The sequence below is a fragment of the Columba livia genome, chromosome 2 (assembly GCF_036013475.1).
Source record: "Columba livia isolate bColLiv1 breed racing homer chromosome 2, bColLiv1.pat.W.v2, whole genome shotgun sequence".
Taxonomy (NCBI): Eukaryota; Metazoa; Chordata; class Aves; order Columbiformes; family Columbidae; genus Columba; species Columba livia.
In genome coordinates, this window is record NC_088603.1 from 95,483,917 (window position 1) to 95,628,095 (window position 144,179).

At 38.1% G+C, this 144,179-nt stretch overlaps 1 long non-coding RNA gene across 2 annotated transcripts; it reads left to right on the plus strand.

Moving 5' to 3' along the window:
• Positions 1 to 32,787: 32,787 nt before the first annotated feature.
• LOC110364309 (uncharacterized) lies at positions 32,788 to 94,663 on the plus strand. 2 transcript variants are annotated; one of them, XR_010470371.1, is made up of 6 exons: positions 32,788 to 33,235; positions 33,340 to 33,403; positions 72,891 to 73,049; positions 87,395 to 87,525; positions 90,809 to 90,907; positions 92,319 to 94,663. It is a non-coding gene; the product is annotated as an uncharacterized LOC110364309 (long non-coding RNA). The 2 variants fall into 2 exon arrangements; XR_010470372.1 differs by lacking the exons at positions 32,788 to 33,235; positions 33,340 to 33,403 and adding an exon at positions 71,210 to 71,719.
• Positions 94,664 to 144,179: the final 49,516 nt, after the last annotated feature.

Here is a 144,179-nt window from a genome sequence, read left to right on the forward strand (position 1 = left end):
CCTGAACAAAATATAACAATGGCTAAAATGGTACTCCGTCAAATGGGAACATGAAACAGTGACACCCAAATTTTCACAGCCAGCACACAGCAGTTTCCAGACTAGCCCACTGCCTGCTGCCTTCTTCCCCTTCATAGCCTTTCTTATCCTGAAGGTATTACAGGAAGTTCACTGAGAAGATGCAGAATGAAAGCCATGAGTGTAATAGAGTGCACTAAAACCTACCATACACCCTTTGTACTGGTTGTCCAGCATATACACAAGGCAGAGTGCTCTCCAGGTGCAGAGTGGTATGAGTGGGAGACATCTGAGAGAATCCTGAAGCTATGGTGGCCGCGATGACCATGCATGTAGTCCTACATTGCCTTAAGAAGGAGTCACTGAAGCCAGGGATCAAATAGATTATCCTGGTGATGCTGAGCTGAACCTTATGCATATGCAGAACAGGAGTTGCTAGTAATCATCCTGGCTTGGTGCAAGTAAATTTTCCTGAAAATATTTGAGTTCCATTTTTCCAAAGAGATAGTAAATCCAACTGATAAAAGCAATGGCATCGTGGTAACATAGCTGGCCACAGGTGACTTCAGGCTCAACAGTTGCACAATGTTTTCAGCAAGAATCTGTTACTATGTGCAGTCAAAATGTGAGAGTATTTATTCTTCCACAGGTTAAAAGTTTTCTTGTTAATCTATATGTTTTCTGCAGGCTACGGATGATGCTGGTAGACATCATCCTTTCTGCCAGTCATTGCACTGGTTGCCAGAGGCTTGCTACAGTTGACACAGCAGCTTTGAGAGGATCCTGCAACTTCTTGTTCCTTCGCATCCTGCATAGGAGTACTGCACTGTATTTCAATTTTGCATTTCTGTGATTTAGAATCTCCCACAAGTTTCTGTTGATATGTGAAATAGTTGCTACTGCTTCTGTTTGGGTTGGAAAAATTCGATCATTCAACTATTTAGTAAATTTTTCTGAAATTAATAATATTGAGAATTCTTCTGCTTGCATTTACAGCTGATAAAATTGAGGGATAGATTTTTACGTTCTCAATGGCCATACATGACACAAACTTTGAATGTAGTGATCACATATTAAACACATTTTACCTTTAATTTGCATAGACACTACTTTGAGTTTTAAGAATAATAGTGTTAAGGTATGAAAAACATTTTTTCTTCATTTTTATTTTGGCGTGTTTCTAAGATGAGAAGAAAGAAATAGAAATCTCATTTACAACATGAACTTAATAAGCTATTTCTCAACATGGCTTTTAAAATAGTTGACAAAAGGAAAAAAGAAATCAAAATTATTTGACTATTCATAAAAAATGGATTTAATACATTAGCTATTAAAAATTCTTTTAGCATTGATAGAACGGCTTGAATAATAAATACTTTTAGTTGTAAATAATGTATTTTATTTCTAAAACTCCTGAACCTATTATACTTTCAAGTATAATTTGACCAGGTCTAACGAGGCTCCACTGGGATTTCTACTCTGAATATTGGAAGGTTGGTGCCATTCCTCTGATAACTGGGAGCAAGCATGGTCTCTCTGGATGCACAGAGAGAAGACCCTTCTGCCTGGGCTCTACCTGGCTTGTTGAGGTTTCATTTGCATCCCCACCTCCCTGGTCCTGCAGGGAAGGGAGGGCCTAGAGCCTCCCCACAACCTCCCACCAGCCTTGGGAAGGTATCGCAGCTCCCTGAAAGTTGTTTCTCTCTCTGGATATCGGTAAACGCTGCTAGAGAGTAAGGAAATTACAGAACAGGCCATAACTTTGCCCATAAGCAACGGGCAACCACAGAGGTGTCCTAAATTGTGTCCTAATAAGTGGCTGCGCATTAGCTAGAGAACTGTCCTTGTTCACCTCACTGTGGCAAGTCACTGCAAATGCTAATAGTCCCTACTGATGGGAAAGGGTGTATTTTTCCATTTAGGTAGCATTTTAGTTTTGATTATCAGCTGGCCTGACTTAAGCGATGCTGGATGTTGAATTGCAGTGTGACAATTCTGACGTACTCCATGGTCAAAGCAGGGGAACCTCAGTACACATGGATGCAATACTCTGACAGGAGGCATGTTTGTGACAGGTTGGAGTGTGTGGATGTTACCTCTTGTCAGTGCAGGTGAATGGATGGGCAACCTGGGCAGCTGCCTGGTCACCGTCACCTCAAAGCCAGAAGTTCCTTCCTGTCCATTTGACCACGGCACTGGAGAGCCATCTGGGGCTGAAGGTGGCAAAAGCTATACTCAGTCTGAAGAGAACAGTTGTTTGCCAAAACATCCTGCCTGCTAAAAGAACATGTATAGTCACTGGAGGAGAAGTGGTAGATGGGATGAGTGTTAGGTTTACATAGAAAGGCTAGAAAATTTGTTTTGGGTTCCCTAAATATTGTTGGGGAGTATAAAGCCTCTAGCAGTAATAAAGTTTACTTATGACAAAGGAGTGCAGTCTGGAAGTAGGAAAATTAATGGTTAAGAATATGATTAGTTTTCACTAAGGGCCTGTGAAACTTTAATGCAAAGGGAATTATCTAAAACTTTCAGCTGTTTTCATGATGTTGACTTTGCTTATAATCTGCACATTAAAAACAAGGCTAAATAACCCCTGTGTCCTGACCTTCATACTGGTTTTGGTGTGTTGCAGATGTTATGAGGCATCAGCCATGAGAGTCACTTAACAAATCCATTTGAAGTTTTTAATTTTAAACAACAGAAACTGTGAATCAGCCCTTAGCATTAACCTACTTTTGTTATTTAATGTAGGTCTTAATTGTTTAAATAACTGTGGGAAACTTTTTTATTTCTAGAGATACTACTGAGCCTGAAGGCATATTTTGTGACTGCCATACTCTCTCAATTGTCTGTTACTGTTTCAGATACTGAGGTCTACTCAGAAAATAGCAGATAGGCTCCATTATTCACCTGAAAGAAATGAAAAATATTGAAGAATTGCATTTATAGCAATATCCTGATAATTCAAAACCTAAGAAAATCTGAAAATTTGTGTATATTCTCCTTTTTGACACATCGTATTTGTGAGTAAAATTTTTAACTAGCATCTTAAGGCACCATGTTAAGTGTTTTTCTTCTCACTAAAATAAATTGTCAGATGTACAGCATCTGCAAATACTCATGAAGACCAAAAAGAAGGAAAAATTATGTCAGCAACACTTCACCTTTCAGTCTTTTCCTGGGTGATGGTCCTGTTTGAAGGGCAGGAAAGAATAAAAGGCCTGTCTTTCTATCTTATTGACTTAATGGCTACATTCAGTGTAGAATAATAATAGCAATAATGTACTATCAGATTTAACTGTAAAGACTTGAGTTACAGTCTTGTATAAATTGATTTTTTGTGGGAAAAATAAGCAAGGATGGGATCAAGTGGGGAAATTTGGGATTAGGAAAATAACGCTATGCTTGAAGGATCATTAAAATATCATGGATTAACACTGTAAAAACTGAAAACTCATTATTGTTTATCTCTTTGCACTAGACTGAGCTATTCTAAGGTAACACTGAACAAAGTTTTCATGTGTAGAATGAGGCTGGAGTTTTCAACTATTCTTTTGCTAAAATCCAGGTTAAAAAAACTCAGTTGATTTATTTGTTTCAGTAAAGATTTCCTCAAGGCTCGAGTAGGTTTTTATGTCTAGTAAAGGAGATGAAAAAAGATCCCAGACATAGAATAATCCAGGTGAGGAACTGCACCTGGAAAGTGAGCATGAAGAATAAAATTATATGGATTTTTCCTGGAATAAAGTATGGCAGATGATTTAATGCTACCTAATTAAACTGAAGCTGTATCTTCTATCCCTGCATATAGTAGGGAAACAAATGTATATTTGGCAATTAATGAATAAATTGCTTTAACTACCTCTTTTTTTTTTTTTTTTTCTTTTCTAAAGAAGGGGAGAGAACAAACTGTTCTCTGACTCCTGAAATTTCTGCACGTTTACAACACAAGCACTGCTGGTCAAATTAACAGAAGACATTAAAAAGCTGTGGTACTCAAGCAAAAAAAGTTTCTAAGTAAGAAATAACAATACACACAATGAGTCTTTTCAGTATTCCTGGGTGAATATGGTCAGCACAATTGCTGCACGCAGCAGAAATACAGGAGATGCAACCATCTGCTTCAAAGATACATATAGGCTGTCGATCCAAGATTTTCCACAGTCTAAATGACAATCATTTTAATTAGATACAAGAGAAATAATAGTGCAACTGATTTACAAACTATATTTGAATTGAGTCTACTTGCAAGATATTTACTAATTATAAATAACTTACGTATTTTGAAGAGTCTGTTATTCCACTGTTAAACCAAATTAGGTCAAAGGTCAGACCAAACAGTATGCTGTAATTCTTGAAACCCTCACTTTTTTAGTGGTTTTATTTATGTAGAAAAAACATTAAAACGAAAAGGTGAAAGACAGAAATTTTAAGATGTTTCTGTCCTCTACTCTTTTGCTACTGACCCTGGTCAATAACTGGCAGAGGCCCTCCATGCTCCCAAGCTCTTTCAGGTTCCTAGTCTATTAAAAGGACTACTTCAAAGCTCCTAGTATCCCACATTTAGTTTTTATATAAAAAAATGAGAGTTGGAAGTGAAGTAACCCTGAGGATGTGCACTGCCGTTGGAAAGGAAAGGATTGGCAAGCACAAATATGGGCATTAGGAAAGTGGTTTAACAAGCCTGGGGGATGGAAAGAGGAAGAAAAACGTGAAATAATAATAACTTAGCAATAATGTCCACTTAAAAAAGGGAAACACTAGAGTTCTTTTGTTTGTTTGTTTGTGGGTTGGTTTTTTTTTTTTTTTATATCTCACCTTCCTGACTCATTTCAGAGGGATATTTTTTAATGAACTTGTTCTATATTGTTTAAAGTATAGACACACACAAGAGGATATCTTGGAAAAATTATTTTATTTGGAAGTGAGCTCCAGAAACATGCTTTAATAATAATTGCAGCTGTCCCCAACACACTGTGTAGTGGTCAGGTAATTTGTGGGCACTGAAGTCATTCAGCCACTAGCTTCATGAGGGGAGTGTCCCTGGGCTGCAGTACATCAGTTTGCTCCAGTGTCACTTATTTCTTTGCCTGGAAGCACAGGAGATAAAAGACTAACCTTAAGATGATAGTGCAAGTCAATAGTAAGGTCCTGAATGAAGTGGGAGACACAGCGCTTACAGTCCCTGCTGGACAGCAGTCAATATCAGACATCACACTTAAACTGTCACAATTTGACCTGACAATCCCTTTTTTCAGAAGGACCAGAAATAGAGCTAGCCAGGTTACCTTGCATCTCTGAAGAAGGTCACAAGCAGGTCGTTGACAGATGGAAGTGTGTATTAAAGATGTCTAGTAGGAGTATAAGCATGAACATTTTCAGCCTGCATAAACATAAATGTTAAGATGCATAAGGGATTGTCACTGTCCAGCTGGAACAGGAGCACAGTTAAAAGATCTTTATAAGGAACAAAGAGAGATATTTGCTCTGTTCATGTGAAAAAAAATTACTGGAAGAAAAAAAAGAAGACTTATATAGTCAGCAATATATGTTCTAAAAATGCAATTTCCGGATTAATAACAAAGACACTGTTCTAGTTCACTAGTTCCTTTAGGACGTGCGCTTTTGACCCATGCAACATATTGTGCCCCATGGCTCTTAGCTGAACTGTGACTTAACTGTGCCTATTTTTTTTTAAATGTGTGATGTCTATTAAAACTAGCTGGTGCTTGTACCAGGACCCCAGTGGAAATGAAAGAGATGTCTCAGTGGACTGTCCATTGGTTAAATATTAAAGGATCAAACTTTAATATTTAAGTGTGTATGTAGTATATTATATAAAACAAATTCCCATCTGAATATTTTAAGTTTTCTCTTTTAATCTCCGGAAAGCCAGTGTTTCCAGCCCTTAACTCTAATTAACCAGATAAAACAGTATTTCAAGGATATATCTCCTATGAAAAGAGTCAGTTTTTTTCTGTGATTATATATATCTGTGCTCCAAGGCACTTATTAATTTGCTTAAAAGTCCATGCATCATTTCACAGATTGTTTTAGCACTTGTCATCTTATCAGTCCATGTCTGAGTAAGGCACACTTGAAAAAAATGGAGTGAAAGATTAAGTATTCTGGCATGCTCTACATTATAAATATAACTGTCTTCATTTTATAAATGAGTTTCCATAAAAACAAAGCAACAGAGAAGGGTGAGAGGTGATGGAGCACAGTGAAAGATGGTGGGCCTGACAAATGCAGCTGGGGAGAGAATCAGAGGCAGCAGCAGGATAGATGGAGCTGGAAATCGTTTATCCCCTGCAGCTGTGATACTCCTTGGCCCTGTTATTTCTTGTCTCATGTACCAGGAAGAGCTGGTGCCCTGCAAGGGTAGGGGGTGGTGGTGGGGCTGGAGAGGCAACACCTTGCCTCTGAGGGCTGCTGTCCCACTCTACCCTGGCAAGGAGGGCAGAGCTGCCCCATGATGGTAACCCACACTCCTCATGACCCTGAAAGGCCCATCATGAGGAGGATGGTCCACAATCAAGGCAAGAGTGTCCTGTCCTTGAAGTATCACAGTAGACTGGAAACAGAGAAGGGAGGTTCTCCAGGTTAGTGAAACTGATGTCCAGGTCCCCAAAGATGTTTTTTCAGCATCTCTATACACATACACCATTGAAGTGCTCAAAATATCTGCCAAGCTACCACTTGACTGGGTGGGTGTTTAAATCCTGTAGTTGACTAATTAGTGATCTGACACTACACAGCCTAAATGCTGAGGCCAACCTGGGAGTTAACAGTGGCTAAGGGCCCTGTACCAGCCCGCAACTGGGTTTTAGATTAGATCCAAGTCTAATCTCCAAGTTAAGGGCCACAAAGTCACCTTCCTGCATGTCAAGTAGGGTCTCTCAACATAGATTGTGTGCTCTCTTGCAATCATCATGTAATACTTTGTAGACAGTGGAAGGGCTTCAACAGGAGACCTTGTGGGTCTGCAATGAATAGGGCAGCTCTGTGGACAGATGTCTAACTTGACTCTGAGCAAAATGTCTCCAGAAGCAACATACCTGCATCAGAGCTGTATTTCCCCCAGGTGAATTAGCCCTGTGTGCTGACATGGCTGCATGGGGTCCAGGACCTATTCAGCTTTTTACTTATGTGTTGCTTTGGAGCTGGATTGGGTGTATGTCAGCCATCATCACACAGATACAGCCATCAACCAACTCTTGCACACCAAAATCACCGGAATGTCAGTGCAGAAGAATGTCAGAACACTTCGAGGGTATGCAGAGGCAGATGACTATGCCTGGTCTCACTTCTCTGATCTTCAGCCATGGCTGATTTAGGCAGATCCTCCCTCAGCTGACTTCTGATTTTTTTTTTTTATTTTTTTTATTTTATTTTATTTTTATTTTTTTTTTTTTAAAGTCAGCCCTTCACTGTCACCTTTCATTGCCTGGGAAGTTGTATTTGGGCTAAGAAACCCACAAGGTTTCAGGCTGACTAAAAGTAGCTTTGCAACATTTAAGTATAATACCTTTGAGTATCTGGGCCCACAGGCTTAATCCTACATCATCAAAGTCAATAGGAGCTTCCTGAAGTTAGAATGGGAAATTGAGGTAAGAATGTGAATATGTTCTTTTATAATTTCTTTTTTATAGTTTCTGTTGATAAAAAGCCTTGGAGTAGCAATTCTTCTTTGATGCTTCTGCTGTAAAATCAGAGTTCAAAGGGGCTGCTTTGGATCTGTACAACACTCTGACACTTTATCCCTTTTCTTCAGCTGCACAATCGTATAAGAAAATTGAGTAAGAGAGAATTACAAAGAAATGTTATAAAAATCTTATTAATTTTACTGGCTGCTTCATTTACTAGAGAAACTTAGCTGAGGAATCAGAACTTACCAGTCTGAATGAAGAAGGAGAGGAAGTGGTTGTACTATGCAGGTGGAGATATGCAGAGGCGGAAAGGGAAACTAGAAAAACAAGGAAGCAGAGAGGAAGAAATGCAATGTAAGACCAGCTCATTTTAGTCAAGAAGGAGAAATCTGATCTTTAAAAAAATGGGATAAATCTTTGGAATTTTTCCTAACATGAATGAAAAATCCATGTACGATCTGATATGATGCTACTCCTTTTGCTTATAATTAAATTAAGTAGACTCAAGCTATTAATTTGATATACTATCTTTTCCTGGTAATTGTCTGAATTGCCAAAAGCTTCGGCAGAAGGTTTAGCAAGTTTTGTTATGAAAAATTATGAAATAATCTTCTATTAGGAAAGTTTCATCCTGGTCTGACTCTGGTAGATTTGATAAGAGCCATTTAAGTCTTGAACTGAAATCTGTGTAATGTAATTGGATGTTCATACTCTCTGTAGAAATCTCTGTATTTCTCTGTATTGCTCTAAGCTCTTTGTGTCAACTGTGCATGAAATATTTCCTGCATAAGAAAATATTTCCTTTCATCAGGTTTAAAAAAATGTTGCTCCTCGGTTTTATAGCAGTTTCGTTTACTCTTACATTAACAGCAATTTTGCCCACTTAACTACAGGTGAATTACTCTACTGAGGGAGGAATCAGAGTGGTGATACTGAAACTTATTATTCATTGACTAAATTTGGTAATTTGGTGAAATAGTCTGTCTTCAGGCAGGTTGCAGGTTGTACCCCAAAGACATTTTGATTAAACTTTTCCTGCAGGCTTTCCTACTTTCCTACTAATTACCACATTCTTAGAGAAGGGACACTTTTGCAGAAAATGGGCCATGGTGATCTATGTGTATTGAGTCCATGTTATATAGTGGTGTATATTGCAAATACTAATGGCAAGTATGAAAGAGTCATACTATCATCCTTAGGATTACCTTTTCAGAAATATTGTGCTGAGAAAGCTTACATTGTTAAGAGAGGCTTTGAATAATTGTGCTGTTTTGTGGCAGCCCTTCAAAATTTGTTAAGGGTCCTGTTAGCTTCCAACAAGATTAGAACCATAGAAATATAGAGTTCCTGTTTTGATGCATGGCACACTCAAAAAATAAAATAAACTTGTTGAATGTTTAAGAAGAAACATTTTAAAGAAAAACATATTTTTAAAACAAATCATTTCAGATATTCCCAAATTCTGTAACTGCACAAGATGAGCCTTTTGAAATTTTGAGGCATATTGCTTTTGGAAAGATAACGAGCAATCAGACTTGTAAGTATAAGCCATGCATGTTGCTTTGAATTAGGAACTGAACTGCTCCATCTCTTAATTGCATAATACATTGGTAATATATTATCAATATTCAATTTTAATGTTGCCTTTCTGGACATGTATTAATTTTTCCATAAAGAAAAACTGGGGATTTCTATGAGGTCTCCCAAGCTTTCAACAACAGGAAAAGTATCACTAGCAGATTAATAACTGGAATGTAGCTGTAAGTTCCCTCTGCCTGTCAGTAATTTAACTGGGATTTTTACTAATCTTTAGCAGTTTTGAACTACTATGCAGCCAATAGTATACAGCTAGAATTACTAAAACCTATGAAGAAATTCCACACTGTGTGATACACATAATAAGCTTAAACAGATTTGGCTTAGAATAAGTCGTTAATTGTCAGCATATGACTGCCTAAAATCACACAGCTGCTTTGCAAACCATTCAGACAGGCCGTTTTAAATTAATACACATCTAATTCATTATTTATGTAACAAATTATCTCCTTTCACACTTAACAATAAGGAAAAGCATTTCCAAATGGGTCATCACTGTAGCTGACCATAGACTTATGTGGGAAGACATTTTCAAGGGCTGGAGAGAGCTGGCAACTGCTTAGAAAAAAAACTGAGTTCACATTGGAGCTGGCCCTCGTCTCACATCTCAAAAGGAAAAGAACATAAATAAATAAATATTTTTCCAACTGCTTAGCTATATTTATTTTCTGCTGCCTCCCTGCCTACAGCAACACGGATGTCCCTTGAGCTCTTGAACCTGTTTATTTCCCATCCGCTACCTGTCCAATTGAAGCAGCACTAATTATCCCAGAAGGCTTTGCTCCTGTCAGTTAAGGCAGAAAAAGCTCTCAAAGCCTTCTGGAGATGCACCAGGGCCATTGCAGGCAACAGGTTGTGGAGCTGGCGAAACATATCTAAAACCTGGAGTCACAGCCTGGAGCTGGGGAGAAGCACCAAAGTCAAGAAGCAGGGGTAGTACTTAACAGGCCTAATATGCAGTAGCATCTGAGAAACTCATTATTACAGACACATGCACTTCTGACCTAATCACAGATAGACTCTTTTTCTTCTGCATGTAATTTATATTGCTTTGTTCCTGGTTTTTCTGAAAGGAAGTACCCTCCATAACAGGTATTTGTCTCCCAAGGCTGTTCTCTGCAGGTCCACTCCTTTTCATTAAGGCCTTTCCTCATAGCTCATACATTTTCCTGTTATATATAGACTCTTCCAGATTTGTAGTTCTGGAGGAGAATCCTGCAAATCAAATGGGGGAAGTTCAGGTATATGGCTTCTCCATGCTATGAAAAACTGATCCCTCAGGGTCTGCTGGTGACCACCCACCCCATGAGAACTCTTAGCACTAAATCAGATAATTTAATTGGTATAGGAAAAAACAAGAGACTTTAAATAACAATTACTAAAATTATAGTAAAATTGTAAAAGCCTCTTTCTCATTTAAAGTTTTGGGGAATATAAAAGCTATTCCACTTTCTCTGTAGCTACACAGGACCTGTATAAACCATAGCATGGCATTCAGGCAGATAAGGCCAATGTAGCAGGACTCACCCTACACAAGAGCAGAGCCATGAAGAATGAAGAAATCTTTCAATCTTCCCTACTTGGCTGCAAGCACAGGGACATGGCAGATACAAAGGGGTAATAAAACATTCCCATTATAGCAGTGTTGTATTTTTACCTTCTCTGGGCCCTGGAAATAAAGGGGAAGAGCAGACGTTCCTATTGGGGCAGCTACTCAGGGCCTTTGCTCTCAGTCTGACAAGAACCAAATATGGGATGAAGTGTGTGACAAACGAGAGGCACAAAAGTATTCATGCAGGAAACTTGCAACGTTCTGGGATTCACTCCCTTCACATAAATAATTCATTTTGTAGCTGGAGACTCTGCTTATGACATGTGTAAGATTGGCATTAAAATATGAGATGGACCATGTGATTCTAGAGCTAGTTGGAAAACGAGAATTCAAGTTCAGGGGAAAAAAAATTAAAAAATCAAACAAGTGGGAGATTTGGAAATTTGTTTTCATTCCATATTGGAAAAGAAAAAGAGACTTTGAAACATTTTTTTTTCTTGGTGTAAAATCTAAAGAAAGAGCTATCCTCAGAATAGCAATACTGGAGGCACTCATGTGAAATGAAATACTTGTTCCGCAGTGGAATCACTTCTGTCTGATATAGACAGGAACTTACATCTACCTATGGCTTCCATGTCCCAGTCCAACAGTCACCTGGGAACTAGCTTCCGTTTCTCTTTCTCATTTGGATCAGAAATTTAATCCCAAATCCTAGAGGAAATGTTGAAATTAAAATACTTCCAGAAGAAGATTTGGGTTTGTTGAACTTTGTTAATATTGCTTGTGCAGCTACACATTCAATATCTTTGCTCAGTGTTCAGTTTAGCTCAAGAAGATTATTAACATTTGATACAAACTATTCTTAGGATAAACTTAATAAGCAAGAATTTTTTGTTAGCTCCTGTTATTGTTATTTTTTATAACAGAACTGTGATTTTTTTCTTTCTTCATCTGGACATTTCAAAAAACATCTTTTCTCAAAATCAAAACTCATACTAAGTCTGGATTACAGACCAGAATTGAGAACAAGCCTTATTTTCAATTGTTTTGCTAAAGATGACTAACTGTTGGAAGGAAATTTGGTCTCTTTAATTAAATATTATTAATTCCTTACTCTATCATATATAGCTCTTTTAATAAAAATAGGGGTTTTTTTGGCATTGTCCGCTGTGTGATGCTGTGGTCCAATTTTAATTTTCCAATCCAATAAAAGCTGTGCTGTAATCTTTCAAGAACACCTCAGTAATGGTGCTGAACACTGAGGATTTGCACAAGGTGTTATTTAATGCATAACATGTAAGATGCTGTAATTCTCAGCTGTCCATTACAGCCACCCTCTTTGCCCTATGTGATGTACAAAAGGGGCAAATCTGGTTACAGCTCAGCTGCCCCTGTTTATATACATAGCCTTGACCAGAGAGGTAAACCAATGCTCTCAAATTGATACAGAGGCATCTGTGGCATAAACATTTGGCCTTTCTCTGCCGCCACTGCCCTGGTGACATCCTCAGTAGCGGGGTGGACAGAAGAAAAGAGGAAGCTGCCTGAAGGTGCAGCCAAAGGTGTACTAAAGAAGTGAATCAAGTAGACCAGTAGCTCAAGGCACAAGTGCAGATTTCCAAATGAAGGAAAAGTTATCCCGCAGGATAAACTCACTTGTGCTGAGGGGTGCCAGAATCCTTCCATAACAAAGTGATGGGAAAATACGCCTGATTGCTGAATGTTAATTATCTGAATGATGCATAAGTTCATCCTGCATGCTTGTCTTGACCCACTTGTCCACAGCTTGATAATGCGCAGGTATACTTAGCAGCTACGGCCTTTTGTTACAATGAGAGTTGTATGATGATCCACAAAGAAGTCTGTAAGGCTGTGTGTTCTTACCTGAACAGGTCCACAGATTGGTTCAGCTAGCTGAAACATGCAGTTGTCTCTGTCACATGAAGTAAGGCAACAATGGTTGGTTTATGAGGATTTAGGTCAGCTAAAAAGTGAGTATTTAACAGGAAAATAGCTCTTAAAACTTGAACAAATTGTCAGTATTAGCATGAAAGGAGTGCAACGGCAAAGTATACTTGTCTTCCAGGCAAAAATACAAACAAAAAGAAGACCATATCTAGTATATACAATAATCTTGATAACAGGGAATACAGATGTGTTCCTAAAGGTAGAACTTTTCACTGTCTCACAGAGAAAAGAGTGAGAAACTTTTGTCAGGAGTAAAGCCTGAAACACTAGTACAGCTGATAAAATACTCTTCTTTTTTGACAAGCACTGAAACTCCACTGGGAATAAGAAACTAGAAAAACATTTTCCTTAAGCCCAGAACCAAGATGCTGAAGATGGCACAGAAACTTATATCCCAGAGCTGAAGTTCCCAGCACTCACATTTATCTTTGGAACCACAGACTTTTGGTTAATTAGAGACAGCGCCATACGTGAGACACACAATATCATCTCCCACTGCTATGCAGTGAGCGATGCCAGCCAACTGATTTGGTTGTAGGAAGCAGCCAAATCCTACTCAGCATGAGAGAAAACCAGCTCTGTTGTCCAGCATCCTGACAGAGCATGAAATATCTTTTAGGGAGATGGACTGTGAGTGAAGGGGCTTAAGATGGAAAAAGGCCAAAGGATTTTCTAAAACTCAGCCTTTGTGATGCAAGGAATTGATAGGAAGCTAGCACTCTACAGAGACATTCTACAGATGCATTTCAATGTTCACAAAAGCTAATCTTCACATTAGCAGAGATGAGAGATAAAAAGAGGTTAGAGATAAGCTTAAGGATCTGTACTGAACCCAAATCTGTAAGCATTGTAATGGCAATAAATTATAAAACACTGCAAATGTGTGCAGGCTGGCTACCTGATTTATTCAGGGGAAAAAAAAAATGTTTGCTGTTTATGTTGAGTTTTTCCCTGTGAACTGTATAGACCAGCTCTGACAACTTGTGCCACATCATTTAGCAGGTATTGTTATGCAGTTGTTTCTGTGAGCAACAGTTCATCCCAAGAGCTATTCTACTGTTATCAATGCTTTTGGGAAGAATTATTGTCTACAGCTGCCTAGGAATTTTTAGATAACGCATTTTTAGACAAATTCAACAAAATCAAACCAGGCTTTGGCAAAACATAATTTTGAAATACTTTTGTGAGAATGAAGGCAAAATCCCATTAAACTGCTGCTTGTTTTCTCAAGCCACTGATCAAACAAACAGATCGCAGGTCCAAGATGATGACCCCTTGATTCTGGATAACCCACCGCTTTTAGACCATACTGTCAAAATCATCAGAGGGAAGACAGAGAGCTTAGAGTCCGCTGTGAATGAGAGATGTCTGCCCTGGCAGTACAGATGCTTCTGCAGCTCTCAGGGACTCAGCCAAGGGCCTTTGAGTGGGAAAGGTAATCCCTTTGCCTCCAGGGATCTTCCAAGACTCACCAAGCCTTGGGGATTGCATGGGAAGCTGCCCTCAGGTCCTGGGTAAGCACAAAGACTTCCCAGAAGTTAGGGTGGCTCTGCACTCCACATCATTAAGGAAAAAAGAGAGAAAATGTTTTAATTTTTCCTTAAGGAACAAACAAGCCTCCTTCCACCCCATCCAAATATTTTTTCATTTGAGCTCTGAACTGTAATGTATTGTCGGTCTTGTGTAAAGTACCTGGGGTGGGGGGAATGTTTTCATGGAGTTGCAGTCCTGAGTTTTGATTGCTTTTACTCAGAGACAATATTCAGAGACAATACACTGCTTATCTTTAAGCAGATGTTTTGCCAAATGCAAGAAAAATGCCACAAACTAGGACTGATAGTGCACCTGTTGACTGATAGTCAAGCACCTGTTGGCTTCTGAGAGACGGGTCTGGACAGAGCCTCTGAGCCACTGTGGAAGTGCCCAAGTCAGAAGATGTGAAGGATACTAATGGATTTATTAAACTGAATTACAATTTTGAACTTCTTTTCTGTTGGAAATCCTGTCAACCTTTGAGCCACCCCCACAACAATATTCAATAACAGACATTTGGAAATGAAAAGGAACACTTAGATATTGTGCTCTTTCCAAACAACCTCAGCTCTTCAAAGAAGCTGGTGCTACAAAGCCTCAAAAAAAAAAGGTGTAAGAAGGAAATGTAGGAATTACCCTGATGCAGAGCTGGCAGCCTGTGCTTGCTAACAAAACTCTAAGCAACCATGGCAGCAAACACAATCAAAAAAGGAGCTACTGAGTATGCTCTGGAATGATGCCATCAGCTCACCACTGAGTACAGCTTGGGTATACCATTTTTCTCAAGTCATTTAAAATCATCATGAAGAGACAAAGAGATGACCCAAGAGACAATGCTGTTGACTCTCCAAGCCTGTAGCACTGCTGAAGGTGAATGGAAATTTCATAGCAAAACCTAATTTTCCTGAAAAATGCGAGTCACATCTGCCTGAAATATCTCTGCTTTCACAAATATTTCCTTCCCATCACCTTCATCAATAACATTAGTACCAGAACATCCCGTGGTTGCATTTCTCTTTAATACAACAATCCTGCATTCCTAAGGTGGGTATTGTGATCGCCTCTTATACCCAGGCATTTTTCTCTCTCATTCCTTTCTAAATGATCAGGCCCTAGCAGAAATGCTTTTCCTTAGTCATTAAGTGACTCACTGTACCTCTCCACTGTTGAATTTAATCAGATTTTGTTAAAGTACTCCTTACGGAGAGTCCTGGATTCTTCTCTTCATTGACAGTTTTTCCCCACATTTTGTCATCAATAGATCTAATTAGCTCACTCCTACTTATTGTGGCAAGACAATTACTGAAAATGCTGAATAAAATAGAAAAGTATCCCAGAATCAATCTATAAGAAACTCCTATACTAATCCTCATTTTAGACAGACTCATCCTCTTTCACTACTGCTGATTGCTGTCCTTCTTTTGCCTACTACTTTACTCAGTTTACAGTTTTTTTAGTCATCATTCTCTTTTCCCACTCAGCTAATAATTTCCCATCTTGACCTGCACCAACCACTTTATAGCCATTTGTGTAATCATAGTATATTTCATTCCCATTCTCTTTTTTAACATGTCTCCGAGTAAAGAAGACTATGTGGTTGTGCGATACAGTCAACCTTTGCTAAGTCCATATTGCATTCTACCTGCTTTTCTATGTAAATCCATTTTATTGATCACTAGTTTCTTCAAACTCCATTCTAGTGTCTAATGTATCACAGCAATCATATCAATGGACACAGACTTGTCTGGGCACTTTTTTCCTCCTTCATCCTCAAACATGGACAATACATGTGTTGTAATTCAGTCAGATGGTATTATGCCAAACACATTGTGATACTGTACATGAGAGTTGTGAGTGTCAGTTTCCTCAGAATACTGGGGTAGAGATTGTCGAGGTAATTTTTCTTCTTTACTCTTGCCCCCATTTAAATATTTAAGTTTTTCTTCCACTTAAGATGAAGTGATTTCTATTTTCGCTAACACCATTTACATTCGCTGTCCCCCTATATTGTCAATATCCATAATTTTTGAGAAACTAAGGTAGACTATTGATTTAATTTGGGGTCCACATCTCAGATACCTTTAATCTCCACCTCATCGTCATTGCATTCCTGTTCATCTTCTTACTATCTTCTCTTGCGTTTTTTTGTTGACTTTTTGAAATTCATACAGCTAAGGAATTTTGTTTTCTAATATTTTTTGCAAAATTTAACACAGCATAGTTTTTCTCAGTGACTTCATAATTTTATATTGAGAGTTCTGACCTCTAAATGTCATATTTTCTTTTCTAGATATGTTCTTTTCTATTCTTAAAATGTTTTGTTTGTGAGGTCATTGTTCACCATTTAGGCATGAAAGTTTTTTCTTGGATGTGAGATTTTACCAGTGCTCTAGGATACAAGTTCCAGCTGATTTTGTCAAACCTGCTTCTTATCCCTTGCCACCAGAAAGCAAGCCAAGTGTCTCATAAGCCATCACAATTTTCAGCATCGCAACTGGCAATTATTGACAGTCTCAGTGGAGAGGACAATGACTAGATTGGCAAGGAAAATGAATTAATTTGTCATTCTGAGTGGATGTTCTGTAACAAGGCTAAAGGAATTTGGCAGCTCATAATTGGGTATCTTGTTTTTTGCTGGCAGCACTCTATCTATACAGTAAATGATGCAAAGTCTTCAGAGTTATCGCTCTAGCGTTCGTTACTAATTAAACAGATAAAAATACTAGCCAAGAAATATCAATTCAGCTAATGAGAAACAAAAGCCAGAATGTGAAGTACACTGTGACTTGGAGTTTACCATCTCTTGAATAACTTTCTCATCTGCCATGTAGAGTGAGCCATGTAACAGCAACAAGATTTTTAAAACCAGCCCTCAACTGTTACTCGCAAGCACAGTGCTTGAACCAGCAGTTTTATGGGTCAGAGGGAGGTTTTGCCAGATGCATAGATTTCAGTGCTTTGTGAACAACTTCTGAGTTTAGAAATGTGGCAACAGATTTTTTTGATAGTATTAATTAGATCTTGTATCCATTGGATCTTGCTGAGAAAGTTGTTGTCTGACAAGCACTGTCTATACAGCATGCAACCTGGGCAATTCCCTTTGAAGGCCATTTAGGAAAGACTGTACCCATTTTTTTTACAGGGTGTTTACTTGTAGATTATTTTCTCAACTCTCAAAGTACAGCTAAGCTACGCATACACTTGTTCTGTAGTTTCTACCAAAGCCAGTGTCACCAGACTTGAGATTTTTCTCTTAGGCTATAATGGGAAATGAAGAGCTGGTCATTTTATTCCCTGTAGGACCCTACTTCTCTCTCAAGTTGTCTTATTTGAAAAAAAAAATCATATTCTTTACAGTTTTAAATGCAAAGACTGGGGACAGATATCCTTTAAATGAATTCCTCTGTTCCTTGTCTGTGCTTTCTCATATGTCTGGAGGGCTATTTTCCCTTCTGTGTCCCTTGGTACTCAGTGTCTTTTTGGTGAATCCCTCTGCCTCTTTCTTTCTTTTCAGCTTCCTTTCTGCTCTCCACTTGCCCTTCGCTATTTTGTAGTACTGAAGCTCCCTCTGTTTACCCCTACAGTTCCAGGCTGTTCTCAGGTGTATCCGTATTTCAGTCTCGTAGTCCTCTAAGTCCTAACTTTTCATATATCATGAGCTGACCATTACTATCCAGAATCAAGATCTTAGGGTTCTGATGAACAGCTCTGTGAAACTGTGGACTTAATATGTTCGTTTAGTAGCAGACAAAAACAAGCAAACAAACAAACAACAAACGAAAACAAGCCAACAGACAAACAACAACAATAACAAAACCCAAAAACAAACAAGAGAGATTGAATGTTAGGGATTCTGAGGAAAGAAATATAAACCAAAAGAGAAGACTAATATTGTACAGCTTGAACATCCTATGTACTTCTGGTCTTTCCATAAAAATAAAATGATATAACTGCAAAAGACTCAGACAAGGGCAACAAGGACATTTGAAAGTCTAAGATGTTTTCTGAGACACGCAGGAACCACAGAGCAGACTAGAGAGATGGCTGAGGGGGTACACAATAGACGCCTACTAAATAATGAGTGCCATTAAGAGGACAGAAGAAGAACTATCTGTTGTCTGTTTTTCTTCTTTATAAGACCTAGGAGCGAAACCTACCAGCCAGGAAGTGCAAAGGAGACAATAAGAGGTTGCTCTTGTAACAAAGAATTAAAGTGTGGAATTCCCTGATACAGAACATTGTGGGTACTACGAGGTCACATGGTTTGAATTGTGTTTGGCCAATTTTAAGGAAGAGATTGTTAAATCCCACTTCACTTGTCCCATGCTTGCACTCTTGGCTTGGAATATACCAGTGGCTATTGTCAATATCTACTGGATTAAACTGAACATTGGTTTGATCTGATATGCCTGTTTTATCTAAATCATTCTGGTCATCTTAGTATACAAATTATTCTCATCTCAAGGGGGAAAGGACTGTGATGCTTATTTTTTTTTGCTGAAAAGTACTTCTCACATTTGGAGAATATTTTATTTAAGTAAACAGTCAGTAAAAATTTGTCAAAACTGGGGTCCAACTTGTAAGTGCCTGCTTGGTACATTAGACTGTTTCTAGAAGGGACTGGTGCTACCTTCTGCATTTCAAACTGGGTGACCTAATAGCAGGTCTGTGGCACAGATGAAAATGAGTGAAAGAGCTGCTGCCAGCTCTCCACACTGATGGGCAGATGAGAGCGGGAATGAAGGACACCTGGTGCCTGTGCTCTTCTCTTTCATTAAGCTGAGTACCCATCCCACCTGGAGGGAAATACCCCATGTTATGGGCAGGCATCGAACAAATTGTATTACTAGGGACATATGGTGTGTTTGACCAGAAAATAGAAGAGCGTGATCAGAGATTTAATAGGCAGAAATGGCAAGCTCATGTTTCCACACTACTGTGTGACTGCAATATATTATAGAGCCTTGCAAAAGAGGAAAAACAGCAGAAACAAGGACATGGAGACAGCGTCCTCAGATATTGTTATTTAGCACATGTAATTGAAAAAAAACACACAATAATGAAGCCAGGAAAAATAAATAAGAATGTGAAGACCTGTCTTAGAGAATAAACACTTCTGAAACTACTTAGAAACAAGAAAAACATGTTGAGGAATGTAAGAATGACAGGGAAAGTTCAAATCAGTGAACAGGTGCTGCAGTATTTTACTTTAGGACAAAACCATGGATATTAGGATATATAACTGCAAAACTACACTGAGAAATTATCAGCTTCCCAAATATTGATATGACAAGATGAAGAAATACACAGTACTGTTTGCTGTGAAAGTAAAATATTCTGGTTAATTCTTTGCTTCAACAAAGACATAACACACATAATATACTCAACTACTCTGGCAGAACCATAAAGGAACAATAAGTCAAAACTCCAGATCAGCCAAAACACAGGGCTGAGTCTTAATTCACAATATATCTCAGTTACATGCTGCCAATGAAACTCAATTTAACTAGATTATCCTGAGCTAAGCTGTCCCAAAAAGCAGCAAGAGTGAACTGACCTACTTTTCAGTTCTTGTTGTTAAGGTGGTATAAAACCTGCTCCTGAAAACGTTTGTAATTTACCTCTGAGGATGTTTGCAAGTAACTATGCACTGAAGCCAAAGAATACATACAGAAGACCTCCTCGTGCTTCATTCTCTCCAACACACTTACCTGCCTTTGTTCTTCTGTAACAATGCCACTTGTCAGTCAATTCCCATGCTAACATTAGTGATAGATATTTTTATTCTAGGATATCACTGAAATTCTAGGAAGTCTGAGAGTTGCCTACCAGTGTTAGAAGGACACTATATTTTTAAAGTGTTCGTCTCCCAAAAAGAACATGTACATAATTTATGTATTTGCTCTTATGGGGTCTTGTATATGATTACTTTCTGAATGAGCATGTGAGGCTTCATCCACACTCGGAATAAATGTATAAGCCCATTTTGCCTTGAATTATAATTCTCAGTTCATCAAAGGAAATGGAAGTAAAATAATATAATATAAATAATTTGCAATAAACAAACAAAATAGTAAATTAGGCTGTGACTGGATGTCATCAGAGACTGCTTTTTCCCTTAATGAGTACTGAAAGCCTGCAATATCTGTTAGCCCCTCTTTTAACTAAGAAAGATGACATAAAGTTCTCTGTGAGGAGTCTCAGCTTTATAAAGTGATTTATTTCAGGACATGAGAACACAGCTATGTTGACCCCTCCAGTGACGCATGGCCCATTTGTTCTCCCATCCTCTATTTAGAGGAGAAATGGATATGTAGGTGTTTCTGGAAATAAAGTGCACAGCAACTCATTAGGCAGAGCTCAGCTAGAAAGATGGATGCATTTGTAAGCTTAGGTCTGTTTCTATATACCAGATTAGGTTCCCATTGAGTCTGCTCTTGGAGACGAAAAAGGGTTTTTCTATACATCTTGCAGATCTATTGCAGTTTCCAATGAGAGACTGGGTTTATATATGGTACAAATGATATTTACTTTTTTATTCTGGCACTTTCTGTACATTTACTTGCACCTTTTGAACAAAAATTTAAGATCCTTGCCCTATAATCTACAAAGCCACAGATGGTTGACCTCTTTGACATCACTGACTTCATTTGTCTGTGAGATGCTGCTCATTCACCTTTCAAATTTCCTCTGACCTTTCCTCGGTACCTTCCTAGTTTTCAACCATGACTTTCAGTGTGTATTATAGGTAGTATGTCCCTTTCCATTATCATCACTTTTTCTGTATTGCCAGTTCCTGAAGTTATAAAAAATGACCAAATAGAGGAGGTAAAAGTAAGCCATTTCAGGGCCTTTGTCTTTGGCTGCCTTTCTCATTTGTAAGACATCTCTCACTGAAATAGTAAATGACATGAAGAGCAGACTCCATGCTGTTTCTAAAGCTCTTTGTCCCATGAATGACTTATTTAGCTTCATAATAATGTTTTAACTACATTCTTGATTCTTTACACTGTTTCTGAGTAACATTTGCATCCTAAATATCCTTTGGTGTGGCACTGAGTTTGATGTGATTAAGTTTTGGAGCCATGTGAGTGCAGCTGTCATCATCTGGTACCTTACTGTCCATTCTTAGTAGATCACCTGAATTTCCTTCTTCAATGCCATGTTTGATTTAGGTTGAAGGAGCCCCCCTTTCTTTGGATTTTTCTGAGCTTACTTTGAGAAGCAATTACTTCAGGTGTCACAACATTTATTTCTTTAAACTGTGCCCCTGTGTTACATTTTACCAGTTAATCTGAGGATAATTAAAATAATTCAATATGAGAAAGGACTTAAAACTTATTGTCAGAAAGTAACATCTGGATCAATTCTGTTTCCAGGAGTCATTCACTCACTGACCATGAGACTGTGAGTGTGAAATGGCTGCAGAAGTAATGGAGAAAGCACAGCAATAGCTGCTTTCTAGGTATATTTTATTTTATTTTTTTTTTAAATGGCATTATCCTCATTCTTTAAGAGATTCCTTCCTATTTCTTCAAATGTGAGTAATACCAAGACGGGGGGAACAATGTGGAAAGTACTGCTCTCATCCTTGTTCCTTTATATCTTCGTGGTCTGACCAGAAGACAGGATGGAAGGTGATAGGATTAAGATATGTTATAATGAGAGGTGCCCATTTCCCATCTGACAGGATTACCCCCAAAAATTTCTTCCTCCCCAGAGACAAAATCCTTCCCTAAAATCCACCAAAGATGGGGGCAGGAAGGAAATGCACCCAGCCAAAACTATGCTTAATCCAGTGCAGGATATAAGCAGGACTTACATAGCTACGTAAGACAAAATAAAGCAGCATGTAAGCAGACGGCAAATGTTAGCCCTCCTTTTAGCTGGAAGAATGTGTGCATATACGTGGATTTTTTGGAACATGTTCAAACAGTTTCTCTGCTTTTAGAAATACACACGTGTTGCTTCACATTATCCAGGAATGTTTCTTTTCTTGGGCCAGTTTCTTCTGTGCATGAGATGAATATAGAAAAACCTCCAGGTAAGGTGTTTAAAATAATGAAAGCATAGAATTCAAAACAATTTTTACAATGGTTTCATGTATTTTTCTACTGTTTTAATCTACTTAAGGACTAGTTTGAGTAAGGAGCACTTAAAACATTTGCTTAACACATCTTGCAAAAGATACATCATAATGTAGAATGTTGTTCTGTGATATTTCAAGATGAACAAGTACGAAATTATTTCTGTGATACGTTTACTTGTTTTTTTTCACTTAAAGAATAAAAGCAACTTGCAAAAGCATATTTTCAGTGTAATTACACATAATGCTTCTCTGGAATGGTTTTTCCTGAAGGCAGATGCAACTAATCCAATCTTATTCAACTGGCTTTTCTTTAACCTAAATTTCAGCCCATGGGTTTGCATTTGCCTTTCCTCCTCTTCACCTCTCTTTCTTTTCTTCTTTCCTTTTCTTTTCCCTTTAGTCTGATGCCTTTCCAGTTGAATTACTCCACTTTCTCCTTCGTTCTCTAATTTTGTCTCTCTCTTACACTTCAGGATCTGGCCCAGAAAGCCACAAGTTTTGCTTCCTACATACATTCATTCTTTATTTCTTTTTCCTGCATCTTCCATGACAAAACAATTTCCTCTTCTAGCAGACCTGTTATATTCCTTAACAGAAGGTACTAATTCTCAACAGTACTTGAGAAGTTCTCCATGCAATTAGTTAAGTTGCTTAGCTGAGAAGTTCTCAATATACAGAGTATCTGTTCTTACATTTTCATAGCTGATTTTCACTTTGGATTTTTGTCATTCAATATTCAAATACATTCTTTGTTTTTTCTTGATCTTAGCAACTGTTTCTAAAAGACTAATGAAGCCTTCATAATTTATATCCACTTTCTTCTCTCTAGTCTTTTCCTTAACACTTTCTTCTTCCCAATATTTTGTTCATCTGCCCTGATATACCTGTTTTCCCATTTCTGAGTGTTCCTTGTTCACATTCCTGACTTTTGAATCAGATATTGGGTGATTCATTTGACCTACTTGAGAAGTGTAGAGTAGACTGAGAATAATTGTACCAGAGAATTGCCTGTTTCTTTTTATTACCATTAACTACGAAGGAATATGGGATGACTAGTAGAAATGCAAGTATCTGCAAAGTTAGAGAAGCTCTATTGCATTATTTTGCCCAAATCCAGAAAGCAGAGAAAACTCAATGTGTCAGACTCCCCAGTTTCAGTCTGGGCTGAATGGGGAGGTACTTAAAGTATTACTCCATTCTACCAAGTGTAGAGCTGAACTGGTTGGGAACTAGCAAATAGGATGAACTGGCTAGGAAGCAATGCTAGGTTGTGGCAAAGAAAGGCAAACGTCTTATTGAGACGATAAAACATGGAAATGTCATGCCAAGATATTTAAATAAACTTTCTATTCTATCAACCTGCTCCAAGTATTAGCAAGAACAAACTATCCAGCTTGGGCTACTCAGAAATATCAGCTATAAGGAGAAGTTGAACAACCTGGAGTAATTTATCCTAAAGAAGAAACATCTGAAGGGGGATATGACATTAGCTTTCAAATACATAAAAGATTGATGAAAAGAGGAGAGGCACAATCTGTTCCCCCTGTCCAAGGTGCACAGGAGAAGATACAAAGAGCCTCGGTTACAACAAGAAACATGATTTAGAGCTTATTTTTTTCCCTATATTTCTGTAACTGTCATCAGAATCGAAAATATCTTACTTCGTATGCATGTAGATGTATATATTTTAAAAGCCTTTCACGTGAAAACCAGCTGGTAAGTGCTAAGCTGTAAAACTAAGGCTCAGGTTTCAAGCGGCTGGTGCCTGGGGAACAAGAGCAGCACTGTTTCTCTGATTCATAAAAGGGGTGTGTGTTTGTCACCATCTCTCTTATCCTTTGTCTGTAGAGAAACTGGGCACAGCTTGGGGCTATCAGCTGAGAAAACAAGCCTTTAAATCATAAGCTTCAGGCAGTTAAGTGAAAAGTATCAGTGTTTGGCTTTTTTAGAGGCGGGACTAGCACCTCCACCTTATTATGGTTTTAGGCTTTTATTTAATTTCATTGGGAACTCAGATACGAGCTTTTATATCCGATCAGTGTTCGAACACCTTCTCACCCATATGTGGCTTCCACATCATAGAGACATAAAAGCCCCACAGAAATATGAGGTAGAGGGATATTAGAGAAGTGAAAGTTTCAAAACGAGAAATGAACTTTTCCCTTCTAACACATTCAACAATGTACAGACAGAACTAGCAGGGGAGACATACTGAGGTGGATCAAAAGTGACAGAAAGACAGCTGTGCATATCTGGCACACATTTGCTAGAATAAAACAGCATCTGTATACAATAAGCCTTGCAAATTTTCATTTTGGGAAGGATTAACTTTTGCAGGTTTTATTTTTTATTTCTTAGTGGTGGCTGCAACAAGCAGTGGCTGGCAAATCAGTGTATTTCTGAGTTGGCAGGTGTCTTTAAAGGATAATGCATATTTTCATCCTGGAGAGAACTGGACTAGGTCTTTATTTCTTAAATCTTATATTTCCTGCATCCTCTTCAGCCTAATTCAGTGAAGCATAAGTAAACAAGGCTGACACTTAATGTGGCACAACTCACCTTGAAATAAAGAGATGGACATTTACTGACCACAGCAGGAAAAGTAATTGCTCTTTAAAATACTGAACATAAAAGGTGGTATTCTTTGAGAACATCAATTGGCATAATCCCAGTGATTGACATTAACTGATGATTATGTAGCGGATACTCCCAGCATAGGAGGAGAGGAATATATTTTTTTAATCCACCTTACCAAAAAGTGAAGTCAAGTTTTATTCAAACTGAAGACTCAAAATTATTTTTTTTTTAATGTAACTTCTCCATCATTATTTACTCCTATCAGTGTATTTTTGACTTGAGACAGGACTATATGCACAAGTTTTTGGTACCCCTTGATGGTGACAAGAGTTCACTATTAAAAAGAATCATGAAAGACATCAGCCATACTTCAATTTCTTAAAAAACTACCTGTCTGACATACATAAACTTCTGTTCAGAATATACATGAATGTACGTACATATGTACATATGTACATACATATACATGCACATATATGCATATTTTTTCAGAACTTATGATCTTTTCCCAGTACGTCCTCCAATAGTAGAATATTATTCATAGATGTAATCTCGCAACATGCTTACTGTCACCTTGATATAAAAGGAAACTTACTGTTGTTGCTAACTTACATTTAAGGTGCAATCTTTTCTAAACAGTACATTTTACTAATTAAACTACTTGTTGTCCTGTTACCACCATAAATTTCAGTTTCTGAATAATAATAGGGATGGTAATAGCCATCAGAAAAAGAAGATGAATTTTTAATGGATACTAAGAAGTAACAAAAGTTACAGGAAATGTCAAATCAAATTTTTCCTTAGTTAATAATTTGGTTTTTAATTTCAAAATATCCTTTTTTTAGTACCTACTCCTATGAAATCAGTAATGGATTTCCTATCTGCTGGCATAAGGAAACAATTGTAAAGTTATATTTGGCAGAGCAACTGCTATAGTTACATTTCCCACAGCTTACAATATTTCTGAATGCTGTGTTAAGAAACCTATATAAAAGGATTCTCTCTGCTATGCCACATGAATGCTGAAGAATTGTTAAGAAAGTTTGAGAAATCTGTTTAATGAAATTATGATGATGTTAGAGAGTCCATAAGGAACTGGATAGCATACTCATGGGGACCTAGATTGCTCTTCCAGTAAAATTACAATTTAATATAAAAATGGAACACCTACTACTGGAGTAGCTGCAAGAACCTTTCACCAATTCATCACATAACCTTGCTGACTATAGATGGAAAAATGTGGTGTGAAGATGGGCTCTTTCTTTGTTTTTAACTGACTGCCACTGTCATTTATGCAAATGACATTCCTGCTGGTTTGGTAAATTCTGCCTTGGTCTACAAAAACGTACCCTAAAATAATTTTAGGTAGAAGGGTACAATGAGTACTCAAACTTTACAAGAGTTAGGATTTGGTAAAAATGTTGCTTTCTCAAACATACTTTTTTAAACTCAAGAAGTCTTACATCAACTAGAAAATGTCATGTAGGATATATATTCATGTAATAAGGGAAAAAGCTTTGCAGTGTACTATTAAAATATTTGCAATGGGGGCTGATCACAAGAGAAAGGCAGGCATTGTTAATTTGAATCAGATGATTTTGATATAAGTTGTAAAAGGCTGAATTGGTCCATTTTGTGTTAGACAATTTTGGCTGAGACGAGAGAACAAAAATAATAACAGTGCCTTGGTGCCCCTCCACCTTCCTCTAGTGTAATGAAGCACAGTAGGGCCAGGAGTTGCTTAGATAAAAAGATTACTGACCTAAATTCCATATTTACTTTTTTTATAATATTTTCTTTAAAAAACTTATGTGTTATATTACATATTTATTAAGTATTATATTACATTACCATGTAAATAACATGGAAAACTTTGAGGAGAATACTACTCTTGTAGGTGTCTGTTCTGTTGTCAAAATACATGTTCAACAGCTTTCAGTGGCTTGTTAACAACCCACCTGACATCGAACACGTGTTTGCTCTCATGTTGAACCTTTGTCTTGAATCTCCAATTTTAATGAAGGGCAGGGAAAGAGGATTTAAAAGTGGCTGGCTGCAGAGGTCAGTAGGTGGGAGAAACAACAACGCTATAACTCACCGTCAGTCAATTTAAATGGAAGACAAACTCAGGATGCTGAGAACCGTGCCCACTGCGTATGTGTGCTGACACGCTGCAGAGTGTGTTTCGTGATTCATCAGTCACACCGTGATTGATTGGCCCAGCCTCCTGGCAGAGACCAGAAATTTTCTACTTGTCTCCAAATGTGTTTCACGATTCTTCAGGCAATCTCTGATTGATTGGCATGTGGGCCAAGCCCAGATTTATTATTTTTTTTTTTCCCATGCCCTGGAATATTTGTTTGATGATTCATCACACTTACATATTGACTGGCACATTGGCAGAGTCCAAAGTTTCTTTACATCACAAAATATCGTTTTATGATTTGTCAGGTAAATTGACTGTTTCCTGCTGACACTTGTAGATAAGTTAGTGTGAACTGGAGGGAAGAACACAACTTTCTGCTTATAGCTAGTTGGGGCAGTGATGGAGGACAGGGTCACACTGCTTGGCCAGAGAGAATGGTTACTTTTCTTTAATGTATAGTCAGTCATCGCACTTTTTAAATAGCTAAAAAAACTTATTTGAAGAGACTGTGCTAGAAAATGCAAAGAGAGGACATTACTTTTACACATTAATTCTTGTCAATATCAGTCTGGTAACTATGCTGAATAGGACATCCAAGCATGACTAAAGGAAAGAAAGGCCTTATCTAAGTCTGTAAAGAGAGTGGATTTTTAATGAAACGTGAAACTGTGCCACTTGCCTTGTGTCACCAAATCATACCACTGTTCTCTAATTGGCTTTTAACCACACACACATTACTTGAAAGTCAAATGAGAGATTTTAAAAGCTGGCAACAACTTTAGCACTGGCATTCCAAAATAGGAGTGACAAATCAGACTTGCTTTTGAATACTTATAGACAATTATTCTTAGGTCATCCTTTTTTCCCATCTCAGATGAATAACATTTGTCCAGGGTGATAGATTCACAATTCGTAATTCAAAAAATGATTTATTTAGCATTACATATCATTGTGCAAGAACTGACTTCATGACAAAAGTTTCTGGGAAGTCGATCTTTTCTTTTGTCTAGGAAGATGGATGCACTTTTTAAAGTCAGGTTTCCTCCCACAGTTATTGAAGCACAGAGAGTCACCTAAAATGTGTACCTTATGAACCAGGAAAACCACATCCCATACATTTCTACATGGTCTGTGCATATTTCCCCAAACTCTGCCCACACTGGTGTATTTCCACATCTACAAAAAATATTCTACAGTCTGTTCACAGTCCATGCAAGACATTTTACAAGAAAAACAGATCCTGAATTGTAGATGTAACCCTTGTTATTCCAAGAGATAAGTGTGAGTTTTATGTTTTCAACTCCTTTGACCCCATAATTAGCCTGTTTATAATGTCTGCTTTAGAACTAGGGAAGAGCATAGATAAAGCAGGGTGTGCCACATATCAGTTAACAAGATTTTTTCTCCTTGAGTAATCTGAAGGAATATATAGAAAGGGAGACGAGAAAAATACAGGGCTTTTGAAATGCAGAGGAATGGAAAAAAGAAACTTGACTCCCAAGTGGCCTGTAAAATAAAGTCATTATCATTAAAATTATGTTATGAGCTGAGAAATCGTGTCACAGCAATGAAAATCATGGAAGAATTGAAAAGGATGCCTTTTGATGAAAATCACAACCTAGGTAACATTAAGGTCTTTGCCAGGAAGAAGAGGTTAAGGGCAATGTTTTCCAACTAAGATGACTTCCTAGATTAAGCCACATGGTTTTTCTGGTTGAAGGAAAACCTTTATATGCTTCCTTCTTCTTTTTCCCCTTCTTCCTCTTTCCATGCAGGATTTCCTTCTCTGGGCTTGCCTCCAGACATGTCTGTCACTGAAAAGGGCTACATCATTCTGCAGTTCCAATTGAAAAGAGCTCAGCTAGCAAGTGGAGGTCTCGCTCCTTCCCAGGCAGGCAACCACCTCTATAGCAAATGTTTGTATTTGCCCTCCTGATGACTTCGTGTAGCTGAGAACTCGAGCGTGTCATGACTTCTGCACATCTCTGACACTTTTGTGGGGTGCCCCTTTTAGATCTTTTATAGTTTTTCCTTTGTTCAAGAAAGGATCGGTATCAATACCAAGACAAACTTTTTTCTCCTAACCTTATCTGCATCAAGAAGTCTACCCAGGTTTGTTAAGAAAGAGGATTAGAAAAATCACTGTTTTGTCCTTGGTTGACATACTCCTCTTTGAATTTTGGCTTACAATGACTAAACTTTTACTGACTTGTCCACTCTAAGATAGGCTCCTTAAATTGTACAATCCAAGAGATTTCATCAGCTTATTTGCATTTTTTTAAAGTACTAGCTAAATGGGAACCGCTTCATACTTATTTATTTATCTATTTATTTATCTATTTATTTATTTATTTTCTTGCGGGAAAGATCTCAAATGGTGACTTTGTTTTCCCTCCTTCTTGTTTTAACTGAATATGTAGCAATAAATTTACAACAAATAATTAATATCATTCACATGAGAGGAAAGTTGATGGGAATGAAAGTGAAGTCAGTTGTGCATTTTTAAAATAATTTGGTTTCAGTTTAGTCCAAGCCACTGTATTTTTTTTTTACCACATTAGGAACTAAACTCTGAGATGCTATTTATGAGTCTTTAAAAACTGAGCAAAAAACCCAGCCATTGTGTTGGGGACCTGGGACATGCTCATGTTGCCTACAGACTGCTCTAAAAAGACAATGTGTAATATGTAATGTGCACTGACTTGCATCTTGTGAAGTCACTTAAGCACTTGCCAAGAGCAAAATACTGGTGTGTAAACACTTCAATTTTACTTGGTGTATTTTTCTTTCATCTTGTACATTTTGTGGCCATTTATGACTGTGGAAAGCTGTCCTGATAAAACTATGGAAGGTTTTGAAGCAGGGTTATCACAAAATCCAAAGTAGATAAAATTAGGGTCAATTGAGTTAGTTTAAAGATACTGTGTGCTAATGGAAGAGTCAGCTAAATCTATCACCAAAGCCTCCTGTGAATCAGACTGACAGATGTCAGCACTGAAATACTGTATTGTACATACTATTTGCCTGATACGGTTTATTAACTTTGTAATTTGATTTTGTATTTAAGCCTTTTGCCAGTATTGGGTTAAAAAGCAAAAAGAATTTAGCAAACGTGTATATTTTCATTAAACCATACTTCATGTCTTTCTAAACTTTTACATGGTAACATAAAAGTGGAAGACACTATGGAAATACATGTATCACAAATATAGCTATATTTGTATGCAAAACTGAAAACAACCTAGCCCTCAGTTTTATATGTAACTAGTCCCGTGTACTTTCTGTTTAAAAATGGTAAAATTGTGTAAGAAGATTTTGAAGAACAGTAAGGTAACTGTAGTATGATTATACATATATAGAGAAGAACAAGACACCTGATAACCCACAGGTTATCTGTTCTAGTGAAATCCAGATAAAATCACTGGTTAATTTTCAGATTCTTCTAGGAACATGGTTTTATTTGCAGTTTGTTTATACACAGGCATTCAGAAACAATATTACTATTTAATAAATAAACTTGGCAGGTTATTCTTATACAATAAAATGTGTCCTGATATTATGACTTGACAGCTATTGAAGAAAGGTGAAACTAAATTATTTTTTGAGAGAATCTCAACTGCATATCACCTGGCATGCTTTATGTTGTATGGCCACCTGTGATAGCCTGAGCAGTAGTATTGGTACTTGTTTGTGTATTCACAGGCATGAGGAATGTACACCTGGTGAACTCCTCGCTTTCTTGGCCCCTGGGTGCTGTCAGGTGTGTTTATGCTTTCATGTGTCTAGAACCAGTCATTTCCACCACCCAGGCCTTCAGAATGGAGTTTCTCCATTAAAAACCTTTCCAGATAATCATTGCATTATCACAAGAACTCTGACTCCAGCCCTGCATTACACTGCGCTTGCATTGAACGCTTCCTATAGTTTATGAATTAGATTTTTATGAGGAATACGAGCTCTATCTGCCTACCCAGAGAGAAAATATTTCTAAACAGCAGAAAAGAATAGCAATTTTCATAACGGCACCTAGTAACACTTATGGGAAATACTTCCCACACTGAATACAAAAGTGTGCTTCCAGTTACATGTAATTAGTGGCAAAATCCAACAGGTGGCACAAAAGTATTTGAATTTTATATTGATTTAAATCATATGCAGCTAAATTACCAAACAAACTACGGGGTATTTTTGTTAAAAAAATAAATAAATAAAAAAGAAAAAAAGAAAAACAAAAAGCAAAAACGTTATCCCGTGAACGATGCTTTGCTTCTGCCGAGAGCCGAGCCGCCGAAGGGGAGGCCGGCAGCTCCCTGCCCCTAGGGCAGCCCCGGGCAGCCGGTCTCTGGGGCCCCTTTCCCCCGTTCCCTGGGGAGGGGACGCGGCGCTTCCCCCGACTCCTTCTCCCCCGCAGCGGCGGGGCCGGCGGGGCAAGGCGGCCTTGGGGAGCGAGAGGGATGGTGCCCACCGCTCCCGCGGCGGCTCCGCGGGGCTCCCCGCCCTACCGGGCGGGCGGGAAAGCGGGGCGGGAAAGCGGGGCGGGCGCCCTCCGCTGGCCGCCGCGGGGAGCGGATCGGGCCCGGAGCGGCTCCTGCCGGGGCCGCCCGCCTGCAGCCGCCCCCGGGATAAGCAGAGGGCTGCGCGGCGGGGTGCGGAGAGAGCCAGAGTGAAGCGTGCGGTAACCCTGGACCTCCCTCGCACACCCACAAAAGCAGTGCTTGGGCAGTGGGGAAATGAGGGCTAGCGAGAGGGGACTGTCCGGGCTGGCAAAAGAGAGGTGTAGGCAGCCCGGACCTGTCCCGGGGTCACGCTGCAGTTCCTAGTTCGGGTACAACCCCCTCTGCCCCACAGTCCTCTCTCCAGTGTCAGCCTTGCACGTGAAGCTTATCCAAAAAGTTGCATCCTTGACTGCTTCTTTTTCCCTCTGATCCTATTAGGTTGTCCCTCTAGACAAGCATCTCCTGGATTTACTGATGTGACAAACTGGGACTGTCTTTGTCAAGTAAATAAATCCATCAGTAAAGATCTTGAGCCTTAAATTATGCCTGCTAGGCAGCAATTTTGTAGCACCCGAAAGATAACTGAGATTTTTTTTTTTTTGATGGCCTTTTACTGGAGGTTTGTATGGGTGAGAAAAGACATGAAGATCCTCAGGTATCTGTGGAAAATATTGTTATAGAGGGCATGAATTGTCTGAGATAGTGACACCCAGGAGAAGCAAGCACATTTTGGCTTTTCACTTTTGACAGTAGTATACTATAAACATAAATTGTGGGACTTAATTCTAAAATCTTAGTCTAGGCCTTATAACTATACTATAACTGTTCATAACTATGTAACACAAATTATCAAATCATAGAATAGTTTGGGTTGGAAGGGGCCTTCAAAGCTCATCTAGTCCAACCTCCCTGCAATGGGCAGTGACATCTTCAACTAGATCAGGTTGCTCAGGGCCCCATCCAGCCTGGCCTGGAATGTTTCCAGGGATGGGGCATCTACCACCTCTCTGGGCAACCTGTGCCAGTGTTTCACCACCCTCATTAAAGACTTGCTGTCTTTATTACTAAATTATTGTAGTGAGTCAGGTGGAACTTTACTGACATTTTTGTTTGCAAAATAAAAGTATATCTATAACTTTGGGTAGAGCTGATAGTTACAAGTGTGAGATATGAAAGTCGTTCAGCTGTTGGAGAAATGGAAGGACATAAAACAGAAGCAGCAAATAAAACTGCAAGAGTGACCCTAAAATTTTATTTCTGGTCTAGGCAGCTGTAAATCCTTGAACGGTGTGTGAAGTGCACTGGAATGGTGACTATTTGGGCAACACAAACTATTAGGAGATGTGATAAAAATGAAATCCAAATAGTAAACATATAGGAAATAAGATGAAACTACAAAATACCAAGCCTCTGAGAACACCAATAGGCCTTAATGGCCCTGACAAGCCTCACCTGGAGCTTCTGCCCACACCTCTGTATGTGGACTCATAAGCCTCATTTGAACTCAGGCTTAAGACCTAAGGTGTGGTTTGAATGATGCTGTGGGTGTTCCTCTGACTCCTGGATAGCTCTCAGACCTATATTGTGGACAGTTTTTCTACTGGACGGGTAAATTTCCTGCTTCTCTTCAGTCTTGTCTATGTTTTCTAGATGGACTTTGGACACACGTTGTGACCTTATCTCTGCTCTTGTCTCCTGTTGTTCCTGACTAGACTTCTTGCATGAACCTGGTTCATTGCTTTGCCTTTTCTGGGACTGCTAGAGAGTCTTATTACAGTAAGTACCCTGCTCTATGTTCAGGTGTTTTGGGACTGTTCCCTGGTCAGTGAGGGTGCTGTCTGCACTGAGTCATCCTCAGCTAGGGGTTTGCCTTCCCCTATGGAGCAGCAGGTCATTGCTACTCTCTGACACAAATGAATCCTTTGAACTGGTTGAAATTGATTAGGCTGTAGTTGACAAACATACATTTGTCCCAAATTGAAACAACTGAGCCTGCAGATTTGACCTCTGAAATTTGAAGAGGAAAGCTGAAAAACAAAAATAATGGTTAAAACAATATTTGCTTTGGATTCTGCTGTGATAAATAACTGCTTAATACGTGGCTGGAAGAAAGCATCCTAAAATTTTATCTGTAGAAGTTCGTTATGCAGATATGGGCTAGGTGAGGTAAAATGCATGAAAGCAGTATGTTTTCACAGTTACTTTTTCAGTGAATAAAGTTTCCTGGCTCCAGGGATAGAAACCATCATGGCAGGCAGATGTGAAAAATGGGAGCTCAATGAGGAGGAAGGATTTGTTTAGTCTTGTCTTAAAACTTTCTTAATTGAATGAAATTAGCAAATTCCTTGAAATACAAACAGCTCCCTGACAGTTTTGCCAAATAACTCTCACAAACAGCAAATACTCAACAGGAGCCAGGGGGGGTGGGTGGGGGCGAGGTGGGATGTGTGTGCTGCTGCATAGCATAGAGCTGTGCATCTGATAGAAGTAGGACTAGAAAAAAAAAAAAAACCACAAAGGAAAACAAGAAACTCTTGTTCCAGGACATTGGTAGTATTTTTTAAAGGAATAAAAAAACCTAGATGGAACAGATGTGTGTAGTGCAAAATGTTTTCTGAATAATACTGAACCATCTGACCAAGTACCCCCACCAGAGAAGAAAGAGTTTTTGGAGGTTATTGAAGAAATATATCAAGAAGCATGAGTGTTTGCTATCCTTGATTCTTGTTTGTAGTTTGTTTCTTCAGGATTTTAAATTGCAAACTGCAAGAACTGAAAGAGATAGGATAATAAAGTATATATCATGGCATATGTGTCTTGGTATTTATAGCATGGTATGATGACTTTGTGTTGCATGGTAGCAACTTCCAGAACTGAAACATTACTATTAACCTGTGATAAGCGTATGGCCAAAAATCTGAAATTAAGCCCAAATAAGCCAGAGCTACTTCAAAAAGAAGTTCTGTTATTTGGGCCTACAGTCAAGGAAGGGGGAGTTCTAGTGATAACAACACGTATTATATAGGGATTGCTAGTACTGTAAGCACTCCCAGATGTGTGTAGTTTTAGTTTTTAAAAATAGCTGCTTTTGTGAATGGAGAAGGAAATCAATTTGAATGTGACTTGGTACTGACATGGTTAAAACCAGCTGTGTTGGCCTCATTTGGTTTCAAAATGGATTCTTGCATGCATGGGCTTGGACAGCCTTGAAACAAACAAAAAGGCTAACAAGGCTGATGTCCTATGTGGAAAATCTGAGCTTTATAAAAAGAGAAGTAAATGCACATATGAGTGTTGAGTAAGTCTGAGGAGTGTTTTCACTTTTTAGAGGTATGAGGAATTTCTGTGACTAAGATGCTGTCTACATTTGGCTCTTTAGAGTCAACGATCCTGGTGGTCAGACTCTTTACAAGCTGGAAAATCTGCAGTGATGTTGTGATCAGACACATGGCACTGCTGAAGTTTGAGCCACCACAGACAGTGAGGAAAAGCTGATTTCCGAGTTTTCCTTGGAAAGAAGGTGATAAGTTTGCTTTTCATGGCTTATAGTAAATATACATGGTTATTCTTTGAAAGACTGTATGGTTGCAGGTTATGTAGACATAAATGGCATTCGATTACCTTAAGTAACTGATGACCATGGCTGTGGCAACACAGAACTCAACTCTAGCTGTAAAATTCAAACGAAGCTATCCATGGGCACAAATTAAGGTGTAAGTGACCAAACCAATCTAAGCTATGTAATGGTAGAGTACCTGAGATAGCTGTCTGAAAACTAACATAGGTTTGACCACAAGACTAGTGGTTAAGCATTTATTACAATGTACATAAAGGCTAAAAGAAATAATAAAGTCTTAGAAAAGAGATACCAGAAGACATCTTCCTTTTATTTTTTCTTTTAAACATGTGTAACTTGCATGATTAGAAATTTCCTGATGAAATCAAAAGCTTGGATTTTAAGGTTATAGTTAAAGTAATTGTTTTGAGAACTAGGAACTATTAGTGATTGATTAGTATGCTTATTAGTTCAATGGAAAAGGGGGTTCCAAGGCTATGTCACAATGCAAAATTGCCAGACTTCTATCTAACTCCTGCATAGGCATACAAGTAACTCATATGAATTCTAGTTGATTAATGTCTTTCTCTGTGTAAATGTGATCTGAAATGTGTTATGTGCTTTTTATCAGGTTGTTTATTCCTTGAACCTGATGTGTGCAAATAATTTTAGAGATGCTGTGAGAGTGCATACTCCTCTCCAAGGTTTTAAGCAGACATAGTATAACTAGTTGACATTCCTGTCTGTCCACTGGATAATTAATTCAAAACTTAATAGTTTAATATAGAACCAAAATGTTCATTGTATGAAATGTCATAGTAGGTTATTTTGTTAATACGTTTCAAGGTTCAAACCTCTGCTGGAACCATTACAGAATGGCGTTCTAAAGGTTGTAAGACTCCAGTTTGGTTAGAAAGGTTTGAAAAGATCATCAGGCAAATAACTAGGAGAGTGAGAAACACAGGACAGCAAAGAAGAAAGGTCTTGGTTTAAAAAAAAAATTGTGTCTTTCTGTCTATCTTTTCATCCATCTAGTAAGGCTTCCTAGGTGTATGCAGTCTTATCAGATGAGATGAAAGCTTTGGTGATATCCAAAGGTCTGTTAGGCTGACCAGATATGAGGGAGCTGAGGGCTGAATCTCGTTGTTTCTGCAACTAATCTAGCAAATAAGATATGACCTCATGGGGAGGCTTTAAAAATAGTGGTAGCAAAAACTTATTTTAAGGAGGGCTAACAAGTATCACAGCACATGGAAAAAATGATACACATATTGTATGGTGAATCAGCATTGCTTTGACTCCCAGACTTTTTTTAGTGTGTAGCGAAGGTTCTTCAGGAAGAGACCGCAAATTCCACTCTGCTTCTGAAGTTAATAGGAGACATCTACATTTGCTTGACAATAAATATTCGTGAGGAGAGGAAGTGCTTTATGGAAAGTGTATCCTCAGGAAATCTCTCACTCATAGGTGATCTGCAGGAGGAAGTGATCAGGCTGAGAAATATCAGTGATCATACGAAAATCAGTAGTATGCTAAATGAGGAAGCTGAAATTGAAAACAAGTACACCATCCTAAAGACAAACATGCCATCCTAATAGCAAATGAAGATCCTCCATCCATAGCAGAAAAGGAAAGCTTATGTAGGCAATAGGTGATAAGATTCACCACCACTACTCCTAGGAGAAAACAATATAAGATTGCTCTTTCCATCAGTCTCAGGAGACAATCTGTCCACATAACAGTCCAGGGCATGTGTTGCCTCTTGGGATTCCAAATCTAATACAATATTTAAAACTTTCTGAGGTTCATTGAAGCCACCCACTATCACCCACCCATGTGGACACGGTGCTAGGAATCATTCCAAATGGATAAAAAGTGACTTCTGGCATTTAAGAACAGGGTGAGTAGATCACTTACCTTGTGAAAAGAGGATTTTCTATAAAAGAGAAGCAACATTTAAAAAAGAGTCTAACTGGATATGTAAGTCTTGGACCAGGACAAAAACTATGAGGTACAGTCTATGTAGGCTCAGTCTAATGGGCCACTTTATGACCTCTTGTACGACCATAGTCAGAAGGAATAAGTAGGAGGAAATGTGAACTCCTAGTCCATGTTTAAATTATGATTTAATTGAAAAAGAAGAGAGGTGATGTGAAATGACAGAGAGCTAACAGGGAGTTTGGTTTGGGGAAGGAGTAGCCCAAATATCAAAGAGATGTGTTCTCATATACTAAGAAGGGAACTAAGCCTGCTCAGGTTTTCTCAGTGATGAGGGAGACAAAAACCCAAGACCACTATAATAATGACAGTTTATGACAAGCCACCAAACCTGGATGATCAGCGGGATGGGAGTTTTTGCTAGTGATTTGTAGAATCATCCAGAGTACAGGATTTAGTGATAACAGAGGATTTAAACTGTCTGGATTTCTGTTGGGAAAATATAACAGGACACAGGCTATTCAACAGGTTCTTGAAATGCATTGGTGATGTTTTTGATAAAAATTGTGGAAAAAAACAGAAAACACCCCAACAAATAGAGATGAAAATATTTGAGATTTGATTTTTCATTTTGAGAGTGAAATGAGACTGTTCAGGCAGAAAGTAAGACAGATTGCGGTGATCAGGAAGTGGTAGCCTAGGAGGACTCCTGGTAAAACAGAAATGGTGGATTTTAGGGAAGTAGACTTCAGTAAGCTCAAACATCTGGAAGATATAATTTTATAGGAAGCTCATCTGAGAGATAAGGGAGCCAAAGCGGGGGGGGTGGGGGTGGGCGGGGACGGGGAGACGGGTGGGCAGAGATTCCTTAAATACATGAGTAGTAAGGACATAATTTTCCATTTTGCACGAAAGATAAGAAACGTAGAAAGATAGCAGCTTTTAAAAATCAGGTGTTCTTCATTTAACTCAGGTGAAAGAAGGATGCAGAGAGGAAGAGAAAAGATCAGGTTACTCTGAGAAACACAGCAAAACCAGGAAGATAATGGCACAAAATAGGAAACAACTTGCACAAGTAGCAAGAAATAATTGGCTGTGTGCTTTGGCACTAAGAGGAAAGTCAAGAAAATTGTCATTCTGTGGAAGGGACAAATTTGGTCACTTTGCACAAGTAACACCTAGGGAACAGATGTCATTAATGTGATTTTTGTTATCAGTCTTCACTAAAATGTTCAGCTGCAAGAAGTAGCTAATTCAGTGTAGTTCTATGAGAAAGAGATTGGGAATCCCAGCCTTGGATGTGGAACATACAGTTTAAAGGCAATTAAGATGAAGTAGATTTTGCCAAATTGGCTGAGCCTGAGGAACTTCATCCCAGGGTAACTGCAGAATTACCTGCTGTAATCAGCAGCCTCTGCAGCCAGACCTGGGATGGGGTGTTTTCTCATGGTTTTGTACTGTGTGAACTCTGCATTGGCAACTGAAATGAAATTTGTGTTGGTATTGGAAGTCATTTTCTCTTCTGCTGTTCTGTCACTGGGGAGCGACATAGCTTCCTGTCCTACGAAGTTATTTGAGTAATTAAATTCAGTGAAGCTTCCTCTCCTGGGTCTTAAGATACAGCTGCGACACCAAAGGATTTTAGACTGGGAGGGGGGTGTGTGTGTCGGGACACACACACAAGTTTTTACACCAGGTTTTGCTGTTTCTACCTGAAGAAGCCAAATAAAATTGTTTTCTCAGGGAGTAAAAGGGGATGCGAGTGTTCAAGTATTTGTTTGAACTGTGCAAGAGAAGCAGAATTAATAAATACTCAAGCCATTTTATGCAGCCTGTTTTCACCTGTAGCATGTTATTTTTCTGAGTGCATGAGTTTAAATAGGGTGTCTCTTGGCAGATTTTACTTATGATAGTTGGTAGTCTAAAAATAGCTATGGAATTTTAGTGCTTACTTGGGCTGTTGGTTTAACGTGCATCCTTGAAAGCTGAGCAGAACATCTGTGTCTATAAATCTACTCCCACACTAGGTTTAGGGCAAATTATGGAAAAATCCTAATTTTAGTCTGTAACTGGTGATCTATTTAGTTAAAATCGTTAAGGTAGTATTTTTTTTTTCTAGGCAAGCAGTTATGGTCTATGGAAACTAAATTAGGTGGAAGTCTTACTTTTATGGTGTTACAAATCAGCATTTCAGAGCTATTTTTTCACAACAGAATTGTACTGTACTGGAAGTTTAAAAAGTTCAGAGTAGATTTTTATTCTATGCCAAATTATGGAATGTTTTGGTAACATTTTGGAGGAAAATACAGGAATGTGTGTTTATATATGTGATCTAATGACTTCTGCAGAGATGCTGTATAGATATGTAGCATATATGTGTGTATTTTGTGTATACACACATATGCATGCAAAGATACTTTTATATAATGAAATTGTATTGACGAGGAGAATGTAATTCCTTAAATATACATGTAAGGCAAATACAGAGGCACTGTAGAAATACAACAGTCACGTATTGCTACATAACTGTTGTTTTTTTTTAACCTGTGTATATGTATGTGTGCGCATATGCATACTGAAAATCCACTTCTACGTCACTCAGTCCTGATGCCAATGGATTCAGCACCTGGAGCTGGTTGGGTTGGTCAGTAGGCTGTAGTTGGACATACAAGTCAGGAAGTCCTCCCAGATTATTCTGTTACCTGCAGAGTGGTGGAGAAAAGGCTACGTGTGAGTCCAGCACATCCCACAATAGTCTGTGGTTACTGACCAATTCTTTGTGCTTTGAGAGAAATGCTGAAATAGTGGTGGGGTTTTTTGGTTGTTGTTGTTTTGTTTGCTTGTTTTTGTTTTGTTTTTGTTTGTGTGTTTTTTGTTGTTGTTGTTTTTTGAAGGGGTGGTTTTTGTATGAAACTACTTTGTGCATTGTAAGAATCTAATAACATTTTTGATTGCATAAACTGAAGATTTGGTATTGATACAGTAATTACTGAGACAGCGATCTAATGGTGTAGTTGTGAAAAATGTCATGGAATGTCTTAGAATGAGAAGTGTCTATAATCACTCTTAGATGAATGAAGTACATGCTGCTGATGCTCGATGTGGTCTTGTCTCTTCCAACTCAGCTTTCTCTTGCATAGGTTTCTGTCCCATCCTTTGTGCTGGCAAAAATTGTCACATAGCAGGACTGTGAGGTGAATTTGTGTGTCAGCCTGAGGGAAAAGTAACCCAGGAGGAAAACAGGTGGGATCAGATCCTGACCTGATGCACATTACAGCCATGTTAGCATTTGAATGAGGTAGATTGTACAGATGCATGGCTGACGACAAAGCTCATTACATAGGTAGTATATACGAACAGCTGAAATTTTGTTTACAAGCTAGTTTACTCCCCTAATTAAGACTTCTGTTATAAACCAGAATTCTTCATCAAGGTATTTACTTCATCAATCCTTAATGCAGATTTCCAGGCTTGCAAAGGAGTGCAAGGTCTGGTTGGAGTTCTGCAGCAAGAGGAAGTGAAATAGATTACCTCAGAATTGCATAATGCCTTTCAGATATGCTGAAGAAGTACTTAAAGGTCCAGTTCGTTTGAAGTGAGGACCCTGCTGTGGCACAGCCTGTTCACTGTCTGAACTGCAGAGCATGCCAACATCAGCATTACGACATGGATATGTGACTGCCATTTGGATAAAAATATCAAGGTTGGCTTAAATTTGCCTACTTTGTGTGGCATCATACCTGTTCCAGAACCTACCTGAAAAGTCGAAACCTAGATATCCTGAGATTGGAGACTTCCTAAGAATAGATCTGTCTGACATAGCCTGAAGAAATGGAGATTTTTTTTCTTTCTCTCTTTGAGGAAACTTGTGTGCTTGCTTCTGCTGCCTAAGCCTCTAGTTAGTTGTGCCTTGAGTGTGTTGTCAGATGCCACCAGTGTTGAGGCCTGTCAGCACTTTGTTGGACCACTGGTGAAATGGAGCATTTAGGGGATGCTGCCTCCTGAAATTCTTGAAGATTTCCTCAGTTTGTCCTGTCATTAAGTCAGGGTATATTCTTGATGGTTTCAGACTTTTGGTTCTATTATGTGCTGTGTTTGTTGGCAGGGGGTGCTACTTTAAAGAGCTGCCTGAAGTTTACTGCTAATAGTGCAGATTGTAATGAATTAATTCCTCAGCAGTGTGAATTAAGTTTGAAGCATACATAGGTCAAGGCATATGTTTTGAGTGAAAACTGGCTCTGAAAGTTGCTGAATTCTCAAGATCCCTAGGATTTGCCCACCTGTATTTGCATGTGGTGGTAGAAAGCTGCAGCTAGTGTGGGCTGGGATGTCCTGTTCCTCTTTGAGATTATGGAATGACAAGAAAAAAAGCTGCCAGAACTATCTTCATGCAAAAGCAAGGACCTGTTAAACTGTTGCCTTACAAGTCAGAGCTCAACTTTTCAAAACTTTTTTCAAATGTTTTTTGTGCACTGTCAGCAATATTGTTCTCTGATGAAGAAACAAAGGGTCAGGTTATGGTGTCTTCCTTACTACATCTGTTGGTGTTGCTGAGAAAAAGTTTTACTCTTTCCCAGTCATAAGTACACAGTGCTTTGAATTTTTGGTACTTTTACCTCATTCATGATAACTTCTGTACTTCTGTTGTTATCCATGTTGTTATCCATCCACACAACAAAACCACATTGAAATAATGTAAATTTTTGTTAGCTTTGGCTATTTGTTACACAGGTTTGTTGGCTGTAATATTCAAGAGTGGGTTGCCTCTACCTGTATCAGTAGCTGCTATTAGTGTTTATGGTCTGTTCTAATATTTTTCAGAAGTTTGTCTCCTGTCATGATAAGTATTGTCACAATATCTAATAGTATTTCTCCTTCCAATGATGTTAATGTGATCTTTATCCATATTTGCATCTCACCATGGATCTCTTATAAACTTTCACCTTGATTCTAGTAAAAACTCTATCTTTTCAAAAATGGACTTATAAAAAAACATGTCTTCCTTCGTAATGCCTTATAGCTTGTTGCATATTCCAGAGCTCTCGTCTTCAACACTATCTTTCCTGAATGGTATCTGTCCTTCTATATCTATTCTCCAGTTCTGAATTCTATATTGTCAAGCTTCTCTTTTCTCCTTAACATTCATTTTCACTTCCTATAAATGTATTTCAAGATCTTGCATTATGTTGAGAAAGCTCCTGAGAGTTGTTTATACATCAGAGTTGTTTCTTACTCTGTTGTTTATACAGAGCAGACTCAGGCATGTCACTTCCTGTTACCTGATTGCTGTTCATAGCCTTAATTATTTTTATTTACCATATGTTCTCCTGCTACCACAGGTTTTTAAATCCATTTCTGAATTCTCATTTTACCTATAGGTTCTTTTTTCCAGTAGTGTTTGGAGATCTGTCATTTCTCAGTTTAAAACTGTTCTTATCAGTTGTGTTGGCTTTTATCCCAAGTAGCTATTCCCTTAGGCATTCAAGTCAAATTTATCTTTTGAAAAATGCCTTCCTTCAATAAATGGATCTCACCAGTCAAACATTACAGAAGTTTTCTTATACCATTCATTATTTAGCTATTGGTTAGTTTATTCTCTTATTAGGCTTGTTTACTCCTCCTTTGGAGACTTGATGTCCCTGAAGTTCATACAAATATCTACTTGTTTGCAAGTCTTCCCTGAAGCAGTTAGTCCTTGATAGATTCCCCCCACCCTAATACACCCCCCCAGTGGGAATTGGGCAGCATTGGTTTTTGGAGGTTTGTCACTGTTTTCCAGATTCCTTATTATGCTTTTCAGTTGCAGGTCCACCTGCCAGGCCAGTTGCATCTAACAGACATGTTACTATTTTATTTTTTTGATCTTCTTCCATGGCCAGGCCAACAGCCAGTAATAGGGAGGCTGCAGTTGCACAGGCCTACCTCTCAGTGTGGTACTCTGAATGTCCAGCCTTCTCCTCTGTGTGCCACTTCTGTCTGGGGCTCTGAAGGTTCTTTCTAGTATCATCAGTGGAATTCTCAGTCTTTGAGCTCACTGTGTATGTGGGCATGTTCCAGGTACTCACGAAGGGAAAACAAAGATCCCACTATTTCATTATCTTGTACCCTGATGCTAGTACACTTCAGGGATAAGCATCAGCCTTAATTGAAGTCTAATTGCCATTACTTATCCAACCCTGTCTTGGAGTTGTAGCCAGAAGAGCTAGTTGCTTGTCTGACTTACACTCTCTTTAAATTTTCTGTTTGTTAAACTACAATGCTGAGTTGAATCCAGACTACTGGCTCTTCTCAAAGGTGACTTAATCATTGTCCTGTATGTTATTAGTGCCTTGAAACTTCATAATTTCTCTTGGTCAAGATGCGTCAAGATTGCGTATGCTATTATACTGTTTACCGGGGCAGGGGCAAGACCAAGTTGTGCCTCTCTTTCTCTACAACAATTTTTCTTAAATATATATATATATATATCTATATATATATATATCTGACTGTGTGGTTGTTTCTTTTGTTCTGCTACGTATAGAAATACTAATTTTCAAAGAAAAGACAAAAACATATTTAAAAATATATATTTATAACAATTGTGACGATGCTCCAGAATTAAATATATACCTTGAGTAAACTGAGTAGTATTTCAGTCCAAAAGTCCCAAAGTATTTCAGTTCCATTTAGCACAGTGCACATGTATTTTAGGATAAGAAGGAAAGAAGGGTTTCAACAAGAAGGTCAAAGTTCAGGGAGATGGGAGAGTGGTCTCTAAACCAGAAATCCACCAAAACCACCAAGGTGGTTGTACCAGGACTTAGAATTTTTGGGGAGTTTTTCAGGAACTTGTGAATTTATGGACTTCAGAACTTGTAGGATGAAGAGTTTTCTGATCTGGGACTTTGAGATAGACATCAAGCTGAAAGGCTGAATGAGGCATGATTATACAGAGACCCTGTACTTGGATCCATAAGTCAGCTGATTTAGCCCTTAAATACAATCTCTGTGAATTTTTAACCCTTTTTCATCTAATGGTGTTGAACTTTGTATTATACTATTCATAGGGGACTCTTTATTATAAAGTTCTCCTAGTAGAAGTATTTTGAGTGTAATTGGCTCACCTTTTGATCATACCTGGGATGCAAGAATGAATGGTGTTTTAGGTTTGGGGGACGATTTATATATATCTATATATATAAATTTTTTTTTTTTTTTTTTCCTTTAGTCATTTGTTCCAAAGCAGTTTTTCCATTGCTGTAAATCAATTCAGAACCAAAGCCACCTTGAAACTTAGGACATCAGAATCAAGGATAGTCTTGAAAATAACTAAAATTCATATTTTTCCAAGCATCTGGAACTTATAGGTTGGGCTTCTGCCACATTGTCATATTGTATTTACAAATCATTCATTTCTCTTTGCCTTTTTTGTTTTCCCCCTTCTGCTTTATTCTGCTAAGAGCACCCCAAAATACTTCAGTTTAATGATTATTTATTTGTTGCTAGATACAAAGACTTGTAGAGTGTACCAAGCTGGCAAGTGCAACTGGTGGAAATAACAGCAGTGCAAGAGTTGGACAGGGAATCTATTCAGTAGGGCTAGGTGAATAAGCTCTTCTTAACATGGAGGTGTTGATGAGTGGGGAACACATTTCTCGGGTTTGCCTGAAAAAAAACACCAAACAAACAAACCCAAACCAACAGAACCAAAAAAAACCCCAAACAAACAAAAACCCCACAAACACCCTCCCCAACTTATATGTTTTAAACAAACTTAAAGGTAGGTTCTGTTTCCCTTACTTGATAGTCTCTGGTAGGTGTCTGCTGAATACCTGTGTGGCTAAAGTGCATTTTTTCCTTCCCAGGTGTGGGGATCTGAACCTGTTTCATGAGGTCAGTGGTAGCTACTGTGGATAACTGAAAAATGTTACCAAAATAAAATGTACAAATAATACTTCTTTGTGGGAAGGATGGGATAACTGAGAGCCTTTTCAGTACTGAAATGTGTGGAAAACACAAAAGGAAGTATAAACAGTGTTTCACTTTGTAACCACATGGCCTTGGAAGGTGGTGGGGCGGGGGAGGAAGAGAGAAAGACAATAGGAAAACAGCAAAATGGCTGCTTTAGCATGTTTAATACTGTTTAATGAAATTATTCTAGAACAAGGCTCATGCTATATGGTAAATAAAGCTTACATTTAAATTAAAATTGTCACAATAAACTATGAAGCTAAATGCAAGGAGGTTAAAAAAAAAAAAAGGCTAAATATATAGGCAGAAGTAAAACTTCTGCAGTTGACATAATTGTCATTCAAAAAAACCCAAAACGTACTGACAATTTGGAGCAAATGCATATTGCCTGTGTGTGTTGTGGGGGGTAATTCTTCAAATGCCAAAAGAAGGATTCAATGGGTAAAGAACAGGAGTAAACGTGCCATGAGTAAAAAAGGCTTCTGAAAATGTGAAGAAGTCCTTCAAAATGTTGAGGTTGTAGCTAAATAAGAACAGAAAGGCAGTAAAAAAAAAAAAAAAAAAAAAAAAAAAAAAAAAAAAAAAATAGTGTTCAGAAAAGAGTTGAAGAAATAACTTACAAGACGTATAGATATGAATAACAAATCACTTCTCCTGGCATGTTCAAAAAATAAGCCTGCTGGAGAACTGTAAGTCCAAGAGATGATCAACATGTGAAAGAGCAGACATTACAGCTGAAAAATTAAACAGTTTTTTAAAATGTGTGTGTATATTCAAGAAGAACTTGGTGAGATTTTCCAGATGGTAATACTTTTTGATAGGGAAAAATGTCAGAGGATCTTTCTCAAATTTAGTCATTGATAGATGAGGTCTCTTAGCAAACAGATGAAAAGGACAAGAATAAATCTCTAGACAGAAATGACATTCTCTCAAGAGCTCTAAAGAAACTTGGAGATGAAACAGCTGAGTTACTAAGACACATGACCAGTTACTTTAAATCTATCTTTGTACCAAAGATGGCTAATGTGATACCAGTTTTATAAAACATTAGCTGGAACAAACTCTTCTGAACAATATCAATGTTAGATGGACAAGTGGAAAACATATACTTGGCCTAAGCCTTCATCTTGTGCTAAAAAAAAAAAAAAAAAAAAAAAAAAAAAAAATAAATCTGGTCTGCCACTGTTCTCTGGATCCAATAAACCTATTTCCAAAAATAGTTTGTCATGATTTCTCACCAAAGTCTTCTAAGAACTGAAAGACCATGGAATATCAGGGTAGGTTCTTATATGCAGATATATTTTATATTATATAATAAACTATAAACTTATATTATAAACTATGGAGGAGGACAGATAAGACATTGTTTGTTGCAGTGGAAGGAATTTACCAGTGAAGTCTCCTATTCAGTGTTCCAATGTGCTTTTTAGCGTATTCATAAATGATCAGAAGAAGAATGAATACTAAGGAAACAAAGTTTGCTGATGATACCATATACTGATGATAAAGAGCTGCAAAGAAATCCAAGAAGGCTATGATAAAACAGCTGATTAAATTGAGTGTAGATTAATAGATAATGATGCTCTTAAGTGAGGGGAAGGGGTGAAATGGTCCTAATTTTACATATACTTGGATGTGTTGTGAGTTGACTATTACAACACTAAATTTCATTCTTTGTGGTAATAGCCTTATGGAAACAGCAGAGTACTTCTCAGTAGCAGTCAAAAATCAGATAGGATATTATGAATTTTTGTGAAAGGAACAGAGAACAAATCAGAACCTCATTACACCACTTTGCAAATCCATCATGTACAGTCATTGTGAATATACTGTGGAATGCTAGTTTCTCAAATTAAAAAGAATATTATCAAGTGAGAAAAAGCACTTGTAAGAAAAGAAAAAGGAGATGGGGATGGTGTAACAATGAAGTGTCTGAGATTTTATTTTTGAACAGAAAATACAAGAAAATTAAAAAATACAGACTTATTTGCATATGTGATGTGGCTGAACAATCATTTTTTCTCTCTCCTTTTCCCTTTTCTCTTTTCCCTTTTCCCTTTCCTTTTTTTTTTTGACTATTTCCATGTTTGTGATTAATTTATGAGCAATATGTGGAACTACAGAATCAAAAAAGTGTAGCTCAGGGTTGACAAAGGTGACTTTTTTTTGCCGTGAGGACAGTGGTTTTAGACATATATTTGTGGAGTGCAGATGCTGCCCTCTGACCCTACAGTCATGATGGAGGACCCAAAATACTGTAATAATGTGAGAAAGCATGCATAACTAAAACTTGACGTCCCCCCAAAAAATGTGGAGATGATCATCATGTGCCACATTCTGGAAGACATAAAAAAAAAAAAAAAAGTGCACACAATTTGAGAAGAGACAAGACTTGTATTAGTATTGTATCACTTTTCAAGAGTTTACAAGACCTCAAAACATACCAAAGCATGAAAATAACACCACTGCTAGACTGAAGGTCATTCCTGATAAAGACAATAGACAATACTATAATATTAATCTGATAGCAGATGGGATTATTGGTTTTTCTTTTTAGTTGAGTTGAGCACTGGCACATAAACCATGGTGAGGCCAAGGACAAACATTAAAATAGAAGATAAGGGTGGCCAAAAAGAAGATGGATACACTTCAGGGTAAAATGTTCTGAACATAATATCCTAAAGGAATGGAGTAAATAAAAGTATGGGTGAATAAAGACAATGTGAAAATACATAAAAGGCTCAGAATGCGTAGATGTTTATAATAATAACAGCACACCTATTTCACTAGGAGAGGGGGTGATTGCTGGAGGAATGGGGGAATTTGAAAAAGTGTTTGAGATATTAATTCTATAAAAAACCAAATTTTTTAGCATGCATGAACAGAGCTAAATTCACCCAATTCTTTCATGACTTGTGTCCTGCAGCAGAGTATGATATGCTTGTTGCTCTGGAGGGCAAGTAATCCATGCAGTGGATACAGCTGCTGTTCTCTGCAAGGGTGGGGAAAAAAACCCCACACAATCAAACATTTTCTAAATTTGTATATCCTTAATAACTGTGTATGTAAAAAGAGGAATATTTTCAGTACTGCAGTTGGAGATATCCAACAAATAGTGCTTGCTGCCCATTTTTTTTTTTTTTTTTTTTTTTTTTTTAAATTATTCTTGTTGCAGTGGTAGAGGTCTGGAAAGTGTCCTGGGAGAAAGAGGTTGTGTACAAACATCTGTATGTTTTCAGCAATCTGTTTGGAAAGCATTGTTTCCTCAGGCTGCTGTATTAGTTATCATTGGCACCCAATGCATTTTACAGTCAAGAACAATAGTTAATCCTGCAGTGAGCAATAAGACCTATATACAGAACCTTTTGATTTAGGGCAAAACTTTAGGAAAGCTTTACTACAGGATTCAAAGGAAGCTTTGAAAAGTGCCAGAGCTCTAAGCTGAAGTGAACCAAGGAAATGTGTGCACTGTCTCCTGTAACACCGTTCCTTGGAAGAGCCAAATGTGCTTCAAATGGACTTCGGATGAACAGTGATGTTGATGCTATTAGGGCTTGTGCCATGAGAATATATGCATAAGTAATGGCTTAGAAATGTGCTAAAACTGCAGGCAAAAAATAAAGCAAGAAAATCCATCTGAGGAGCACTGGGTGAAAAAAGATCCCATGGAGTAAAGTGAACAGAGCTGTTAGCCTTGGCTGCCCATCTGTTCTTTCAGTCCTCTGAGAAAGCCCTCCCTGAACATGCTGTCACTAAAAAGGTCACCATAAAAATCAAATACATTTGGGCCAGCCCTCGTTTACTTTAACAATAGCTCCTAGTGGGAGCATAGGCTGTTTGCAGCAAAGTGTGGGTACAGCTATGCCATTACAGGGTTGTGAAGATAGGAAAGACCCTCCTGAAAAGGAACGTGGGGTCTAATCGACAGTGTACTTCAGCTACAGATGGACAAAGTAAAGGTTGATTTGCTGCCTGATACTTTTTTTTCCTCTCCCTCTTCTCAGAGAACTGAAAATCTGCATGTCTGCAGAGTCAGAATGTTATGTTTCAACTGCAGGTGTATACAGGCAGAGCAAAATGAAAACCTCAGCATTTTGGTGTTCAGGAGAGACCCATAATCCATAAAAACCAATGTTGTGCTATGAAGTTACAGAGCTGACTGATTCTGTAGTGCAGAAACAGAAGTAGTTTGAAATATCGTGTTGGAAAATATAGCATTCCTGACATATCAACATGTACTGCAGAGGAGTAGATGTTTTCTTCTCTGCATTCAATAGAAGATGAATTAGTGGTCAATCAGCCAGCCGTTTTACTCAGAAAAGTATTAGAGAACAGCTACAGTGGGCATGGTGTCACTGGGGTGGGAAGAGACCTGCTGGTTAGAAACAAGCCCCATGGCCTCTGCTGCCGTTTTGCAGTATCGTATTCCCAAATGAGATGGAACAAGGACTTATCACTACATGATAATATAATAGGAAATATCAGTGTTATCACAGGAAATATAAGGTTGTGGGTTTTTTTTTTTTTTGGTTGTTGTTTTGTTGTTGTTGCTGGTTTTGTTTTGTTTTTGTTTGTTTATTTGTTTTGTTCCTTGGGAAAGGAAGATACAAATAAAACATTTGGGGTCCTCATAATAAGAAGGACATTGAAGTACTAGAGGGAGTGCAGTAGGGGGCGATGAAGCTGGTGAGGGGCCTGGAGCACAAGTCTGATGAGGAGTAGCTGAGGAAGCTGGGGCTGTTTAGCCTGGACAAAAGGAGGTTGAGGGGAGATCTTATTGCTATCTACAACTACCTGAAAGGAGGTTGTAGCATGGAGGGGGTTGGTCTCTTCTCCCAAGTAACAAGTGATAGGACAAGAGGAAATGGCCTCAAGTTGCACCAGGGAAGGTTCAGATTGGATATTAGGAAAAAATTATTCACAGAAAGGGTTGTCAGGCATTGGAACAGGCTGCCCAGGGCAGCAGTGGAGTCACCATCCCTGGAGGTGTTTAAAAGGCATTTAGATGAGGTTCTTAGGGACATAGTTTAGTACCAGAATTGGGTTAAGTTATGGTTGTACTTCATGATCCTGAGGGTCTCTTCCAAATAAAACGATTCTATGATCTCAAACTGCCTTTGCAAGAGGTCTTTGGAAGTGGTTGTTTGGTGGTGTAGAAACTCTTCTAAGCTAAAGCAAATGAATTCGGTCTTGTACATGAAGTGAAACATGTTTTCGCCAGGCTCCTTGACTCCAAACATTACAAACCTCAAGGTAAACAATGCTTTTCTCTTGTTGTCCTGATTAATATTTCTGATTGGAATAGCTTAAACAGGAAAAATGGCAGAGCATCCCAGCAGAATTACCAAGGTCTTTGTGTTGCCAGCATTCTGCAAGGAATGTTTAGTGGGTTCAGTTGTCTTCAGGTGGAGAGTTGTTAATTAAGCTTGTGCATGTAAACCCCAAGTTTCTGTACAAAAAAGACCCTTCTCCTTGGTTTTGTGCCTAACTCTATCTCTCCATTTGACTGCTTTTCTGCTTTTGCAACACCTGTGATAAAAATAAAATGTTTCTTGTCAGAGAAATTGAAATACTCTGTTTGGCCCAAAATGAAAGTAGTTTTCCTTTTTGATATTGTTGAGGAGAACACAAATGCATTCCTATCTACTGCTGTCAAGCTGACTTTTTCATTTTGCTTGCTCAGGTTTTCATGTTTGTTTGTTCTCCAAGTAGAAATTCACTATTCACCCAGTCGTGCTCTGTGCCTCTCAGTGACCGACTGCTCCCCACTCATCTGCAGAATGAAGGGTTGAGCCTTAATGTGTGCCCTGAGCTTTTCTGTGCCTGAAGGGAAGGGACTGTGGCCATGTCCTGCTGAATTCAGTGCAGTGTAAAGCAGTGTAAAGCAGTGTCCACCACTGTACAGACAGTTTCTTGTAGCAGAGACAGGGTAGGGGGTAAAAGGAAAGCATGATACTTTTGTTGAAATGTAATTAGACCAGCTAAATTGGAATAAGAGATATATAAGTTGAAATAAGTGTATTCATGTGGTTTTTATCACTGTTTAATAGAATTAATATTATGTATTTGGTAAAATGATATGATTCTGATTGGAAACAAGTTTCACAACTTGTCTATAAATATTCTTCAGATGAGTAAAACTATAAAATTTATATTAGCACATTCTGAGTGAGCAATCAGGAAGGGTAGAATAAATATAGACAATGTTTTATCTTACAATAGATGGCAAGTCAGTGTTCAGCTTCTGTCAGAGAATATGCCTTAAAATGTGGCTACTGTAACATAAGGATACTGATTACCTGCTTTTTTTCCCCCAGGTTTAACCTACGTCACACAGACACTTTAGAATGAACCTAAGTTTTGTCAAGGATAAACCACACTTTGATTAAATGCAACTGCTTCAACACTTCCACAAAGTAATTGATTTTGTGTTAGAAAGGACCACTAGATCATTCAGTTCAAGCTAGCAAGGTAGCACAACCCCCAGATCATTACATGTGTAGAGCTTAACAACTCATAAACTGTTATACACTTTCAGAAGTGTAGGCAACCTAAATTTCAAAAACATAAGAGATGATTCATTATTCTATCTCAATGTTAAAAAATGGTGACTTAAATCTATTTGAATTTGTTTAGTGTTAGCTATGAGTTATGGGTTCTGCTTTTACTCTTTTAAACACCCAATGGTTTGTTTCAATGAACATATTTGTTCACTCTAATGAAATCACTGCTTGATCTTCTTGTGGTAGTATATGCTGCAAGAATAGGCTTAAATTGACTAAATTACTTTTCAGATTACTCTGCACAATTGTCCTCTCTAGCTTGCTTAATATTCTGCAGACTTTAGTGGATCTACAAATTGAATAATGAATCAGTTTTTATTAATTCCAGATAATTTATAAAATATTGTAAGACATCAATCTGTGTAACACACAAAATCATTTCCACTTGATGATTCTTAGTAACTGTGTAAGTAATTAAATAATTACTGTTTAAGTTCCATTAGCTATACAGATCTTTATTCATTTAATGTGATTTTGAGTGAGAGAGCAGAATGCTAGATTTTTTTGTCCCTTTGAAAAAAATGTTTTGGAGACTACTTGTCCACTGTTGACATCTGTCTTATGTGGTCACTGAAATGCATTTTCAAACATGTTAAATAAAATGGTTAAGTTCCTAGCTTTTCCTTCTGAGATATTTATGATACATGATTGGCAATCCTTTCTGGAATTATGCTATTGCTGACTTTGGAAGGAGCCTAGGCGATTGCCTAGTACAACAGGCATGCACAAAGCAGGGTTAATTAAAGCAGATTGCTCAGGACTGTGTCTAGTCAGGTTTTGAATATTTCCAAGGATGGGGACTCCACATCTATGGGAAGACTATTCTGGTGTTTGACCACCCTCAGAGTAAAGAAGCTTTTTCTGATGTTTAAATGGAATTACTTTTGTTTTAGTTTGTGCTCATTGTGTATTGCCCTATCACTGAATGTGACTGAGTCTGACACCGTGATCTTTACCTGCACCTTTTTATACTTATTGCTAAGATCCCCATAAACCTTCTCTTCCACATGTTGAACAGTTCTGGCTTTCTCAAGCACTTATGAGAGATGCTCCAATCTTCATGGCCCTCGTTGGCCTCACTCTACTAGGTCCGTGTCTTGTACTGAGGAGTCCAGACTTTGACACAAGACTCTGAAGTGCTCTCACCAGTGCTGAACAGAGGCAAAGAATCACCTGCTGGTGATGCTGTGCCTGATGCAACTTCTTTGCTATGAGGCCATATTGCTGGCTCTTGATCAGCTTGTTGTCAACCAAGACCCAGGTCCTCTTCTGCTTGTTTGTCCCTAGTGTGCACTGTTGCAAGGCGTTATTCATCGCCAGTGGCAGGACTTTGCATTTCTTTGTTGAACTTCATGACATTCCTCTCTGCCCATTTCTGCTGCATCTTGAGCTCTCTTTGGTGGCAGAACACCTATCTGGTGCTTCACTCACTCCTCACATTTTTTATCACCATTCTCATGGTGACATTAGCCATCTCTCTCAGTACTTGTGGATACACCCCATGAGGACCCATGGACTTGTGTATGTCTAGATTCCTTAGGCCTGTGGAAGCCCTCCTTATTGCCCATCATGTCCCTCACTAGATTTGACTTCAAGTGGGCTTTGGCTTTCTTAATCCCATCCTTGTGCACTCAGACAGTATCTCTATATATTTCTCCTGCATGGCCAGACTGTGCATCCCTCCCTTGCATGCTTCTTTTTGATGCTTAAGTTTAGTCAGCAGTTCCTTGTTTATCTATGTGGGCCTCCTGCCACCTTTGCCTGACTTTGTACATGTGGGGATGGACCACCCTTGAGCCTGGAGGATGAGTTCCTGGAAGAACAACTGTTCTGAAAGTATTTGCGAGTTTGGTTGCAAACAGCAAAAGAGAGTCTTGGAACTGCAAATAGTGCAGGAATAGAACTGTTCTAAAGTTGGGTGTTCTCAATTTCTGGGGTAAGTAGAAATACTGCAAAAATATTATTTCCTTGCATTTCTGTCTGCACACTGAAATACAGAGGTGTGTGGAAAAATGTAAACTGAAAGAATCTGGAGAAGTAGATTCAAACTTATCTGTCAAGTTTTGGCTTTGAACAAAAATCATGAAAGTGTAGGGTGCCTGGAAGTTTAAATGGACTGTAAAAATAATCTTTGATCTTATTAAGTTTCTCTAGGTATGATGTAATTCCTGACAGGCCTCTAGGTCAATGAATCTGCCTTCAATTCAAAGAAGTGCAGCTTTCTAAGATACGAGATAACTTCCATGTTGTATAATAATGAAGTTGATGCTTTTGATTGCCATTGTCCCTATCAAGCAATCGTTTCCTGTTTTGCAGGTCTATATAAGACAGCATGCAAAACTGCATTTCACTTTGCATTAATAAGAAAGATAACACATTTTGCATGTTGTTGCATTTTCAGAGATAGCAAAGGAAGAATAATCTCTAACATTTTGCTTTCTTATTATGGTCCTCAGTGCTCAGCTGCTGAAGTCTGGGAGGGAAGTTTACTGTAATTTCTGTTTTTTTTTTAAAAAATTAGACTGCACTATACTTTGACATCACTTTCATGGTGACAGATTAGAAGTATAAAATATTCCAGTCCTGCAATATAGCAAGGAAAAAAAAAAAAGTACACTTTTACTGTTAAGCTTTCACTTTCAATAAATAAATAAATTCAGTAAAGAAACTTGCAAATAGAAAAAACTTCTGTAAGCGTATTATATTTAGATACTGTACATAGCAGAGAAGCAAGTATGCTTCAGTGAAAATGTTGGGAGTTCATGGATCTGAATGCATGAGAAAGTTCATTTTGGGTGTGCTGTTTCAGCTCAGGCTCACTCTTTGGCTGAAGGCTTATGCTTGTTCAAAATATTTCATATTTGTTTTTTTCAGTAAATTCAATTCTTATAAGTGTATTGGCATTGTAACAGCCATGGCTAGAAGACAGCCAACTCTATCATTATTCAAATATGAAAGTTGCATAAGAAGAGCAGGGATACACCAGTAAGAGGAGGTAATGGTCTGGTTTGTTTTTTCTGATTGTTTTAGCACCTTTCAATTTCCTCAGCCGTCAGATTAGCCAAAAAAGTGTGAGTCTGAAAATCAGTAAAGGATCAGGAAGTAATTTGATGCTGTCAGTCTTATATATTTTGGCAACAGACTGTGAAAATGTGCAAGAATGTTTGCAAGTGGTTTGAATGAGTACGTGAAAAGACGTGGATCAGAGGTACCTTTTTGAAAAGAAAATCAAACAGTCTTAATACAAGAAGAGCTTTTTACATTTCCCTGGTGTGAATATTATTAGCAGCTACAGGCAGTCCTCATCTGGGAATTTGGGCCCTACTGTCTGGCCTTTCAATCAGATTAGTTGGCGATACTAGAAGGAACGAATAATACTTGGAGGAACAGTGCGTAGCTTAAGACAGCAAAAGACTGAATTGGCAACATGTGGCTAACAGCTCACAGACATCTGGTATAAGCCATTTGCCTGAGGAGTTATTTTTTGTTGAGTATCTACTCCAAATCTTTCCTTCTCTAACATAGGCATTTGCAGGAAATTGTATGAAGAAAAAATAAATACCATATCAGAGTTTTAACATTAACTTGACAGGAAAGGAAAAACCTTAGGTTTGGCCTTTTAAAGTTTTCTTTGTAATGTCTTAAGAAGGACTGGTGATCTATTGATTCTAGGTTTTTTTGGGTGGAGGCGGAGATGAGAAGGATTAGATTTTTTTCCTGCTCTATTTTTATCCTTAAAAGTATTGGCAGTGTTGTGGCATGATTAACTGATATGATCCAGCGGCTTCATGTTGCTCCTGGGGAATGATGCAGCTGTAAGTCTTGTAAAAAAACCTCATCCTGATGGACAATTTTGGTAGTCAATTTTTCCAGTGGTATGGAGCTGACACAGTATTTCCAGTTCTGTCTTCTTTCTAGCTTGGACTCGAAGAAATGAAAGAGGACAGACAGAATGCAGGTGCCACTATATCTTGTTCAGGCATTGACTATTGTAACTTATGAAGAAGGCTGTAAATTATAGTACATTGGATAGGCAGAGAATTTCACTTCTCTCCTTTGTTTTGCTAGTGCTTTCCCTAGGAGGATATAGGGGAGTGATAGGGGAGGCTGGGATTTTTCCAGTCTGTAACTGAAGGGATGGGAAAGTTAAATATTTAGCAAAAGAATTTTCTTGTATGTACCTGTAGTAGACTTGTTCTGACTGAGCAAGTGTGTTCAATTTGTATGTAGCTCAAAAATTGCTGGTTCAGTTTCAGATGTGCTTGGCACTGGGCTCATGTCCAGCTATACTTATCTTCTGTCCAGCGACATAGTAGAGATATAGTGCCACAGCTACTCAGCAGGGAAGGAGCTGGGGGGGTTACATGGGACATCTAGGAGTTATACGTGCAATTTCCACTTAGAGCAAGCCTGGCATTTGCTTTGTCCATGCTATTATTTAAGTTTCTAATGCATTCTGTTCTTGCTTTCCTGATAGAAGTGGTCCTTCCTTGATATGTATCCAGAATTATGAAATTCCCATTAAAACATATGGTGCCATGGCTCTTTTTAGTCCTTCTAGGTGTTTATACAGTATTCCCTTAGCAACTTATAAGTTTGAAGGATCAGGGTGTCACTGCCTGTCCCATTGAACTACTGTGAGATGAGTAGGTTAGGCTCCTAACTAGTGATGTCACTTTTGACGAAGTATTGGGTAGGAGCCAGTTGCCCAAACATGAGCTTTCATTGCCGGTTCTGACGCTTTCTATGGTTGACTTTCAGTTGGCCTCGAGAAAGGTACAGATATTTTCCAGTCCCTGGACCATATCTGCCATGTTGATGTCTCAGGTACCTAAGATGTCTGAAACAGCAATTCTGGCCTCTGTTTAGCAGCAGACATTCATCCATAATGTCAGTGACTTCAAAGGTAGTTGGTAAGTCTCAACGTTCAGTAAACTGGATGTTCTTTGAACAAAGAAAGGGACTTCAGGAAGATCTGCTTAAAAGACTGAAATGATCTATTTAAGTTTGTTTGAACAGCGACGTAGGAATGAACTAAATAATAATGTAGAAAGCCAGAAATAAAATCAGGCAAGAAAAGAAAAATTGAAATGGACAAAGAATTCAAGTAAAAGATTTAAGGGAATTTAAAATATATTTCATAAACTTAAAGAAAAAAGTGAGTTTTTCTGCAGGAACTCTATTAGCAATCTATTAGCAAAATGGTTACATCAATGAAGACTCATAGATGACTTAAATTCTGAAACTTTAAAAAATTGCCTTTAATAAGAAAAAAAAATAAAAATTGCATCCTCACAAATTTTTGTGACTTGAGGTTTATAATATTTGGAGAATAACATCATTAAAATTACCAAACATGCAGAAAATAGACTGGACAATTTTAATTTGCCTCTTCTAGCTCATAATTCTATAGACTTTCAACCAGAAAATAATTGATGAAGGGCAAGAAAATGCTGGGAGGTACACACATGTTTAATCTGCTGCTCTAGATATTCAGTTAAGAAGTTAGCAAATAAAACCTATCACATAATCCTTTGGCAGTTATTTCTGAAGACTGCAGATACACTGAAAACAAACCCAGTGTGATGTTAGGAGAGTGCCATCACAAAGAAGCTTGTTGGTGATATGGAAAGCACTGAGGCTTGCACAGATACAACAAGATCTTCAGACAGCTCTCGTTTCCATGGCTGGTCCATGTCTGGTTTGAAATCCGTGCTGCTGAAGAGAACCAACCCTGCTCATGCCTTCCACACCCCTTGTCTTGTGCTTGGTTTAGACAAGGACATCATTATCTGCAGGTGGTTGCACAAGCAGAGAATGCCCTCAGAAATGGGAATGATCCACTTCACCAGATGTGTGGAGTTCTTATGGTAGAAGCTGCCAAGAGCATGGACGTGAGGTACTAGTGGCCTGTTGTAGGTTTAAAAACCTGCACTGTCAGAGAGGTGGCCTGGAGAAGATGCAGTGTTTCTGCCTTGGCCTTCAGGGGTTCTGGAAGCCTTGATATAATGTTTACAGTGGTAAACTGACTGAAAGCAATATTTAAGTGAAACCTAAAAACATGAAATTGCCAGGGTCAGGGAACACAAAAGCCTCTTTTGCTGCTTCCTGGCTAGTGATGCTGTGCAGCTCCAGATATTGCAGGCACATCTGTGTAGCTCCTTCAGGATGCTCACTGGCATCTTATTACCTCTTTTGCAGAGATTTCATATTTTTCGCTTTGAAGTTGTGTTTCTTGAAGCTTCTTTAACACCTGGCAACCGCAAGTTCCCAGGCCATTCCCCTGTATTGCCACAATCATATCTTCCTGGTAGTAAAATTTCAGCTCACTACAGATGTTTATCAGGTCTGGAGCCTCTATCAGTCCACAGGCTGCTCTGATTTACAATTTGACATGGTTATTAGTTTTTGTTTTTATCTTTTTTTTTTTTTTTTTCAATAAACAAATTGCAATAGTTAACTCATCAGAAGACTGCTTTGTAGCTCAACAGACTGGGGTTTTACATCAAGTCATCAAGGGAATATTCTGTTTTTACAATATATTTTTTTGAGTTTATGAAGGTGCAAGGATAGTGCTGAAGAACTGTCTTAGGTAGATAACTGTGTGACATGGTTCATAATCATATTGCCTCTGTCTCTTATGCACCTCCATCTCTCGAGAGATCAGTTTGGTTTATTCCACACTGGAGTTTAGGAATAAATTATTATGTGCATGTTGAAGCTGGCTATGGGATTAGGCCATTCTAGCAAAACAGGGAGTAAACCGAACTGACAGACTTTGTTAAGTCTACCTGTGAACTTGTGTCTATTTCTGAATAAATGACAGGGGCAGCTGTTCCCCTGTTGTCCGCAATGTGTTCTGACTTACACAGAAGTAAAATTGGTGTGAAGAAATTAAATTCTCTCCTTTGACAATCAATTAGGATGCCGATTAACTCCACCTTTTACAAAAGCTGACCACTAGAATATAGTGATGTAATGATGAGTTAGGAAAGTGATATATTCTCCTATGTTTACAAAAAAACCATGTTTCTGAGGCAATATAGAAGTATGCTCCATCACAGGTCTGCATTATGATGCATGATTTTTAGGGATTATAGTATATTTTTATTTTTATGGGTTTGATCTTTAATTACTGTTTTCTACAGAAAACAATTATGTGGGAAACACCAAGCAGCATTCTTTCTAAATACTGTAATTTTATGGAAGCCCTTATAAAATGTTTTTGAGAAAAATCATGAGTTAGTAATTTAATGAGAAAGGTGAATAACTTTAGCAGAGATAAATAAGTTGAACAGTGATGTGTGAATGTGCACTTGTAATTAGGCTGATAAATGTCTGTTATTAATGAGCATATAAATAAGCAAACTACTTCTGTGGCTTTGTTTAATATGGGCGTAGAGAACAAAAGTAGCTGAACCCAATTTTCCACTTTGTGTTAATTTTTGACTTTGTAAGTAATATAAATAAGTAATATAAAAAGTAAAGTGTACGTTATTAAAGTGCTTATGGTAAACTTCACCCCCCCAGTGATATTTGTGCTTTTATCTTCATGAATGTTGATTTTTTTTTTTCCCAATTGAATAAGCAAAGGAAAACATAAAATATGTCACTGCCTAACCTGTTCACTTTGTTTGTCTACCAACAAAGAGGAATAGAGGAATTCTGTGAGGTTGTGCAGGGAGAAAACCAGAGGGGCCAAAGCCCAATTAGAGCTGAGCCTGGCCACCGCTGTGAAAGGCAACAAGAAATATTTCTATAAATATATCAGCAATGAAAGGAGGGCTAAAGAGAATCTCCATCCCCTGATGGATGCAGGGGAAAGCACAGTGACAGAAGATGAGTTGCTAAATGCCTTCTTCACCTGAGTCTTTAATAGTCAGAACAGTTGTGCTCCAGGTACCCAGCCTCCTGAGCCAGAAAACATGGATAGGGAGCAGAATGAAGCCCAAATCATCCAAGGGGAGATGGGTAGTGACCTGCTGCACCACTTGGACACCCACAAGTCTATGGGGCCAAATGGGATACACCCAAAGGTGTTGAGGGAACTGGCAAAGTTGATCACTGAACCACTTTCCATTATCTACCAGCAATCTTGGCTAACTGGGGAGGTCCCTGTTGACTAGAAGTTGGCAAACATGATGCCCATCTACAAGAAGGGCCAGAAGGAGGATCGGGGGAACTACAGACCTGTCAGTCTAACCTTGGTGCCGGGGAAGGTCATGGAGCAAATCATCCTGAGTGACATCACACAGCACATACAAGAAAACCATGCGATCAGGCCCAGTCAACATAGGCTTGTGAAAGGCAGGTCCGGTTTGACAAACCCGATCTCCTTCTACAACAAGGTGACCCACCTAGTAGACGAGGGAAAGGCTGTGGATGTTGTGTACTTGGTTTCAGTAAAGCCTTTGACACTGTATCCCACAGCATTCTCCTGGAAAAGCTGGCAGCTCAGGGGCTGGATGGGTGTACTCTGCGATGGATAAAGAACTGGCTGGGTGGCCAGGCCCAAAGAATTGTGGTGAACAGAACCAAATCCAGTTGATGGCCGATCACGAGTGGTGTTCCCCAGGGCTCAGTATTGGGGCCAGTTCTGTTTAGTCTCTTTATGAATGATCTGGATGAGGGGACTGAGAGCACCCTTAGTAAGTTTGCAGGTGACACCAAATGGGGTGGGAGTGTTGATCTGCTGGATGGTAGGATGGCCATACAGAGGGATCTGGACTGGCTGGATCAATGGGCTGAGCCCAATTGTATGAGGTTTAACAAGGTCAAGTGCCAGGTCCTGCACTTGGGTCATAACAACCCCAGGCAACGCTACAGGCTCAGGGAAGAGTGGCTTGACAGCTGCCTGGCAGAAAAAGACCTGGGGATGTTGATTGATAGTAACTGAACCTGAGCCAGTAGTGTGCCCAGGTGGCCAAAAAGGCTTGTATCAGGAACAGTGCGGCCAGCAGGACTAGAGATGTGATTGTTCCACTATCTTGAGCCCTGTGTTCAGCTTTGGGCCCCTCATAATAAGAAGGACATAGAAGTACTAAAGAGAGTTCAAAGAAGGGCAATGAAGCTCATGAGGGGCCTGGAGCACAAGTCTTATGAGGAGTGCTTGAGGGAACTGGAGTTGTTTAGCCTGGAGAAAAGGAGGCTGAGGGGAGATCTTATCACTGTCTACAACTACCTGAAAGGAGGTTGTAGCATGGAGGGTGTGGGTCTCTTCTCCCAAGTAGCAACTGAACAAGTAGAACAAGTTGCACCAGGGAAGGTTCAAATTGGATATTAGGAAAAAATTATTCACAGAAAGGGTTGTCAGGCATTGGAACAGGCTGCCCAGGAAAGTGGTGGAGTCACCATCCCTAGAGGTGTTTAAAAGGCATTTAGATGAGGTTCTTAGGGACAGAGTTTACTGCTAGAGTTAGGTTATGGTTGGATTCAATAATCCTAAGGGTGTCTTCCAACTGAAGTGATTCTACGATTCTACAAAATACTCTCCACATTCTTAGAAGAAGTTCATATGAAGTGATAACATGAATTAGTTATTCTTATAATAATCTTTCCATAATCTTTCCAGTTTCTCTTTTCCTGGCTTTTTTTTTTTTTTTTTTCCGTTAGTGTACCACTGTACTTCTTCACAGATTATGAGATTTAGGTGCCAAGGGTCTATGTGTGTGCGAACAGTGCCTGCCTGACAGAGTGAATTCAGAATTTATGGCTAGTGCAGCATACAGTGGCAGCAGAAGCAGGTAAATGTTTTATCCTAAAGGAAAAAAAAAAAAAGCAACAAAAAAATCTCTGTCCCAGAGCTTGAAATATTTTTTGTTTGTATTCTGTATGGTTACCCAGGTCTTCATTTTTGATTTCATAAGATGTCCTAGAAAGCCCTTTTGTTGCCACCAAACAGGACAAATAGGTCATCACTTTCTTTGCAAAAGCTCCTGATCACCAGAGGTATAACTGTTAAGAATGTAAACTATCATTACTAATCTCATCTGTGTCTGTGTTGTGCCTATGTGATATGCTTACCTGTCTCACTGATTCGTTTTTTTTGGCTGTATGTGTGTGTGTGCTGTGTGTTATGTGCATGGGTGAGCTCGATATTTCTCTTTCAGCATGTGTGGTTATCTCAGCAAAATAATGCAGGCTCCAAGGGTCACTTGCCTTTCCTACACAATATACTAAAAGTAATGCAAGCAATTGGTACATTGTTAACTGTCAGGGTAAAGTTATTAAGAATCAGCTCTAGGATGATGAAAGTATATATAAAATATAATGTACTTTAAATGAGATTAAACTGCTGCTACAACTTAATAAAAGTCTAGTGTTTTGAATAGTCCCTGTCCTGAGAGAATAACACAACCATTAAGTGCTAGAGTCATGTTGGCCAAAGCACACACAACTAACTAGACACAAAATAGTTCAACAGAACATTAATACAACGTTAGTACTAACAAGTATAGAATGGAAAAGAGCTCATGGCAGTATCAATACAGGTAGTAATAGGTTACAGATCATGTATTTTTTTTAAAAAAAGCCATGCAGTTGGAAGGCTAGGCCATCAAAACAAATGCTGTGTACACTCACCAAAAGCCTGTGGAAAAGGTGGTTGCCATAACTCTAACTAGGAGAGGCAGGAAATGGGTGTTCAACAATCTAGAGAGAAATAAAACCTTGATAGCTGAATTTATTTATTTTTGTATATTTGGAAAAAAAATTGAATGAATGATTGACTTCCTATTTTTTTCTCATTCAGATCACTAGATAAAATGACCATTCATTCTTTGTTTCTGGAACAAAGTTTTGCATTTGAAATTTTACACCTCTATTAAAAGAAAAAAAAAAATAGAAGTCTTCTTGAATAGTATAAGTCAATGTTATTCAGCGCAACTCTAATTTTCCAATAAATAAATAAAAAAAAGAAAATGTTTGGAAACTGTCAAGAATCCAGAAATATCAAATATTTTGACTATGGTTCTGTCTTGCACAGTTCATGAAAATCTAAGAAATGCAGAATTCTATAACTTTTGTTCCAAGATTTTAGTGTTTCATACAAAAAAAATCCCATTTTTAGTATTGTCATTTAAAAATGCAGTGATAAGAAATACTCCTGAAAAAAAAAGTGACTATTTAATAATATGGACACCTGGACTCTATGAAATATTAATGATAAGTTATAATAAGAAGAGTACCTCTTTCCCATCTTTCTTTTATCTAAATTCTTTAATATTTAATACTTTGTAATAGAGAGATAGAGTAGACAAAAGTAGAGTTTGATACTGTTTTATTATGCATGCTTTTATTACCAGAGTATTTAAAAATGTTTAGAATATTACAGGATCAGATACAGAATATTTAAAGCTATGTAATGCATTCTCTGACAGATCCAGAAATCTAAGCTGTTCTTTGCCAAAGGAAGCAAATTTTTTAGGAGAACCATCATTAATAGAAATACCTACATCTTTGTTCCTTATGGGTCTCTTCCAACTTGAGATATTATATGATTCTATTTCACTGTTGCCATGATTATAGCTTAGTTTTGTCAGAAGAGGTGGCCTCAATGGCATGTCAGATACGGAGTGTAGCATAAAGAAGTCACAAGTTAAGTCATATCAAAATGTTTGAAGAACACGGTGTCTGAAACCTGATGAAGTGCACAATTGCCAGTTGCATAGAGACAGCTTCACATATGAAGTGATCCTACTAATGGTATCTGTCAACTGAAGAGAATAATCGAAAAAGAATATTTAGTCAGTGCTATATAATTTCATTTAGTTCACATGTCCTGTTGGACTTTGCTGACTTTATTCTTCAAAACAAAAAATTTCAAAATAAAACCAGGTAAATACTCACCAAGGACAGTACTAAAATATGACAGTACGCACAGATGGGTTTCATAGACATTATTTTCCAAATCAAAATGGATATTTAGAGATACTGAAAAATATTGAGAGAGAACAGAGTTTGGAAAAGAACTTGCAAATAGGAGAGGTGGCCACGGGTGTAATTCAGGGAAACAGAAAGTTTCTTCTGAATCAGATAGCTAAATGGAATTTAACCATCAAATGCTTAGCAGTCGCTATTTCAACATATTTTAAGTACTCTGATATAATGTCACTTAACAATAGTTTGATACAGCATCTTTGCCCCTGGAGATTTGTGAACTTTTAAGTTCCTGGAATAGGTATCAGAAGTAATTATGAAAAATAAAGTATAATCATGCAAAAGCAAATTTGTGACAAACCAGTGACCTCGTTGTCTCCTTTGAAATGTCAAAAGGTACATAACAATAATTCAGTTTGGACACTGTGGATCTTTGATGGAAGCAAGTGTTTCTTCTACTTGGTTCGTATCTACCTTTCCAGAAAGAACAATTAGGCTAAATGGTCCACCAGAAACTGTTTGTGTGGTTTAACTCTGGTATATAACACAGACCCATGTTTCATTGTCCCCCTGTATTTCTCTGTATATCTAATAATCTATCTTATGTTGCTGTGTCTTAGACTATAAGATCTTGGGAGCAAGGACCACCTCCTTGTTCTGGCTTTAGTCTCTGTTTGAAGCATGTCAGCAATACCTGGCCTAATGTAAGATTTGACAGTGATTTTGGCTCGAAACTCTAGCAATTTCCACTTTAAGTGAATCTTTATGGTTGAAAAGTGTGTTCCATGCTCACAGAGTAGTCAGCTTCCTAAACAGAAAGTTAGTGATATCCAGAAAGAGACAAAAGTATGACTCGGGTAACTCCTTAGAAGTACTATTTGTCTGCAACCCTAACAAAATGTTGTAAATCTAAAACTGAATTGAGGAAAGAGTCTCTCTTTATGTTACTTACATGAATAATATTGCATGATAAAACTACTTTTATACATGGATTCTATTCACTCTAATAACAGATTCTTTCAAGTTATTGTTTCCTCAAAAGTACCTATTAATGGAACACATAATTAAGCTCAGTTACCTGTATGTTTCACTAAGGACATATTTAAAACAACAAAGAATGTATTAAATAGATAAGTGGCGTGTGACATTTTTCTGAAGAACTGAAGCAGCGTGCTTAAAACATCTCAAGTCATCTGGATGACCTTACAGTAAAACCACAGGTGAATAAGTAATTGAGAGTAGAGTTAGAGAAACTCAAGATTGTAACCTTAATAGCAGTTTAACAGAAAATGTTACTTATGTAGTGAGGAGAACAGCTGAAAAATCCACCATCCTGCAAGGATTAGCATTAAATGGTGTGAACGAGGCTAGAATTTCTGTTTTGTGATCAAAAGAAAATTACATCTTTTTCAGGTAAAAGGAGAAAGAGGCTTTGAGCTGTTTCCTGAGTTAATATTTCTGCTCTTGTTTTAAACATTTGGTCTCAGAAGTGTAAGATCTTACTCTGTGGGCAGCTTTAAGTTCCCTGGAGTCAGAAATTTCTAGGTGTGCTCTAAGCATGCCTGATCAGCTCCTGCTACTACATGAGATTAAAAACAAGTGAAATAAAAACCCCACCCTTATGCTGGCATTAGCTTTTGCTATGCTAGATGAGTAATAAAGAGGCTTTCTCAGAAAAAGAGGGTCTGGGATATTCTCAGCCTAGAAGAGTTTGAAATCACAGGTGAAACTGGTATTAATTTTAGTGTCAAAAATACTCACTTAAATGTATTATACAATTGCAAATAAAAATATTTCTAAATGAGTGGTAGATGTTTTATCCCCACAGTGTCTCATAGTCAAGAATTTTCATTAAAATAGGCTTAACATGCCTACAAAAACAGGAACCAGAAATACTTGAGAATCTGACTAGGATGCTAAAATCCCAGGCCCCAGAACTTCAGTGTAAAGAAACAGGCAGAGGAGGAAAGAGGAATCATTACTTCCTTGCAGCAGGTTGCAGTGCTGGGTCATTCAGCAGTCAATAATGAAATGGGTAGCCCCCTCAATTGCACATATTTCACTCTTAGTGCAAGCTCTGTCATCCTTCTTGGGGATTAATAGTTGTACAGAGTGGCTCCTTCAGCAGTCAGGTGCTTTTTCACATGAACCTTTCTGCTACTGCCTCTGGGAGTTAAATGTACTGACTGATGGGCTTAAGTCTTCTGAAGCTGGGCGCAGAAAAAGAATGTCCCACTAAAGGCCGCAATCCTTAAGTTACTCTTTGTCTTTTATACACACTTTCCTGGTGTATATATCCAAGATGATATATCCAAGATGATTTGACCATTCTCAAACCTATATGATTAGTCTTACTTTGATAAATACTACTCAAAATAATAAAAGAATAAAACAGGATGTAATATTTTTAAAGATTAAATATTTATCTTGTTCTGGAAATAAAGACAGGTATATAAAACATTGTAATACTATGATTGCAAAGGAGACTAGCACTCTGTACTATGTACACTTTTACCTCCTTGGTTCTGTATCTCCTATTAGTTGTGGGCTGGGATTTTGAAAAAGTAATGTAATATTTTAACATTCACATTATAGGTGACATAATTTTTAGCTATAAATGGTGGCACACTGGAACACTAACAGCATTTTTGCAGGATTTTTTTCTCTTATAAATACTGAATTTGGTGGTATGCTGACAAAGTGCCTAATGTGATGCTTAGGTATGAGCACAAAGGATCAATGAGTGGGTGATTTTTACATCTTTAAACTAAGTCAGTGAGGCAGATACTGGGAAGCTAAACACTGCTCTGTTCCCCACAGACTGGCTGTGGTCATATTTTAAAAGCAGGGCCAGCGTGTAAATGAGCCGCAAAAATGATGTAAAGGCTTTCAAAGGGCAGACTTAGAAACCTCTAGCTGTTCAGCTGTGAGAAGGAAAAACAAAAGGTTGTGGTAACTTGATTACTGCATGTAAGTATTTTTGAGGTGAAAAAAAAAAAATGCTGCTATTGAAGAGATCTTCACTTTGTCTGGAAAGGCACGATGAGAACGAATCCCTGGGAACTGCTGCCATGCAGCAAGAGCGGGCAAGCACTGAGATGCTGCAGGGTGAATGGGAGGTTTCTTCATCTGAAGCATCTTGCAAGACCTACGGCAAATGTTCTGCAGTTGTTGGGCAAACGATACTTTAGCCAAGTTGAAGTTTTTCAGTGCAGCATAGGATAGCTGGAAGTTATCTAATGCATGTTACAATAATTCAGACTGCACAGCTGAAGAATCCCTTCAGGGCTTAAATTATCAAAATTTTTTTCTTTAAAGACTGCTTTCTCCCTACATTTTAAATTTTAGACTTCGCTCTTGGGTCCTCAAAATACAGTCATAGACCTTGGTTCTATTTCTGTCTTTCCTTTACATCAGTAGATTCAGAGGTGGAGATTATTGCCTTTAGATCCAGGATACCCTATTTCTACATATTTTTTGTGGATATGTTTTCCTAAAATACCCCTCTGAGATCACTGTCCCTTTGATTTGCTCTTTGGACCGTGAGAGGAGGGTTGTGTCACTTGGGACACTGTTTTTATATTGCTGTGTACTGCTTTTGCAATAAAGAATACTTTTCAGGGAAAAGAACCTGCTTTTGTTTAGCTGACTCTGTTGAGGCATCTTTCTCTTCTTAAGATAATGCTGTTATTTCAGTCCTTAATTTTCTGAATAAATGAAATGCAAAAAATGAAGTACATTTTTATTGGTTAGCCTGTCATATCTTATGGCTAAGAGATTTAGAATAATGGAGGGCAGTTATTTGTCTTAGAAATTGAACAACTGTTGCCAAGCTTTTAGTTTGGTTAGCTGGGAGTGAAAGAGAAGCCCTGCTCAGAGAGAGACTTACTTTAGTAGGCTTTGCAGATTTAAAAAAGTCTAATGTGGTGATTTATTTATTTATTTATTTATTTATTAGAAGAACATCCCTGCAGAGAAAAACGTCCAGGACAGTGTTATCAGGAACATCTGACAGTAGCAAGAACATCTGCTTTCTTTCACCCAGTTATTGAATCCTTTGGAGGAAAAAGAAATCTCATCTGTGTAGGACAAAAGGACTTAATCTGGAATCTAAAGGTGTGTGTCCCTCATTAAGGGGTCCCCTGTGAAGGATGAGCAGCTGCTACACACCGTACACATGACAGAAATCATAAGTCTCTCATGGGCTTTCAGCAGTAAATATTGCGCCTTGCAAGTGTGAAGAACAAAAGGAAAGTATTAAATAAATGGATAATTGTCATGTATTACCAAACAATATTGTCTTTGTCAATCACTGTTGCAGGTAGATGACAGTGATATAGTCTTTTCCCTATCAGCATGTCTTCTGTCCCCTTGCAGTTGACTTTCTCCAAACCCTGGCTCCTGACCTTTCACTTCAGTCCATGGTTAGTGCAGATGATGGATGAGCCTTGTTAGGTTCATAAGATGTGCTGGTGTGAAGGAAAAATGCCAGCGGGCATGTTGTGCTTGTCTCACATTTTCATAAGAATAACTTAGCTTTAAAACAGACTAATGGCTCCTCGGTTTGAGCAAAGTGAATTTGTCATTAATGTATTGGTCCTCTGCCGTTCAGTGTTGAATACTGATGTTGTATTGGCAGACAGGGAAAAGTGAGCAAGGCAGGAAGCTGAAGGAGGGAAGGAATGGATCTATTTGAGCTGTAAAGTAACAAGAACACAGTTTTGCTGCCTGAACCTGAGCTCAGGGGTTGCACAGAAGCCTGGTTCAGGAAGAGAATGAAGGTTCAGTCCCTGGTGCAGTATTCTGTATAGCTGCCCACATTGAATCACACACTTGAAATGGAAAAATAAGGCATTAAAATTATGAAATCAATATGCTGTATTTTTTTTCAAGCAGTTTGAACATAAATTTATTTTGAAATTGTTTCTAATAAGATAAGTAGTATGAACTTGTCATATAAAAATCTTGAAGCAGACCTACATGACCGGGGCTTTTCTGCCTCTTTTTTTGTTTTGTTTTCTTCAAAGAGAATTCTTTTCATGTTTTGTGGGAAAGTAGAAGAAAGAAAGGTGCTCACTTTAATTGTCAGATAGCAGGGTGGCAAAGAGATTTCTAAGAAAAGAGTAATAGGAAAGACAATTTATTGCTAACATAGTACATAGACTTTTATTTAGGTCTGAGAAGTATGCTTCCATAAAACTTTTTTTAAAGTCTAAATGTTTTAATAAATATACAATGATAAATACAGTTAATCCAGAGTTAGATGTCTTGGTGAAATTTATCCAAGACTCCATAGGCTTGAGCTGTGGGCTTGAATTCAGAAGTCCAGGAGGTGAACAGCCCATACAACATCCACAAAACCAACATTTTGTTATGTTTGTCAAGCCTCATGAACAAGAACAAACCAGTGTATTTTGAAAACAGCATATTTTCCAGAAAGGCTTGTTATTTGCTGCCTGTTATAATATGTCAGATACAGGTGCTTATTCAGAAACGTCTTGCTCTGCCAATCCAGTTTCTTTTATTTGTCTGGTCCATAGTGCTTTTAGCACTAGCACGTTTTTTTTCTAAAGCTTCCAGTTGGTTTCAGAGCCTTTAAGTTGTTGAAGGATGGCTGCCTTAAACAGTCTTCATTTTAATATGAATTTACTTGGTTTAAAAAACAAAACAAACAGGAAAGACCCAGATTCTGCTTATGAAATTTTACTTACTGCTGAACTGCTCTTTCATGAAGAGATCATGGCAAGGCAGTTGTTTTCATACAGTGCCAAGCACACAAAAGTAGCTTTAAACCTTCTCAAATATTGGTATTTTAGTCAGCCTATGCTTCAAACTGTGTGCTGCCTCCCCATCATGACTTGGTTCTAATTCAGTTGTGGGACTGGTTGGACCAGCAACTGACCACAGTATGTGAAAAATTCACAGCACACGGAGCTGCTTCGGTGTGCTGAGAGCTCCACCTGTAACTTTAACTGTCATACGCTGCACTTAGTGGCTGGAAGTGTCTCTATGAGAAGGGAACCTCAGGCATAGGAGTGTTTTGCTGTGTGATTCATGACATGGATATGTTTTAAATATTGAAATCTTGCAAAGAGAGAAAGACTGTCAGAAAAAGAAGGTTCACTGTGTGCAGTACAGCCATTTTTTAATGGATTTATTTGTCGAGTATTCAGAAAGAAAATATTGAATGCTTGGTGATAAAATAAATTTTAACTATTTCTCCATTTGGAATAACTATTTCAGAGGCTGAAAAGATGGGAAAATAAAACAAAATGTACAAAGAAAATTCAAGAATATTTGAAAGATCATAATTCTTTCAGCATCTTGGCAATTGGTGAAGGGTAGGTGTTGAAAATCAAGACTTCTATTTACCTTTACAATGAGGCCCAGAACTGGTCTGCTACTTAAACTATAATTCATTCCCTAAACAAGATTCTTGTGACCAACCTGTGAAGAAGAAACAGGAAGTTTATTTTCTTCTTTTTCAGCATCACTTCTCACTTAATGGACATAAAAGCACAGAAATAAAAGCAAGGCCAAACAAAACCAGCATGCCAAATTCAGAGTAAAGAATATCAACAATTGCTAAAGTATAGTGTTTTTACAGTGGCTTGATTTGTGGTTCAATATTAGTCTGTACCTTGTACATGTGCAATGGCATATTGCCATTTGTGTGCCTGGTACATGACTGACAGTAGCATGAAATGAGCTGAAGTCTTGTGAATTGGGGAACTGGCACCAGAACATCTTCAGGAAGTCATGGGTGCAACCTAGATCCATGTGAGTAACAACCAGTTGTAGCTCCGGAATTACAAAGTTTTGGGACGGTTGGGCAAATGAGCCACAAAAAGTAACTTGTGTGGGGAGGAATGCGAGTTCTCATGAGAGTTTTCAGGAATTCAATCTATTTTTTTAAAAAGAAGATTTGAATATGATGTGATTATAATGCCCGAATACTTTCATGTTGAGAAAATTGAGCTCTAATTTAAGAGAGAAAAGATTAATGTCAGGAAGTTAAAGGCATTAAAATTTGAATGAGAAACTAGGCCTGTTTTTTAACAGTGAAGCACTGAATCATTAGCACAGATTGCCAGTGGAATTGATGATTTCTACACCTTATGAAATCTTCAAATCAATGCTGAATATCTTTCTAAGATAATTGATTTAGCCAAACTGGGTTTGGGAATACAAATAAGAGGAAATGCATGAAATTTAAGGACTTCTTTCACATGGGACACATTAATTGAAGTAATCATCCCTCTGACCTTAGTTTCTCTAATTTGTTAAAAATAAGTGTTAGACAGCAGATTGAATCAGTGTTCTGAACGACTAGGTATTTTTATTCTTATACTTGGCATTTCATACAACTACTGTTTTCTTATGATCCTCAATGAGAGACTCAAAGTTTGTTACGTCATCCAGTATATGTATTATAATTGGTTATATAATTTAAACACTTCATTTCTCTAGTGGAATAGAATTTAAATGGCTTCCCTTTCCAACATGGTCTTGTCTGCTTGACCTACTCTGACCAATCCCCTATTTTCCAGGAGTGGAACATGGCCATTTTGGAAAGAAAGCTCCTCTTAGTCGCTGAAGAGAAGCAAGATACTTTACTACCACCTGGGGAGGTGACTGCATGGTCACTGGTGATGACCAGTGAGTCACCTCCCTGAGGTGAGGAGTGAAGCATCTTTTGTTCACTGGGCCAGAGGCGCTTTCCTTTTGCAGTGGACTCTGACTACCCTTCTGCCTGACCCTAATAAGATATTTTAATGTAAAATCTGTGTGAGGGGCAAACAGTACCTGCTAAATGTATATTATATAAATATTTCCTTTATATTTTCTGAGTATGATAAAATACCACTCCTCTTGCTGATAAACATCACTATGCACACATTCTAGCATTTTGTAGGTAGTGGAGTTGTTTTTCTCTTAATATTAGTTTGTTTGATTCTGTGGGTTTTGACATCTCTATTCTTTTGTCTGACAAATCTGTGCGCTGACTTGTAAAAAAAATCAATATTGTTTTCCCTGGCACTTTCTCTGCAGTTGAGTTGATTTATTATCACAGTTCCCTTTCCCCTCTTTTTATCAGTGTGTTTCTATTGCTTTAGGGTTGAGTACCTGATAACATCACAGGGTAGAAGACACACAGAGAGTTTCTGTGACCTTATCCCCTGTGTGATCTTGTCCAGTCTGACGGTGAGCCATGGCTATAAAGTGAACAATGATATTATCCAAGCTGTGTGATCAGATTTATGTTCTATTATGTTGGAAATAGAGACAAACTAGAACGAACAAACAAAATTTAGATTTGTGTTTAAGCTGTAATTATCTAGTATCTCAGTGGTTAAAGGGAGAGTAAACATCCTTTGAGTAAAACTTAATTTGTCTGCAAAGTGGTATGCACTGGAAGATATGTACAGACTGTAGTCCTTGCAGAATTTAAACTGAGCATAAGGGTGAGCTTGTTGTTGCTTATTAAAAATAAGGCTTTATTACTGTCATTTCTGTCAGCCACTTATGCCAAGGTAGTATTTAAGAGTGTCACTAAAAGATCAGAGCTGCCTTGCCCTGGAGAGTGTGTGAACATGTCAGAAAAGACGAAGTATATAAACAGTATTTCACCACAGATGCAACTGAAGGCTGCAACAAATGTTCTGTGAATATGTTGACAAGTGAGAGTGGAGTAATGCAAACAGAGGCCACGTTCACGCAGGGGCACTAAGGGAAAACAAGTTAACTAAGTTTATTAAACCTGTGCCTAATGTGGCTACAGCATATTAGAGCCACTTTATTCTTGGAAGAGAACATCCTCATGTAATGACTTGTGCTGGTGGATTTTCTCTACTAACCACCTTAGTAACCTCAGACCACCCCCTTGCCTTGCCACTGGGGACTGCCATTGTCTGCAGGCATCATGAGAGAAACACGCTTGAAGGTAGACTGCAAAGCAGGATTCTATGAAGGGTTTTTTCTTGCTGGCAGGGAGCAGCAATGAGGAAATGACAGGTGCTTGACAGAGAGGTGTATATGCCTGCTTGGGGCTGCAGGGCTTGGGAGACTGCGATGGGATTTGACAGCAAAGTAAACTCATAGATCAGATAGGGCAGGGCAATAGGGTGAAGTCTAATAAGAAGGCAAAAAGGTGTGTTAACTCAGTGGAAAGATGCAGAAGTGTGATGATATAGTCAGAGAAATGAGGGAGAAGGACAGTTCTAGTAGTTATGAGACTTTCTCTGATTTGGAGGTCAGCCTGTGGCTACAGTACATCACAGGAAATGATGCAAGCAAAAAGTCTGAGAAGAGTTGATTTGGAAGCCATGACCTTGCACTATTGCCCTTTCTTTTATCTTTCCTTCTTTTCTGCAAGGACTCAGGAAGATTTGGTAGCAGGACAGCGGAGCTGACAACACCAGGAGTAAGAAGACATGGGGAGCAGCATTACCAGCTTCCCTCGTGCTGCTGCTCTAACACAGTATGCTGCTTAGTGACAAAAGTCTCAAGCTTCCTTCATCTCTGGCTGGAAAAAGTAAGTCCTGACTGGCTTTTCTGTCTTTTTCCCCCTCCTTACTACTTCCAGTAGTGTATCAGAGGGAGAAAGAGAGTAAGAAGATCCAGCTAGATCCCCATAAATCAATGGGGCTTGATGGGATTCATTTAAGGACACTTAAAGAGCTGGCTGATGTCATAGTGACACCTCTCTGGAAGAGACCTCTTGACTGGAAGCTGGCAAACATTGTACCAGTCTTCAAGAAGGGCAACAGGGATGACCCCAGCAACTATGGGCCTGTCAGTCTCACTTCTGTGCCTGTCAAAATCATGGAGAAGATTATTCAGGAAATTATTGAAAACCACCTGAATGACAGTCATTGGTCCCAGCCAGCACAGGTTCATGAAGGGAAAGTCATACTTGACAAACTTAATTTCTTTCTACAACAAGGTTATCCACCTAGTTGACCAAGAGAAGCCTGTCAATGTAATATTTTTGGATTTCGGTAAAGCCTTTGATATTGTCTCTCACAGTATCCTCCTGGACAAGTTGTCCAGCATACAGCTGGATAAACACACAGAGATTGGCTGACAGGATGGGCTCAAAGGGTTCTAATAAATGGGGCTATGTTGGGCTGGTGGGGGTTCTGCAGGGATCCAACTTAGGGTCAGCACTCTTCAGTGTCTTCATAAATGAGTTGGATGCAGGACTTGATGGAATACTAAGTTCACTGATGACACAAAGTTGGGAGGAGCTGTCAACACTCTTGAGGGCAGAGAGGTTCTGAAGAAGGATCTGGACAATTAGAGAACTGGGCAATCACCAGCCCCATGAAGTTCAACAAAGGCAAGTGCCATATTTTGCACCTGGGACATGGCAACCCTGGCAACATACAGACTGGAGGATGAGATGCTGGAGAGCAGCTCCACAGAGAGGGATCTGGGGGTTCTGGTCAATGGCAAGATAAACATGAGCCAACAGAGTGCCCTGGAAGCCAAGAGGGCCAACTGTGTCCTGGGGCGTATCAAGCACAGCATTGCCAGCCGGGCGACGGAGGTCTGCACTGCACTGACACTGCTCTGCACTGGTGCAGCCTCACCTGGAGCACTGTGTGCAGGTCTGGGTGCCACAGTATAACAGGGATATTAAGCTACCAGAGAGCATCCAGAGTAGGGCCCATGGAGTTGGTGAAGGCTTTAGAGGGGAAGCCATATGAAGAGTGGCTAAAGTCAGCATGGAGGAGACTGAGGGGAGACCTCATCGTGGTCTACTTCTTCCTCACAAAGGGAGGAGGATTGGCAGGCACTGATCTCTTCTCTCTAGTGACCAATGATAGAACTTTGAGGGAATGGCAGGAAGATGTGCCAGGGAAGGTTTAGGTTGCACGTTAGGAAAAGGTTCTTCGCCCAGAGAGTGGTGGAGCACTGGAACAGGCTCCCCAGGGAAGTTGCATGTTAGGAAAAGGTTCTTTGCCCAGAGAGTGGTGGAGCACTGGAACAGGCTCCCCAGGGAAGTAGACACGGTCTCAAGCTTGGCAGTGTTCAATAAGTGATTGGACAATGCCCTCAGACACGTGGTGTGAATTATGGGGTTGTCATAATTCAGGAGTTGGAATTTTGATCCCTGTGGGTCCCTTCCAACTTGGGACATTCTATGAGCCTAAAACAGAGCTTGGTAGCTTCAGTGTTTTCCGCTGTTTTCTTCTACTTGAGAGAGAGAAAAATCTGCTCCTCTGTCTTCTGCTCTCCTTGGCACCTGTAGGTCTGCAGTGATTGCAGGTAATTCAAAACTGGAACAGCAACAGATCTAGAGGTGAGAGGAGAAGCACATATGAAACTTAGGGCTTTGTATTTAGTTTCAAAACAAAGAAAAATATTGCTGTGGAGCTGCAGTGTGTCTGGCTTAATTTAGTTGCAAGATATATCTACCAGGCCTTCATGTATTTTGGTGGTACTTCACAGAAGCTCCAGCTTTTCCAGCTGGACACACAATCAAGCCCCAGCTACCTAGAGGCAATCATGCTGGTTCCAAAGTACATTGTGTTGGCAACATATATTTCATTAAAGTTATTACTTTTAGCAATCAGTGTATTTTTTTGTAAAAAGAAACATGAAGTTATTAATGTTTTATTTTCTATGGACCCATACTCATCTACCACAGCTAAATTCTTTATTAACAGTCAAGTCACTGACAAGCATATTTTTTCTTTTTTCTTTTGACTCTTTTAAGATATCATCAGAACTTAGTTCTTTGTTGCATTTTTGTCCACATCTTTTGGAGCTTCCCCAGCAACTCAACACACATAATGTACAATTTTAGCCATTTGTTTTTTTAACATCTTGCTGAAGCATGGTGCTACAGAGAACATTTATTCACCATTATACAATGATATAATCTATCCCTATTTCAGATATTGAGCTATAATTTTCTGGAGGCACCATTGTATGACTCCTTTCTCTCTTAATTATGGAAAAAATATGTCTTTAAATTGTCCTTAGCTCTGGCACAATGATAGACTGAGTTGTTTTCTTCTCTTCCCTTATCAGTTTTCCATGATTCCTACACTCTGATTCATATTTATCATCAGCTTGTTTCTTTAATCAGCAAGTAATACTTTCATAGCTGCTGTCATACATTTTAGGGTAGTTTAAACTGGTATAGTCATCTTAATTGCTTAAGGCAGAAGCTTTTCAGACTTGTACTGAAATGCTTTTGTACAGTTCCTGGTCATAATTTATTTTTTTCCACTTAGATTACTTTCCCAATAGATTTGATCATATGTTAATGCAATAGCTGAGCTGTTTAGGTAGTGCAAGATTTTGGGGCACAGTGATATTATTAGGTACACAATGGTGTAGCTACTTGTTCTGTGAATTTTGTTCTCCAAATTAATTGATAGTTCCCTGCCTACCCATAGACATGAACAGTGTTCTAGCTCAAAATTATTAACTTCTAAAGTGGATAATGTTCATGTCTGGTATAGCGATATGAAGTAGAATGGCATATATTTTAGTTAATATAACTATGCAAGATTGATTTTTTTTTTTAACAACAAAAAGACAAAATTAAAAAAAAAAACCAACCAAACAACATCCAATAGTATTCCTGACTTTCTTTTTGCTCAGAAAACCAGAAACTCAAATTTTCAGGTAGCAGGAGTTTAAAGCCACGTCACTTTACTGGGTAAGTAAACTTCAAGGATTTGTTGTTTTTCTCTTTTCATCATGGTTAGTATGGATTAGTTCTGAGTTGAGAACAGGTATACCCTTTGTAAGTATGGGTGAGCTCCTCTCTTCCAAGCGGTGCTAGAATAGACTTGTTTGCTATAATTGAATCATACTTTCATTTAGTACAGGAGAGACCCTTGCTTATGAGAATCATCCTCTGAAAAAAATGTTGATGAACTCACATTTTCCAGTGAAAATGTTCAAAAATGTCTCTGCTATTTTTGTGTCTTAGGTCTTTCAAGGCAGTTATGATGTGGGAAAAAGCATTACCTGATTGTGCATGAGAAGAAAGATCCTTCCTGTCTTCCACTGGAAGACAGGATTTTCCCATTCTTTCTGAGATACCTCAATGAAAACATGAGCAACTGGAGGCCATGTGCCATGCTTGAAATGTAGGGAGGGTGACAAGGACAGTGACCCATGCCAGCTCTGTTACTCTCTTGACAGCCCACGTGCCCCGTCAGTTCCCCTTTTAGCATCTACAGCTGTGGCTAAGGTAGATACTTTGGAGACAACATCAGGAGGGACTGTGAATGTTCATGTCATTGCTTGGCAGACTATCAACATTTTCCTGAAGAGTGGAAGCAAAAGGTGGTGGTTTTTAATTTTTACATGTGTCTCACTCTTTGCAAAGCAGAGTTGCACAGACCAAGGAGAAGGTAAGTGTGTAACTGGGGGGCTCCATCCCTGCTGACTGCTACAAGTGAGAGATGCAAGAGCAAATGCAAAAGCAAAGATCATAATTACTTTTTCCAAAAGATGATTATAGAGAACCTTCCCATAGGTGACACTACTACCTACTTCTGTAATACATGATTGTGTGTCTGTATATGCCGGGCAGGGATAAATCTTGTTTGTGTGTTTGTTTGTTTTAATCTATGCAAACAGAAAGAGTTATGGGTCAGATTCTGATGTCTTGAATAAGGTTCAGAGCTACATCTACACATCACTGATATCAGTTAAATTGTTTTGAAAGATGCTGCTCAGTCTAATTCCATGTATATGACTTATGGTATTAAGATCAGGTAAATACTCAGTCTTTGCAATTTTAAATACCTGTGATTTAGTTTGTTCAGGAGTAGGTGTAATATTTCTAAAATTTGATTTGGGACCAAACAAAAAACCCCAAACTTTTAAACATGTGGCTGCATTTGTGAATATAAGTGACAGGTACAAAACCATAAGAAAGTTTTCAAATTTTCAAGTTTTTTTAAAAACAAACCTAGCGTTTGCCAATGTAGTTGAAATCTCTGGGTGTCATTTACCTTTTATTGTGACAACCTCACTCCTCCGTAAGAATGACAATAAATATCTCCCCCTTTCATAGCCTACAAAAGAATGAATGCTTGTCTGCTCTTGTCTGCAATATAATTTTTCAAATAGCTCTAGTGATTTCAGTCTTGAGTGTATGAATAGAAAATTCAAATAGTTTAGTTGAGAGTCCTATGAAATTTGCAAGCATGCAGCAAAGCCAGACTATGTAGATAAAAATAAGATTACTTTTGTTTATAGTAAATGCTAAAGTTAATAACGAAAAAAAAAATAAATCCCAAACCTTCAATGTTTTCATAAGTAGGCTGTTCTGAATTTTGAAAACATCACAGAAAATATAATAGTTTTATAACACTTCTGGCGTTTTGTTTTGTTTTGGTTTATTTTGTTTTGTTTTTTAAAGTGTTCTGTCTCCAGACCTGTAATAAATCTGCCAGGCTGCTTCCACAACATTTGAAGCCTAAACTACAGATAATTTTACAAGTTCTCTTTGCTCTTACTGAATGATTTTCCAAATACAAAAATACAACAATATTTTCAAATAAAAAGGCAAAGGTTTTAATTACTGGTATCAGCCTGAGGGTGAGAAACTCTTATTTTATTTTTTTTTTGTTAAATACTTCCAGTGTATTCCAGATAGTGATTTTCTGTCCCTTTTGTGAGGATTATGGCTACACTTCTAGTCTGGCTTCATATACATTTTGTGGAAATGGATCTTCAATTTTCTAAGCATATTTTGAAGTTGAAATAACTTACCATTTTGTGAAAGAGTGATATTAGGTGGAAAGTTTATACTTTAGAAGAGTATTATTTGAGTTAAATTTATCATAATTAAAAGACCAGTATCTTCGCTATAAAAGTGATTTTAACTTTTAAACAAATACTTTTGTTACGGGCTGCTCTCCAGCACCATACCTTTCAAGTGCTTTGGTAGAGAAGCTGTAAAATGAGCAGTACTGTTGCATAAGAATCTGTGGGTGCGTGTGGGTGTCACGTCCCTTTTTCCCGAAATAGGGTTTGGCTCAATGCTGAGAGTACCTGGGCTCAAAAAGGACATTCACAGGATAACCATGGACCCAGTAGCTGCATGGATTTGAGAACTGAGCTTTCAGTATTTACCTGATCTGACTTTTGTAGCTTGTACTGAGGCATGATTGATCATTAGTTGATAATACCACTATAATACTATCTAGTAGCAGTTTAGCAATGAGTTTATTTAAAGGCTTAATTACCAGAAATGAGTGATCATGTTAGCATCTCAGCTTTCATTTAGAAATGTGGGAATGTTTTCAGTTTTCCTAGTGCTGGGAAGAAATTTAAAACAGTTCAAGTTCAGCAAACCAAAAAGACAAATTAAAAGACCTCAATATTTTCTCTTTAAAAAAAATGTGTATTGATTTATTTAAATGATGTCATGATGCTTTGGGGTCTCAGCAGTCTGTGTTGTTGTTTTTTTTTTTTTACCGTTTGATGTTAACCCTGGTGCATGGCCACTCAGCAAATATTGAGCAATTATGAATACCAAATAGAATTTCTAGATTCCCTATCCAACCAATCCATTGAAAAACAACAATTTTCTGCTAATTACTTATCTGTGGTCTTAACATAAAATTCCAGATTAGATGCTTATAAGTGCTGCACATATGTTTTAGCAAAACTGTTGATAAGCTGTGAATGAACTATAGGCCACTTAACCCTTATGTACATCATATCATATATTGCTGCCTTTATTGCTGGTTCTCAGGTAGTCTTGGTGACAGAGAGGGAAGATGCAACAAAAAGAGAACTCATTAGAGCTGTATCAAAAAGGAAAGGCAAGTCAGAACATATTTTCCTAGTTTGATTTTATTTTGTGTTTGATTTTTTTGCTAAACATTGAGAATCAAGGTTAAAAATAGGAGATAAAGGGTTGTTAATGTGAATTAGTGCTGGGAATAAGCCTTTGAAATATAACTCTTTGGAATATAACTCTTAGGAGCAACTAGCAGTATTGCTTCTTGATCTTCAATTGCAAGATCAGTTGCCTGAGTTTCTGTCTTTTTGACTGACAAGCCCTGTTTTTTAGAGGTAGATCTTGTGAAAGGGCTTTTCTCTAGCATCCCATTCTAAAAGTCTCCACGTGCAGCTGTGGAAGTCTAAAGGAGGATGAACTAGACATAGGCAGTGGCATTAGTTATTTGAATGGTCCAGAAGTGTGAATGCAAGCTTAGGCGTGAGTACAGGTCTCTTGTGGTGTCAATGTGTGTGTTTGCTGTTGGTGTTATGAGCTCCTTTGCAAGAGGGATCCACAAAGGCAGTAAGAGAGATGACAGCTGAAGCAGGAGACAGTGGTGATGTAGAAAAAATTGATTTTCAACATTCTGAGGCATCCTGCAAGGCCAAAGGATGAAGCTTGACTTAATAAAAATTAGCCTAAGAGCTCTGTACTGAAATATAAGTTTGAATGCTGTGCCTGTATTTGCTTTACCATCTGTGATTTGTTTAATGAGAGCTATCCCTTTAAAACTCAGTCTGGCAAAGTGAGTGTCTGACCTGGGGGGTGTTTTGCCTTGTGTATCAAGACAAGAGAAGAGTCTATCTGAGAAATTTCATAAGGCTGGAAAAACAGCATTGCTAGGAAGCAAAGCTTTTTTTTTTCTCTTTGCAAGTGGAGGGACTAAATGTCTCAAGTCATTGCTAATTAACCTCTTATATATGAGCACTCTGCATACATTTTAGTTTAGCCAGGACTGAAAGCGCACCCATCTAATGCAAGCTTAGAAGCCACACTATTAAATGAATTTGATGAGTCTGTGCTCTTACCCCCATGACATTAATCATGGTTCATCTCTCCCTAGGCCTGTTCATAAGGCCCAACACACAGGACCATGACTTTTCTGGGTCCTCTGCCAGAGACTCTTGTGTTCATTGTGGGCTGCAATGAACAGTCCTGGTAACAGGTTTTTAAAAGCTGGCAAAACTCACTATCAGAGGGATACTGAGCCAAAGGAGTTTTTAAAAGTCTGGTGGTAGTGAATAATTGAGACTTAGCTTTTCATATAAAACAAGACATTTCTCATAGTCTCATGACTTTTGACTTGTGAACTTTTTCTTCTGGAAGGACCATGAAAATACTTTATTTTCCATAGTTATGCATATACTTTATATTCAATAGTTTTTGATATCTTTCTTTTTTATTTTTTTTCTTTTTTTCTTTTTTTTTTTTTTTTAAATGGTGGCAAGGATAGTGAACATTGCTGCCTGTTTACTTATGTCATATATCAAACAACGATGGTTCATGTCATTCCTGAAATTTCATAACCAGGCTACAGTAAAAGCGTAACATATGGTGTCTGTGAAATAAAATAGGACCTCTGTTCTGTTAATTAAATTTGTCTTAATAAATATGCTATTGCAGGGTTAGATATTTTTTTGATAAAACATCACAAATACTAAGTGATTCATTTTCCATTTCGTTTGTGACTCAGAGATGCAATCTTAAAGTAGGCTGTTTAAACAATCTGGGCAATCCTCTGGAATAAAGCAGTTAAAACTAGACTCTGGTCTTCTATACTTAAATGAATTTAGAAACAATACTGCATTTTATATTCAACAGAAATAAAGGTTCTTGTATGAGTGGAGTAGGTACAAGAAGCCAGAGATGTAATCGACAGCACTTTATGGACTCATAAGAAAAAGAAGAAAACCCCCATGATTAATAATAAAAAAAAAAAAAAAAAAAGTTTGCTGGATGATTTAAGGCCCGATTAACAAATCACTACAATGCAATTTATGGCTTTAGATAATGGGAGGTCAAACATGTATTACCAGCTGACTTAAATATGATTTGACTGAAAGATACAAATCTGCTACATGAGCCATATTAACTGAAAGCCTCTACTTTACATTTCTCACTGATGGCACCCTGGGGAAGCAACTTCCTTGGTATTTCACATCCAATTTAAGCACATCATTGATGAAAAGATGGCTAAATTGGTGTACCATTTTGTAATAAAATATCTCACAAACTGTTTATCTGATCAATGGAGAATGCAGTCTCAAGCTATTCAGGGCTAATGTGCTCCTTTCGTTAAAATAGTAAGTTATTGACTGTCAGAAGTACCTGGGAATTTCTAAAGTCAGTTCAGTTTTCCTGAATGAGAGCAACATATTGCATCAGAATAGCGGGTGGTAAAGGGATTAACTCTGCTAGCTGAATTCTCACTGATATCAAAGGGATGTGAGTAGAGGACACTAAGCACTTCACAGGAAACGTTCATCTTCTCATATGATCAGGCTGCAGAGGATGGAAAGGGGTCTTACTCTTACCTTACTCATGCAGATTTACACCACTGTAGTTTCACTGACTTTATTTGACAAAGTCCTGCAGCATAAGAGGGGAAAGTCATGCCATATGTGCAATGTACATCAAATGTTGTTTTCAAAGCTGTAGTGAGACATTCTGATGCCTGGGATAGGGTGCAACTGCTTCTTCCCAGGTGGGAAACATCTAGGACCTTATCAGGACCATGTGGAAGCTTCCCTGGCGAGATGCCTGCTCTTCAGACATGGGCTGACCCAGGCCTGAGGGGAGCTGCGGGGATGTGATGTATGGAGCCTTCCTGTAAAGGAGGGAGGTAGGGAGGGAAGACAGATATGCATTTTCCCCTTCAGGCTTGGCAGCTATTTTTGCTGGAACTGATGCCCACTTTACATCCTAAGGATGGGGAACCAGCACCATGACAGTCCTCAAGTTCAGCTGTCCTCAGTCCTGGCCTCAAAGGAATGGAGAGTTGTATTGTTTATGCCCCCCCCTCCTGGCGATCCATTTGGCGTGCTTTGTTCCTTCTTTTTTTCACATTTTTCTTTTGTTTTCCCACAAAATGAAGTGGATAAGAATGACTAAGAGTGGTTTCCACAAGAAGCAAAACCTGAGAGGATCTGTCTCTAGTGAGGAAGGCTCCTGCCTCTATAAGACTGGCCTCTTTCACTGTAGATATGGGAAAGAATGAATTGTGTGACATTATTTATTTATCTGTTTGTTTCTTTATTTTCCTAGAAATGTTCAATGCACCACACAAATGACTCACAGACAGAAAGAAATGCTAAATCAAGTGGTTGTGGGTATTTTTAGTGGGAGGAATGTGCTCTTTTCATAAGGTTGAGAGAGTGAAAGGCTGCTTTCTTTGCAGCCCATGGGTTGAGGATGCTGCAAAGCTGGGCTTGTATACTCTTTCTGCATAGGAATTGGTGAAAGAGTAGAAAGGTGGTGTAAAATGCGTGTACTAGGAAAGCATCTTAACTGGTGAGATGTAGGATGTTCCAAGGTGAGTGCTCCCTGATCTCTTGTTGCAGCTGCTCTGCTGTGCGCAATAGATTTCAATGTTATGCCCAGAGGGGAGCACAGAACTGCAGGCTGCTGACTTAAGTGTTTATCTGAGCACTAGAAACAGAAGGTTCCCATACCCTTCCCCCCATAAGTACTATATTTCAGCAATAAAATTATTGTAATTACTTTATTCAGCTCGAAGTACTAGATTCTGTCCAATGTTGTAATTTCATTTTGTTTGGCTGAAGCTGGTTGTTTTGTTGATGGGATACAAATCAGACTTCCACGGGGAGACAGGTGTCTCTTATTCCTAAAGCAGGTATCAGTGACACAGAAAACGCACTTTGATCCCCAACAATGATATGCAGTACTACAGATGCCCAAAATGCACTCCTTCTTTCTTGTCTGACTTTTGGAAGTTAAACAGTCCTACGCCTGCCCAGTACTTGAATAAGAGGCCTAGGAAATCATGGAGAGCAGAGGAACAAACCAAAGTATACTGCTTTGTCGCTTGGTGAATCTTAGTTGCCCAAGTTCTGATCCTGATTCCAAGCATGTCTTCCAAATCATATTTTTTGAGAGAATTTTCACTAATTTTATACCCTCTTCACCTTTTTTGGGTGTTTATCTTCAGGAAAACAGGGCTTTTCAGAAGTCCTAAGGGCTTCTGACTTCACATGAACACCAATGGTTTCTTTGAGATCATACTTGTTAGGGCTAGTATGCAAACAAGAAATGGTAGAAAATGTCTTTGAGAAACGTGCTGGTTAGAAATATCTGACTTTTAAAAAAGAGTGTTAAAACAATGTATTTTTGTTGAAATGAGGAACTATTGTAGTTTGGATTTATCTTTTTCTTGATCTCAAAGACTGTTAGCGTGATGTCTCTATTTTAATTTCGGCATTTACTGTCAGCAGAGAAAGGATATTGATGACTGAGCAAAATAAAGCAAGGAAAATGAAGGAGAATACTCCTGATGAGCAAGTCCATTGTTTGTTCTGTGGAGTTTTCGTTATCCTTGAAGTAATGACTCCTATTCTTTCAAAAAATGTACACATCTGTAGATGATGACAAAAGCAGCAGTAACCTGAGTTTACCAGTTTTTACTCAAAAATAATTTATTGTGGTTTTGACATTTGTTCATCTTAGTTTTGTGCAAATGAGAAAAGAAATCTTTCTATGTTACACAAAATTATTCTAGTCTTTTATTAAAGTTGTGATATGAGTTGTTCATGTGAAGTCACTTCTAAGAACTCTTGAGCATTCATTACCAGTACTACAGACTTTATTTAAAATACTATTCTTCCATGCATGACTAAGAATAACAATTTTCTACCTAAGTGCTAGTAAATGATTAATTAATATTACTGTTGCATTAAAATCAGTAGGTTGATCATGTCCTCATAATCAGGGGAAAGAAAGTGTCTTTAAGAAATAAAATAATCCTTATGTTTCACTAGATTACAGAAATCATGTTGTTAGTAATAGCTGGATCCAGACCTGTACTTTTCTTGCTCAGCAACTGCATAGTTTTGTTAGTCTTCCAGATGACGTCTTCAGAGTCTTTTCCTCACCCAGAGTGGTTAAAGAAAAGCTAAAGCATGCATACCGAGTAGCTCAGGAAACTGATGGTTTGGTCATCATCTTTAATACAAGACACAGTAATGCCCAAATGGCCAACCAAAATTCTAGTTCTTTTCGTGAAAATGGAGTCGGGATCTTAAATTTCTCAATTATCAGACCAAACCTAATCCTTATCTATTTTTTTTTTTTTCCCTAGTGAGTGCTTTTCCTGTTCATTAGCAAAGTCATTACCAGGCAGATGTGGAGTTACCAGGTGAGATAACGGTGACTTTTGAACTACTACCCTGTCCTCCCCAAATATTATATCTGTTTTTTCATAGTTATGAGGCATAGTAAGTGATAACAAAAATATTCAATCTCATCACCAAAAGAGAGCCATGAAGATGATGAAAGGGCTGGAGAACCTGGCCTGAGAACAAAAACTGAGTAAACTCTTCTCACCCTGGAGAAGAAAAGGCTCATAAGGGACCTCCTCATAGTATTCCAGTACTTAAAGGGTAGTTACTAAGAGTGTGGTGGCTCTCTCTTCACAAGGAGACAAAAATTTTGAGAGTAAGAACAATCAATCACTGAAACAGCTTACCCAGGGATATGGTAGGGTCCTCATTTATTGGAAGTTTTCAAGACAGGGTGCTAGAAAAATCTCATATAGGTTCTCTTTTCCATGAAAGGTTGGATCAGGTGATCTTTGAAGTCCCTTCAACCTGGGCTGTTCCATGTTTCTATCTCACATAGTCATATCTTTTGCTTTCTCTGCTATTACAGAGTCATGGAGAGACAATCTGGTACTCTGTATGCCTTCACAGTTTGATGCCTTTGTAAAGCCATCCAAAAACATGTCGTTTCTGTATGTTTGCTTAGAGCTACCAACACATACCCCTATTTGGTGTCTCCTTGGCCCAGATCTTGCTATTCCCTGTTCTGCTTTAAATAATCTTTCCCCCCACACTTAGTAGAAATAGAAATCTAGTTTTGGGTAGAACTTTTCTTCAGAATTTATTTCTACAAATGTGAGAGACAATGTGTGTATGGTAGATACCAGTTTTGTCAGCAGCTTTTGGATCTGATCTTTAATGACAGGTTACCATGTCTACATTGTTGGATTTTTTTTTTTTTTCTGACAAAGGTATTTTCTGAGTTGTGGACATACTCGATTTTGAAATGCTTCAGGCCTTAATGCATATAGATTAAATAGTGTATAAGTTCTTACAAGACAAAGACAGTTCTTTCAAAAATTTATTGGCATATATGCTATTCTCATGGAAGTTAGTGGAAATATTTGCACTTGTACTGAAATTTGTAGTCAGCCTTTCAACACCAACCTACCAGCACTAAATATCTCTTCTATTGGTTTGTCTGTAGACAGTAGAATAATAGTGAAAATTTGTAAATAAAAAAATAACTGAATTAGTAAGATGTGACTGAACAGACTTCATAATGAGATAACTGTAGACCTTCAGGATACGGTGAACTACTAGAGATGCAGTGTTATCTCATTACAACACACATTTTACTAAAGAATTGTATGCTCTGAGGCATGTGTTTATACTGCAATACATTCCTGCCTCAGGCCTGTTTTGAGGTACAAGGAGGAAGGACAAGAAGCTTTGAAACTTGAAAAGTGGATGCCTTTTACTGTAGCTGCATATGTAACATGCAGTTATATTCAACGGTTTATTGAGTGTGTTAATTGCAAGCAATAAGGCTGAAAAATGTGTTCTAATGAATAACTCCTCCCCCATCCCCACCCCGTTCAACTCCAAAGAAAGAAATTCTAGTTGCATTTGGGGACTCAAATGTACGTCGTTCTAAAGGTTACTGTCTTTCTTCTCATGACAAGAGAGCTTGGCAAATACAACTACCCAATCTGTTTCATTTCCACTAAGTATAAACCTATGGCAAAGAAAATGCCACTTCTACGAACGAACCGTTTAACATGGTGGTCTGATCGTTCTTTGCTTCTAGCATAGTGTAAATCTGGGGTGGCCCAGTAAAATTATTGGAGCGATGTCAGTAAAATCAAGTGCTCTGACAGAGTATAACATCTGCATGTGAAATTCTCCATTGAAAACAAGGAGAATTAGACTGATCTTGGTGCTGGTTACATTACTACAAATTATAATGAATTGCAATGAGGTATAGAAGTAACTTTCAAAGTCACTGATCCAGGGATTCACGGCAAAAGAGATCTTGTGTGCTACATCAAGCAGGAAAAATAGCAGAATAATTTCCAAGCTTTAAAATGGTGTGAAGTAGGAGAAATAAAATAATGAGTGACTGATAGTGATTAAAAGAAGTGAAATCTGTCAGACAGAGAATGTAGAACTAAAGATCATACCTTTTTATTTCTATGTTTGTATTATACTGCTATGGAGGGGCCCAAGAGATGTTGCAAGAAGAAATTCAGTGTCCTAGGGAACTTCAGGTCTACACTAAGAAGAAGGCCTGGCTGGGGCCATGATAAATTAATTGATGAGGGTAGATGCATGGGAGAAATCATAATACTAATTTTACAGTTACTGTACCAGTCTTTCCAGCTCTGTGTAGCTGTCTTCTACAGCTCTGTGTAGTTCATGGCTGGCCTGACCACAGACCACTTACAGCACTATGCTAAAAAACTTCAAGGATGATCTACCAGAAATAATGTATATCAACTAAATAGTAATTTGGTAGGGGAATTTCTGTCTTGCATTTGCAGTAGCTGTCTTGCCCTTACCTTTAGGAATGGTATTTTATCTCCATTTTCAGTAATGTTGGTATCAATTTAACTTTGGAGACATATCCAGATTGCCCTTAATATCTGTGTCAGCCTCATTATGATCTGATGTAATGACTTTCTTTTTATATAGCTGGAAAGTCTTTTGCTCCTTGTTCTCATTGTTGTTGCAGGATATTGCTCATTTAGCAGTAATTTTAATTCTATGGAAACTCCTTTTGACCTCTGAGACACAGCATTCTTCTTTGACCAATTATCTTTTTTCCTTTCCTTACAGGCTTTCCACACTGGACAAGTAATGAACTCCAAAGAACAATGAAATCATCAAAGCTGAGGCTCACCCATCAGAAGGATCTTATGAGGGACATGAATGTTAGAGATCAGCATGACAAGACATAAAAATTATAGGTGAGTTTCTGTTGACGTTCTTCCACTATTAGGAATAAACTGTAATGAAGAAAAGAGTAAACTGACAGAGCGTGGCTGGAAAAATCATTCATTTGAACTGGGGAATGTGTTACACTTCTCCTTTTAGTCTTTTTTCAAAAGAAAATTCCAATCAAGGTATTCAGTTAAAATTCTGAAATTTAAGCTTATTGTAGAAAAATAAATAGGTTGTCAAATTCAAAACTTTCTGATTAACACAAAATTACTTTGTTTGCCTTGCCACATTGTCTGTATTTTAACTTTTTTTCCTCACTTCCAACTCCTTCTGTCACTGGTTCCAGATATTACGCAACTATTTTCTTCCACTTGGAGGGGAAGAGTGGAAGAAAAAGTGGGTGGAAAAAATGATGGCTGGTTTTCTATGATTCCTAAGTTTTCTCCCCTGGAATATTTTCTGTTACTTGTGCTAAATAGCAGGAATCTAAGTTTTAATACAGTGCTCTGGAGAAAAAACAAAAAAAAACCCAACACAAAACAAACAACAACAACAACAACAAAAGGCAATGAGAAAATTGAAATGACTATTTTTGCCAATCCTTGGGAAAAATGTGAGTATTGAAAAAAAAATCAGACAGAAAAGTGCTCATATTTGATGATCTTATTTTTGTAAAAGAGTATCTTATATGGACTTAATGATAACCACTGTAATTGAAACAACAGTGTCTACAAAAAGGACTTACCCTGTTTAATTGAATCAATTTAAAGTGATTCAATTTTTTTGGCAGAAACAAAGTTAGGGAGATGGAAAAAATAAATGACTACTTTTTATGGTGAAATAAAGGGGAGGAAGCAAAGCAAACAACTTATGGCCCTGAAATGCCATATTATTATATCTAGGAAACCATGACCAAAAGATGCTAATTTGTCTCAACTCACTCTCTGTGAGGGTTCCCTTTGATCCTCCTGCCTTTCTTAGAGTGTGATGTTCTCACATTTTAATGTAGTATCATTTGACATTGAGATGCAGGGAAAATTGTCCAGTAAACAGCTTTCTTGTGTGGATTTGGAGGTTGTGGGAAAGATTGTAGCATGAGCTGGAGCCTACCACAAGAGAAATGGATTATTACTCTGGAAACACTTACCTCAAGGAGGGCCCTTTTACAGCTGAGAGAGGCAACCTTTTACAAAGAGCTGTGTTCTGAGAACTCCTTGTCAGCTTGCTGAAAGTGCTAACTCACAGCATACAGGTTGTTCCTCCCTAAAAAACATGGGGAGAAAAGCTTTGGTGTGCTATTTGTGACTTCTTCTTCCTGAGTGTAAAGACACGTTTTACAAAATGACAACCCATCAAAGAAAAAACCCTAAAAATCAGATTTAATGAGACAGATGGTTTAGGGAGACAGGAGAAACAGAGTAGCTTAAAAGACATCAATGCTACAGCTTAAGCTTTCAACAAACCAGCCTGTGTGATTTGGATAAAAGGGGAGTGGTGGCATTTTCCAAACAAAATCCAGTTCTGATACAACTCAAAGCTGGGCAACAAGGTGTCCCTGAGTTTCCCCACCCCTAAAATCCTGCTTTTCTTCCCATCAGTTTCAGTGTTATGATAAAATTAAAACCCTCACAAGGGAACATTTTTAATTTTGTTTTTGATTTTTTTTGAGTCAAAGAGAATGATAGAATAAATTATTACAAGGACATTAAAAGGATTTCATTTCCTTGAGCATACATATGCATTCTGCTGCAGCATGTCCTCTCCCTCCCAGTGTAGCCATTGATCCACAGCTTTTATAATGAACTCTAATAACAACTCTATTACTGCAAGGCTCCTGATTGGCTCAGGCACCCACAAAATTAGCTACAAAGAAGCCAGCTTGTCAATATTAATTCCGCACAGAAATTACTTGTTATGGTAGAACAAAGGTGTTTTGGCTCAAGCTGAACAACTTAACTCCTTGTCTCATAAAATTTAAGCTGCTATTGATCGCTGCCTTCTATTGTGCTGAAGGATTAAAAAAAAAACCCAAACAAACAGGGTTGCTTGCGCTCACACATGCACATGCAGACAGAGACCAGCGCGCTGAATCACTCTGATGCATTCTCCTAAACTACCGGCTGCCCCCTTCCCTTCTTTCCCCTTTCCTTCCCCTCCCTGTCTGCTAAGAATCATTCAGTAACATGAAGCAAATTAAATCAATGAATTCATCCTAGCAGATGGGTGCTTTAACAGTCAGTTAGCCTTTAGATAATTGAGGCGTTGACTCCAGAATCATAAAATGGATGGCTCGTTTGTACATTTTACTGAAATAGATCACCGAGGTTAAATAAATGAAATCCCATTTGTCAGGCAGTAATAAATGGCCTCCCCTTCTGCAAACAGCTCTGTTTGGCCTAATAAATACAGGGATGTTACAGTGCTCCTCCCTTGATAGGGTTATGGCTTAATGAAATGGTCTTTCCTCTGCTTGTTTTTGCCTCCTCCTGCACCGTGTGATAAGTAGCGAACCAACGAAGCTTGTAATTACAATCTTACAGAGAACCCAGCCAATCTGTATATAAATCTCACCATCCAATTACAAGATGTAATAATTTTGCAGTCAAGCTGGTAATGAGGTCTAATACTCATGCATGTGATAATCCCCCCTGGATGCTGACTCTATCAGATGTTAGCTTTGTAATTATACTGGCAGAAAATCATTATTTCATGTTCAGCAGAAAAATGAGGTTGGTGGGAAGTTAATTTTCTCTATGCTCTGTGAAGCATAGACAAAATTTTAATGATTTAATCATTATGGTTATCCCTTTTGCAATTGACCCGCGTTATTTCTGTAGAAACACTGGCACATTTAAAAGTCCCTGTTACCCGATAAAGCTCGCCAGGTATGCAGCTTTTAATGTAAGAATAACCGTATACAATTAAACTATTAACCTGCTTGATAGGGGAAAAATCCATAGTTTTTATGTTTTCATTATTTACACATAGGATCCAAAGGAATGCTTCTGTCCAGTCCACAGCATGATAAAAAAGGACTCTAAAATAAAGAAAAATACTATAATTAGGATGTAAACTCTCAGAACAAAACAGCAGGTTCACAATGTTCACAATGATGTTTTAGGAACTCAATAATCTTTTGCTCCTTTCCAGTGTAAGAGACATTCATGACATGTTATATCTCTACACAAAGAGCTTGTTAAGCATAATCAGCATTTTCATAAGCAATAGTTTAAAGGAATTGCATCTGATACATATTTTTAATTGTTCTTTTCTGTTCTCAAAATTTTCTTGTTATTTCTGTTTGTTCAGCCTGCCAAGGAAGGACACAGAAAAAGAGAGAAGTCACGACATTGAGATGGGAGAGTGAGAAAATAAACAGCAGCACAACAGGAAACTACAGGGAAGTAGGTATGTAGGGCAAAAACCAAAGCATATTGCAAATTTATAGTGACTAAGATATTTAAATTACCTAAAAAAAAATGAAGAAAAGGAAAACATCATCAAATTATTTTGCATTAGAATTTCAACTGAAGACTGAAAGACAAGTATCCAGTAGTACTTTAACACTTCCCAAATCACTTAAGTTCAATTGTGCTATTTCTGACTTTTAATTCTGTGACTATAATGCTCATTTGCTGGCTTACATCATGTGTACATATATGTTTGTAGGTATATATGTGTGTATAACTATATAAATACGTGAAGAATCATAGCATAGTTTAGGTTAGAAAAGGCATTTAAGATCAAGTTCAACTGTTAACCTAGCAGGCCAAGTCCACCAGGGCTGTGCTTCACCTACCCAGCTGAGTCATCTGCCTTTGGACAAAGTGATCTGTATCCCAGAAGTGCCTTTTTGTGCAGTGGCTACAAAAAATAGCAAATTAGTAGTTCTGATTTTGATGGCTACTCTGTAGGTACAAAGATTAGTTGAAATAAATTCTACCCTTACCTCCTTCATGGATCCAACCCAAAGCGGCTCTGGAGAAGGCCTGGGGTATATCATGTATTATGTATTAAACTCCTAATCTAGTGATATAAAAAAGGCAACTTGACAGACACGAATCCTGATCTAATTATGGTTCTCAGCCTTAAAAAAAGATTATTTTTTAATGAGCCCTGTAACTCAAAGCACATATATATTTAGACAATTTATCAGACTTCTTAAGAAGAAAATCCTGACATTAGTTAGGGTAGTTCCACTGGTACTCCATATGTTTTCTTCCTGCAAAAGAAGCAGGATGGTGATGAGGAAGCAGATGACCTAAAATTAAGTAGGCTATTAAGAAGTAGTGAAGAATAAGGGACTTGAAGAGGGACATAATACAAACGGAAAGTCCTTTGCTGACAAACCTATCGTGTGTAATGTGTGTTGGATAGAGTAATTTGAAATACTTAATGCCTTACAGGATTCAAAATAAATTTTATTGAGTTGGCAGAAAGATGAGGATATTATTATAGACAATTGATTCCAAAGTAATAAAAATGCAAATAAAATATTAGACTAAGAATTATATGTAAAATAAAATATAAAATATAATTTAAGTCAAAGGCACTTTCTCCCCTAGAATATTGCTTTTCTTTCATGCCATGTTAGTCAGAGTTGCCATCTTTTACAAATGTTGTTATGAGTTTGTCCTCTTTTGGGGAATGTTTTGGTTTAGATGTATTCTTGAAGCCACAGTTTTGGGTAATGTTTTTATATTTCCTTTAAGAAAGAAAGAACTATAATTCTATCAATTTGTTCCATAAACAGTGGCTTTGGAGGAATGTGGCTTCCTGAAGATTAGTGTCCTGCACTTTTTTCTTTCCTGTATTTCAGTGACCATCCTTGTCTACATATGCCCTCATCTGCTTGATTCACTTAACTATTTGGTGGGCAAGTAACAGAATGCACAACAACTACTCTGCAGCAATGTGTTTGCTGATTGAATGACGAGAGTGTATCTGCTGTCCAGCCAGCTATTTATGATGGGTATGGACACTACTGTTTAGCTGCCTTTTCCTGGGAAAGGACACTGAGTGTAAAATGACATGTGCAAAATTGATGCAATTGGTTTTTATGTCTGAAATATATTTTTACTTTTACATATGTACTTTTACAGAACACTCTGGCCCATAGAGATGAACATGTTGTCCCTAAGTCATGTCGTGAAAAGATCTTAACTTTTTATTTATCCAGCCAGACCACATTTTTCTTACTGATGTAGAATTAGGATTGAAAGTTAAGTGCTGGCTAGACAATAACTGGACAAGATTGTATTTTTGTACCATAAATTAAGTTACAGAATGCAGGTTGAGAGAGGCTGGGAGCTCTTGGGTTAAGACTTGGATTTTAATGCAATAGAATACTTTAGGTGTTGCGTAAGTATGGCGATGTTCTAGAGGATGTTAATTATATTTTCCTCATTTTCCACAAGAAATATTGAAGACATAAACTTGTCTTATCAGACTATGACTAAGTAAATCTTTGCTAATCAGCAGTGTGTAAGAAGCAAAAATGGTAACTCAGCTTCTCACCCAGCCTCAGCAAGATGCTTCTGTCTCATCTTAATCTCTCAGAAAATAACAGAGGAGGCATGCAGCTAGTGGCTGTGTCTAAAAAGCAGTACATTTGTGGTTTTGATACAACCTGCAGACATGGTTGTTCTGTGGTCCAACCATTGGACCTCTTTCTGCTGCTTCTTCTAGTTCATCATGGCATAGAGGGACATGTTTAGAAGACTCCCAGTTCTTCAGGTTACACATGCCAGTTGGTAAGTGAGCAGAGTATAAATTCGGAGACTAGTTTGTTAACCCAGAGATGCTTCCCTGAGAGAGCAAACCTAGACAAACGGTGGGTCATGACTGAGTCCTAGGATGTGATAAAATATCAGGTAAACAGATTTTCCTCTTCTTAGTTGTCCTTAACACAGCCTTTGTCTGCATTCCCTAACACAGACTCACTTTCCCCTAATTTGATAGTCCTGGCATTTTCCTTTAGTGTCATAATCCCCCAAATCCCAGCTATTTGGGATCCTTGAGACAAAGTGCTTCCCTTGGTCACATCCAGTCATGTTAACCTCTTATTTCAATATAGACTTTACTTTCAAAACTGTGGAGACCAAGTCTGCATGCCTGCCTTGTAGAGGGAGCAACGTCTGTGGTTTCCCTGTGCACTTTGGCTTGCACATCCACCTTGTCTTTATTTTAGGCCTTTCCTAATCTGTGGCCTAACTACAACCAAGCCACAGAGCTGGGAACTTGGCATTCAAAATTCTGGAAACTCTCTGTGAAGCAGCCTTTGATTTTTGTACGGATTTTCAAGACATAAGCGTAATTCTGTTTGAGCATGATTAGGATTATATATTCCACTGAAAAAATCCAGTCCTTAAAAAGTTTTCCAGGTTCAGTTATTCAGGCAACTTTCAACAGCTGAACCCATTGAATCTGGAAATAAAATTCCTAGTATCTTTTGTGCAGAAAATAGGAAGTCCTTTTGTGATGTGAGATGCTACTGAAGCCTTGAATGAAAGGGTTAATTTATAAAAAGGCACTGGCTCTTAGTAGTTGCTAGGTAACATTGACCTTTTCCCAAAGGCTATACTCCACCAACTAGGGTGTTTCCGCAAAGGTAATGATTCTGTCTGGGGTTTACTCAACGAGTTGGTGGTAACCTATGCTGCAGGGAAGTTGAGAGGATATAGTTTTGGAACTATCATTTTCCACCCATTGTGCTGTTCCATTCATATTTCTCTCTCTTCTCTAAAATAAAAATAAAAAAAATTCAAACAAACAACAGCAACAAACCACAGTGTCTCTAATTTAGCTGTGAAACCACATCACTATAGCTGCAACAACTGTCTGTCCTCCCATGCAGACTGTGCACTAGAAAAGTGAATGACCACCTGTGCCTGTGACTATAAGAAGTCCCAAATTCTAGTTGCGAAGGCTTCTCTTCAGAGTACTAAAAATAAATAAAAAGGAAATATGCCCATTTTCAAGGTGATTATTGAAACCTCTTTACTTTAGAATGAGTACGAACTTTCTACAGCGGTAGATTTTTAAAGTAAGATTTATTTTTTTATCTTCTGTATTAGGATCACTACTTAGAGTTATTTCTTTCTACTACTGTGTTTTGTTATATTTTTAACAGAAAATAAAAAAATGCTTGAAAATACATATATTTTCCAGGTGCACACCCAAATGTGTAATTTGATGAGACAAACTTAATAACAAGCAGCACATTTAGTTCTGTGACTAAAAAAATTTTTTTTAATAAACATTTTTATACAGAAAAAGTGCGTAGACTTCATCCATATGGGCCAGGGTAACTTACATGACAACTTGTTAAATCGATTTTGTGCTTCTTTTAGATCTGCTATTCAATTTTTTAAAGTGCAGATACCATGGCAACCCCCTCTCTCATATGGAACGTATGCTGCTTTAGAGATAAAGAGCAAGTACATGCAAAGATGGAACAGGATGACATGTAAACTTTTTTTTTTTTTTAATATTTGCACTTTGCATGAAAAAATATGCTACAGAAACATCTTTTCTCTCAGCTGCAAAATATCTTATTAAGCAATCACATTTTCTACAATACAATTAATTAATCTTTAGCTCATTTAATAAATTAGATAGAGGGAAATTGCACCCTTTGCTTTTCTGATGTGTATGTGCATGTATGTGTATATATGCATATAAATATAGCAGAAGAATTATTCATATCTCTACATTTGTTTTAGTGTGTAACAACTCCTTAAACACTCACAGTAACATCTATATTTTTACTGATTTTCTTACCATTTCTTAATGGTAAGAATGTAAAACAGTTTTTTGGTTTTTATTTGATTTTATGAATGAGCTGCATAGCTGCTAGGACTAATTATTTTTAAAAGAAAAAACACAATGGAAGTATCAGTTCTGAGAAAAAAGTAGAAGGACCTATATTTACTTGGTTACCTTGGCAGTTATTTAAATTGTCTGGATTGGAATTTTCAACAGCAGGATAGTATATCGGATTCCACAATTAGCAATTAGTTTTCTAAATAATTGACTTCAGTGAAGTCTGCTGAGGCACAGTATTTTTGAAAATCTGGTCTCTTCTTTGAGTTGCTCTAGAAAGAGTTGGATTTAGGCTGTGAGGTATTGTTTATATCTGAAAGAAGACAATTGATCAAGGAAACTGCCATTTCTTATCATCAAAACCCAGTTTCCTTCTGTATTCCATACCTGGGTTAGAGATAGGATATAGTCGATATTTCAGCATCTTTCTGCTCTTTTTATTTTTGTATTCAAGCCTGGTTCTGTGATTAAAGAAAGATCTGAAGTAGTAATGTGTCTCCCAATACAAGCTGCACACTCATTCCAGGTTCCTGAATGACTTAAAGAAAGGAATTGAAACATTTCTTTCAGGATTTTAAAGCACAGTACTTAATCTGAAACCCTTGCTGTTCTGAGCCTCAGTTTTGTTACTCTCACCCATAAAAGAACAAGAAATTACTCTCTTAAGTGATCTTGTTGATTATACAGATGACTTTCACATGCTTGGAGCACTGGAGGAAGGCAGGGTGTATGGTTCATTGTACCTTTTCCAGCTTAAACATCATTAGTACTGGCATTTGAGTATCTTTTAATATGTCATTATTGAAATCAAGCAAATACCCATGCATCTTCCATCTCATATTTAAAATACTTGGTTTTGCTGGATTTTTGACACATGTGCTGCTGTTTGGCTGTTGTTGCCCATTTCCCTCTGCCTATTTTCTGGTCACTGTTTTAATATGCTGGCATTAAGTTTTGCCTTCTGACATTTCTTTTTGCAAGCTTTAAAAAATGTGAAAGTTTAGTTTGTTTTTGATAAGCTTGCAAAAGTCCAAAACTGGTATATCAAATTTGCTTGTGGCTTCAAATCTCACAGGAAAAGACTCTCATAACAGACTGACTACAAATAATAGATGGAAATACAGGCTTTTCTTTCTTTTTCTTCACACCTTTCTGCTGGCAGTGTCTGCATCAACTCCCATTAAAAACAGGATTCAAATAGATGATATTAAGATGTATGCCAGACATCCAGGCATCACAGGAATCCACAATGGAAAGTCCCAAAATCATGAAAATTACTATTAAAAAAGGAATTATGCCTCTTTGTATTACAAATAAATCTCTGTTCATGTTTAGGGGGATTGGATACTGGAGTTCATGTTCACAACGGTTTTCTTTTGTTGAAATCAATTTGCCTGTACCAACCACTTATGCTTTAACAAGAAAGTAATGTGATGGTGAGAAAAAGCATAGCATATTGGGATGTTCCTCTGAGTGCTATTCCCTGAGGCAGCTGCTGGAGAATATTGAAGGGAGGCTAAATCAACATTGCCTACTTTTTTTTTTTCTTTTTTTTCCTGAGACCAAATGTGTAACCTCTGAGATGCAAATTATATTTAAGCACCTCTGGGGACTGAATATGGATTGGTGCTTTGGTGAGGCTGCGCCTCTCTACATAGCCACAGAACAGTTTGTTTCTGTGTTACACGGCCAACTGTGACACACGTTATTTGTATATTAATAAAGCAATGAGTTTGTTTTATAATTCTTAATGACACATCTGAGTTAATTTGTTCTTCATTCACTTTAGTTTTTATGAAATTTTTACTTTCAAAGTGAGTGGCGGTATTGAAAACCAAGATCACCGAAAAGCGTATTACCCAACTTGGTCTAATAAATGCATACTGAAGGGTTAACTTCAGTCAAAATACATTAAAATGCACTCCAAAGAAACACATTGATAAATGTAGAAAGTGCACCTTATAGCTTCCCAGCTCTGGCTCTATCACTGACTAGAAATATTAAGAAGTATGTTTTACAAATGCTTTCAAATAATGATACCTTCAGGACGATAGATGAAGTACAAATTTCTGAAGGTCTCTAAGGTCTATTTGTTAGGTATCAGCAATTATTATATGATGAATGAATTTTGTAATACAGCTATTATAAGTGCTAAATAGATTGTAAATGGTATGGGAAATGCATTTTTGTTTATATAATTTAGCAAATATTCAGGAAATAACACTAAAATTAAGGTGTATATATATATATATATATATATGATAGATATATTTATATTCTACTTGAAAAAAACTCAGATTTTTATTGCCTTTAATTTTCACTTGTGGAATATAGTCTTTTAGCAGGTATTGCATATATTTTAAAAAGTTAGAGTAAAAGAATTTTCCTAAATTGAGTTTTTTATTATTTCCCTTAATGGCCATTTGCATGACAATACTTTATTAATTATAGCTGCTTGTAGAGTAAATTCTTTTATTTGTTTCAAAGAATTTATGTGTTCAAAAAGTACTTTCTCAAATTGCATGTTTTTTCCCTCCTCATAAAGAAATCCCAGATAATAAACTAAATAAGCTCCCAGCTCCAGATTTGAGACAAACAATTCAAAGCATCGGTTGTGAGTAAAAAACATTTCAGCAAATTGTCTGTTGGGCTTGGCTTATTTTCATGTTCGTACGACTAACAACGTCATATGATCTTACTTTATTTTGAGGAAAGACCAAGAATAAAAACAGGAAACAAACTAACAATAACAAAAAAAACCCGCCCAACCTACCAACCAACCAACAAACCACCACCACCATCAATGAAACAACAGAAAAACCAAATCAAACCAAATAACCCACCATCATAACAAAAAATACCGTTGAAGAAGTTTTGCATTAAGGGGTACACATTACATAAACTACAATTTTTCCCTTTATTTTACTAAGGCTTCTGGGGGATAAACAAAAAAAATGAACAGCACTTAGCATAAAAGACAGACTTTCTCCTTAAATAATTACCAAAGAAAGTAAATTTTGTCAGCATTTTCCAAATGAAAGGTTCTTATAACTCTTTTTGCCTCTGTCTCTTGTTACATATTTTGTAAAATGTAGTTCTCAGTAATACCAATTACAGGATCTCCTTAACACATTCCATTCGAATACAGTTTCAACCTAGTAAATGTAAAATGTGTTAACTGAAAATGGAACATGTTTAATTATACAACATACTGTATTTTTAATAGCAGTAAAAAAATAGCAATTTGAAATATTTATTTTTCAAAGATAAGCATTATCTTAAAACAAAAGCTTGAATAAGCCTCTGATTTAGGAAATAATAATGAAAAACCTTTCAAAAATTCTACAAGTTCCCATTAACTGTTATTTAAAAGTTGTCAATTAAATCTGTTTGCGTCTGGTACTGGTGCCATGTGAAATTTATTTATTTAAACTTTCAGTCACACATAGAAAGTTTTGCAGATGATGTCTCTTCTCATTTTCTTTTTTCTAGTTTGCCCCCCAAAATCCAGTTCTTACTCTGTCGACCCCCCAATTTCATTCCTCCTTCTTCTAAAAAAATAGATCTAATCAGTAGCATGTTAAACAAGAGGGGATCTTTTATGTATTCTGTGTTAGGACAAGGAAAGCATAGCTGTAGATCACTAGAATAAACAACTCCGGCTGATTCAATTACAATGCCTGGGCCAGGCTTTTATCTGCTGGTGACATCATTTCAATCAAAATGTAAAATAATACAATCCAATAGATGCAAGAGGGAGAGATAGGACACAGACTGCTGCACTTAGTCATTTAATAAAAAAAAGTGGAAGAAAGCTCTTTCTGACAGGCTGCTAAGACTTCCATTTCCAAAACTCTATTACCTCGTATAATAGTATTCAAAAGAATTGAATGCAGGAAATTGTCTATTACTTTTTATTAGTAGAAGCTGTTAGGTAAGATACAGCCTACTGCACTGTTTTTTCTTTGTTCCTTTAATTAACAAAAGCATGAAATCCTTCTATTGGCAAGCACTTGTTCCAAAGCTTCTGTTGCTTTCTTTTTTTTACTGAAAAGGTGGGTTTTTTTCCTTTCTTTTCTCTGAATGTCTTTTTCTGTTTTGTTTTTTTTTTTTTTTTTGTGTGTGTTTTTGTTGTTGTTGTTGTTTTCTTTTTCTTTTTTAATAGTAAAAAAGCAATTTTTTTTTTTTTTTTCCAAGTCACTGTAATCTAAAGTCTATCAGTCAACTTAATGGGCTAGGAGAGGGTGGAATGCAGATGCATTTCCACAGTTACAGATAATTTTTTGTAAGAAAGTAAAGTTTCACATTTGAGAAGTGATGGAGAGTCAGATTGCAACCATGTACAGTCTAGCGCCAGTCTTCTTACCATTTCACTTGCCAGATGAAATTTGCTTTTGTTACTTAATTTATTATGATAGAAAAAATATAAATTGATCATATAGATAGATGCACAGTGCAAAGGTACGTATTCTTTCTTCAGGCCATATCCTTGCTTCTATGGGATTGCCTGGGTCAGCATAGGACAGGACTTTGTAAATATCATCAATCTGGCCATCCTACACAATTCTCTTAAATTTTACTCAGTGTTAAACTAGTAGACCCAATTTCAATGAGGTGTAGTTTCACTGACTTACACATTCATAGATATAATATACCAGAAAGCTGATAAAAATGGTAGTACACTAATTTACCTTTGGAGATAATATATTTAATTGATTTTGATGATTAATTACATATACAATTCAAGTTCATTGCTATGGCGTTTGTAAAGGTCTTAGTAACTTCGTCTAATAATAACTTTTGTGGCTAAATTGTTATATTGGATAATGAACACGATCTTGTCAAGGACAAACAATGAGTGGTCACTAAAGCAGCCTTCCTGCTACACTTACCATTTTGGGGTCCATTATGAGGACACAGACTGAGTCAAATGGCTAACTGTAGATGTTGTCTGAAGAGATGTAACTCCTTAAATGAATTTTATAAACATTTTCTTTACTAATGCAGTGATTTATTCTTCTTCTCTTGCATTTATCAGTAGCAAATAGACCTGAAGAGATCTGACATTTTTGGTAGTCTCGACAAATGTTTGCTCTATGTCTTCTCTTGCTAAGAAAGTGATTTCTACCATTCCAGATGGCATTATTATTCCAAGTGTCTGATGATTTCTGAATAGGATACGTATGAGGATGAAGTAATAAACTTCTATAGTGGGAATGAATGAGCAATGACAGTAGTCGCTGAATAATTCTAATCCCCCATTTCACAACCATCAGGTGTGTTTTATAATTTTGCAAATTCATGTTTGAAATATGCTATCTTTTTTAGGGTTGTTAGACATACAACACCTGAACAAACACAGATCCTTGTGATTTGGGTGTCTGAGCAGAAGTTGCATATTAAGTTATTCAGCCCATCTTTGTCTTTCTGACAGGTAGGATGGAAGGTGGACGAAGCCTTATCAATATTCCAGAGGTAAGGGTCTTTTCTAGGAAGGTGAGAGCTATGGATTTAAACTCCTACAGGTTTCAGAAGTATCTAGTACTTTGATCCCTTAACTTTTAGCTGGGTGAACCATTTGGTAGGCTCTCACTTGAAAAAAAAGGATATTTTGCTATGTCTATGACTGTGTTTTCGAGCACTGGGCTGACCTGAGTTAGTTGTTGCCAGGTATACTAGGAAAGGTCTATATGTGCATGATAGAACAGTTACATGTGTCTTCAACCATCTCTTTGTTCCATCACAGATTAAGATGTGTGTTAGCTTAGAGAACAGTAATGCATTTACATGACTGCCTCAGGGCTTAGAAAACTCTGTCCTCCAAAACGGAGATATGAGTTTACTGTAGGTACCCCTGGACCTAGTGCTGGAGAACAGACATTTGTCAGAGATTCACTGAGTCCTCATCTCACTTTAGTTGGAATTCATATGATCTGCATCTTAAAGCACAGTTTTAACCTGAAAAATGCACATTTGTGAAATTCCATGAGTCAGAACTAGACCTTTTCCTAGAATATCTGCCATATTCAACCACAAATGGCTTTTTTGACCTTACATAGGCATGAAAATGCTGTGTGAGAATTCCATAGCTATCCAGGCTCCTTACTTAAACATATGTAGTTAAACCCTTTAAAGTCATCTTTCTTCATAGGACAGTAAGCCAGGAAGTGTAGCAAATGGCAGAATTTAAGTGAAACCCATTTTTGTGAATGCTGAGGATGTAGTTCCCTTTGAATGTCTCTTATGTCATTAGGGTTGAGCAATGCACTCTTTTTGGAAATGTGTCTTTAGTGGGCATCCATGCATGTTCAGTTTATAATGAAAAAAGTCTTTTTCCAGAATATCAAAAAAACCCAATACATTAGTCATACGAGTTTAGAAAAAGAAATGAGGCAGTACTTGTTGGTCCTGAAGATACAGACAGTCTAGTAGAACCAAGAAACAGAGAGGTTACCTTCTCTGCTTGAAACTCCTCTCTGTTCTCCTGCTGTGCTACTGTGCTTTCCACTTCACAAGTCTCTGCCCAACTCTAAGAATTTTAGCTCCATTTTCCAGTCTCACTTGGTTTACCCTTCCTTCCTGGGGTGAGCTCTTGGTTTACTGCTTTTAGCCTGATGTTTTTGTTCTCCTGCAATTTCTTGACTCCCCAAGCTCTATTCCATTTGAATTACAGCAATATTCTTTACTGAAATCAGCAGGTTAGAGAATCCTGTCCTAGCTGGAAATTGTTTCAAGATCTCACCAGAAATGACAGAATTTTTGTGGAATAGGGGTTACTTTTCTATGCCTAGTTATCAGTATGTTTTGAAAAAACTTGAAGTAGTTCATATAACTTTAAAGGACTGAACATATCTTAAAGAAAACTTTTATTTTGTATTCTAGATCCTAATAGGTCTGAAGCATTTTCACAGTTTTGATTAAATGCATCTGATGGAACAAAATATACAGACATTTGGATGATTAACTGTTAACTTTGTATCTTTGTACTTTTTTTTTTTTTTTTTGGTATAGCAGAAGACAGTGCCAAAGCAGCAAACCACTGACCTTTACTAAAGGCAAGCTGAGCACCAAATCTAGTCACTTTATAGCTTGTTTAGAAGTTTTGGTATGCCAGTATATTTCCGTGCAGGATGATGTGCAATCTTTTAGTTGTAATAGAATATACAAAATGCATTAGCCTTTTCTCAAAATTTGACTTTTGGAAATAGCTTTGCAAAGTGTTGGTCTTATGTAACCAAGGAGCAGGCAAGAGTGGGATTTGAGGTTTTTATATAGCTTTTACACTGCACATTTACGCTGCATGTAAGTTAGGGTAGATTATATTATGTTTTTGGAGGTTATGTGATTCCAATTGTTGGCCTTCCATTTCACCATTATCTTAACCTAAGTCACACTTTGTTGCACATGCATGTTTGGTAAGCAGGCTGGGTGGTCAGAAACATTTATCAGAGAAAGCTTATACAGGAATGTAATTAATTCTGTGAGCATCTTGTGACATGCTGTTCCTGCTATATAAAGTATACATATTAGACTTGTACATGAAAGTTCCTATTGATTTGCTGTTTAATGAGAACACTGCAGTTGATGATGTTTATGTAAAACTTCATGCTGTTCATACATGGATGGATTTATGCACTAAGGAGGGTCTTAGAATGAATTAAAGCCTGTGGATCCAAACCTGAGATTGTAGACTGTGGCTCATCTACTGCATGTTGGCTCTCCAGCATCTTGGCTTCTTTTATTGATCTAGGATTGTCTCAGGCTTGATCAATCAGAGCAGCTGAGACCATATGAAAGCAAGAAAGTAGACATTCCATTGAAATCTAAGTCCTTTAAAAATCTGAGTCCAGGAAATGTTTGGAGACTGTACTGGATAGTCACTGCTGGGATGGGTATCTTCTGAAAATAAACAGGCAGCTAATAACTTCCTTGGCAATTTGTCTGGAGAAGTGTGTAGTTAGCAAAGCAGTTTCTGAACATGCTCAATTCATCAGAAGGTCAGGCTGAAAGGCCTTTCCTGCTGACGGGGCTGTCTCTAGAAACAGGCAAAGCAAGCACTTGTCTAGGGCAGCAACATGACTGTGACTGGGTTGGCTGCTGTTGCAGCTGCTGCAGAAAATCTAAGTACCTGTGGGGCAGCCTCTGCTTTGGAGGGGACCCAGACCCAGTAGGGGCTGCTGTGTCTCTCATCAGTGCAGATGGGAGAGAGTCTTTGTGAGCTCTCTGCTGCTCCTCAGTCTTGGCACCACTCTTCCTCACCCATGGCAAAGGCTTCCTGTTGACACGGTAGTGTTCAGAAGGCAAAATTCAGTTTTATTTTCATTGCTGAGAAGTCTGAGCCAGCTCCGACTGTCTAAAAGACTTCAAATCAGTATCTCCTACAATGCTGTCTGCTGAGGGGCTGAGCTGGAATTACTTTTCTCCCTTCCTATTAAAACTCCTCCGCTGTGAGTAGAGTTGTTTGAGAGGGAGAGATTTTACAGCCTAGTGGTTAGAGTCTTCACCTGGGAGTGGAAGCTGGGGGATCCATTTGTTGTGTAAAGGACTGTTTATTAAGTGACCAAAGGAAGGAAACAAACAAACAAAAACCACACAAAAAAACCCCACAAAAATCCAAACCCAAACCAAACAAAAATAAAAGAAGTGATAAAATGAAAGAAATAATAACAAACAGGAAAACAGCTCACAGTGAAAGGAGAATTCGATTCAGCAAATTCTGTCAAATTGGTTACTTTTTGATAATTTACTATGAAAGGGAAGCTTTAAAGAGATTTTGACTGTGAATACAGTCTCTTCCTGTTTTCCACTAGCATAATAAATTTCTTATAAAGACAACTGGTCTTAAATATGCATTCTTTCTTCCCTAAGCTGTTCCAGATGGGAAATGGCAGAGTTTAGAAAGGAGCTGGATCAATAAACTTTCTAAATAGAAAAATACCTAGACAGAAAAACACTTTTTGTGAATTTTCCTCTGAGTCATTGAAATTGGCCAGGTGTAGAATGTGGTCTTGGGTCTGGGCTTTAGTGGGAGGCTCAGATAAAACACCGTTTTGTCTGTGAGTCATTGTTAGCATGGGGGGGAAAAAAAAAAAAGCACTGTCATAGCAATTGAAGTGTCTGGTATTGTGTTTGCATTGACATAGGCACATTTGAAATGTATCTGTCCATATTTAAGAAATAACTTGATTATGACATATTAATTTCCATTATGTTGAGATTATTTACTTTAAACATCATCAAAGTAAATACTTCAAATTTTAAAATCAGTTGTAGCATATAAAATCTATTTTCAGGTAACTTTGACTTAATAAGACTGATGCCAGAATGATCAATAATGGCATGAGTAAAGAAGGATGTTTATCCTACTGTTCCACATATGGAGAGATCTGCAAGCACCACAAAATAAACTGCTTTCTGCTTTATCTGCTGGTGCTGTTAAAGTGAACTGAAACCCTGCATAAAACTGGATCTATCCCTTGGCAGTGATCCCAGTTAAGTAGGCATGTCATTTATCAATATGCCAATAATACAGTTTCTATGATATTTTTTCCTCCCAGAATTTTGTATTGATAAAAGACTTCTTCATCCAATAATCTTGCTTAATATTATATCATAATAAAACTGCTTTATTCTTCACTTCTTGCCCTTTACAGCTGGGAATACTAGAACAGATCAGTGAAGAATTAACCATTTTTCTTGACTGAGTTAAGCTTGTTTGTTAAAGGATAAGCTACTAAGTATAAATTATATAGGCTGAAAGCAAAATATAGTTTCTGTTTTGTATGGACTGTTATGTGATGTCTTAGGTGAAGAAAGTCCTCAGCTGTAACTTCTGGTTCACAGCTGGACTCAAACTTCATTAAAAGTACATGTGAGATCTTTGTTTCAGCTTTGACCGGCAGACGGGTCTGAGTTTAAAAAGGTAATTTAAGCCAGTTTAGATACCATATTCTTCCATAGTTTCACCATAGACAATATTCTATTGTTAATTATAATAAAATATAAATAGGAATATTCTTGGACCTGATTCAGACCTACAGGTTAGAGGTTTTTTTCCATCTCTTAGTGAAGACACTCAAGGCATGCTGCTTTTTCTCATTCCACTTCTTCATTGAAGCTGCTTAAGAAAATGAGATACAACAAATCCATTTAGGATTATGTTGAAAAAGCATCTCTGCTTTTAATAGTAACCAGATTTTTACTTCCAAGTTTTGTTGGCAAATCTCTGAAAGTTTCAGCATGCAACTTACCCAGATCACTTAAATCTACAACACTGGCTTTGCAGTCTTGCAAGAACATCTGTTTTGATTTCTGCTGCTATCTTTTTTAGTCCTAGAACACCTTTTTCAGTGCTTTAGGAGATTTTTTCAGAATCTTAAAGGGCCTTAGACTTAACTCCAAAACTAAATGAAAGTCAGGAGGAAGTAACTCTGTGTAATGTTTCTTGTATTAGTATTTTCACTTAATATGTTAAGTGTAAACTGACAAGGAAACAGCTGGATGTCCATGTCACAGTTACTTTTCTATTACTTCAGTGAAACCTGGAAATACAGTAATATCATGCACTACACCTTTTATTGTGCAGTTATTGAGGTGTGGTTTGTACATATATGACTTAATGTTATAAAGTATTAATTAAATGACTAATTAATGAATATTAATGTATCTGGTAGTATCCTGTTGGTTTTCTTCAATGGTAAATGGAACTATTTGGTGGCAGAAGCATTGGTCCGGATATAAATTTTTAAAAATTATTTTATAATTTTCAAAATGAAATACCTGAAAAAAGCTGATGTATTGCAATCAGGTGGTGACTGTAAGGTAGAAAAAAGACTAGTTAGGCATCTATTCCTTAAGTCGAGTCATCTTTCGAAACACAAATGTTAATAATGCTATTTGTACATCTGCACAATGGAAACCAAAACAGGTAAGAATTTACTCTGGACATCACTGAAAATGATAACGAGTGTTCCAATAGGAAAAATAACTCACTAGGTACTGGCTTGCTTTCTAAAAGCTTCTTAGCTTAGAAGGGAAGAAAAAAAAAAAAAAAAAGAAAAAGAAAAAGATTACCTGGTGCTTAATATCAGTTCCAACATTCCTTAAACATGCTATTTTATACTACAGTTATTTTATATACATTAGTTTCTTAGTCCATGTGTGCACACACGTCTTCTCTCTACTGGCTAAACCTTTGCCCACTGATACACATCTCTTGTATATTAATACAAGTACCATATTATTGTTGATATTACTGTATCCCAACCCTCTATCAAATTGTTTACCAAAATAAATTCATCACTTCTTCTGTACATTCCAACCTAAAAAATAATTATGTCTTTATTCCATAGTTGATACCAGCGTGACGTGTAGTGTCCTAAAAACTCAAAGCTACTAACAGGTAAAAAGTGAGTTAGTTTATGCACTGTTTCACTTCTACATTTATTAATAAAGCTTCTAATTAAGTAGACCTTTAAGTGGCTTTTATCATGCTGTTAGACACAGTGATCATATTATTTTTTTTTTTTAGTACAACTCACACAAAAAATAAGTTCTTTATTTCAATTTCAGTTCCTTTGGTTTCTTCTATTTTTTTTTTCTCCTCTTTTTTTTTTTTTTTTTTTTTTTTCCAGGGTATGTTAATTTTTAAACAAAAATACCACTTTGAAAACAGAATAAATCCTCCCCAACAATTATTTTCTATGGAAAAATATATGTCTATATTTTTAATATTTTCCCAGCTCTAATTCCAAGAGTCTATGGGAAATATAATTTTTTTTTTTTTTAGTTAATATCAGGTGCTACCAATGGTATTGGGAGTTAATGATCATGTTAATTACTATGATAAATATAAACCCTTCTTTAATGTAAAACTTTCATGCAGCAATTCAATAGTTTTTGAATATAAGCTATTACCTACTGATATCGTTGAAATGATAGTCATTATTTATGACATCGTGTATTTGTTGTTTTCTACTCAGACTATACATCGTTTTCTTCATTTAAGTCACAAGATATCATTGTTCACTTTCCACCTTCCTGTTTGAAAAAAAACCCAAACAGGTTAAACAAATGCAGGTAAAGAATATTTTTTTTTTTACTTGAATCTATGAAATTTTCAGCATGTGCATTAAAAGTTGTTGAACTCATGAATGATTACAAAAAACCCAACCCAATGCCCAAATTTGGCATTTTTATTATTCTAGTATTTTCTAAACAGTCCTTGTGTTCGTTTACCAGTTCACGATAGTTGTATGGACATCGTAATGCACCTTAAGAATCTTTGTTAATATTGGGTAGAAAAATAAATGTTAAAATTTTATTTATGTAAATCAGTGCCCACCCCATAATTCTGTCCACTTTCATTAGCTTTTAATTGTGTACTGCTGTTCGTGTGTTACAATCTTTCATATTATGTCTCTTTTATTGAGGTTAGTGTTTATTTATATGACTAACTGCAAAGGTGGATGGGTAAAATGAAAAAGAAAGGTGGGATCATGTTTTCCTCTCTGTCTCTCTCTCTCTTTCTCTCTCTCTCTCACTCTCCCCCTCTTTTCTAAACAAGCTAAGAGTTTTTATAATTCATCACCTGGCTGACAGATGAGTTCTGCTGGAGAATATTAGAAAATGTCTCAAATCTCATATATATGCTAATGGTATGCTGAGACTGGTTGGTGGTATGCCGGAGTTTTTAATCTGTCTCGACCAGTGTGGAAAGTGGAGGAGACAAGTCATTGCACTCGACAATTTATGATCAAACAACTGAATTGTAAAGGAAGAAGGACATGCAGAAAAGGAGAGTAATTTTCTGATTTAACAGCGTTGTTACTACAAATAAAGAAATCTTGATTTTGACTGCACTCGACATTAAATGAGTTTCCTGTGCCCTGCTCTGAATTTTTCATTTTCAGATTCGTATAAAGCACCCTGCTTAGATACAAGTGACAGATAAGGAGACGATTGCATATGAAAATCAAATGTGTATAATAAAGCCATCTTCTGTTTATTAAATAAACACATGTAGATGACTTCTGTGGAGAATGCACTGATAATTCTTCATTGTGTTCTAGTTTTTTTGCAAGTCACAAAGAATCTTATTTAACAACCACGAATGACTAGATGCAAGCTTCCCTGTTTATTACCTTATAACAAATCAGGCAGTCTAATATATGGCATTTATAAACATTTTATTTTGATTCTTTAGTCCAAGTCTTAGCTGTAACAGTACAATATATTAGTGCTCATGCTATTAGAATTCTGGAAGATGCTTCGGTGCATTAGTATTTTCTGAATATTATGTTTTTATGATAGAAATGGTAAAGAGTAGCTAGATAATGTAAGTTATTGCAAAATGAAACTCCAGGAGAAGTGAAGTATAACATATAGCACTTTGGTCTTCAGATAAAAAAATTATAACATTATATAACAAAAACTAAGAAAATACCATGGGGTCTGGAGTTTGCTTGGCAATTATTTCTGATTCAGTGACTTAAGAGTCTTGGTTTCAGATATAAAAACCACTTCAAGTTCATCAAGGGATGTATTTCCAGTTCTATTTCTCACTCTTGACTTTTTGTAGATATGGCCTTCCTGTAAGTTATAATATACTGCAGTGTTGGGTAACATAATGAAAACAGGTGGTTGTTTCCTGAAAGGTTGCAACTGAAGTGCTTGTAGGCATTTTAAGGTAAAGCAAAGGACACTATTTTTACCTTCTACTTCTGGAGAGTTAAGTTCAAATTTAGATTTTGGTTCACATTTTATTTTGAGAGTAAAAATAGGTGAAAGGGGTAACCAGTAATTTCCAGACAGTAATGAACTATAGTATGTCATAGGAAGTGTACAGTCAGCAGCTCACTCTGACTGGGCTGAGAGGGCCACTATATTGTTTTAAGTTCTCTCCTGTATTTATCGATAGCAGCTGCATTAGAAAGGTTTTAGACTGTCAGCATTTTTTTCCCAAATTATCAGCAGTATCACCCTGTGCTGTTGCTCTTGCTGCAAACTCTGGTTTGATGCTTTACTTTTGAAAAAGAAAAACAAAACAAAATCAAAAACAAAACACCAAACCAACAACCCAAAAGCAAAGCATGCCCACCTCCATCCAAGCATTTATTCTTGAATGAGAGGGGAGTTCTGAAATAGTGGTTCAGACTTCCAAAGCACCAGGTGGCTTCTCTGCCTGGGGTAACTGTAATGTGAGCTTTGGCATAAGTGTATCAGAAAATCCACATGGATCTCTTACTATGATTGGAAGTGATGGCTGTGCGTGGAAGTGCACGACCAGTTCAAACAAGACTAGATAAGCTGTGTTTCAAAGCCATATGGCTTAGTTTAAACAGCACAAAGAGGAAGTCTTTGATCATGGCCTTTGATCATAGTTAACCCTAAATGAAGTGATGGGCTAATGTAGGTAAAAAGGTGTCAGAATCAAAGCAACTAGAGGCTGGTAAGAGTCTAGTAAAAGAAGGATTCTGGAGAGGACTCTGTTATGCAGATGGTTTTTTGTGTGTTTTTATTTATTTTTTAATTTTATTTTTATTTTTTATTTTTTTTTATTTGAAACCTTGGTTAAGGAAGGAAAACTGTAGCAACTTGGGCACCAGTAGAGAAGACCAAAATATGGCAGAAACTATGAAGATGGATGATGCAGAAGCGGTAAGGTGTATGTTATCCTTCAGTGAGTTTCTGACAGAATTTACATATGCATGAAGGGGCATCTCATAATGTTCATAAAAAAAAAAAAAAGGTATGAGAGCCTGAAATGCAGCTAGAAATGAGGATAGAATACAGAAATGTATGCGAGGATGACAGACGAGATGAAAAGAAAAAGCATGCATATAACTGGAGTTGCAGATGGGTTGATTGGCAGATCCCCAGATGAAAAGGAGACCTCTAGAAATATATGAAAATGATGACAAGGCAGAGGAAAATACCAGTATGTGAAAGAAATCTGTGGAAGGACTTTGTTCTGTGGAAGGACTTTGTTCCATGGAAGGAGTTATGAGGTGCAACAGCCAGAGACAGAATGTTGAGTGTCAAGAAAGAAAGAGACTGACCAAATTGTAACAGTAGGGGTTAGTAGCAGGGGAGGGGAGGGGAGGGGAGGGGAAAAGAGAAGAAGAGAAGAGAAGAGAAGAGAAGAGAAGAGAAGAGAAGAGAAGAGAAGAGAAGAGAAGAGAAGAGAAGAGAAGAGAAGAGAAGAGAAGAGAAGAGAAGAGAAGAGAAGAGCTAAGTGGAAAACAAAAAGAAAGCAAGAAGGCCAGAGTTTCACAGAAGTCTCAGGCTGCTCTGAAAAATGGCTTTTAAAAATAAGAAATATTAAGCAACTTATTGTCAGAGTGGATCTAGAAAACAGTCTGGTGCAAAGTCTGTCCAAGCAGAATGGGGCTGGCATGAGTGAAAGCCATTCTGAAGAGCTTGGGGAAGGATCCTTTTGCTGTCATTCTGTCATTTGACTGTAAGAATAAGAATCCTGCTTGAGCAGCTCAGAGAGGGTTGTGGTACATGGGGGAAGATGTTAAAAGATCTTTGTTGGAATTCTTCTATTTCCTAGACCCAAAGGGCAAATGTTTGCCAAGATAATGAGAATAAGCAGGACTGGTGAAAGCACCAATGCAAAGTTTGAGATGTTTGCCTACTAGAGTACCGAACAAAGCAGCTTTCTTGGAATTTTTCTAACCTGACTGATAAGAGAATGGACAGTAAAGAAGAAGTAAATACTATGAGGATAATAGTGGAGTGGGTAGTTAAAAAATAGGAGTGCTTAATTTGGATAGCGAGATTCAACTGAAAACCACCTCAGTAATTCATAGGAACTGCACAACAAAGCAGAGGAAGTCAAACAAAGAGTCAGATGTGAAACAACATTATAAGAAAAGCAAAATGGAATAGCTGTTATCACTAGAAAAGAGATATGGAAGGAGCTTAACTATTCAGGAACTGGTCTGATACATTTTTTCACGTAATGGCCTTTAAAGAAGTAAGAGGAGGGAGTGTGAGTGAGCCGCAATCTGAATAGTAATTTCTTTGGAGAAGGCAATAAAGTACCTTTTGCTGTGAACATGATGGAAATCAGAAATTGAACTCCAGTGTCTTAGAATAATAAAAATCTCTATTATACCTGCAGTGAATGAGGTCTTTCTAAGATTTTTTTTCCCCACTTCTCCAGTATAGCCTGAAGTACAAATGTTGCTAATAACGGTAACATGCAAGTACAAAGCAGACTTCTTCAGTAAGTAGTTGTTGAGCTAGCAAAGGACAATGTTACTTTGACTTTGGTTTTAGACAGAAGAGTGTTTAGCAAGGTAACACACTATCTCCTGCTTTCCTCCATCCTCAACCCATCTAGTTCTTCTCACTGTTCAGCTCTGTGTTGGCACAGTCCAGGACCTAGGACTGTGCAACACGCCACTGCCAACTGCAGGCAACTTTCTTTTTATCCTGGTTATGGAGGAGGTGGTATTTTTAAAAGATATTTAAGTAGCATTTTAGGGATCATGACGGCTTGATCCACATGATTTTGGAGAAAATTCATGGAAATTCATGGGACCAAGCATGTATACAACGGTATTTTATTAGTAATATGCTTCTAAACCTGAATTTTGCAAGTTGGACTTTTGAAGCTGCTTTACAGTTATACAAATTCATTTGGCACAAGGTGAAGTGGAAAGCAGGTACTTTTAAAAGTCCCACCAACAGTATTTTGGAAAATATATTTTATATTTAATTTACAGGTTCTTCAAAATGATTGTTTCAAAAATGTAGTAATGCTAAAAAAGCAAAATAGTCACAGAAATACCGAAACAGCAAAGGCACAATTTGAATATAAAAATGTGAATACACTGCTTTTTTTTTCCCCCATGTTCATACAACAAGAGCTATCTACACCACTGTGCTTGACTGCCCTTTTATCTGTAAAGCCTATGCCATGAATAAATAAAACGGAAAGTGTGAAACAGGTTAGAGTCTAAATGTGCCCTTAACAGGGCATAACAAAACTTTATTGAACCTCTATGCCTATGAACAATGAGTTATTTCAATCCTACCAGCAGATGGCACTCTTAATATAAAGTAGTTTTCATGGGAGAAATTAATTTGTTTCTTTTTTTCTTTATTTATTTAATATTGGGAGGTAGTATCCCATGTAATGCTTCTTCATGAAATTATGAAATGATCTGTACAGAACTTCAAATTATGACGATGTATATAAACTGATATTTCTAATACCTGCCTTTCTGAATACGTGGGAAAAAGTAGGAGAAGAAATTCAGTGTGGCTGGAGAGTTAGGACTCCTGTGGAAAATTAAGGTGAAGGAGAAGATTTCTGAGAATGTTTTGCAATTACTCTGTGTTTCTAGTCTTCAGACATTTCCAGGCTGAATGTGGGTTACTTGACAATGTTTAACCAGTTAATTCTGGACATTTGCAGTCTGGCATTGGATACCTTTTCCAGTTCCAATAGAAGGAAGACAGAAACACACAGTTATCCTGGGTATAATGGAACAGAGGAGACTGGGGATGAAGCAGAAGGTCAGCAAATGACATTGGTTTGATCCTGCAGGAGAAGTTCAGGACTAAGGAAAGAAGCTGCCTGTGAGTGGGAGCTATGTTTCTTCCATCTCTTACAGTGGGGCTGGGCAGTCCCTTAGAAAAGCCAGTGTGCAGTGGTGGCAAGGAGGTGCCTCACCCCATCTGAGCATGGAAAGCACCAGAAGCACAGCACCACTCCACCAGCAAAAAGCTGCTTTTCCTTGGACGCCTCCCAACTCCCTGCAGAGCTGCCACCTCCAGCACTGATAGCCCCACTCATACCTAGTTGACAGTAGCATATGTTTACAAAGGGATTTTAGCAGTGGAAAGTGATGTATATCCAATCTGTGAACAGTAATATAAAATCCTGTGTTTTGCAAGTGAAGGGGAAGAAAAAATACAAGTTCCCATAACCCGTAAAAACTTATGTAGCTAATAATGTGCTAGGTTACTGATGGACACAAGACACATAGCCCCTGGGGGAAAATAGAAAGCCTTCAATTTTTCCAGCCACAGCAAAGACTTCAGCTGAAGTGAATCCTCTTTTTCTGAGAATGTAAGTGGAAATAGCTGCTGCTGAGCTGGAAAGATACTCTTGATTACTTGCTGTGCTCTTAGATAATCAAGGACACAGTGGAAATACCACATAGCATGTGACTGGCTTTGATTTATCCCAGGAAACCTCTCTCAACCTCAGAATGCATTGTAAACAGCTGCTTTACAAACTTCAGACAGAAAAACCTCTTCATTTTTTCTCTCTTAGTTAATAATAATAATTAAAAAAAGTGTATTGGATGTTGCACAACTGCATCATTTCTGGTCTTTGCATGAAACTAGAACATGAAACAAGGATGTCTGCAAATAATCTTTTTGCTTAGGTGCAGTCTTCTGCAAGGTTTCAATTACTAACTCAAACCTGTTAAAAATATTTGCCCTGTTAATCACATTATGTGCTGTGTTATGTAATATTCTGGCTACTTCTCTCCTCTATCATGGAATTATATAACTCTCCGCCCTCTAGAAACTCGTGATAGTTTTTTGTTATTATGCCTTTTTACTTCACCATATATAGATGTTTACAGTTACTACCCTAACTTTCATATGCTTACCTTTCCTCAGCTTCCTAGTTCTGACAGCTTTAATTTCTGGCTAACTAACCTTTTTTTCTTAATAAAAATCCCCAAAGCTTCAAAATAAGAAATTACTGCATGTAATCCCTCTTTTCTTCTAACTATACTCATTTTTTTCTCTCTGTCATGTTTTTCTCTTGCTGACTCTGGAGTTTTCTGTTCTGCTCCGGTTTACGTTCATTGCTATGGGTGACAAACCATGTAACCTGGGAAGCTAAAACCTGAAACTGCTGTGTTCAAATGTTCCCTTTACTTTTCCCTTCTCATGACTTCTTCCTATATAGAGTGCTGCTTGTTTTCCTTCCTGTTTAACATCTTTGAATCCCCTTGATGCCCTTCATAACACAACTTTAGTTCAGGCGCTTGGGACTCCTTAAATTGCTTATTAGAAACCTTCTATCAACACTTACGTTATTGCTTTGAATCTACAAAAAGTGCTGTCACATCAAAATAAGCTATTTCACTTACACTTCTGCTTCTGCACAGTCACCTCCAAACCCTTGTATTGACACATTTCCTCTTTACCAAATACAAACCTCCTCCAGATTGCGGCTTGTTTCTTTCCCTTCATTTATTTTGGCTGACCTCCCAGCTGCTTTGTCGAGAATGAAGCCTTGCAACTAAGCATTTAACTTCAGTGTTTTTCACCTGTTGCTTGTTCCAGGACTCCTTCCTGTGTCTCCATCCTCCATGGCAACATTCACAGCTGGGCAGCCTAGGTGAGGTACGGCAAAGCTGGACATTTGAGTATTGCTAATATAGGGGACCACAATCCCTTATCTCACTGCAAACCTGCACTACTTTCCTTGCTTCCTCTTGTTTGAATCTGTTTATAACTTTAAAAAAAATATTTCAGAATGGACTTTAGTATTCAGGTGAAATTTAAAGCAGTTAGTTCATTCATTTTGCTAGTATACAAAAATATGCACAGAAGTATTTGTGGAACGAAAAAAGTATAGTGAGAACTTCTATGAGTCGCTACCTTCTATAAATAGATAAAGGTATAAATATTTGTTCCTGAAATATTTTTGCTGTCACCTTGAAAGCTCTTTGGGTGTAGCAGTCAGCCAGGTGCAAAGCAAAAAGGAGACAGGGAATACAATGGAATTTTTTGTGAAAACTCTAGCAATTATTCATAATTCCGAAGAAAACTGTGTCAGTAATCAAATAACTGAGTGAAGAATTACAAATACATATGAAAAAATGTTTGATAAGCTCCAGCCTTAATATCATTTAGATGTATATATCATTTGTCTAAATGCTCTTATAAGAGTTTTGGGGGAAGAAGGTGAAACAATGCTGTTTTTCCAGATTCTCATTACATCCTTCTTCAGTACTTTCATTTGCAGACCAAAAATCCTGGTCTAGTTTGTCTTTCTTGTGTTATTCCATACCCTTTATAATTATTTTCCTTTCTGCCTTTTTTTTTTTTTTTGGTTGGCATTGCATCTCTACTGACATTATGTCATGTGATCAGTCAGTCACAGGCAGGTTCCTCTGCAATGCTCTTCAGTGTTAGTTTTGACTATGATACATAACTTTCTACCTCAGCAAACTTTGTCGGCTCTGTATTTTCCTTCATTTCAACATATTTTTTTGAGTATGCTAAAGGGTATAGATGGCAGTGTAGATTCTCATGACACACCTTGGTAACCTTCCTTTCACACTCTCTATTTTCTATCTTTGTATATCCCTGTAGGTGTCTTCCCCTTTATTCCATAACAGCTTGCTTTCTTCAGAAGCCAATGGTAAGGGACAGTGGGTGAAAACCTAGACATTCAAGAACATTGTGTCATTTGGTTCAAGCTTACTCATATACTTGCTCATACCTTCAAAAGCTTCAACCAGATCTTTAAGGCATGGCTTTCTGACAAAAGCTGCATCAACTCTTCTCTAGTTTATTGTTAGGTTTCATTACAGTTTTTAACAATTTGCCAATGATTCCTGTTTGCATTTCTTTAACACATCCTTAAAACCAAGAATATTTAGTATCTTTTGTTCTTCCAAATTTATTTAAGTTAATAGTAGTTAAGATAATTAATAACTGAGTACCTTTAAGGTTCTTGCATAAATGCCATGTGGCCCTGGTGGCTTTTACTGACCTCTGGAGGGTGCTTGCAAATTATATTTTATGAAAATTTTTATCTTTTGTTATCTTCTTCAAGGAAATTGCTCCTCAGTGGAAACCTTGTTACCTAGTTAACATAAAATTAGTTCTGTGTTCCCAAGACTCATAACCTAAGTCTTAAACACACTGTATTTCTGCATTCTGTTGTGGAAAGTTCATATTTCATTAGCCAAAGTACTAACACTGAATATGTAACTGTAAAATATTAACACAAATTTCGAATTCACTTCCAGATGTGACATTTTGCAACAGGAAATCCTTCAGTTATTCTAGAGTTTTAATTTCTGACAAAAATGTGATTTTCCCCATATACCTTTACTATTCACAGAACAGATCTCATCTTTTTCAGGTGTAGGATTAGGAATGAGTTGTGGAGGGGAGAAAAATCATTTGTGGATAGCTGATTAACAAAAGGTCAGTATATTCCTCAGGTATTTATGTGCAGGTAGCAGGCTGTTAGCCATCAAAATTCCTTGTTTCAGCCTTGAAGCACTTTACTAGTGTTTATAGTCTGTGCTATAGAATGAAAAGGGATTACTATTTTTGATTAGCAGAGGAAATTCAAATTAGGAACTCAGGATGAGAAAGTATGAAATTTTGTCAATTATTGCAAAAGCGACAGATGCTTAGAGTAAAGTGATGATGTCAAGCATGGTCTAGCTGTGGTTTAGCTCAGTGTCTCACAACCATTTTTAATGAAGCAACTCAGTCTTTTGGGATTTTGGAAAAAAAAACCAGCTTGTGCCATGCTGCTTCTGTTTTTTGCTTAAAACTAAATGTGTGTGAATCTAGGGACTATTTTTTTTATCTTCTTGGCATTTGTTTCAAGGGTTGTTTTCATTTAGACTGGTGGTGGTTCATAGACCAAAGGATGAGAAACATCAATCCAGTTTATAAAAAGTGACACCAAACTGCAGCATAAATTTTTGCAATTATCACACTCCTGGTGTTTCTTTTCCAAGCTGGACAAAGTGAGTGTGGTGTTGCCACTTTAGATGTCAAGGTTATCTTTCCAGATCTGCCTGAATCAATATCATACAACATCATGGTTACAGGAAGAAATGATGGATTATGTTGTCATCTGTGTTATATCATCTCATTTGTATAATGACTTTCACTATCAGTGCAGGATTAAACTAGCAGAGCAAGGTACCACATAACCAAAGGGGAACATGGATAGCTGGGAGAATTACTAGGGAGTAAGGATCAATACTGTCTCCCACATGTTGGGAGATCTCTATCTTTCAGTTCAGTGTTAATTTCTCCCTAGTGTAATGTTGCCACTCCAGCCGAAAGACCAAAGCAGATTGCTAGTGTATGGTCAAGGATTATATAGGTTGTACTTTGATGCAATTTTCTGCCTTGTCCCACTCCCTTTGCATGTGTCAGATGATACCAAGGGAGCAAGATGACACCTAAGCCCTATCTTTGGAGGATCCCCAGTCTGAGATGGAGCTAGTTTCCTATCTGTGATAGCTCTCTTCTCACCTTACCTAATACAGGGCGCAGGTGACCAAGACATTCGTTGTTAGTTGCTGGGAGGGGTGGGCTGCTGCTTGTTGGTTAGTTCACAGGCTTTTCTCTATGTTTTGTGTGCTGCTGTAGAAGCAGATGAGCTTTTACTGAGTTCCTGCTTGCTGTTGCTCAGGGCTTCAGGGAGGCGATGCAACAGCCACAGTTGTTCTCTTCCTCACCCCACAATGTACTAACAGACAATTTCAGGGGTAGGGGAAAGCAGGGAAAGGAGATCTGTGGGGCCAAACACTCTCAGTCTGGACTGAGCTATTGTTGCCCCCTCACAGCTGTACTCCAGGGCCACTGTGCAGAGAGTGCTTCCCACTCATTTATTTCACACCACTAATTTAAATTACTCTCACATGCTAGGCAGTTAATGCTTCTTTACACAGAGAGAAATCCAAAAGACGCAGTACATTATTACTTATAGATCCATATAGGAAAAATTCAGAGAGCTAGGCAGATCTTTATTTATATGTGATAATCTACATCATACATACTCACAGATATGCAAATTGCAGCTTTATATCAGAAATTCGCAGGAAAGCCTCAGGCTGACGTTAATTCCATCATTTAAATAAAGAATTTCCCATTGTTACAGGGACCTTGGAGTGCTTCTGTGCTCTTTCTATTTACATAGTGATTTTCTCAGTTGAACCAAATGTATAGTGATACAGGCTAGTGATACTCTCACCAGTTATATAGTGAATTATTCATCATTATGGGAGATTTCAACCAATACTGATTAATCGTTTCTCTTCTAAATACCATTTTTGTTATAAAGCTTCCACTAATTCTGTTCTCTTGCCATTATATATGATTTCTATCTGTTATCTGAGTTGGTTTTCAATCTGGTATTTAAAAAGTACCAGAGCTGTCTAAAGGCTATTCAGTGAAACAGACTTTGGAGAGATATACTGTCAAGGGCAGAGTATTGAACAAGGCAGTAAGAGAGAAAAGAAAAACCCAGACAACATAATGATTCAGTTACAGTGATTACATTTGTAAGCATTACTTTCCTAGAGAAATGGATGGATAGCTCACTTCCAGAATAAAAATAGACAGTCCTTATTCTGCATCATCCGCACCCTTCTTCCAATCTCTCTCATGTTAAGGTATGTGATTTTTTTCATGTCCTTTTAAAGAATGGGTGGTGAAAGAGGTACTGAGGCTCTTTCATTTGTGCTTGGGGCTATCAATCCAAAATTAAGGACGAAGATATGACTCTATGATCACTCGACCCATTTCAGGGTGTAAATTCTGACTTCTAGGCCACCTGGACGAGGATGCTGTTGACGTCATCACTGTTCAAGGCAGGCACTGGCTAGAGGTGGACTGGTCATGTCCTCCATGTGTAGCAGTTGTCCTCATGACCTGGCTCAGTATCTGTTCCCTATGCCTTTGCAGTTGCTCACCCACAAATCTGTCTAGTGACACATGGAAAGGCTTCAAATTAGGAAACCATGGGTAAAACATGTCAGCAGTCTTGTTTGAGAAAAAGTCTTATGAGTATACTAACTGTTTGCCATTTCTGCTGTTGCTGCTTCTGCTTCTTGTGCTTAAGAAGGCATAGCAGTGCTGATATGTAAGTGTCCACTATGTGCATAGATCTCACCATCCTGGGAAACTTGGTGCTTCAGAATATACAAGACGTTGTTGACAAAGGTATGAGCCAATATTACAGGTCTGTGGCATTAGCCAGGAATGTGGTCAAGGCTAGGACTTTGAGCAACCATTCCTTTGTTGAGACGAGTACAGAGAAGACCATGCGATAGTGTGGCCATTTTGTATTCTGAGATAACCAGTAGAGCATCCAGAATTTGAGCATGAGAGAGTAATATCTGAGGCCCCCTGCTGTTACCATCAGCCACTTGAGCCTGAAAATCCACCAGCAGGTGAGCAGCCAGTTTGGGGTAAGGAAGTCTACTGCAGCTATGATCATGTAGAGGTCTCCAAAGTCTTTGTGGTGATTGTATATCCACATGTCACCTTCATAGGCAACATCTCACAGGTAATGAGGGCCTTCAGTTTTCAGGGAAAGATGATGACTGATGAGATTCACGTTATTGTATGATGCTTTTATCTTTCACCATGGTTTCTGTACTTGTAACAGACACAAGGGTCACCACTCTGTAACTCTGAGGCCTTGGCAGTGGAAAAATTAATGAATACAGTACCACATTATGCTATGTGCATGAGTCCTTGATTTTTCACCAGAATCAGGCCTTTTTCCCAAAGTGATAATAGTTTGTGTCAGCTCAGTAGGTGTCATTGCTGACGTTGTCCACCATAAGTCTGTCTGTAAGGAGCAGATCCCACAACAAATTGTCCTCTCAACCCTACTGAGTTTCCTTTCAAAAGGCAATGGCTGTCTCATGCTCAGCTCAAATCTGTGCAGAGTTATGCAGTAGAGAACAATTGGGATCCTGTAGTCAAATAGGGACTCAGCCACCATTGACCATGCAGACACAGACACATCCCAAGATATGGAAAAACACCAAGCTAGACTGTTTAACCATACCTCTAATTGTCATTTGCATCTACTTTCATAACGATGTAGATCCATCCAAATTGGTCTGTGATTTTAATTTCAGTCTCTAAGCCCATTCTTCAGGGGAATTTACCTCCTTGGATGATGAGAAGATTAAAGCTTTGTTAAAATGCTAGGGCAACATTTTGCTGAGATTCTAAGAAACGTTGTTTCTCTGTTATAGGTCTGATTTCTGATGTGCATATTAGAACTCAGTTCTCACACATCTGTCACAAAGACTCCTCTACATTTGTCTAGGTTTTTTTGGTTTTGTTTGTTTTGTGGTTTTGTTTGTTTGTTTGTTTGTTTCCTGCTGTACATCCTTTCTGTTTCTTTAGATCTATATATATGTAAAATACCGTTAAGTGCAAATAGTAGTCCACAGATGTAAATGAAAATGCTCTGAGAGAGGCAATATGTGACTATAGTACCTGTTAGTACTATAGTCTTCTGAATTCTCTTTTCACCCCCCTTCAAGTTGGAAATTCTCTTAATGCAATGATATCCAAAAAGAATCAGGAGAGAAGTAATAGTAACGCTTCATTAAATATTTTATCTTCTAAAAACGCAGAAAAATTATCAATAGCATTAAAAATTATTACTGACTGCAAGTGTAAGAAATACTAATGTGGTATAATGGAAGAAACTTGATTGTTTTTGTAAAAGTTAGCTGATTTTTGGGACCTTCACTTAAGACTACTCACTTTGAAGACCCTGAGGTCAGACACCTTTTCTGAAAAGGTGAGTATTGAATGACACAAGAATATACAAAACTAAATCTAAATATGAATTTATGCAAGGACGCTCAGTTTAAATGAGATCCTCAGGACTGAATTTGAATGACTGTTCTGCTTTATTATCTAGATTCCATTTAATGCAGACAAGGAAAACATTTGGTTTAAAATCTGTGCTCCTATTTTATGTTTTTAGAGCATGATGACATTATTTTTGATAAAGAGGTTTCTAAAGATGGTTTATATAATAACTAATCTTTTGTTTCTGAATAGACATTCTCTTTTCTCAAAGGATTCATTTTATAGAGCAGGTTTAGAACCCATCACACAGTCCTTTCTGACTTTGGTCAATAAAGTTATCATGTAATTATCATCAACTAGTATTTAATAATTAATTCCTACCTCTAGGGCTGTCTGTGGACAAAGTATGATATCTCATCTGAAAGCAGTGACTGAATTTGTCAGTGAGGTATTGAGGTAGATAATCAGTGTCATCATGAATAATACAGCTTTCATAATTTTCATTGCATTTAGAAACCATTTCTATACTTGTAACATGGCAAAAGTGCCTGCAGCTCAGGACTTCATCATACTTTTTGCATAGTCTCTGAAATTCAGAGTAAAAATCTAGCTATACACAGAATCTTTAAAATAGATGCAGCACAGTTGTGGGCAGCTTAGACAGAACTGACCTCAGACATTATCAAATGAGGCCAACAGTTTCTGCATTTGCAATCATCTGAGAGGTGAACTTGGGTGCAGCAAATTACACATCAGCAGAGGCATCCTACCATGGTCAGAACAATCTCACTACCACACCGTGCTGGCACTCTTTTGGAAATTCTCAGGTAACAGCAAAGCATGCAGCAACTGCACAACAGAGGAGGATAAAACCATTTTCAAAAGTCTCTCTTTCTACATGGATATCTCCAGCAGTGAGTCTACCCTAGGCTTTCTCCTACAGCTGCATAATTTGGTGTTAGAATACAGTTCTTTTGGGAAGCTGAGCAAGGATGCAGGGGGTACTGTGGGAAGCTAAATGCTATCAAAGTCTGACTGTCACACTCCCTGATGTCACAGGCACTTCCAAGAAGAGCTTGGTTCTAGCTGTACTACTTTCTTATAGCCTACCGCAGGATTATTTTTGGTAAAGCATGCTGAAGGGAAATTTACTGCACATGGAAACAGTCTCCACTGACCAATAAGGCCAAAATTGTCTGTGATTTATGACAAGTGGCTCTTCTATAACTGAAGATTTATCTATGTGAGCAGGCTGCTCAAAAGCAAGGCAGAAGAACGTGGCGTATATCAGGAACTCCAGTTTGAAGGGAAGATGGCAGTAGCAGGAGAGCAGAAATACAAGATGTGTCATGCATAGATACTGGGGACCTTGCTGTTAAGCCTAAAAGGTACCTTCTTGTGTCCTTTTGTTCCTGACCTTTGAGCTTCACCCTCCTCCAATAAAGCTCCTGGTCCTGTGGGAATCTCACAGATACTGGAGAGGGAGAAAGGCAAAGGGGAGCCTAGTTTAATATATTTTTTCTGGTGCCAAGGAGGAAATGATGAGCTTGTCCAGATTTCAGTAAAAGGGAACAGTAAGAGGGAGAAAAATGGTTTTCATGTCTTGTGTGACTATGGACCTTCTACTCTGTGAATGCCTGGACCTGCACATGGGCATTGGTTAAGACAGCTCAGTTTATGTTTATGCCAGCTCAAGAATTGTATGCCAAGACTTAGAATCATAGGAACATTACATTGGAAGAGACCCTCAGGATCACTGAGTCTCACCATAACATAACTCTGACACTAAGCCATGTCCTTAGGAACCTCATCTACTCGTCTTTTAAACAACCCCAGGGATGGTGACTCAACCACTTCCCTGGGAAGCATGTTCCAGTGCCTCACAAACCCCTTCATGAAGAAATTTTTCCTAATATCCAATCTAAACCTTCCCTGATGCAACTTGAGACCGTTTCCTAGCACTTGCTACTTGGGAGAAGAGACCAGCCCGCTTCGTGCTACAATCTTCTTTCAGGTAGTTGTAGAGAGCAAAAAGCCTCCTTTTTTTCCTATCTAAACTGCTCCAGCTCTCTCAGCCACTCCTCATAAGACTTGTGTTATAGGCCCTTCCTTGCTCCTCTTTGAACATGCTCCAACACCTCAATGTTTTTCTTGTAGTGAGGGGCCAAAATCTGAACATGGTATTTGAAGTGCAGTCTCACTTGTGCTGAGTACTGGGGACAATCACTGCCCTAGTCCTGCTGACTACACTGTTTCTTGTACAAGCCAGGATGCTGTTGGCCTTTTTGGCCACCTGTGCCACTGCTGGCTCATATTCAGCTGGCTGTCAATCAACACCCCCAGATCCCATTCTGCCAGGCAGATTTCCAGTCACTTTTCCCCAAGCCTGTGTTGTTGCATGGGGTTGTTGTGATGCAAGCGCAAGACCTGCCACTTGGCCTTGTTAAACGTCATATGATTGGGCTCAGCCCATTAATCCAGCTGATCCAGATCCCTCTGTACAGCCTTCCTACCCTCCAGCAGATCAACACTTGCACCCAATTTGGTGTCATCTGCTAACTTACTGAGAGTGCACGCAATCCCCTTGTCTGGATCATTAATAAAAAGATTGAACAGAACCAGCCCCAATACTGAGCCCTGGAGAACACCACTCATGACTGGCCATCAACTGGATTTGGCTCCCTTCAGCACAACTCTTTGGGCCTGGCCATCCAGCCAGTTCTTTACCCAGCAAAGAGTATGCCCATCCAAGCCATGAGCAGACAGTTTCTCCAGGAGAACTCTGTGGCATGCGGTGTCAAAGGCTTTAGTGAAGTCTAAGTACACAACATCCACAACCTTTCCCTCATCCACTAAGAGGGTCACCTTGTCATATACTGAGATCAGATTAGTCAAGCAGGACCTGCCTTTCATAAGCCCATTCTGACTGGGCCTGACCCACTGGTTGTCTTGTGTGTGCCATGTGATGGTACTCAGGAAGGTCTATTCTATGACCTTCTCTGGCATCATGGTCAGACTTACAGGCCTGTAATTCCCTGGATCCTCCTTGTGGCACTTCCTGTAGATAGGCATCACATTTGCAAAATTCTAATCAACTGGGACCTCCCCAGTTAGCCAGGACTGCTGGTAAATAGTTGAAAGTGTCTGGATGAGCACCTCCACCAGCTCCCTCAGTACCCTTGGATGGGTCCCATCTGGCCCCATAGACTTGTGTGTGTCTAAGTGGTGTTAGCAGATCACTAACCATTTCCCCTTGGATTATGGGGGCTTCGTTTTGAGCCCTGTACCTATCTTTCCTGTCTTCAAATTGTGTTGAAGTTGCTCATCATATATGTGTGCGTGTCATAAGACATCTGTCCTTTTTCATACACTCCTGGGTGGTATAAATAGTGAAACTGGGTGACCCATGGGGAGTCATCACCCATACACAGAGTGGTCGTGGCACAGTGGACTTCACTGACCAAGGTCCGGTGTATCTCAGAGGTTCATCCTGTGTGTTTCATTTGGCCACCTGAATTAACCTTTCACCTTGACTGTGTGGGAATTTTGGACCTTGTTACAGAGCATTTGTGGTCCTCAGTGTTCAGAAATGCTTATGTGATTCAGGGTAGTAGATAGCATTTGGTGTTCCCTGTGACATGGACTGGAATCTCAACTCTTTCGAGACCAGTGTATCCTGAAGACAGAAGACATTGATCCGTTCCCTTCAGCAGACACTAAGATGTAGACAAAATGGGTGCCACAAAATCAGTAGGGCAGCTAAACGTAATATGTCCACCATTTTCCTACAGTGTAGCAGTTACCCTTCTAACGGTAATAAGATTGATGTGAGTGGCATGCAAATCCTGTCAGTTGTGTTTCCACAGCTGGGAAATTTATGCTGAGTGAAGGTCCACATGACAGTGAGGATTACAGTCACGGAGGACTGTACAGTAACAAAGTATCTTCAGGGACATACAGCAGACCTTAGATGCTCCATATTTCTGGTAGACTTATCTACCCCTGGCAGGCTGTTCAAGTTGAGTTTAAACCTGTCAAAAGACAAATAGCACTTTTCAGATCTCGGTGGCTGTAGAAGGCATTCTGCTGGAGCTGGAGGGAAGGTATAAACCCTCAAAGCAGAGGGCCTGGAATTCTAAACCTCCAACTCTGCTGCTTCCCATCAGTCTAGGGCAAATCACAGACCAGTGCACACTGTGTGTCACAGCTCCCTCCGTAACAGCAGCAAGCATCAGTTTATCTGTCAAAGCTGCATGCTCCTTATTTCCGTGTGTGGCAGAAATGATCTTTATGGGAAAGAAAGATGTGTCAGCCTAGTCTATGTTTGATCTGTCTCCTGCAAGCAGTGATTACTTCCACCATATTGAATAGAAAACATTTTAAATTGTCATTGTTTAGATATTCTTAAAAATGAAAACAATATGAAACACAATAATCATTAATATGCATTTCCAGAACCTGCACCTTCCTTTGTATCTGAAGAGTTCCTGTCACACGGTAAATTCTAATTATAGCCACAAATTTAATGAAAGCCACAATAATAATAAGGACAAAATTCAAAGGAAGGAAATAGAGGAATGAGAGAAAACACTAGTAACTTGGTAATTTCTCCATGTATGTCTGTGTTTTGGATTTGTATTTTGATTCCTTTCTGTCTTTTACATTGAAATAATGATTTTTTAGGGGCTGCATTTATACTTACTTTTCCTTTAAGAATATTTAATAGTGTATGTTATTGGCCTAACTGGCAATGGTGACTTCTTTGGAGCCATGAAGGTGCAGTTTGCCAAACCTTCTAATTCATTATTACATACTACAGCAGTGGAGACTTCAGACATTAAAATATTGGTTTGTTTGCTTGTTTATCTGCATATAGATCAAAAGAAAGTCCATTGATTGCTCTTTGTAAAAGAACAAAATACTCTCGAAGAGTACTCTTGAAGACGACTTTCATCAAGTCCTAGGTAAAGAAGATTAGGACCTATAACTAATGTTCACAACTTTTCTTACCCTTGGTTGAAACAAATGCCGTACAAATAATCTGTGGAAGGACATAAACTACAAGACACATAACATTTTCAAACTCTTTTTTTTTGTGCAACTTAGGGAGATAACAGGAAAGACGTACTTTATCAGCTCATTTACTGGACTGTTCCCCAGTCCAGTATGAGCATATGTGAATAGTATAGCTATCGCTACCCACTAAATTATTCTCAGAAATAAAGATAAATACTTCTGAATTGACACAGCCTCACAGCAGAAACAGAAACAGGCCATCATACCTGCTAAGTATTTAAAAACAGCAAATAAATTAACAGAAACCAAAGTTGTTGATGTGAAATCTCAATTCAAATCTATATGGAGGTAAAAGCTGTTTATGTTTTATAGAAACAAACAAACACACACAACAAAACCCCAAACAACCAACTCCCCCTCCAAACAAAACAAACCAAACCCCAACAAGCAAACCCCAACAAACCAAACCCACCAAACACAGAGCACTTATTGTCTGTTTTACAAAGTGGCATACCTTAAAACAGGAGACTTGCTTACCTTGCTGCATCTCCAGGAGTAAATGTTCTATTTTAAATGGTGAATTCAACATTTGATATACAGAGGACTTCTTCCTAAGACAAGTTTAAGACACAAAGTACTCTGTCCTCTAAAGGCTCAAGTTTCACTGAGCAGTAAAAGTTGTTTAAAACCACCATTCAAGACAGCAGTAAGAAGAGAAATCTACTGTTAGGAAAATGGTGTAATTTGTTATATTTAATACTAAAATAGCTTCCCTAATGAAAAAAAAATGTCTCTTACAACCCTTCCTCCACCAAAAATTAAAAAATGGTAGAAACAATCCTACTTAAGACTGAGAAAGTGTACTGAAGTGTACTGAACCTGTACTGAAGAAGGGATATTCTGGTCTGTAAAGTAGGTGGGCTGGATAACGTAACATTTACATGTTGAAGGTCAATTTCTCTTTACTTCTGCAACAATGCAAATCAGTAATAAACCCCATGAGGTTAGTAGACTAACTCTAGGTGCATGCCTACATAATGGAGAGTGGAATTTTGATTCAGCCATGGCTGGATTAAAGTAAATATTGTCCTCCTGACAGAATTGCCAGCATGATAAAACAACAAAATTAATATATAATAAATCTCCGACAATATTCTCCTTAAGATAAAAATGAGAAGAAGGAATGAAACAGTGTGTGAAAATAACTGGCTCATTCATCTTACGTTGATCTATAAGCTGTGGCATTTGCAGATCTCTACCACACTGTGCATTTTCAAAGACAAGAGTAGGCAGTCAAATACATTCCAACTCTCTTTTTTTTTTCTTTCTTTCCAGATTTGTTTGAGTTTTTTTCACCCTGCTCAGAGAGACATGAGGGTAGAAACATTTTGTCTGCATTATGATACAGATGCCTTTCACAGGACAAAAAAGGGAAATTTTCATGATCATCCATTTTCTGATTTCTGAGCCGTTTCCCATCCTACTAAATTGCTTAATACTCCCTGTAGCTGGACCTGTGACCTGGAATCTTTATGCAAGATTAATGGGAAGGCAAATGGGAATTAGTATCTGGGCAGGTTGCTGCACAGCTCTTGCTTTTATCTATCACTCCACCTGTTTTTTTATTTTTTCTTTTTTTTTTTTTTTTTTTTTTTCACAATTATGCATTCATTAGTTTCTGAAGGCAGCAATCCTAAAAGAGCTTCCTATTTCTTTTCTCTATCTTCCCTCCCCCCCATCCTCAATTCTTTCCATCTCCTATCCCAAAATTATCAAACTCACTCTGCTTGTAACTGACATGCTGACAGGAAATTATTACACATCATTACACTTCTTAAAACACAATTTACCCAGCCTTTGCAAATTATTCTTCAGCAAGTGTGAGGGGGTAATGGAAACTGTCTATTCCACTTACAGTTGTCACTCATGCTTTCTTCTGTACAACGAACAATTTACGTTTTCTCTCTCTCCAAAAAAAGACTGTGCTCAAAATATGTAAAATCAACTTATCATGGAACAGGAAAATAAACCTTCTGTTCAAGCTCCCTTACTCTGCCTTATTGCAGAGTTGATACATTTTCTATCATAATCTCATTAGTCCTCATGCAAGCACAGGACAGGCTGATGTTTATTTAGTAGGAGCAGACCACCTTCTGACTTCTGGCCTGCCAATTGCACTTGACACTGCTGTAAAAGAAAAGCGATCTTGTGTGACTGTAGTACCCAAAACTGATAATCCACAATCATAATAGCCCTTTTCCTTTCCTGACACTTTTATTCTTCTTCACAAATAGCTACTGCAAAAGTGTCTGCGGTGTCTTTTTTTCCCCTGTTGCTGCATTTTGGTTTTGATTTGCACTTCTTTGTCTTTTGGTTTTGTCTTATATAAATTTACCAAATCTTAGAGTGGATGGGTTGTGTTCACTTAAAAGACTTAGAAGCCAAAAAAATATTGTGACATGCTCTCCCCCTCAACTTGATCATATTGATTAGCTTTCAGGCTTTCCTCTGTCAGACTCATTCTGCCTCAACGGGAGAAGGATGATGAATTGTCTGACTACTAGAGATGGGGAGAAAGAAATGCTAAGCCAAGGTCTGGGAATTGGCTAAGTACTTCTGCGGAGCTTCAGACTCTCAATTGCTCTCAGCAACTTGGCCTCCTTGATTTATAAACTGGAGTGGTGATTAATGATCTTTTAAGTGGACAAGGCAGGCCAAATCTGCACAAATCGGGCCACTCAAACATGACTACTACTTGTAGGAGAAGAATAACAGCCTTTACATAAAGGTAATTGAGACTGCTTCAGAGGATCTGGTAGTCTGCTTTAGCAGAAATAAATCAACCACACAGGCCATTTATTTTTGAAATCAGTCTTTCTGATCAAACCTCCTCAGGTCAGCACGTGGAGTTGGAAATGTGTTGGGTTAGCAGATGTACTTAGGTCAGACAGATGGAGCAGCCCTTGTGCTCAGAGGGAAAGAACAACCCCACCTGGGCATCCTGCGGCAGCTTCCACATATAGGTGCTGAGCTTGATCCCACCTTTGTGCCTCTGTGTAAGACAAATAGAGCCTGTCCTATGGGTTAGAAGCTTGATTCCTCTCCCTTTCATACTTGTCCCATATCTGTCTCACTACAACCTTAATCTGGGTTGCCTGCAACTGCCTGTCAGAAGGTCCTTCCTTCAGTGGCTTGTGGCCATATTTGCTGCACTTTAGGGCCAAATTGGGCTTCCTGCTGCCTAGAGGATGATGAGCTCAAGATGCTTTAACCAACACTGAAAAGCTGGAAGTCTTGGCTCTTCCTGCATGCCCAATGGAGATTGATTTAAAGAGACAGAAACACTTACAGTAAGTGCTCGACATGCAGTGGCTTGTGTGATCCATTCTTTTTAAGACTTGGCTCCTCAGGCAAGTACTTAGTTTGCCCATCCTTAGGACCAGCCCTGCAGACAAGTGATCTCCCTTAAAGGGATTAGTGAATTTGAAAGGTGCTGTAGGGTCTGCAGCCCGTGACAAAAGTCTTTTCCTACCATGCTTGTGAGATGGAAAACAAAAATCATAGGCCATAATGAATATTTATCAAGTAAATTATACTTGGAATCCAGCAAGCTGACAAGCAGTAAATAAAGGGGGCAGCTAGAGCAATTGAGCAGTGTGCGACAGCAGGATCAATAGCAGAAAGGTAACTTGTGGCCAGAAAGGAGCACACGCTCTTCCCCGGAGGGAGATTCCAAAATGGTTTCAATCTTGTGTCCCCTCTGGGGAAAACTCCCCTCTGTCTGAGAAGAGGGGAGTCACAAGCCTGTTTTCTGAAACTCAGTTATGACAAACAGAGCTGTTTGCTGCAAGGTCAGTTATATCTTTTCCACTAGCCTTCTCCAAGAAGTGGAGTTGCAAATAAAGTAGAGAATTATCCCCAGACTCAGGCTATCTGTGGGTAACAAACATCATTAGTCTGTTTCCATGAGTGCTGTGGCTGTGGGCTTCTGTAAAACCTAACCCCAAATTGCAGTTTCTCACAAGAGGACTGGAGAGGTTAAAAACCAGAACACTGCAAAATCCTCTCTAGAGGGACTTTCCTGTCTGTCTTACCATTACTAAAATTTTGCTTTTAATAGAAAAGCTGTGGGAATCAGAAGACTCACAGCTCTGCACCCTGTTATCTCCTTGAAGGTGACTTCCTTGCTTTGCTGTATGTCAGTTTGTTCCTGCAAAAACTGTGCAGAACGATATCCAATTCACAGGGATACTGTGAAAACAAGTTTTAAATATCTGGAGCTCATCAGATGCAAGAGCACAAGATTATATGCACAAATATACATATACACATCTGTATACATATACGTTTTTCTCAGATTCTCCAAGTATGTCCTCTGACATACTTGAACTTGTTCTTCTGACAGAAACTGCTTTGTACCTAATGACACGGGTATTATTTTTAATGCCAGCTTTTTTAAAAAAATTGAATTATTATTGCTGTTATTGTTTTAAGACTGTAAGGGAAAAGTGGGATGTGAAAGATAATTCAGTGCAGATATCTTGTGTACTAAAACCTTCTGTTTCATTGGTCCTTTCTGCAATGCCTATTCTGCTATAAATGGAAATAGCAGTTTCTGATGGAGAGAATAAAAGTCATTAGGGATGCATTCAATGTTGGTTTTCTTTTGTAGCCTTCACATCAATATATTCTGTTTTAGACATAAATACAGGGGGTTTTATTTTTAGGTATAAAACCTCTTAAGGCAGTTTCTGCTAATAGTATCATGCTAATATTTTGTATTCTGTAGCATACCCAACTCTGTGTGCCAAGCAGATATCTTTTCGAAAAGTCATTAATGTTTTGAATTGTATTTATTTATCTGTTCAAGTTCTTTTTACTCTTGAAATTATCCTATTTTCGTATAACCACCCAGTTTCAAAATTTATTTGTAAAAAACCACTAGCCAACATATATGCAATTCTTAATCAGCAGCAAATCTTTGAGTAAAATGCTGCTACACACGTCCTGTTCCAGTGCATTGAGCTAGATCTTAAAAACAAACTAGAACATACATTTGTGTTTGTTGGGGTATGTGTTGGTGTGGAGCTTGAAGACAAATGTTCTGTCAGTCACTGACCCCTTGTTCTACAGGAGGGTCATATCTACCAGAAGAAAAGGAACTTCCATAATAACCACAAGTTTCAGGACTTGATAGGAGTGGCAGTAGCAACTTTTACATGCAGAGCAGTTAGTTCACTCTTCCACACCTGAAAAGCCCAGTTGTACTCTCCCAAGAGAACAAAAATCTTGCAACTAGAAACATGGAGAAGACTGAAAAGTTAGTTTTAGCCCATATCAGAACGGGATGTTGTTGTGAAACTAAAACTTCGATGACAACCAAAGCAGACCAGCCTTCATCAGTGATGCTTTGTCTTCCAGACTGTTACATAGCCTGTTACAAGGACTCTTCTGACTTGATACTCACTGGACAAAAACCTCTTCCTGAGCTGAGAAGGGAATGAAGCACTCTATGGCAAGACTCTTGTAAAAAGAAAAGGAATGACTCTGAATTCCAAATGGCTTACAGAAGTATTTCCTGACTTCAAATGCTGGCTGGGCACTGTTCATAGTACAGCTCCCATTACAAAGTGAAAGTCTTATTACCTGCTTATTCTCAGGGAGAAAAAACAAAACAAAACAAAAACCCCCCAAAAAACAAAAAATCAAAACTCCTTTTGTAAAATGCCTGCCTTATTTTGGTCAGTCACTTTTTACTCCATTCTCATTTTCTTACAACCTGCTGCAGCGTGGGGACAGGACTCTCTCTGCTGCTGAAAGGAGATATGGAGTTAGGTGTCCTGAGTGTGTGGCTTCCTTGGGCTACTCATGCAGCTCCTTGTGCAGGGCAGCCAAGGAAGGCTTGGGATGAGGCTAGAAGAGCTCTGCAAAGTGAACTTTTTGTGCTTGGGTTCTGTCTACAGAGGCAGGGTGCCACCAGTTCAGTGACATTCTTTCCTCTTCAAGCTTCTTCAGGCACAGCATTACTTGCAGAGCTGAAGTTACTTCAAAGCAGTTATGGCTGGTTTATGCCTATTTTTTATTTCCATCTGTCCAGCGTCATGAGAAGCAGGCTCTGCACTGAGTGGGTCCATCTCTTGGGAGGTGATTTGCTGTTCGGCTGCAGAGGAGTACGATGAAGTTGTAGGTATCTTTGTACGACTTTCTTATGGAATTTATGGGGAAGGAGAAATTTTAAGCAGATTATTTGTTGGAATTAAATATCACAGAATCACAGAATGTTAGGGATTGGAAGGGACCTCGAACAATCATCTAGTCCAATCCCCCTGCCGGAGCAGGAACACCTAGATGAGGTTACACAGGAAGGTGTCCAGGCGGGTTTTGAATGTCTCCAGAGAAGGAGACTCCACAACCCACCTGGGCATCTTATTCCAGTGTTCCGTCACTGTCACTGAGAAGTTTCTTCTCAAATTTAAGTGGAACCTCTTGTGTTCCAGTTTGAACCCATTGCTCCTTGTCCTATCATTGGTTGTCACCGAGAAGAGCCTGGCTCCATCCTCATGACACTCACCCTTTACATAGTTATAAACATTAATGAGGTCACCCCTCAGTCTCCTCCAAGCTTAAGAGACCCAGCTCCCTCAGCCTTTCTTCATAGGTGAGATGCTCCACTCTCTTAATCATCTTTGTGGCTGTACACTGGACTCTCTCCAGCAGTTCCCTGTCCTTCCTGAACTGAGGGGCCCCGAACTGGACACAATATTCCAGGTGTGGTCTCACCAGGACAGACTAGAGGGGAAGGAGAACCTCTCTTGACCTACTAACCATCCCCCTTCTAATACACCCCAGGATGCCATTGGCCTTCCTGGCCACAAGGGCACAGTGCTGACTCATGGTCATTCTGCTCTCCATCATGGTCAATTCTTCCTTTAACAGCTGCTTGAGAAAGGGAGGAAATGACATTTTCTCCTGCTAGAAATGACAGTTGGACAGGCTTAAAGAAAATTAAAACACATATGTATGTGCCTGTGTTCTTACGTGCTGCATGTTTGTTTGTATATATGTGTGAAGACACATATTAAGTCTGACAGAATGCTGTTAGTTGAATTTTTAGAGGTTATAAATAACGTTTTTCTTCATCAAACACTTTGCAGACAGTGGGAGGTAACTCTGTTTCAGAACTCTTTACGGCAACATAATCACTGTGATAGAAGAGAATGATTCCTTGGATATCAAAGGCATCCCAAGCAGAACAAAAGAAAACCATCCCAAAATGAGACAAAACAAAAGCCCAAAGTGGTTCAGAGATGATAAAATAATAAATGATATTTGGGTACATCTTCATTATATTCATAAGATGTCAAAAAGATAAAGAATAACATTGAAAGCTCTTAAAATAATATTTTCAGTCAATATATGTGCCTTATTTAGTTTTACCCATATTCAGTTGCAATCCAATTAGAGGGACCCCAATCCCAATATTTAACAGTTGACAAGAAGATAAAATGGTTACTACAAACAATGAAGACCAGACATTATGAAGAGAAGAAGGCTGGTTAATGAAGCTAAAGTCTTCTGTGAAACATCCTGCATGTCCTAAACCATCATTTATAAATTGAAATAAGGTATATATTTTTTACTGTTGATAAATTTGTCAAAGGAAATAGCAAACAACCCTTCTCTGGCTGCTTTTCTAGAAGCTACGCATTAATTAAATCAATCTGTTAGGTTAGTAAAGGGGATAAGATGCAACAGACTTTTGTACAAAGGAACATGAATCATTCTGTGTTCACTGACTGTCTGTGCTGAGTCAGCAGTATTGAACATTAGCCATTTGGCCACAAAGTCTGTACACTTCTGAGCGTCCATGGATGGCTTCTGGAGGACGGCTGCTGGGAGACAACCACGCATCAATGAACTCTGTCAGTGATTGTCATGGTATTTCCTGCTAAATGCCACTCCTGATGCAGCTCTAGGTTTGATTCCCATTAGTAGTGCCGTAGAGTTTGTTGTTGTTTTCATTAAGTGGTTTTAATTCAGTCAAGGGTTTGCATTAAAACAGTTTTCCATTCTTTTAAAGTCTAATCCATCCCTGAACTCTTTTCTATAGTAAATGTTTCAGCCTTTACCTGGGAGTTAAAATGAATATAAGTCTGAAAATGTTGAGCTGTTCATTCAAATTCTTGAGTTTGATGCCAAAATCTAGCTTCCTGAGTTGCAGTCCAGTTGCAGAAATGGTATAAGCAGAATGCAGTAGAACACTGATTTTTTTTCATATAACCAATTCCCACTATTGGCCATTGCCAAGCTGTCCTGTCTTTCTTTCAGAACATTTTCAGTCTTTATAAATACAGGGCCACTACTATGTCTTGAAAAATGAGCCAGCACATACAAGAAGAGTAACTGTATTTCATGGTACAGAATCCAACTGTTTGACACAACTGGCTTCTAGTTTTTTGCAACCATTTATTAAGATTCCACAACTGTGCACAGACAGAATATGCTTAGAAGAACTGCTACACTGTCGTGGCAAAAGTTTATTTTGCTATGGGTTGTTTCATCTCCAACTAGTTGCAATATTGATTTCTCTCAGTGGATTAATTATCAGTGGCAGTTTCAGTCTTCCTTGCAATGAGCAGAAGGAAAAATGATGTTTTTATTTCAAGGAGGTCTATTGACAATTGTGCCTGGGCTTCCCTTGGGTCCTGAAGTCAATGAAGTTAGAAGACCCATGTCATGAAAGAAGTGTACATGAAATTATTTATTTTATCTGTAGAGGCAGTATCATGTGCATGCCACGATGACCATTTAATTTGAGAAAAAAAAGCTGGTTTCATATGATATTGTAGTTGTAAAAGTAACACTGAATTTGGACAAATATCAAATGATTGCATAATATATAAAAAGTAGCAGGAGTTATTCATATGAGCAACAAAACTACAAAAACATTTAGTTTGAATAGAGAGACTGTGTTATTCTGTAACAAAACATGTCCAGTTAAAAGCATTATGTAGATTTTGGAAGGAAAATCCAAGCTTGTGTTGTTACCAAAAAGATTTGTGTACATGTGTATAAAATGTTAGGAATCTGTAAAGACCAAAGCCATAATGGATTAAATTTTGATTTTATTGCTGTCTTTTCTGCCAAACACCCCAAATATACATATATAGTACACATCAGTATATCTACCTATTTATTGATAAAATATGTATCATTATCTCTATATGCGTATGTATATAATTTTCTACACTTAACTGTTCTAACTCTGTGTCATTGTCACGATGCAGAGATTATGTATGGACTGTGTAGTCATTATTAATTTGAAAAAATATAATGAGAATATTATTACTGTTACCTTATTAAAGTATGGTGGTTTGTTTGTTTGTTTGTTTGTTTTTTCTCTGAATCTTAATTCAGTTACTACATAAGCCAGATGTGAAAAGACTGCAAAGAAAAAATAAGAGATAGTGTGGGTAAGAATACTGGTATTCTTTTCATTGCATTGTTTTGTCCTCAGATATGTTTTCAGCTGCTCTACAAATTTCCACTGCAGCACACAAGACTGATGATGCAACTTTCAACAAAATAATGTAAGGTTATATAGTTGTGTTACATGATCCATAATGTTGCAAAGAAAATGATATAGCCTGGATTCAACATCTGATTCTTTTAAAATGGAGACCACTTATTTTACTGAGATCATGTTGTTGCTGTGTAGGCTAATTGGTTTACATATCTGGAACATACTCAATCAGTTTTGTTACTTTCAGGACGCAGGCTGATTTTGTAGGAGTACAACTGAGAAAGATATATTTACCCACAGAAGAGCTAATTTGATAAAGAATCAACCATGAATACAAAACTCAGCGATAACATTCACAGCAACACTGTTGAATTGACTCTGTAAATTTGAAAAGCTTGCAAAATATTTCCCTCAGCTATTTGGTCCCTCAGCCTTCTGTGGAGGTAAACAAAGAAGGAAAATGTTATTTAAATATCTTCCTTATCTTCAGCATTTTACAAGATGATTATTTCTCTAATCACCACAGCCCAAGGCACCAGAAAAGCCCAGGAAGACAGCTCATAAGGCTAAAAAAGAAAAATCTATTTTAAATAGAATGGGAAACAGACTGGTGGGCAGGCAGTGACAACGACTTCTGTGGATTTTTAATAAATTGACCTGTGTCCTCCTTTCCCTTTAGAGTCAGCTCAGCTACACTGTAGTTAGAATGTTATGTTGCAAGTCTCCTTATTGCCATATAGCGCGATCACTAATTCCCAACAGCTATGTAACTAGTCATATAGTTTTACTTATGTTCAACATAAACATAATGAGGTAATTTTTTGAGAATCAGGCTACAGCGGAAGCTCCAAGGAGATGGGATTATTTATTTATTTATTTATTTATTTTTTAACTAGATGTGAAATGTTCTTACACTTCCAAGGAATCCATTTCTTGTTTTCTAACTAGATGCAGTGAATATTTGGAGAAGCCGTAGAAAAGCAACTAAGAAGGGAGCTTTACTTGTAGTAATGTTTTGTGTAAGGGAGTTAATGACATTATTTCCTTATCATCCCAATTCCAATGGAAAAAATTTGTTGTTGAAAGTTAATATGAATAGAAATTGTTGCAGTTTTTAGGTTTCCTCTTGGGACACAAGATTTTTGAAAACATTCTTTGAGGACTATAATAAAATTTCAACTGATTTTAAAAGTTGAAAGAATTGGATAGTTGAAAATACAAATTGATATTTCACATATGCATACGTCTTTTTGCAATAAATTAAATGACAAATACTATTAATTTAATAAACATATGTATTGCAAAAAAGTATGGAAAGCCACATAAGAAATTAACATCAATATGTTGTAGCAAACCAAACAAAAAACAAAGAAACCACAATAAAGTTAAAAAAAAAAAATGAGTGAAGCAGATGTGCTTTTTCATGCTTGACCATGTTAGGACCATGGCAGTGCTGAGATCGGTTTAAGCCATCACAGCTGAAAGACATCAGGAATTCCTCGAAAACCTGTGGTGTGCATGTTCATTTAGATATTACAATTCAGCATTCTGTTCCTTCCCTTGCAATTAAAATACCTTATTTGGAAATAAATCACATATATTTACCACAAAAGTGGTTCAAAAAGAGGCTTCTTTGGAGTCCTAAACACAATCCACATGGCCATATGTGTTTGCTTTCTGTGCTGGCTGGAGAACAAAAATGTAAAGTTCTGGCGTTGTCACTTCTCTCTATTATGGGCATATCCTTTATTGTTGAAAACCGGGATATAGATGCCTTTGGGATCTTTTACTTTTTTTATTTATAAACTTATTTTCAGATAAGGCTTGATAATTATTTTCAGATAAGTTTCCCAGAAGTCATCACTCACTGTTGAGTCCTGAGGAAGCTTTGTGGAGGCACATAATTTTTAGACTTTCACAGTAGAATTACTTATTGTCATATGTAGTGACACACACGTAAATGTGCAAAATATATTGTAAAAACATAGAGTCACTCTCCAAAGTGCCAAAATAAAAGGGAAGAAAGAAAACAAGTCACATTTTTTCCTAGTGAATAAACATGTTGATGGACTACTTTCAACATAGTTTGATCTAGACATAGAAGTTTGTTTGGAAATCAAGTATATACTTTGCCTACATAAAAAAAGCATAGGTAAATATGAAAATGGCAAAACAGAAACATAACATACTAGTGGAAGGAAACTGAAAACTATTCATTAAAACAAATTCAGGTGGGTACCTACAACTCTGATCCTAGGATTTTGTGACAAACTCTTGTGTCAAAACCAATAAAACAATTACAATTTTTATACAAATATTTAAGATTAAAAAAAGACAAAAAAAAGATATTACATTTGTGAGTTTAAATTATATATATATATATATATGTCAATGTTTCATTTGGAACTTGGGCTACACTGTAATTACCATATAATTACACTGTAGTTAAGCAGTTGTCTCGCGAAATTCAACTTCAATACAAACTTCTGATATGTAAATTCCTAAAAGAGGCAGCACAAAAAATGTGAGTCCACTACTGGTTTAAAAACTTAGAGACAAAGGTATATGCAAACACACACACTATTTAAATACATATACATATCTATTAATGTTGTAATTATTTAAAAGCAAGGCAACTAGCAGTTTCTCAGTACTCCATCAAGAAGAGATGGAATAAAGGACATGTACAAACATTTTTTGAACATCTGAACTTCCTCTACAGATAACATTGAAGGGCAGACACACTGAAACTGTGTGATAAATCTTAGATATTGATGGGTGTACATAGATCATGATGGAAACCCTTTTCCTCTCCCTTCCCTTCCCTTCCCTTCCCTTCCCTTCCTTTCCCTTCCCTTCCCTTCCCTTCCCTTCCCTTCCCTTCCCTTCCCTTCCCTTCCCTTCCCTTCCCTTCCCTTCCCTTCCCTTCCCTTCCCTTCCCTTCCCTTCCCTTCCCTTCCCTTCCCTTCCCTTCCCTTCCCTTCCCTTCCCTTCCCTTCCCTTCCCTTCCCTTCCCGTCCCGTCCCGTCCCGTCCCGTCCCGTCCCGTCCCGTCCCGTCCCGTCCCGTCCGTTCTTCTCTTCCTTTCCTTCAGTATTAGTCATGATTACAGAATTTAGCTGGTGAATTGGAATTTTTGAAAAGGGCCATATGAAGCATCCTGACCCCAAGTTGGCGAGATGAATTTCCCTCCCCTAAAGTTCCTGTACATAAAGACCAATTATGCAAATGAGGAGAATGTCACCCAAAATAAATTACATGTTTCATCTGATTGTGTGTAATAGATTATTCCAGACCTATACTGTCCTTAGGTGGAATTGAAGGATCCTTTAAACATCAAGGAGTATATTCATAACCATTATCCTCTTAACCCTTTGATGTGAAAAGATTGCTATAAAATTTACTAAATTCATCTAAAATGGTTTTTGAATCTCCAATTACTTTGTTCTCTGCATTAATAATACTAGGACTAATCCTGCATGACTTGTGAGATTTAAGATGAGTGGCTAATAGCTTTTGAATCAAGGGTGTCTTTCAAGGGTGCCTCTAAGCAGTATCTAAAACTGTGCATGTACAATTTGTCTTATCCAAATTGCTGCATATTCAGAAAGCTATGTAACCTATATACAAAATGCATTTTCATTCAAGATGTATGTAGACCATGATCTTCCTAAATCATATATGCAAATATACTCTGAGGATTAACAGTGGAGATTTTTTTTTTTTTACACAGAGAACAGAAAACATGAATTCTTACAGCTACATGAATTCTTACAGCTACTTTTGAAAATTTAGCTCTATTTATCCAACTAGCAACTGTGGGTGTTTGATAGCTCTTAGTCTGGTTTCAGGTCCTAGTTATTTTTTGCTTTCATCCCTGGTTCCAGGATTTTGTTACCATGGTATTAGATTAAAGCTAACGCACTGAGACTAGTATTATCTCCCTCTGTTCTCCAACCCTTACTATTTGTCCTCCAGGTAAAAAACAGAAACGCTAGTCAGTGGTAGCAGCTGAAGGCACAGCCAAAACCTGAGCCTTTCTGGATTCGAAGAATTTTTTACAATCTCGCCATTATCTTGGCTCTTTATCTGACTTTCTCCTTCCTTCATAGTCTTTGCATCTAACGTTTATTCTTACTTAGTTCTTTTGCCCTTCTTCTCCACTGTTTCAACTTCTTCAAATTCAAAACTCCTTCTTTGTTCTTTTTTGTATCCTCAGGTAACCTCTGAGTTTCCTGTTTCCATCGCTCAAAGATATGGAATATACATGTTATTTTCTTCCGCTTCTACTTTCTTGCCTATTTAGATGAAAAACTTCTCAGGACAGGATTCTGGTACTCTTTATGCTTACAGGGCTTAGCACAAAAAGGCACCAAATAAAACCTCACCCACAAATCTTATATATGAAACCTTGTCTTCTTTTCTTTTTTTTTTTTTCCCCAGATGCATGTAATTTGACCATTTTCACGTTCTATTGCAAACCAAATAAAGAGCTTTTCAAGAACAGAAACAAAACAAATTTCCAGAAAATTTTGTTTCACCTATCAAAAGTAATAAAATCACAACCTATTGAAGATAATATAGCCTATGTTTGATCTTGGATGCATTACAGGATATGAATCCTGTTTTTGAAAGTGTAATTTAAGCATTTAAGTGATTCAGCCTGTTTACAACCAACTTCAGAAATTGGTTGAGCTATCATCACCAATTACTTTAAAGTTCAAAGCCTTATATGTTGAGTTTGTCTCTAAAAACATGAAATAAAAAATGGCACCAGCACCAGTCTGATGTATCCTCTTTCTTCCTCTCTGATAATGCAATGAACTGCCTGGTTTTGAGCAAACTGAAATGCCCTTTTTGTGTCCATCATCAGAGAAAATAAGATCATTCCAGACCTGAAACTATGGAAAGGAAGTATTACTGTGCCCGTGAACAGACCTCCCCTACAAGCAGGAGAATAGTTTTCCCCATGATCTAAAGGTAAAAGAAACTGCTGCTTGAATACCCAGAGACAGTGACAAGAGCTGTAGGATCCAATGACACAGTAGTAGCTTCGTGTATTTCATTCTCCCTTGAGCTCAGTTTCAGTTATCTTTTTGTGCTTCAGGCAGGAGGTTGGACAAGAGGACTCCAGGGGTCCTGTCCAACCTAAATTATCTAATGATTCTTTATTTGGGGTCAGGTCTCCAGAGACACTGTTGCATACTGACTGCGTCTTACCTACAAAACCAAAGTATATTTCAAAGCTGTGTCCTATCTCCATGTTGAGATGAAAGCTGGGGACCACTTATTTTCCTGTTTCCCTTCTCTTTCTCTCCTCCCATCTCTCCTTCCCTCATTTTGGCCTTTTCAAACAATTACTAGAGGAAATCCCATGGGCAAGGCTGCTTTAAGCTAAAGGGGCCCAAGATAGCTGGTTAGTATTCAGGGCCTGCTTCTACCAGGCTCAAGATCAGAGCATCCTGATACGTAGGAAGTCAAGGAAGGTCAAGGAAGTGAGCCAGGGAACTGCTGGGTAAGCTCAAGTGGAAGAGGAGAGTTCACAAATCATGGAAGGAGGGGCTGGCCACTTGGGAAGAATATAAGGTTGTTGTCAGAGGGTGTAGGGAGGCAACAAGAAAAGCTTATTGTGGTGTTTTAATGTGTGGCTGAGCTCACATCCACTGATGGAGGGAGAGCTAAGCTCACTTAAGGCATGGAACATACGTAACATCTCACAAGTGATCTTCAGATCCTTAAAAGTGATCTTCTAGTCTCCTTAAAATTAAACCTGGCAAGAGGGGTCAAGGATAACAGAAAGAGTTTTTTCAAATACATGGCAGATAAAACTAACACCAGAGGCAATGTAGGCCCACTGATGAACGAGGTGGTTGCCCTGGCGACAGAAGATACAGAGAAGGCAGAGTTACTGAATTCCTTCTTTGTCTCTGTCTACTCTGCCAGAGGCTGTCCTGAGGAGTCCCGTACCACTGAGGCCCCAGAGGAAGTCAGGACAATGGAGGAGTTCGCCTTAGTTGAGAGGACTGGGTTAGGGATCAGTTAAGCAATCTGGACATCCATAAATCCATGGGTCCAGATGGGATGCACCTCTGGGTGCTGAGGGAGCTGGCTGAGGTCATTGCTAGACCACTCTCCATCATCTTTGCCAAGTCTTGGGAAATGGGAGAGGTGCCTGAGGACTGGAGGAAAGCAAATGTCACTCAAGGGCAAGAAGGAGGACCCGGGTAACTATAGACCGGTCAGCCTCACCTCCATCCCTGGAAAATTGATGGAACAACCTATCCTTGGTACCATCTCAAGGCATATCAAGGATAAGAGGGTCATTAGGGGCAGTCAACATGGTTTCACCAAGGGGAAATTGTGCTTGACGAACCTCATAGCCTTTTATGAAGACATAACGGGTGGATAGATGATGGCAGAGCAGTGGATATGGTCTGCCTTGACTTCAGTAAAGCATTTGACACAGTCCCCCACACATTCCTTACAGCTAAACTGAGGGAGTGCGGTCTGGACAATTGGGTAGTGAGGTGGACTGCGAACTGGTTGAAGGGAAGAAGCCAAAGAGTCGTGGTCAATGGGGTGGAGTCCAGTTGGAGGCCTGTATCTAGTGGAGTGCCTCAAGGATCAGTACTGGGGTCAGTATTATTCAATATATTCATCAGTGATTTGTATGAGGGAATAGACTGTACTATCAGCAAGTTTGCTTATGGCATGGAGCTGGGAGGAGTGGCTGACACGCCAGAAGGTTGTGCTGCCATCCAGGGAGACCTGGACAGGCTGGAGAGTTGGGCAGGGAAAATGCAGTGGATGTGGTCTATCTTGATTTCAGTAAAGCATTTGACACAGTCTCCCACAGCATCCTTGCAGCTAAACTGAGGAAGTGTGGACTGGATGACTGGGTAATGAGGTGGACTGGAAACTGGCTGAAGGAAAGAAGCCAGAGAACTTTGGTCAATGGGACAGGGTCTAGTTGGAGGCCTGTATTTAGTGAAGTCCCTCAAGAGTTGGTACTGGGACCAGTACTATTCAATATATTCATCAGTGATTTGGATGAGGGAATAGAGTGCACTGTCAGCAAGTTTGCTGATGACACAAAACTGGGAGGAGTAGCTGACATGTCAGAAGTCTGTGCTGCCATCCAGCGGGACCCGAACAGGCTGAAGAGTTGAGTGGGGAAAAATTTGATGAAATATAACAAGGGCAAGTGTAGAGTCTTGCATCTGGTTAGGAACAACCCCAGGTTCCAGTATAAATTGGGGGATGACCTGTTAGAGAGCAGCGTAGGGGAAAGGGACCTGGGGGTCCTGGTGGACAGCAGGATGACCATGAGCCAGCACTGTGCCCTTGTGGCCAGGAAGGCCAATGGCATCCTGGGGTGTATTAGAAGGGGGGTGGTTAGTAGTTTGAGAGAGGTTCTCCTTCCCCTCTACTCTGCCCTGGTGAGACCACATCTGGAATATTGTGTCCAGTTCTGGGCCCCTCAGTTCAAGAAGGACAGGGAACTGCTGGAGAGAGTCCAGCGCAGAGACACAAAGGTGATTAAGGGAGTGGAGCATCTCCCTTATGAGGAAAGGCTGATGGAGCTGGGTCTCTTTAGCTTGGAGGAGACTGAGGGGTGACCTCATTAATGTTTATAACTATGTAAAGGGTGAGTGTCACAAGGATGGAGCCAGGCTCTTCTCAGTGACAACTAATGATAGGACAAGGGGTAATGGGTACAAACTGGAACACAAGAGGTTCCACTTAAATTTGAGAAGAATCTTCTTCTCAGTGAGGGTGACAGAACACTGGATCAGGCTGCCCAGGTGGGTTGTGGAGTCTCCTACTCTGGGGACATTCAAAACCTGCCTGTGTAGCCTCATCTAAGTGTTCCTGCTCCGGCAGGGGGATTGGACTAGTTGATCTTTTGAGGTCCCTTCCAATCCCTAACATTCTGTGATTCTGTGAACATGTGAGAATAAACTTGGACAGTTGGAAAAGGTGCATGCACTGAGCAAATCTCTGGTATAGATGGTCAGGAGACCAGGCTCTGGTCTGTATGAGCAGGAGGCAGGGAAGACCAGCACTCCTGCTGCTTGCTTATTGTGGTGTTTTAATGTGTGGCTGAGCTCACATCCACTGATGGAGGGAGAGCTAAGCTCACTTAAGGCATGGAACATACGTAACATCTCACAAGTGATCTTCAGAGCATGCTGAAGAGCAGAAAATGCAGTGGTAGCTGTGGGACTCAGCCTGTGAAGGCTGTTAAGGAAGAAGGCATTCCCTGAGCCCTTTCTTAGACATATTTGAGACCATTTGTGAACACGTGAATACTGCACAATACCAACTAAAACGTGCCACAAAGAAAAGCAGCAATCAAAAAACTACACCCTAAGAAAATCTTGAAGAGCAGAATTTACAAGTTGTAAAAGAATAGATGATAAAACTACATTTTATTCAAAACATAGAATATATTCACACCAGGGAAATTCCAATGCTGAAAAGTACGTAGATGCACACAATATCGTATCACAGCATAACAATAGAGTAGGTAATAAAATTTGTTTTATTGAGTAACTTAAACAAAAATCCCAGCTTAATCAGACTAAAAGAAAGTTATGTTTGCATGCCAGCAGTCTTATGCAGCTGTTGATTTCCTGGGGAGGTTGTGGCTGCAACATCAGTGCTGCTTCATGCACTGCATCTCTTCATACACTCAGGGTAGAGCTGCATCCCCACTCTTCACAAA